The sequence below is a fragment of the Pantherophis guttatus genome, chromosome 8, assembly GCF_059756535.1.
Source record: "Pantherophis guttatus breed Tessera chromosome 8, ASM5975653v1, whole genome shotgun sequence".
Taxonomy (NCBI): domain Eukaryota; kingdom Metazoa; phylum Chordata; class Lepidosauria; order Squamata; family Colubridae; genus Pantherophis; species Pantherophis guttatus.
Window position 1 is genome coordinate 20,347,026 of NC_142070.1, and position 111,272 is coordinate 20,458,297.

The 111,272-nt window shown below is 41.0% G+C and overlaps 4 protein-coding genes and 3 long non-coding RNA genes across 10 annotated transcripts; 2 read left to right on the forward strand and 5 right to left on the reverse strand.

Moving 5' to 3' along the window:
* Positions 1 to 2,110: 2,110 nt before the first annotated feature.
* On the reverse strand, positions 2,111 to 18,216 carry LOC117678974 (alcohol dehydrogenase class-3). Its single transcript, XM_034440520.2, has 9 exons — positions 18,123 to 18,216; positions 15,198 to 15,299; positions 13,107 to 13,248; positions 12,449 to 12,536; positions 10,374 to 10,593; positions 6,258 to 6,518; positions 5,417 to 5,552; positions 3,700 to 3,838; positions 2,111 to 2,439 (listed from the first exon to the last, which is right to left on the reverse strand). Exons 1-9 carry the CDS (start codon positions 18,132 to 18,134, stop codon positions 2,415 to 2,417), a joined length of 1,125 nt encoding a protein of 374 aa, XP_034296411.1. The 5' UTR covers positions 18,135 to 18,216; the 3' UTR covers positions 2,111 to 2,414.
* On the forward strand, positions 4,191 to 12,752 carry LOC117678977 (uncharacterized). The gene is made up of 2 exons (XR_004595204.3): positions 4,191 to 4,314; positions 11,979 to 12,752. It is a non-coding gene; the product is annotated as an uncharacterized LOC117678977 (long non-coding RNA).
* Positions 18,217 to 21,166: 2,950 nt separating the features above from the next.
* Positions 21,167 to 27,355, reverse strand: LOC132709743 (uncharacterized). The gene is made up of 2 exons (XR_009620742.2): positions 24,999 to 27,355; positions 21,167 to 23,541 (listed from the first exon to the last, which is right to left on the reverse strand). It is a non-coding gene; the product is annotated as an uncharacterized LOC132709743 (long non-coding RNA).
* Positions 27,356 to 30,761: 3,406 nt separating this feature from the next.
* On the forward strand, positions 30,762 to 84,314 carry LOC148112558 (uncharacterized). The gene is made up of 6 exons (XR_015729274.1): positions 30,762 to 30,897; positions 58,228 to 58,367; positions 62,349 to 62,418; positions 62,511 to 62,551; positions 62,672 to 66,529; positions 82,950 to 84,314. It is a non-coding gene; the product is annotated as an uncharacterized LOC148112558 (long non-coding RNA).
* Positions 44,043 to 60,126, reverse strand: LOC117678978 (alcohol dehydrogenase 1-like). Of its 3 annotated transcripts, none has more exons than XM_087875372.1 (10): positions 59,999 to 60,126; positions 59,558 to 59,679; positions 54,326 to 54,427; positions 52,867 to 53,008; positions 51,919 to 52,006; positions 51,212 to 51,434; positions 49,379 to 49,639; positions 47,681 to 47,816; positions 45,741 to 45,879; positions 44,043 to 44,453 (listed from the first exon to the last, which is right to left on the reverse strand). In XM_087875372.1, the coding sequence occupies exons 2-10, from the start codon at positions 59,573 to 59,575 to the stop codon at positions 44,429 to 44,431; spliced, it is 1,134 nt and encodes a 377-aa protein (XP_087731498.1). In that variant the 5' UTR covers positions 59,576 to 59,679; positions 59,999 to 60,126; the 3' UTR covers positions 44,043 to 44,428. The 3 variants fall into 3 exon arrangements, with proteins under 3 accessions (XP_087731498.1, XP_060542929.1, XP_034296415.1); XM_060686946.2 differs by lacking the exon at positions 59,999 to 60,126 and adding an exon at positions 59,866 to 59,926; XM_034440524.3 differs by lacking the exon at positions 59,999 to 60,126 and having other exon boundaries at positions 59,558 to 59,850.
* Positions 64,203 to 82,609, reverse strand: LOC117679871 (alcohol dehydrogenase 1-like). Its single transcript, XM_034442152.3, has 9 exons — positions 82,375 to 82,609; positions 79,612 to 79,713; positions 77,813 to 77,954; positions 76,221 to 76,308; positions 75,901 to 76,120; positions 73,470 to 73,730; positions 70,485 to 70,620; positions 68,011 to 68,149; positions 64,203 to 66,028 (listed from the first exon to the last, which is right to left on the reverse strand). The coding sequence occupies exons 1-9, from the start codon at positions 82,390 to 82,392 to the stop codon at positions 66,004 to 66,006; spliced, it is 1,131 nt and encodes a 376-aa protein (XP_034298043.1). The 5' UTR covers positions 82,393 to 82,609; the 3' UTR covers positions 64,203 to 66,003.
* Positions 83,833 to 97,138, reverse strand: LOC148112559 (alcohol dehydrogenase 1B-like). 2 transcript variants are annotated; one of them, XM_087875373.1, is made up of 9 exons: positions 97,011 to 97,138; positions 95,909 to 96,010; positions 94,280 to 94,418; positions 92,896 to 92,983; positions 92,578 to 92,788; positions 91,133 to 91,396; positions 88,923 to 89,058; positions 86,694 to 86,832; positions 83,833 to 85,356 (listed from the first exon to the last, which is right to left on the reverse strand). In XM_087875373.1, exons 1-9 carry the CDS (start codon positions 97,026 to 97,028, stop codon positions 85,332 to 85,334), a joined length of 1,122 nt encoding a protein of 373 aa, XP_087731499.1. In that variant the 5' UTR covers positions 97,029 to 97,138; the 3' UTR covers positions 83,833 to 85,331. The 2 variants fall into 2 exon arrangements, with proteins under 2 accessions (XP_087731499.1, XP_087731500.1); XM_087875374.1 differs by lacking the exon at positions 83,833 to 85,356 and having other exon boundaries at positions 86,690 to 86,832; positions 97,011 to 97,120.
* Between the last annotated feature and the right edge of the window lie 14,134 nt (positions 97,139 to 111,272).

Here is a 111,272-nt window from a genome sequence, read left to right on the forward strand (position 1 = left end):
CAGAAGTCTTTAAAAAGGCTGATTCTAGAAGAGTTAGAATAGCAAAGGGTGTATAGGTAGATATGGCACATTGGTTAATGAAGATTTGGCAAAGGAACCCAGACAGAAGACTGCTGAAATGTCTGGACTGCTGGAATTTCATGGCTTTTAAAGGAAAGCTGAAGAACAGTGTACCTAATTGAGCATTGCAAAGTTCCAAGAGGACAAAGTTTCCAGAAAGTGGATCTGAATTTTAAAGCCAGAATGATGTGGCAGAACATTGAGGTACCTGAATCACAAGGAAGGAAACCAGCAACAAAGGGAACTAGGCCAAGGAAGTCAAATGGTGTCTTTGACCAGTGGGTAGAACAGAGAAGCCACCAAGTTCAGATAGGGACCAACAGCAGCAGAGAAAATGTGCCAGATGAGGAAATATGTCATTTATGCACCACTTTTGCTTCTAGAACCAAATTTTAGATATACTTCAATGCTGACTTCTGATTTTGGCTTTATTTTTATTAGATTCATATATTTGAGTTGAATGAACCTCAGCTGGACGAGATAAGATATAAACCATGATTTATAAACCATGATTTACAAGCCTTTGGTTGGTTTCATACAACCCCCTTAAAGCTAAAAAAAATCAAACTATAGTATGGCTTGATGTGATAGTTGGAACTCCAAAAGAGCTTCTAATTAGAACCATGCCAATTGAGTCCTATACTTACTGCACCACACGAATTAACCTGGTTTCCCACAATGATAGTCCAAAGTGTGTTCACCACGTTCACTGCCTTCCATTTCTCGAATTTTTTTTTCCAGCAACAGCTTGAAGCACATTAAATACCAAGACATTTTTAGAAAACAAATTATAGCTGCTGGTAGACTATAGTAACTATGTTGCCTCAGATGCAAAAAATTAGCCTCACTGGGTCAGAGTATTGACTCTTATGACTCTCCCTGACATTTTGGTTATGGTAAACCAGCTACCTCCAATGACCCAAAATAGTAGTTGGCACTTACTTTGAAGTACATTTCTGGTCACTGCACAAAATGGGTCCAACAGTCCCACCTTTTGAAGAGGAGGAGACTGAGAAAGTTCATCTGGTTTAAAGGTTGAAATGCAGGATAATTTTACTGCACGTCTGTTACATGTAGTTTTGCTATTCACATCCATCTTTACCAGTTCCTAGTTATGCTAACTGAGATGAACCTTTTCACTAGGACAGTGTTTCTCAACCTTGGTAGCTTGAAGATGGGTGGACTTCAACTCCCAGAATCCCCCAGCCAGCAGCGCTGGCTGGGGGATTCTGGGAGTTGAAGTCCACCCATCTTCAAGCTTCCAAGGTTGAGACAAACTGCTCTAGGAGATAAGAAGCTTTAGGTTCCAACTGCTACTTAGAAGACATGGAGTTAACCCTTTCCTCCCAAATCTTTCTGGTAACCAGAAAGGTGGTTTGCAGTAAAACGAACCACCATTATCTCAGCTCATTTGTCAGAATGCCCCATAACATTTTCAAAACTCCAAACATGTTTTAACATTCCAGAAAAATAAGGAACCTTTGAATTGTACCCTACATGTAAAAAGAAATATCCACACCTAAAATTACTGTGCAGCAGTGGATTTAATTAGAAAGGTGAAACCCAGTTCTAATTAGCAAAAAACAGTTTCCTTTATAATCTTACGGAAACAGCTTTTCAAATCATCTCGGTGATGTCTCAGGCCCTTGGAACTGTCTTATGTCATAGGGAAATCTAGAAATTATGTGAATTGTGGTCGCACGCATTGGCAGTTGGGAAGGCTGGAATGCAACATATATTTCTGAGCAAATATCAGTGAAATATATGAGTATGGGTAGCCTAGATCAATTGATGGGACTTTTCTGCTTATTGTTACTCCCCCCCATTGAATAAAAGCTATAATAGGTCTAACTTGGAGTTGTGTTATTTATTCGTAGGGTTAAATTGTTCTTGGAAACCACAGCCTATTCACGCAATCCATTGGTTATAGTAAAACTTTTTTTTTTTTTGCTTGTCTTTCATTGCCTCTATTGAAACAAACCAGAACTACCGCAGAATTCCTGAATAATTGGTAAATCTGAAGGGGGAAGAAAAACCCTTCATACATATATCCTTATAAGGTAATGACAAATTTTAATCATGATTCTTTTTCCAAGATATCCTAAACTGATTATTAGTAGAAGTATTAAAAAAATAGTTTCTGATTTTACGTAAACCTACAGTTTGTTATTTCCTGATCCACTAAGATGGAAAAAGTTAGATTGTATACAGAATTTTAAAAACAAAAACAGATAGTGTGTGCTATTTTAAGGCATGATCAATGCTTTTAGTTGCAGAGGAGGGTTCCAACTTGATTATTACCATTATTCCAAAAACTGTGTTGAAAGGTTTTAAACATTATTTCTTCAGACTTTTTAAAGTTTCAGAACAGTTCGGATGCTGTAAAGTGGAAAGAAAAACAATTTCAAACTGTGCAGTTACACTGTACCACAAAAGTAAGATTTCTTATTGTATATTTACTAGAAAACAAGCTGTATTTTTCCTCAAATTATGCAAGACTTGGCTTATAGTCACCAAGAAGACAACGTTATTTTTTCTGGTAAATAAGACATTGAAGAAAATTAAATTATTGAAGGTAAATAGAGAAGTATTTTGTATTCTAAACTTAAAATATCTTAAAGAGAAATCAAGCTAACATAAATAATTGTACAGTAAAAACAATGCTCTTACGACTCTTCTCCAGCCTATGCACTTTTCAGAGGTGAGGACTACAATTCCCAGAATGCTCAGCATTGCAGTCTATTTGCATATCAATCTCAGCAGTTTAAACCGTTTTTTCCCCTTTCCTTCCTAGCTACACTTTTCTCTTACCCCATTTCCAGTTTTTTATTTCATCATTTCCAGTGAAAGGAAAGGAAGAGAGAGGTTGAAATGGCACTAACTGGAGGATTTTTGTGCACCATATATTTTCAGTATGTTTTAGAAGATCATCTTAAATTAGTCATTTTTTCAGATAAGTAACAGTATCTCGTAGCCCTCCATGCATTCAGCAACTTTTCCCATCAAGTGCAACTGAACAGTCAAATTAATGGGTTTCTTTCTGTAATTCACCCTTTGCCGCCTCTTTCTAACCTCTTCCCAATGTAAGATTGCAAGGAAAAGACAGAATGTTTACCGGTAAATTTAAAATGAGGATTCTGGTCACTTGCCATTCTCTGAGGCATCAGACTACAGTCTTATGGCCCTGAAAAAAAATCTGTAGCACAAGCTGTCTTTTCTATAGGCAAAGATAGCTTTAACGTCTTGCCAAAACAGCTGTGCTCCCACATCAGAAGAAAGTTTTAAATGGATCAACTCAAAATCTTGGAAAATACCCCAGCACCCAAACTGGCATACTGATATAACTTCCCTGTCAGGTTTCGATGTCATCTCAAATAGTGCTGACATTCCCATTCAAAGGAAGGCAGTTGATCCAAGCAACATGAGATGGTTAAAAAAAAGTATAAAAAGCCAAGCCGCTATCAAAAAGGGAAAAAAAACAAAAAACCAGAAAAAGGATGCCAGTTGTACAGGTTAAATACTAAACAGTAATTTTGGGCCTACCTAACTAAAAATAAGGCCCATTCTTCAGTAGGGATTATCTCTAAAAAGACCTATACAAAATTGTGTTATAAACTTAATATGCAGCAAAACCCTTACCTCTTTCCAGCATGCATAAGTTCAAAAGCCTCATTAATTTGCTCAAATGGTAGAGTGTGGGTCACAAATTCATCCACTTTTATTTTTTTGGACATGTATTCAGCTACCAACTTCGGTACGCTCTCCACGCTCTTCCAACCTGACATGAAATAAAATTACTACCTAATGCAGAATCGGCACAAGAGAAAATACTCCTAATTAAGCATGTTTACAGCAATATCAGGCAATAATTCAAAAGTAACAATCTTAAAATCCAAAACAGATCTTCTACCTCTTTTGGCCTATAATACAACTAAAATGGTAATCAAGTTTCTAATTTTTAATCTTCATTGTAAGTGCAGGAAAGGACATTTAATTTTCTTTATAAGTAAGAGTTGTGCCCCACATAATTTGTGTGTTGTTTTAAAAAAGATGTATCTTACATAGAAGATAATCTAAGAAGGATACATTCTAGAAGTTGTAGAAAGTTTTTTTTTTTTTTAGAACATTGGAGTATAACCAGTAACAACTGTCACTACTTAAAAGTGCTGCCAATTTTGAGTTTCAACTTAATGGATTTAAACTGGAAAAGAAGGGGGAAAAGCATGGAGGAGATACTATTTTGCTGGGCAGAATGTAAGAAAAAATATTTTTACTTTGGATAGGTCTACTTTAACCACACTCATTTTCTCCACTATCTACACACAGTTCCCAACACATTCTAAAACAGCGTTCACCAACTGGTGGTCCATGGACCACTGGTAGTCCACGAGAAAATGTTGGTGTCTACAGAAAAATTATTTGCATTATTTTATATTGCACTAAATCAGGGGTCCTCAAACTACGGCCCCTGGGATGGATACGTGCAATTAATGTTTGTGTTGTTGCAGATAGTCTCCCCCTTCGGGGTCTTTTTGTGTGGGTTGGAGGGGGCAGAAATTCCAACTTGGGGTCTGCTTCGGCCTCCTGGTGCCGGGGTTTTGGCAAAGGCTGGAGGGAAGTGCCGCTGGTGGCGAAGAGCCAGAGGGTCTTGTTCCAGTGGGATTGCATCATGGCCTAGAACTGGCTGACCATCTCAGCGCACTGAACTCCAGGCACCAGTACTTGGCCTTGCACTCCCACAGGTCTTCCCTCTGCTTGGAAAGCCTATGCTCGTAGTCCTCAGTGAGGTGCTTCAACTGAGCCTCCTTCTCAGTCAGATCCAATTTGAACTGAGCTGTTTTGCCAACTCTTTCTCATGGTGGCTGCTTAGCTCCAACAACTGCTTCTTGTTGGGGCCCTAAGGAACCCAGGTGGGGAGGGGAGGAGTAGCTGGGAGGGGAGGGGTGAGTAGAGGCTAGCGAGGCACCCCTCAATGTGAGTGACATTGAATTGGCCACGCCCACCCAGTCACATGACCACCTACCCACGTCCACCCAGCCGGTCATTAGGCAGATCATATTAATAGTCCGCAGGATTTAAAATTATGCATTTAGTGGTCCCTGAGGTCCGAAAGGTTGGTGACTCCTGTTCTAAAAGACTTATATGTAGTCTTCATCACACAAAGCTGGGCACCAAGAATACATTAGTGAGAAGATATCCTATTTTCAATAAAGAGAAGGTGGGACTGAAATGCAACAGTCCTTGCTGGGGGAGCTCTCCAAATGCTGGAGTTCCAACTTCCAAGTACTAGCTAGACTGGCAATGGAAAAGATCCCAGCTCAGCAATATCAATGGTTGTATCCCAGCACAGCTATACCTCCAAAAGCAGTCCCTTTCCATGTTCGTCCAGTAACCAGCTGGAATGGACGGGTAGAAATTTCTTGACCAGCGCCAGCAACTCCGACTATCACACTCATTCCCCAACCTTTATGACATGCTTCCAAGGCTGCTCTCTGTTGAATGTAGAAGGGAAAATGAGGCAACACAAGAAACAGGAAAGGCCATAGCTCAATGGGGGGGCACAGTTAGAATTCTGAGAAGACATTTTCCATGCTCTTGTAAAATAGCTAACATAAGATTGTGGCCAATCACAAAACAAATATTTAGCAGATTCTCAGTTAATAATAATAATAATAATAAAAAAACTGAGTTAATAACAATGAGAGCCGGGGTGGTGCAGTGGTTAGAATGCAGTATTGTAGGCTAATTCTGCTGATTGCCAGCAGTTCGAGTCTCACCAGCTGAAGGTTGACTCATCCTTCCATCCTTCCATGGTCGGTAAAATGAGAACCCAGATTGTTGGAGGCAATATACTGACTCTGTAAACCTCTTAGAGAGGGCTGTAAAGCACTCTGAAGCGGTATATAAGTCCAAGTGCTATTGCTGTAATAATCCCAGAGCCAAAGGATTATCAATACAAAGTTTAACATTGGCTATTTTCTTGGGAGGCGGAAAAAATTACAAGCAAGGCATGAGTACAGATACTGCACCATCACAATATTGTAAAAGTATCCTTGTAAATAAGATGACGCTAGAGACCCATACTTTGTAACATACCGTCTTCCCATTTCACTTTTTTTATTTAGAAGAAGCTTAAATATATATATATATAAAAAAAAAATGGTGGGTCCACGGAAGATGCCTCAGATTGTGCTTACCATCACACCGACATTCCCGATGCATTCAAAGGAGTAATCTACTCCACCATCTGTTAATTCAACCAGGGCTTCCTGAATAGGTTTCTTGAAATCCTTAGGGTTGATGCATTCTGTAGCCCCAAATTCCATGGCTTTGGTAAATTTGTCCTTGTTGAGATCAACCCCAATAATCCTGGATGCACCGGCTACTTTACAGCCCATGATAGCTGCTAGCCCAACTCCACCCAAGCCAAAGACAGCACAGGTAGAACCAGGTTCAACCTAAAGAAAATGTGACAATTGAACTAACGACATGGGAAAGAAAGCTACAAAAAACAATTCTTACACAGGGAAAGTTCAAAACTTTTAAAACTGACAAACGTAACTTGTGCTTTAAAATTAATTTGGGTAGGTTCATTTATCACATTAAGCTATATTCTGGTTCTCCTTCTTCTTGTGCCATATCTGTCATCGGACGTTGGCGATCATGTTGGCAATCCTATTTTTGTCAACAGCTGTATGAAAAAGTGCTACTGAGTTTTGTCCAAACCAGTCCTTTAGGTTTTGAAGCCATGATATTCTTCTTCTGCCTGGACCTCATTTGCATTCAATCTTTCCCCGGAGGATTAAGTGAACGATGCTGTATTTTTCTGGGTGTTGCATCACATGTCCAAAATATTCTAACTTTTGCTTTTTAATGGCTTTGATTATTTCCCTTGGCTTTCCCAGGTGGCTTGTCACCTCCTCATTTGTGATTTTGTTAACCCAGTTTAGAGCCTTGGTACTACAGTGGTTTAAAGCACCCTGTTATTAACACAGCTGCCTGCAATTTACTGCTGGTTCGAATCTCTCCAAGGCTCAAGGTTGACTCAGCCTTCCATCCTTTCTAAGGTAGGTGAAATGAGGACCCAGTTTGTGGGGGCAATAAGCTGACTTTGTATAAATATACAAAAGGATGAAGGCTATTGCTGAGCACATTGTAAGCCGCCCTGAGTCTCCGGAGAAGGGCGGCATATAAATCAAATTAAAAAAAAAAAAATATGTAACAGTCGTCTGTAAATCCACATTACATATTCTGGTTAGGTTCTTCTAACTCTGGGCCATGAGGAAAATATGCGGAAAGCATTATGCTCAATCCATAGCCATGGTCTGTTCTTAGTTTAGTTATCCTGCGGTGGCTTTATATGTCACCCTTAACCTGGATTAATAGCTGGTTTATTGTCAAGCATTACTAATCTACCTGTGTAAAATAAAAGAGGCAGGAGAAAGAATGACATTGTCCCCATGGCTGTCTATTTTCCATCACTGAGGAAATGTCTTTTCAAAACAATTACTGAGGAAAATTCAGCCTTCTACCACTACAGAGCCAGTGTCTCCTCCTCCAATTGGGCCCTGCACACCTGTGTTTTTGTATAAAGCAAGAATGCCAGAAAACGCAGGATGAAGAAAGGCTATTGGCCACAGAGAAGGACGACTAGCAAACCAGCTCCCAAAGCATGGAGAAGACTTATTTATATGACTAAAGCTTAACAACGGGAAGCATTATCTGCTTACATACTAATTGCTAGCTTTTTATTCCACAAAGGTGTGGAATAAAGGTGAAAAGAAGGACTAAAGGTGACATGATAGCAGTGTTCCAATATTTGAGGGGCTGCCACAAAGAAGAGAGGGTCAACCTACTCTCCAAAACACCAGAAGGCAAGAAAAGTAACAATGAATGGAAATTAATCAAAGAGAGAAGCAACCTAGAACTAAAGAGCAAGTTCCTGACAGACTAATCAATAAGTGGAACAGCTTGCCTTCAGTTGTGGGTGCTCCATCAGTGGAGTTCTTTAGGAAGAGATTTGACGGCCATTTGTCTTAAATGGTATAAGGTCTCCTGCTTATTCTGTTCTGTTATTTCATATGTGCTTGACCCTAAGCAGAATGGCATCCCTGCTGCTCTGTTCACCTAACTACAGTAGTGGCCAAAATTGTGCAAACCTTTTGGGAAAAGTGTATTTTCTAAAACTAGCTAATAACACCACTTTTTTTTTTGGAGCAGTACCATAAAATTATATATCAATGGAAAGATAATTTAACCAAGAATGTAATGCAATAACTTTTATGAAGGATTTGCTATTAGAATAGTAGTTACAGTATAAAGGAGAAAAGTGAAACACATAGAAAAAATGAGATATACAAAAAGTATCACCAGAGAAAAAACAAGATATACAAAAATTATCACGTCAGTTAATACTTAGTTGGATAACCTTTAGCATGAATTACGGCCTTCCAACATCTTCCCATGGAGTGAACCAAGTCTTTTAGTTCTGCAGCTATTATAATGTGAAACCAAGATTGAATGATTGCTTCTATTAACTGGGTTTTATTGCTGGGTCGCTTCTGACTAAGAAGTTTCTTTAGTCTGCTCCATAGCTTTTCAATTGGGTTAAGGTCTGGGCTATTCCCAGGCCATTCCAGCAGTGGAATATGATTATCTTGAAACTCAAAAAAAAAAAAAAAAAAAAGTGGTGTTATTAGCTATCAAACCTCAAAAATACACTTTTCCCAAAAGGTTTCCACAATTTTGGCTACTATTGCAAGACTGTACCGTAAAAGTAGCATCAGAAGCAATGCTGCTATTACGGTTTTGTTAAATAGTGTATGAACACACATACTGATGTTCTTGTCTAAAAGCCGCTATTCTCAACTTTTAAAACAGGAATGTGAAACAAATGGCGGACAGGCCTGGAAAAAGAGTTGAGTTGGATCTGAGTGCTGTGAATTACTATCTTCCTCCTACCATCTCCAGCCAGTTTCTTATAAAAACCAGCTTTAGAATAGGTGATCTACAAGCAGTCCTCAACTTATGACCATAATTGAGCCCGGAATTAATCATTGTTAAGTGGGTCATCAGGTGACTGGATCCGATTTTATTACTTTTTTTCCCCTCATGGTTGTTGACTGAGTGCTATGGTCATTAAGCGGACATGCTGGTTCTTAAGTCAACGCTGTGTTGTTAAGGGAATCCATTTTAAAAAATGGACATGTTTTAAAATAGAGACGAGCACTGCCTCCTAAAGTCGGCTACGATTAGTGGAGTAAAATCCACAGGGACTCCTTTACCATGTTTTGCAGAAACTGGAAATAAATGTTGGAAACTGGGGAGGGGCGGGGGACACATGACAACGAGTCATGTGACTGTGATGCTGCAAATGGACGGAAAGCCAAGCCGGTTGCCAAGCACCCAAAATGCAATCATGTAAAACCTCTTTCTCTTTCTGCGCTTGTGTAGATGTGTGGTGTGTGTGTGCACGCACAGCCATCATAAATTTGAAATCAGGTTGTCAAGGAGATTTTGGAGAGTCCCTCATAACTTTGGTTACTAACTTTCTGGTTATTTCAAGGCCTACCTGTATAGGCCTTTCTTTACTTACCAAATTTAATGACTGAGCCTGTACATTTTTCCTTTTTTAATGATAGCTTGGTGAAGTTTAATAACAGCTTGCTTTGTACAGCATGCTGAACTCTAAAGTGATTATGTTTTCGCTTAGAAATCCATGTGAACCAGCCAACCATGGCTTATTCAACAGACCATGGCTTAGCACAGCAGCCAATGTCCCAGAAGCCAATGTCACCTTTTACAAGTTGCTTTTTCTTCCATGAAAATAACAACTTAACAGTGCCTAGTGGAAAGCTTTTGATAAAACACAGAAACAGGAAAAAAATGTCCACTTCCAAGTGAAATATGCATGCTTTCTTTTCCATTTAAAATATAGGGCGGGGGGGGGGATAAAAGGAGTGCACAGGGCACACAGCTCATCGTCATAGGAGAAATAAATAATATTCTTTCCTAAAATGTTTTTTCCATTCTAGCATTTCTTAACCCTGGCAACTTTAATTTGTTTGGACTTCAACTCCCAGAACTCCAGTGCGCCAGCTAGGGAATTCTGGGAATTGAAGTCCACACACCTTAAAAGTGCTAAGATTAAGAAACACTGCCCTACTCACTGTGTTATATTATAATCACCGCCCAGATTTGCTCTATGAGGGGTGGTCTCTAAATAGGATATATAAATATAAATTTTAAAAAAATAGTTTAGGATTAAAATGACCTTGTAAGAAAAAAGAATTGAGAGGAAGCAGATGTCCTACCTTTGCAGTGTTCAAGGCTGCTCCGTAACCTGTAGAAATTCCGCAGCCCAACAGACAGACTTTGTCCAATGGCGCTGAAGGGTCTATTTTTGCCAGGGATATGTCAGCCACAACCGTGTATTCTGAGAAAGTGCTTGTTCCCATGAAGTGGAGAACTTGCTTTCCTTTGCAGGAGAACCGGCTGGTACCATTGGGCATCACACCTTTTCCTTGAGTGACCCTGCAGTGGGAAAATTACATCATTCACGTATCACAATACATTAATTGGCAGGCTGCAGTACAGACCTAAAACCCTGATTTGGTGCACTGTGTTTTTTGTTAGCATAAATCTGGATTAGGCACATCATACCGAGATGAAATTTAGTTATAAGCTTTGCAGCCTATATGAAACAAAATCCATGTGTAAACCATGTATTAAGATTTAGCATGCTGTGTGAACCCAGGCAATGGTAGCCAATGCAACAAGCCACAAGCAGGCAATCCACAGTAGGCATCAACCCCTCAGCCACATTTTTGTGTCTTCTGGAGCAATCCCAAATTATATCTATAAATACAAATGGACAGGCAGACGTCTGTAAAAATAAGCTATAAAACCAAGTAAAAAGTTGTTACTTGCATATCTTATAGAAGTAAGGAATTCATCTCCCCCAATGAATTCATACTGCCACCAGAAATGTGACTTTTAGAAGCAAGGCTTGCTTCCTAGATAAATCAAACCACTGTTCAACCTTTTGTGTCAACCAAACCCACGACTAAAACATACTTCCTTGCTTGGCCAGCGTCTTTGTTTGTAAGCTAAAAATCAACTCGTGATCTCTCTTTATAGAAATCTCTTGGGCCTAGGGCTTAAGGTCATTCCTATCTCACTGAACATATGCAATCTTTATCAGCATTAAGACAACCATGTTTTAATTTAACTATAAGTAACGTAACTGTTGTGGGAAGTATCTGACAACAGTTGCCTTACATATATTATTTCATTGATAATCAAGGCATTGATATTACCTGCAATGAAATGTCTGCAAGCAAACAAGCTCAGAGAGCACCAAGGCTCAATTCAACATCCATCCATGTTTCCCCCAAAATAAGACCTCCCCAGATAATAAGACCAATTGGGCTTTTGAGCGCATGTGCTAAAATACCCCCCCCCACAAAATAAGTCCTCCCGGAAAATATTTAAACGTATGCGCAGCGAGTCCCCGCCATTTCCTCTGGTTAGGGTTAGGGAGACAGAGCTGGAAATCAGGTTAGACAGCAAGAGGATCCCTGTTTCGCTTCATGTACCCCAAAATAATAAGACCTGCCCGAAAATAAGGCCAAGTGCTTATTTCGGGGTTCAAAAAAATATAAGATAGGGTCTTATTTTCGGGAAAACACGTCTGTCTGTCTGTCTGTCTGTCTGTCTGTCTGTCTGTCTGTCTGTCTGTCTATCTATCTATCTATCTATCTATCTATCTATCTATCTATCTATCTATCTATCATCTACCCACCCACCTACCATCCATTCATCCATCCACCCACCCACCTTCTATCTACCTACCTACCTACCTACCTACTCTATTGATGTATTATTTCTGATTGCCAACAAGCTGATTTCTCGTCCAGGTTCTACCTCCTGTTCACACACAGGAGCTTTGAAGGAATTCTGAAGCTTTGAAATTCTCCCCCAACTGGAAATGCAACGGGAAACAGGCGTCTTCCAGTTTTCTCATCTACAGCATATACCAGAGCATTTAGGAAAGGAACACCATCAACAAGGAGCCTCCATTTGAGTTAGCTTTCCTCAGGTGAGCTGGATTATAAATCCCCATCCACGGACACAACAGGGCAAAGAACTATTTGGGGCAATGAAAACTTTCATTCATTGCCAAGAAGACATTTGTGTTCTATGGAACAGACTGTCTGTATAAACCTGGCACTGAGAAAATATATCAAACCCCTCCTTGTTCCACTTGATAAGCCAAATGTGCACACATACAGGGTTGAATTCACATACACTGTTCTACCAAAAAGCAAATAAAGCACATTTGATTACTGTAACACACAAACCAGGAAGAAAAATGAAAAGTACCAACCTTATTTTCTGGCAGAGATTCGTTTTAGGGTTTAAGCAGAATTTGCATTCGCCACATTGAGGAATATATAGAGGGATAACCGTGTCTCCTGAAAAACAGATAATAATTTCATCGGATCAAAAGTACAGTGTATTAAATTAGAACGCCTCTATTCACACATTTCTCTATTTTGGGTGGTTAAGGATTGTAGGGGATATGTCAAGGAACACAATAAACAAGAGGTTGGGTAGATCATTCAATTCTCTCCACTCCCTATTTGAGAGGTTCTGTTTTTTGCCTTAAAAAATAAAATGTGTTAAACTCACTGCATTGATTTTTCATATTCTGCAAACCAAAAAAATAAGAAAAGTATGCATTTTTATCTGGCGGACTCTGGGAGACTACAAATTGCCCACCTTGTGCTAGAAGTTTTATTTATAAAAATAAAAATTCACGTAGGCGAAGGCAAGGACTCACATAACCTCACAAAAATTTGAGGAACAGGCATAACCTATTCTAACCTGAGGCAGAGATGCATAAGCAGCCGAAACAATATCATAATCATGCCATCTAATATGCTTGACTGGAAAAAACCAAGACTTTTGACATTATATAAGATTATTCCTCTTATTATGCTATTATTCCTCTTGATGGAACATCGAGAGACCCAATTTCTTACCTGCTTTAAATTTAGTCACTCCTTCTCCAACACTCTCCACAATCCCTGCTCCTTCATGACCCAGGATTACAGGAAAGCTCCCCTCAGGATCAGTGCCACTCAGAGTAAAAGCATCAGTGTGACACACTGCAGTAGCAATAATCTAGGAAGATAAAATGAATAATTGTATAGAGCAAGGGTGTCAAACTTGATTTCATTGAGGGCTATATCAGGGTTGTGTTTGACCTCGGGGGATCGGGGTGGGCTGGCTTGATGTCCCTTGTGTCAGGGGTGCCTGTGGCGGCCCGAGTGCTCTGCCTGTGAAAATGGACTCCCAATTTCCGTTTTCAGCTGGGATGGCCTCCTGCAACCCTCTGCCAGTGAAGGTTGGCCCTCCCATGCGGCCCTCTTGCAGAGGGTTGCAGGAGGCTGTCCCAGCTGAAAATGGAGATTGGGAGCCTGTTTTCGCTGGCAGAGGCATCGCGGGCCAGTCCTTCGCTGTTTCCAGGGCAGCCCCGCAGGCCAGATCTAAGCACCCTATGGGCTGTATCTGGCCTGCAGGCCTTAAATTGGACACCCCCGGTAAAGAGGAAGACAGTACATTTCCAGGATTCAGCTTATGTATTTAAACATTAAAACAATCCCCAAGGCAAACTGCTTTTCTGCAGGCAACCTTAAGGACTCTCTGTTGTAGTGTTTTAGGAAAAAATTTAGAATCCAAACAGCAGAGCAGAAACTGGAAAGACATAATTCATATTACCATTCAACCATCTCTACCATTCAGTTTAACCCTAGATCAGTGATGAGATAAAGCAAGCAAAGAAAAGACTAATACTCTTGGGTTCTCTAGAAAAGGACTTGAGATATAAATACAACTCAGTCTCAGCCTATCTGCTGTATCAAGGAGGACAGGGAATCTTCTTTCAGTTTATGAAATAGCTTATGTCAGGGGTCCCCAAACCGCGGGCCATGGCCCACTACCAGGCCTTGAGCCTTTTGGAACTGGGCCGTGGAAGTGGTGTGGGCGAGTGAAACCATCCCCTCTTCCACCCTGCCTCCCCAAAGCTGAAAAGGTTGGGAAACTTTGGCCTACAGCCGTGATGGCATGTGGAGCCATGTCGCCTGGCACGCAGTGTTGCCCGTTCCTCTTTTGGATTTCTGGCGTACATGCGTGCACGACGATCAGCTGGCCTTTTTGCATGCGGCAGTGCCAGAAACTGGAAGAGCTGGCCATTTTCCTGTGGGAGCATGTGCACCGGCCAGCTGATCATCACATGCGCATGCGCGCCAGAAACCCGGAATAGTAGCTGGCTGAAACCGGAAGTTCAGTAGCTGAAACCGGAAGTTCATTTTCGGGTGTGCGCATGCGCCCTGGCCAGCTGCTTCTCTGGGTTCTTCCAGACACTCGGTGCCGAAAAGGTTCGCCATCACTGGCCTACAGTATGTGAAGCACAACACCAATAAATGATCATTACTGAAATCTGTAGTATCTTCAAGTTCATGTCTAGTCTATTCCTTACATCAAAACACATTTGATAACTGTTAAGATAGGCTCCTCCACTAGATGAACCCATGGCTGGGAATTCTGAGGCTCATAGTCTCAACACTTCCGGAGGTCACCAAGTCAAGAAAAAGATGTCTCAAAGCAACTGCAAGAGTCTCTCTCTATATATATTTGTTACAACAGGATTTCATGCAGGTACCTTAACTGGTACCTTCCGTACCAGTTTGCAAATGTGAGCGCGCACGTGCGCACTTTGCACGCATGTGCCACCTCTACGCATGCGCACAGCCTTCTGCACATGCTCAGTAGTCGCACATTAGGTCCGGGTGAATGGGCGGAGCCTCCCGTAGTCGCCACTAACGGTTCGCTCAATCCAGACAGAACCGGCTGAATCCCACCACTGATTTCATGGACAGTCTACTAAATACTTACAATTGTTATTACTAATTCTATTACTGGATTCTATCATTTATCATGGAAAGCAAGAATTGTAAAGTATAAAAGTAGTCACCCAAAATATTGGTCTCGCATTGGCTATTAAGAGTAGCTGCAATGAATACTACGTCCACGTGTGCAGATCTATTAAAACTCAACCCTTGATTCATTACCTTGATACGAACTTCATGGGCTTTTGGAGGAGCGACTTCCACTTCCTCAATGGACAGTGGTTTGCCTGCCTCCCAGGCAACAGCTGCCTTACATTTGATAACCTAAAGAAGAGAAGAAAACTTTCCATGTAATGAATTCAATGGAGACGATCACCTTTAAATCTTGGAATCAATCCCAGAATTTCTATTCAAGACTCAAGTTTGCTCATTACTGGAACTTTGGAGATCCTCATAGAATTGGAAATGGATCTTCACTTCTAATAAAATCAGCAAACACTCTAGATCAGGGGTCTCCAACCTTGGTAACTTTAAGACCTGTGAACTTCAATTCCTAGAATTCTGGGAGTTGAAGTCCACAAGTCTTAAAGTTGCCAAGGTTGGAGACCCCAAATCTAGATGTTTAGACAGGGGGTTAGAATTCTTAATTTGTCAATGTCATTTGGAATGGGAAATGTGGAAGAAATTCCACAGCACTATCACTTGTCCTTTTTAATCTGGATTTAAGCTTTGTCTTGAACAGTTTGTTCAATTCTTACTGCAATGCACAAAGTTACAAAATCATAAGAAGGAAACTAATTCATTTTTTTACAGAGCAAGGTTCAAAAACATGATGCCAAGTAAAATATTTGCAGTCTTCCCAGTGCCCTTATCGTTACCAACTATGCATTCATGAGAAAAAGATATAAGCATAAATGATCAAAGTATTATGCATAAATCCATTTGATAATACAGTAAAATATGTTTTGTAAGAATTTAGACTATGAGGTTATGTAGAATTTCTGCTTTGAGAACAAAGAACTAGTTTCCTAATTTATACTGGCTAACAGGTCAATTTCAAGCAATTTTTCCATAACAGAGTAAACTTTTTAAAGTATGTTCTAAGATGCATTGTTAGCAATTAGAAATTACAAAAGGCTAGAGAAATAAATGTGATGCAATAAATCGGTTTTTTAAGCAGCTGCAGAAGAATATTTTTTATTTTTGTATTTTTATATAGTCTATACTGTTTTTGGTAACTAGTTAAAAACACCGTATTACTCAGGGGAAATAAAAGATACCCAAGCCATTTTAATCCTGAAGCCCTGAAGATTTGACTTAGCAACTGCAAAGTAACACTTGGAAGAGAATTCTGTAATGAAATGCAGAGCATTATATTCCATAAGTAATTTTCATTATTCTGCAACTGCTATATTGGTTGGTTTGAACAGACATGCTGTCCAGCATTTTGAACACATAAATTGTTTGGATATGCAATAATCTCAGTTCAGATTACAAACTTTACCTATAGCACAAAGAAAGCAGAAGGTAAATTCTGGAAATTATAGTCCTAACAATGTGGGAAAGTGGCAAGTTGAGGAATATTACAGGACCACATAAACACATTAGCTTTCCAAAGGAGTTCACTTATTGAAAAACTGTATAGGCACTAAGCTAGAAAGTGGGAAACCGTAAATTCTTGTCCTATCTTAGCCATGAAAGCTGGCTGGATAATTTTGGGCCAATCACTCTCACTCAGCCCAACTCGCCTCACAGGGATGTTGTTTTGGGGAAAATAGAAGGTGTGTTGGATATGTTCACTGCATTGAGTTATTTGTAAAAATAATAAAAGCGCAATATAAATAAAATAAATAAATGTTACAATACTCCCAAATTCCTCACTGTGTGGGTATAGTCTGGAAATCTGGAGCACAAGACTTATTTGAAAGTAATATTATTTTTTCACCTATATGGACTCCTCTCTAGCTGAAAAGATTAAGAGGCAAATTGAGAAAACGAGCCAAGTTAAAAAAATATTCAAATACAAGCTTGTGGGCATGCAAATTTTACGTTACAAAACCCAGAAACCTAAACATGGTTCGTTGAATAGCTACTATCAAGTACTTTTATACTATGTTTAGAATGCATTGCACCTTACGTTTAGAATGTAATACCCCAACCCAGAATGTATTCAGGTCTAAAGCATGCTTTACAAATCACTTCTAAAGTGATTTGTAAAACAACCCAGAATGTATTGCCTTACAAATCACACTAGCTAGGAATGTAATACCCCAACCCGGAAATAAGCAAACCCCCATATTTTGATTTAGCATTGGTGTGAACCCCGCTGATAAGAGGGACAGTGTGAAGAAAACCAAATCTGAACGTCTGAAAGTTTGTTCTGTACATCAAAGCAGAAATCAGGACAAACCAACCAGAGAAAATCACCGGTTTCAAGCCAAGTGGGGGGGGGGGGGAAATAGCACACGAAGACCACAATCAAGTACAACTCAGTGATGATGATGATGATGATGGTGGTGATGATGATGATTAGTCTGAGCGGAGAAACAGAAGACTGTGTTCTTGGGATTCATGGACCCAGCTGCTAAAATGCCTGAACGTCAGAATGTCCCTGTCCGCGGACACGCGTGTCTTCTGGGAACCTCCAAATCTATAGGCTACCTACCCCGTGGCAGGCAAGCGATACAGAAAACGCCTCTCCGACCTGTTGTCGTCTGAGATACAGCAGTTGTACCCGGGGGTCTCGTCAGCCCCTTTGCCCACTGGAACAAGGGTCTCCAACCTTGGCAACTTTAAGCCTGGCGGACTTCAACTCCCAGAATTCCCCAGCCAGCAAAGCTGGCTGGGGAATTCTGGGAGTTGAAGTCCGCCAGGCTTAAAGTTGCTGAGGTTGGAGACTCCTGCACTGGAATTAAACTCTATTAAACTCCGTGAAGTTTTGGGCAAAGGTCTGAATGCGCAAACTCCCGTCGCTGGTACCCAGGGCCACCCTTGCCTCTCTTCCCTGCCTTTCCCACGGCCTTTGGCGAGGACAAAGCTCGCCTGGAGGCAGCTTGAGCCGTAGGCGGCCGCTTTCCTCTCGAGGGTGGGAAGGTGGGTGGGAAAGTCCCGGGGCTCTGAAGCGTCAAAGCAAAAGCGTCTCCTTACCCCGCTCGCCATGGAACACGTGAACCCCGCCGAGCCCAGATCACTCGGATCTGTTAATCTGAAAGGATCTCTTCTAAGGAGGCCGAAGCATGCGCACTCGCCCAGGGATCTGCCTACTACAGGAGGAGGGTCGAAGGGAGGCGCTGACGTGTGGATGAATACACGCCTCTCGGGTTTTAGAAGGGCTGACCTGCTTTAAATTCGCCTCCCCCAACGACTGTGGGTACTGTCAGCTGCTGTTTGCTCGGCGTTGCACTGAACTGAACACTGGCGTTAATTAGAATAGAATAGAGTAGAGTAGAGTAGAGTAGAGTAGAGTAGAGTAGAGTAGAGTAGAGTAGAGTAGAGTAGAATAGAATAGAATAGAATAGAATAGAATAGAATAGAAGCAGAGTAAAGTAGAATAGAATAGAATAAGAGTAGAGTAGAGTAGAGTAGAATAGAATAGAATAGAAGCAGAGTAGAGTAAAGTAGAATAGAATAGAATAGAATAAGTGTAGAATAGAATAGAATAGAATAGAAGCAGAGTAGAGTAGAGTAAAGTAGAATAGAAGCAGAGTAGAATAGAGTAAAGTAGAATAGAATAGAATAAGAGTAGAGTAGAGTAGAGTAGAGTAGAATAGAATAGAATAGAATAGAAGCAGAGTAGAGTAGAATAGAATAGAATAGAATAGAAGCAGAGTAGAATAAAGTAGAATAGAATAGAATAGAATAAGAGTAGAATAGAGTAGAATAGAATAGAATAGAATAGAAGCAGAGTAGAGTAAAGTAGAATAGAATAGAATAAGAGTAGAGTAGAATAGAATAGAATAGAATAGAATAGAAGCAGAATAGAATAAAGTAGAATAGAATAGAATAAGAGTAGAATAGAGTAGAGTAGAGTAGAGTAGAGTAGAATAGAATAGAAGCAGAGTAGAGTAAAGTAGAATAGAATAGAATAAGAGTAGAATAGAATAGAATAGAAGCAGAGTAGAATAAAGTAGAATAGAATAGAATAGAATAAGAGTAGAATAGAGTAGAGTAGAATAGAATAGAATAGAATAGAAGCAGAGTAGAGTAAAGTAGAATAGAATAGAATAAGAGTAGAGTAGAATAGAATAGAATAGAATAGAATAGAAGCAGAGTAGAGTAGAGTAAAGTAGAATAGAATAGAAGCAGAGTAAAGTAGAATAGAATAGAAGCAGAGTAGAATAAAGTAGAATAGAATAAGAGTAGAGTAGAATAGAATAGAATAGAATAGAATAGAAGCAGAGTAGAGTAAAGTAGAATAGAATAGAATCAGAGTAGAGTAAAGTAGAATAGAATAGAAAGAGTAGAATAAAGTAGAATAGAATAGAATAGAATAAGAGTAGAATAGAGTAGAGTAGAGTAGAGTAGAATAGAATAGAATAGAAGCAGAGTAGAGTAAAGTAGAATAGAATAGAATAGAATAAGAGTAGAATAGAGTAGAGTAGAATAGAATAGAATAGAATAGAAGCAGAGTAGAGTAGAGTAAAGTAGAATAGAATAGAATAGAAGCAGAGTAAAGTAGAATAGAATAGAAGCAGAGTAGAATAAAGTAGAATAGAATAGAATAGAATAAGAGTAGAATAGAATAGAATAGAATAGAATAAGAGTAGAATAGAATAGAATAGAAGCAGAGTAGAATAAAGTAGAATAGAATAGAATAAGAGTAGAATAGAGTAGAGTAGAGTAGAATAGAATAGAATAGAAGCAGAGTAGAGTAAAGTAGAATAGAATAGAATAAGAGTAGAGTAGAATAGAATAGAATAGAATAGAAGCAGAGTAAAGTAAAGTAGAATAGAATAGAAGCAGAGTAAAGTAGAATAGAATAGAAGCAGAGTAGAATAAAGTAGAATAGAATAGAATAGAATAAGAGTAGAGTAGAGTAGAATAGAATAGAATAGAATAGAATAGAATAGAAGCAGAGTAGAGTAAAGTAGAATAGAATAGAATCAGTAGAGTAAAGTAGAATAGAATAGAAAGAGTAGAATAAAGTAGAATAGAATAGAATAAGAGTAGAATAGAGTAGAGTAGAATAGAATAGAATAGAAGCAGAGTAGAGTAGAGTAAAGTAGAATAGAATAGAATAAGAGTAGAGTAGAGTAGAATAGAATAGAATAGAATAGAATAGAATAGAATAGAATAGAATAGAATAGAAGCAGAGTAGAATAAAGTAGAATAGAATAGAATAGAATAAGAGTAGAATAGAATAGAGTAGAATAGAATAGAATAGAAGCAAAGTAGAATAGAATAGAAGCAGAGTAGAATAGAGTAAAGTAGAATAGAATAGAATAGAATCAGAGTAGAGTAAAGTAAAATAGAATAGAAAGAGTAGAATAAAGTAGAATAGAATAGAATAAGAGTAGAGTAGAGTAGAGTAGAGTAGAATAGAATAGAATAGAATAGAATAGAATAGAATAGAATAGAATAGAATAGAATAGAATAGAATAGAATTCTTTATTGGCCAAGAGCGATTAGACACACAAGGAATTTATCTCCAGTGCACAAGCTCTCAGTGTACCTACAGCAATAGGGATAGATCATGATCATAGTTGTTGTAAAAAATACATTCATCATAAAACATTAGATGCAGCTCTCTGCAACCCAACAAGACAAACACAGACTTCAACTGATAATTAGAAGTGCAGAAAAAACAACTGCTACCAACCTGCCTTCCACTGAGGAGCTGTATACTGCAGGAGTCAAAAAGTGGGCTGTGAAAATTAGATATTAGACCTCTGGCATTCTGGACATAAATTGTTTCAACTTCTACCCTCAAAAAGACGCTATAGAGCACTGCACACCTAAACTAACTAGACACAAGAACAGTTCCCTCCCCCAATACCATCACTCTGCTTAACAACTAATTCCCACAACAATGTCAAATAATTTACTAAGACTGTATTACTATTATTCTTCTCTTCCTTACTAGTATCTATCTCTTCCCACTTATTACTATGACCATGTTGCTTGTATCTTTCAATTATATTGTTTTTATTTGTTTCCTTGTTGTAGGAAAAATGACGGACTAGGACAAGCTCTTCAGTGCAGGAAAGAGTTTTTATTTGCGCAAAGGTTCAAACAGTCCGAAGACCCCAAAAGTTTGAACAAAGATGGATGATTTCAACCAGATATTTATACAGTATAAAGACAAAGTTATTACGAAGAGTACAACATTTCACACGTAGAAGTTACCCTTTAATCTATCTCTAGGAAAGACATAACAGCATGGTTCCCACAGGCTCAGGCTTTCAGCTCCGGAGCTCAAGACATAACAAAAGGAGATAAGAGGCTAGAAGACGCCTCAAGGGCAATAAGGAAGCAGCACCCGTTATCCAGGGATATGCATGACATTTGGGATGCAATAAACATTAAACAACAGAATGTATCTGTTTAGGGTCAGTTTGCCCTTCTACAATTCTGTACCTACGTCAAATACCGTTTGTCATTTCAGCACCTTGGCACGGGAGAGGCACTTCTGTCTTGACCAAAGATTTGGATTTCTAATATTTGAGTTTTATCCCAATATCGAATCTTAGCCTGGCTCATACCCCCCTTTGTGACTCATCTGTTTATCCAGACGAGTCACACCATAGGTCCTCTTCCTGCTGGAGCCGTTTGTAATCCCACGTAGCCATCACCTGAGCAGTTGTCTTACGTTCCACCAGCAAGGATAGACTTTTAGAGAGAGTTTAACAAACAGAGGTAAAATACACGGGAGAAAAAGACACCCTTGCAGCTATTAATCCTACCAGGCCAAAGATGGCCTGCAGGCCAGGTAACTTTGGCCACCATCCTGAAAACATATCCTGTAAATTAAGGCCTTTCCAAGTCTGGACTGACACATGAGCTATTTTAACCATTTTGTCTGTTATTTCCTTAATAACCTTTCCGCTTTCATCAACTTCTATACAGCAATTAGTCCACATACCCCTCCTTCCTTGGCTAACAAATAATCTAAAGCTAACCTATTCTGCATAATATATGTCCTTGATTTGACACTTTCCCTAGCTAATTGAGTAAGACCTTTTACAGTTTCGTTGGTGATGATTTCAACCACAACTTGCAGACGAATTAAACGGTTCAGAATGTATATAGGGGTCCAATAGCCATACATGCCATCTTCCGCCCATGTAGCCGGTCCATAAACCTCAATAATTCGTTCTGCAGGCCATTCTTCACTTCCCCAACTACGTTGGTTACCTCCAACCCTAACTTTCCTTATTGCTGATGTATCTACATGTCTTCTCTGTCTTAAATTTCCCACCTCATCATATACCGGGACACCTAACACCTGTCGGGTTTTAAGGGGAAGCAAAAAAAAAAAAAAATCCTGGTCCAATTATTCCCAGGACCCAAGCTCCACACCAAGATTTTGGTAGAACCCCATATGCCATCTTACCACATATCCAGTATAGTCCATCAGGAGCCAGCCATTCAAGGGTCTGATTATCTGGATCCTTTAAAAAGGATAACCCGTTTACTTTAAACAGGGCCCTTTCATCAGTTCCCTCTGTGGCATTAGCTCCTGACCACCATACCTTACTTTCCCATTTTCCTGTACATATGAGGTTTCCCACCTGATGACAGCCTGGCACAATTTTTCTCCAAAAACAAACATTCCCTACCAGACTAGTAGTCAAGGTCCAGTCTCCATCCTTACCCTTATTATATGACAGATTACCTTTCTGATCCATTTCTAATATTTTGGAATAATTTAATTCCTTGAGCTTCCCACGGCCATTTTTCTCCCATGTTAGTTCCTCCACCAACAAAACAATTCGATACATTCAGAGTGTGGGCTATGTCTTCAGCTAATTTGACAAAGGTATTTGTTACATGACTAGGAATTTCAGGTATATGCAGCTTTTCCATTTCAGATAATATTACAAGGGTTCAGGATTTATTACCAAATAATATACTAGCACCTCCTCTATAATTTTCACGTCCCACTCTACCTTACAGCTTATACATAAAACACAATCAATACAGTGAGTGCAACAACAACACTCACACCCACAATTACAAAACCAACACATTTAAAGAAAATTCTCTTTTCCGTTCTTTTGCATCAAAAGGCAGCTTCCAGGGTGTCCTAAGCAGGGACTTCTTTCATCTGTAAGAGGGTCACACACCGCAGCCGGTTGGGGAAATATTAGGAATCGGAACGACTGAGAAATCAAATGGGCCCTGGTTGTCCACAAAACCATTGCTTATATCTGTAAAACACAATAATCAATAAAGCTACTACCCCAATTACTCAAAGTGCCCACACCCAATTTGCCTCCCACATGGATCCGCAATGATCTCCAATCTCTTGTCAGGATCCAAGTTCCGGACCAATCCAAGAGAGCAGGTGCTCCATCCTCTTTTTAGCTTACAGCGGGTTACATCAGCAGATATACATCAAGGTAACCTATATATAGAATACAAAAGCTTTCTTTAAACATATTCAAATGTCAGTTTTGTTGGATGTTGTTCATCCACGGACACTTTCCAGCCAGTGTCAGCTGCTGCCTTGACTCATGTCCGATGGATCCATGATTTTGATTCTGCAATCTTAATAGCAAGTGGAGAAGTCATAATACCAATAAAAGATCCCTTCCATCTTCCACCTGGTCCCCAGGTTCAAATGAGTGACATTAAGTTACTAATCTAGGGGGTACTTGTTCCATCACATATCGTTGGAATCTCTCAATTTGCTTATTAAGTTCTTGTACCATCTCCATATTCCAACCCCCCCCCCTTTATGACCTAAATCAGGCCACCTAACATACATATTTACCTTATTTTACCATATTTACATGGTCGGGTGGAATAAACCTCCAATACCTGTAAACAATCATACTCAGAAACAGACTCCGTATGCAACAAAGTTGCTGGATTTAATCGGTTAGACACCACCAGACACACCTGTGGATTCTCACTCCTAATTGCATGATATTTTGTCAGCCTTTGCCCACTAATCCACAAATGTCCCTTAGTATCCAACACAGACTGCTCCTCATGAGGGGAGTGCATGAGTATAGGACAAGAAAAAGTAAGTTTATTACAATTCTGAATCAATTCTGCACTTGCAGCCAGCACCTTCAAACAGTGGGGCCAGCTTTTCGGCCCCCTCCCCATCCAATTACAGCAAAAGCTAGCTAGTCCTAAAAAAACCTTCTCAGTTGTCTTTTTGTTCGGGGTTCTGCCAGCATTAGGACCGCCCTTTTCCTGCTCTGGTCCTAAAGCTCGATAACCCTTATATTGTATCCCAAATATCTAACTTTCCTTTTCACCAATTGAGCTTTCTTTCTTGCTACCCAATAACCACACTCTAGTAACAAATCTAACATCATCGTGTATTCATCTTAGTATTCTCCCATCATAAATCCTCTGTCAGTCCTGTTGATCCAAACATCATCAACATATTACAGTATTGTGTCTCCTGGTTGTTGAGGCACATAATACTGTAAGTCTCTAGCTACCGCTATTCCAAACAATGCGGGGGAGTTCTTAAATCCCCGAGACAGCCGAGTCCCAGTATATTGCATTTTCATTCCTGTGTAAGGATTCTCCCACTCAAAATGCAAACAGTGGCTGGCTTACGGGGTGAATGGGAATTGTAAAGAATGCATCCCTTAAATCAATAACAGAAAACCACTCAGCCCGGGGTGGAATTAAACTTAACAGGGTATATGGATTCAACACAGCCGGGTGTAAAGTTACCGTGCCCCGGGCTGTAAAACCCATCTAACTGTTTAATTGGGATAATTGGAGTATTCCAGGAGGACTAAATAAGCACCAAAAACCGCGCCTCCAAATCTCTGAATGCTTTCATAAATAGCACAAATAGCTTCCCCAAAAAACGGGACGCTGCCTCATACTCACAGACTCCACTCCAGGTTTTAGTTCCACCCCCACTGGAGGGTGGCGAGCTGCAAAACCCGGCAGGTTATCCTCAGCGCACATCAAACAACCTCCAAATCTTCTCCGGAGAATGCCTTGTGGTCATTCTCTGACTATCTTCATCAAAAGAAATTGTTGCCCCTAATTTGCTCAGCATATCCCTGCCTAGCAATGGAATAGGGCACTCAGGAATGTACAAAAATTCATGCTGGATTTCAGCTTCCTTAAAATCACACATCTCTGATTTCAAGACCTGCCGCCCCATGGCTTGCCCTGATACCCCCTGGACCTGGATTTTACGTGATCCAGGAGCTGCAATTTGCTTATTTACAACTGATCTACCTGCTCCTGTATCCACTAAAAATGTTGTCTGCTGGCCCCCTATCCTCATTGTAACCAACGGCTCAGGCGGGGGTTCTCCCAAGCCTGGTCCCCTTCAATCTGACCACACCATGTCTGCCAATCCAATACTCTCCCCTTCTTCCTGCAAACTGCCCACGCATCCCTGACCCAAAATCCGCTCTTCTCATCCCTCAACTTCTCACCATCTGTCTTGGGCATTCCTTTTCCCAAGTAATTCCTTTTTCCCAAATAATTTTATTTCTATACCACCCTTCTCCCAAAAGACTCAGGGCGGTGTACAGCCTATTTTGTTAAAAAAACAAGACAAACACCAGAAAGGAGAAAAAAAGTTTTAAAAGCATCTCTTTTCCTCTTTCTCCCCTTCAAAGGAAGGGGGGGGGAGAAAAACCCCCTTGCATCCCACTTCGCAGTTCTCCTACCAACAAACTAGCCTTTTTATTCATCCGTGCCTCCTGCTCTTTCTTCTCCACCTACAGCCCCCACAGCCTCCAAATCTTCCTCCTCTTCCTCCTCCTCCTCATCATCATCCCCTCCCTCACTCTGACTGCTACCTCTAGGCGAATGACTCCCCCTGACTTTTGACTTCACGCCAGGATCACTCATACGCCTCTGATTTCCTCCTCCACTCCCTCCAGCAGCCCCCTTACTTTTCCTGCCTGCTCAGATACACATAACCCGACTGTTTCAGCCCTACATTGCAATAAATCCTCAGCTTTTTTCAACAGGGCTCTCACCCATTGATCAATATATTGAAATTGATCAGGATATTTATCCTGATTCACTACAATCACTCCCCACAACTTATCCACTGTTTCTTCCTTTAACCATCCCTGAGGGGGAGGGGGTCAGCCCATCTCCCTTTGTGGCCACACATATTTACATAAGAATTTTAATTGATCCTTTGATCCTTTCAGATAGGAAGGGTTGCTAAAATACTTGTCAAAACCTTTTAACATGCATGCCAACGGAGTATTTGGCACGCTCTGAACCCCATCCCTTCTACCACACTGCCGTCGACTCATAGCCCCGGAAACTCACAGCCACTAATGAGAAATGCGACGGTTTAACCACCCACACAACCTGACATGGACTTCATTAGGGTAGCCTACCCCGAGTCCGAGGGAGTGATCAATTCCCTCCTTCTGCTTTCAAATGAAGCAGGTACAATTCTTTTACAATATACTTACTTAAAACGCTCCCACTCCGTAGATTCCTGGCCAGGAATTTGTTCAGACCACCTTTCCTGTACCGCAGGGTTCTTGGACTCGATCAGAGCACCGTCGGGCCCACCGGGTTATCGCGGCTGTCTCCCAGAGATGTATCTCTGTGGCGCCTGGAGAATGTTCAGGAGCGACCTCCCGATGGTCCCGAGGGGTCAAAACGGTCCTCAGCGAAATATCGCCTTGTACCCAGTCCCGGCGGCGTCGCCAGCTGTTGTAGGAAAAATGACGGACTAGGACAAGCTCTTCAGTGCAGGAAAGAGTTTTTATTTGCGCAAAGGTTCAAACAGTCCGAAGACCCCAAAAGTTTGAACAAAGATGGATGATTTCAACCAGATATTTATACAGTATAAAGACAAAGTTATTACGAAGAGTACAACATTTCACACGTAGAAGTTACCCTTTAATCTATCTCTAGGAAAGACATAACAGCATGGTTCCCACAGGCTCAGGCTTTCAGCTCCGGAGCTCAAGACATAACAAAAGGAGATAAGAGGCTAGAAGACGCCTCAAGGGCAATAAGGAAGCAGCACCCGTTATCCAGGGATATGCATGACATTTGGGATGCAATAAACATTAAACAACAGAATGTATCTGTTTAGGGTCAGTTTGCCCTTCTACAATTCTGTACCTACGTCAAATACCGTTTGTCATTTCAGCACCTTGGCACGGGAGAGGCACTTCTGTCTTGACCAAAGATTTGGATTTCTAATATTTGAGTTTTATCCCAATATCGAATCTTAGCCTGGCTCATCCTAGTACGATTGCAGTATACTCATGCACATGATTCAGACACTTGGCAATTAGTTCATATTTATGACAGTTGCAGTGCCCTGTGGGTCATGTGATCACTTCTTTGCAACTTTCGTATGAGCAAAGTCCATGGGAAAGCCAGATTCACTTAACTATGGTGGTACTAACTTAACAGCTGCATTGATTCGCTTAACAACCGCGGCAAGAAAGGGCGTAAAATAGGGCAAAATTCACTTAAGAACTGACTTGCTTAGCAACAGAAATTTTGGGCTCAATTGTGATCGTAAGTAGCGGATTACCTGTATAGGAGTTTCTCTCCTTGATAGTCTCCTGGATGGGTTGATTGGGGGGTTTTTTGGAGTTCGCATTTTATAAGCTCTGAATTTAGAGGTCTATTGTTTTTGAAAGAACAGAGCTTGATAGAAATCAGGATTTGGGAAATATGAAGGGCGAGCCCAGTGGTGGGCTGCTGCTGGTTCTGACCGGTTCGGGCAAAGCAGACCTGCGGGTGGGCCGTCCTGGCCCCGCCCACCCACCCGGCCGCAATCCCGTCCTATATCGCTGTGTTGTTTGATGCCGGATGCATGTGTGGACGGCATGCATGAGCAAATTCCCGTGTTTTGTGACGCTATACGCATGCGCGGATGGCGCGCACTCACATTTCTGGTGCTGGGCGAACTGGTTGTTACGGTATGTGACACCCACCTCTGGGCAAGCTGCCAAATATAGAGCAAAGGAAACTCAAAAAAGAGGAATTGCAAGATACTTTAGTTTAAAAAAAACCCCACAATTTTAAATAAGCAGTTATTTTGATAGATCGCTACAGGTAGTCCTCGACTTACCAGAATTCATTTAGTGACCATTCAAAGTTACATCGGCAGTCAAAAAAGTGACTTGTGACTGTTTTTCACACTTATGACCATTGCAGCATCCCCATGGTCACATGATCAAAATTCAGATGCTTGGCAACTGACTCACATTTATGACGGTTGCAGAGTCCCAGGGTCACGTGATTCCCTTCTGCGACTTTCGGACAAGCAAAGTCAGTGGGGAAACCAGTTTCACTTAACAACCGTGTTGCACATTTACCAGCTGCAGTGATTCACTTAACAACCGTGGCAACAAAAATCGTAAAATGGAACAGGATTCCTTTAACAAATGTTACACTTAACAAGAGAAATGTTGGGCTCAAATGTGGTCGTAAATCGAGGACTACCTGTATTATGGTAAGGTTTACATATTGCTCTACCAGAATTAAAGGAGGCCAGACTTAGTATCATGAGTAAACTAGTCTTTGTACAATTTTTTTTCCTAATTAAACGACGTGTGTCTAACCCAACAGGTATGGTTGGAAAAGCTATAAAAAATATAAAATATAGAACTGAACAAGCACACAAACTTAACAATGTAAATTAAAAAAAATCTTGGGCAACAAAAACTTTAAATGTGAATAAATCACTGTGTTTTTACAAGATAAATGTGTGCATTTGTTTCTCTAACGTTTATTATTCCCAAATAAGCCCTTAAAGATCAAAGTGCTTAATTTTATTTATTTATATGGAATGCAAAAAAATATACTGGATTGGTATTTAAAGTATGGTATTTAAATTTTAAAAAACTTATTTGATGCAGTGGTTAAGGCATCAGGCTAGAAACCTGGAGATCTTGAGTTCTAGTCCTGCCTTGGGCACCAAAGCAGCTGGATAATCTTGGGTGAATCTCAGTCCTAGGAATGAGGAAATTGCAAATGTCACCAAAACTGCAGTGACTTCTATGAACGTTAGGTGTCAGTAGAGTAACTTAGATGAGCTGTAATTTTCATCATGCTGTAGTTTTCACAAGTTCTGCAAAGCAGAGGTGAAATCCAATTTTTTTTCCTACTTGTTCTGTGGGCGTGCTTGGTGAGCGTGGCTTGGTGGGCATGGTAGGGGAAGGATACTGCAAAATTTCCATTCCCTCCCCACTCGGGGGCCAGCCAGAGGTATTTGCCGGTTCTCCGAACTACTCAAAATTTCCGGTATCGGTTCTCCAAACTGCTCAAAATGTCTGCTACCGGTTCTCCAGAATCTGTCAGAACCTGCTGGATTTCACCCCTGCTGCAGAGGAATATATGGAATATGGGCTGTGGCTTTCTTGCAGGATGATTGGATGGAAAGGATAACACAGTAACCTTTTCACCGTATCCTTTCCTAATGCTTCTTTCATTTTTTGTTCTCAGGAATATGTTAAACAGAAAGGGCACCCCACAAAGAAAGGGACTAAGAAACAATCACAAATGAAGGCATTTGTGGGAACATCTACCAGCAAAATGCTTTTCAGTAAACTCATTTATTTGTGACAGTCATGGGGCCTTTTGCTTAAACCAGGATATACAATCTTTGGAGTCAATGCTAATATATTCTCTTCTCTCATATTCTCTTCTATTGGTTAGTACATATGGCTGGGGAAGCACATTTGCCACCGAGCCTGTAAGTATACATGTGTCATTTATTTACATAGCCATGCATTGCACATGCTTAGATTTTGATCCACTCACACAAACCAAGCATTCATATAAACCTAAGAAATAATCAACATTTACAAAGAAACACAGAACAATTAAATCTCAGGACCTTAGCACTGAACTTTGGGAAACTTCCTTTAGGAGAACAGGTTCAACTTTCCCCATCAATTAGAATTTCTAAAAGCAAGGCTTTTTTATCTGAGAAAATTTTCAGATAGTCTGTTTAAATGTGAGTAACCATATCCCTCAAATAAGAGTTTTAATGAGTGAGATAAGGATATGCTTAAGCAATCTATTTAGCTGAATGAGATTTCAAAGTAAAATATCACACTACTGTGAATCAAACCACCGTGGATGAAAAGACAATTATTGGTTTATTTTTGGTCAGATAATGTTCTGGTGTTTGAGAAGTGTGGTTTTAGAGATGTTTGATTTATTTTTATTGCCTATTATTTTGAGCCTTCATTGGGGGGAGGGGGGTTACATATTTATTTAAACATTTTAAACATGAAATGTTTAAATTTGCTGGGCGGCAAACAAAGAGTTAAACACCAAATCATTCTAACCCCTTTCAATCACAATGTCACTCATGTGAAAGTTCATACCCATATTGGGATTTGAGACTCATATGTTTGGACTAAATCCAGTTTTCAGCACTTGCCAAAAGTAGTTTTGCTGGCTTATATTCCCTGTATTATTCTGGACACATCCCAGAAACCAGCTGGCTGTAGTTTCTGCTCAGTGTGAACTGCCAGAAACATGTCAAACCATTCTTAATTGTTTTGTAAATATACAAACAGATGGTATCCAGATGCAAGTAAGATATAATCATTTGATATAGTGTTTGCCCCCCCAAAAATAAGCTATTATACACACATGCACACACCCATGTACAGTACATGCAAAGTTATTTTTCTGTATGAACTTGTTCCATTACACGTAGAAGGGATGCGTAGCATGGTGCGTGTCTCTACAGTTGTGTGGGGTAGCCAACTGTCTTGAACAATTAGGCTGATTAAAGCTGCATGCTCCAGAGAAAGGGGTAAGTGTGATAATTTTGCAATGCTTTCTGTGGAGCTATAGGACAGGATAGCTTCCTATTGGTGTGAACTTCTGACTTCCTCCAGAAGCTAAGATGCCCAATGTTCTAGCTTCTTCCTTCTTGCCGTCTTTCTGCCAAATGTAGGGAAGGTTTTGCTCTTTTTTGTTAGGAAAAATGAAGATTAGGGCTGTGAATAAGGACTGACTGATTCCTTTTCTTGGAATTGCTCTTCCATTGGCTGGTTAGAGGAATTGTGGGCCACCGGAGAGAGTGCTGGACTGTGCGGAGGCGAAGCGAAGGGGAGGATAATTGCTGGACACAAAAGATATTTGTGTGTGTGTGTGAGAGAGAGAGGGAGGGGAGAGAGAGAGAGAGAGAGAGAAGGAGGGAAGGAAAGAGAGATCCAGTAGATATGTGGAAATGCGTAAGCATTAACTCAAATCCATGCTACTTTATTCCACTCTCTCTTTTAAAACAAAGCAGGAAAGATAGAGTCAGGAATGATTGTTCTCTAACACATATCAAGAATTGTTGACACTCAAGTTTAAAAAGTTGACGCAAACACTGTAATTGCCTGCATTCATGCTTTCTGCACGCTATACAGCGTAGGCAGAAGGCTGAGCCTAGGGGTGAAATCCAGCAGGTTCTGACAGGTTCTGGAGAACAGGTAGCGGAAATTTTGAGTAGTTCGGAGAACCGGCAAATACCACTTCTGGCTGGCCCAAGAGTGGGGTGGGAATGGAGTTTTTATTATTATTATTATTTATCAAATTTATATGCCGCCCCTCTCCGGAGACTCTGGGCGGCTAGAATTTTGCGATATTCTTCCTTCAGGAGTGGGGGTGGGAATGGAGATTTTGCAGTATCCTTCCCCTCCCACGCCCACCAAGCCACGCCCACAGAAAATAGTAAAAAAAATTGGATTTCATCACTGGCTGAGCCACAAAATGGCTTGGAGCAGCCCTGAACATGATTCTTTGAAAGCTCTCACTGTGTAGAGTGGCAACCTTTGTCGGCGGGAGTGTCATAGTTGATGCTGTGAGTGACAAGGCTACAGGGAGTGAGATGCTATTTCAAAACGGGCAGAGTGATCCTGAGTGAAGTCCGTCTGGCCCAGAGTTTTTAGGATTTTTCCACTGTTATTTTTGGAGGAATATTGGGAAAATGGTATCTTCCCAAAACTATATTAAGATTTAACCATTTAAGACGTGACTTTTACTTCAAAATGCCTCAAAATGGTCATGAACTGGACTTTGGAATTCCAGTCCATGATTGGTATTTAAGAAACACCCCAGAAATGTAATAAAGGTAAGCCTAAATAAAGGTAGCCAACACAGTTCTAGGCTGCATAAACAGAGGGATAGAATCAAGATCACATGAAGTGTTAATACCACTTTATAATGCATTGGTAAGGCCACACTTGGAATACTGCATCCAGTTTTGGTCGCCATGATGTAAAAAAGATGTGGAGACTCTAGAAACAGTGCAGGGAAGAGCAACAAAGATGATTAGGGGACTGGAGACTAAAACATATGAAGAACGGTTACAGGAACTGGGTATGTCTCGTTTAATGAAAAGAAGGACTAGGGGAGACATGATAGCAGTATTCCAATATCTCAGGGGCTGCCACAAAGAAGAGGGAGTCAAGCTATTCTCCAAAGCACAAGAGGGCAGGACAAGAAGCAATGGGTGGAAACTAATCAAGGAGAGAAGCAACTTAGAACTAAGGAGAAATTTCCTGACAAGTTAGAACAATTAATCAGAGGAACAACTTGCCTGCAGAAGTTGTGAATGCTCCAACACTGGAAGTTTTAAAGAAGAGGTTGGATAACTATTTGTCTGAAGTGGTGTAGGGTTTCCTGCCTAAGCAGGGGGTTGGACTAGAAGACCTCCAAGGTCCCTTCCAACTCTTATTCTATTCTATTCTAACCTCAATTTACAACCATTTGTTTAGTGACTATTCAAAGTTACAACAGCACTGAAAAAATGACTTATGACCGTTTTCACCCTTAGGCCTGTTGCAGCATTCCCATAGTCACGTGATCAAAATTTGAACATTTGGAAACTGGCATGTATTTATGACAGTTGCACTGTCCTGGAGTCATGTGATCAGCATTTGTAACCTTCCTAGCTAGCTTCTGATAAGCAAAGTCAATGGGGAAAGTCAGATTCACTTAATGACTGGGTTACTAATTTAACAACGTCAGTGATTCACTTAACAACTGTGGCAAAAAAAGGTTGTAAAATGGGGTGCAACTCATTTAACCACAGCTTTGCTTAGCAACAGAAATCTTGGGCTCAATTGTGGTCATAAATCAAGGATTATCTGTATAGGCCAAAGAACATCAGTTCACAGGGCAAACTAGGATTGGAATATTGAGGTGAAAAGAGTTGTGATAGATTCAGGGGTGTAGTTGTTGAACTCTCATAAACTTTTTTCTTAAATTATTTGAAAACCTTTGAAAATAATGGACATGAATGAATCCTCTTTATGAGGGTGAACAAGCAATATGGATATTTAAACCTGCTTATAACTTTGCCTGTGGGCTGTTTATGTTTTTTGTGAAGGTTTCAGAGCTTTCATGGTCAACCCTACAATTTAAGCCCTCATTTCAAATATCTGCAGTGTTTGCCAAGGGATTTATTGGTTTTTCTTTAACTCATTCTATCATTTGAGAAGCACTTTGTCTAATATATACATAATTATAATGGCATGAGATATGGGCTGAATAAATACAAAGAAAATAATGGTTTCCTGCTGTACTGAATGCCATTAAATATTTGTTGTAAACATTGCTGGAACATATCATTTGTCAAGAGGTCCTTTTGTTCCAGAAGGAGGATTTGTTGATTTTTGCAGCATTTAAATTTTTAACAAGAAATTTGTAGCATATATGCAATGGTGTAATAATTATATTCCATATGAATATTTTGTAAACAATAAGTGTTCAAAGCTGGTAAAATTATTAGAGTGATATTACAGTATTTTCATTATTATTATTAAGCGGTTCTATGCGTTAATTCTTTGGTAAAAGATTGATTGCAGAGTAACATCATGTTGAAGTAGTTAGATCTTAATGCAATAAATAGTCTAGTCTCTCCATTCATGCCTCTTTTGTTTTGCTCTGTCAATACTAATTTATTTTTATTAGAATCCGATCTAACCACTGAAGTGTATTATTCTGTGCTGTGCTGTGTACTATTGCTGATAAGATGCTCATTCTCATCTGATTGCCTATTCAGATTTGTCCTTTTTTCCCCTCTTGCTGAATATGGTTGTTAATTAAGTTTTGTTTGTGACCATGGAGTCAGAACTATTATGAAGGATATAATGATTGTCTTGAACAAATTTTGCCAGTTCAAAGGTAGGCAAATATTTGAGACCATGGGCTAATGTTGAAAGATTATTGTGGATAGTGACAAAATGGGTCACTTGTGACGGAGGCTTATAATTCCTCATAAAGTATCTGCTACGGTGAGCCCAGATAGTCATAGAACAAGGATAGATGATATGGCCTCCCATCACTCCTTACCAGCCTGGTTTACTTTTACACATTTTTCTGACATGACTCAGCAGGTTTCCAGATGAAGAATAGAGAGCAGTACAGATTCTATAGGTCCGTGATGGCGAACCTATGGCATGTGTGCCACAGGTGGCATGCGTAGCCATATCAGTGGGCATGCCAGCTCAGCTCTGGTGTGCATGTGCGCACCAGCTAACTGATTTTTGGGCCTTCTGGGCCCACCAGAAGTAGGGAAACAGGCTGTTTCCTGCCTCCGGGGGGAGGCCTGTTTTTCTTTCTTACCTGGCTCCAGATCCTCTCTGTGTATCTGCGGAGGGCGAAAACAGCCTTTCCCACTTCCTTGGAGGCCCTCCAGAGTCCTGAAAGAGAGGCTCTGGAGGCTGGGGACAGCAAAAAACGTCACTTCCTATCCCACCAGGAGTTGGGAAATGGGCCCTTTCAGGCCTCCAGAGGGCCTCCGAGGGAGTGGGAAAGGCTGTTTTCGCCCTTCCCAGATGTATAGAGAGGATCGGGAGCCAGGTAAGAAAGAAAAACAGGCCTACCGGGCCATCATATGGCAGAAGCGGAGGGGGGAGGGAGGGTTACGCACACATGTGCAGGGCAGGGGAGGGCGCATAAAATTATGGGTGTGGGCACATGCATGTGCAAACCTCCCCCACCCACTCCCGCTCTTCTGGCACGCGATGGCAAAAAGGTTAGCCATCACTGCTATAGGTGATCCTCTACTGCAGGGGTCAAACTCAAGGCCCACAGTCCGGATCCAGCCAGTGTGGTGCTTAGATCTGGCCCATGGGGCCAGCCTGTAAACAGCAAAGGACCAGCCCACGGTGCCTCTGCTAGTAAAAATGGAGCCAGGGGACCACACACGGCCACCCTGCACCATGATGGCCTCCTACAGCCCTGTGTCAGTGAAAATAGAGTTCCATTTTTGTTGGCAAAGGGCTGCGGGAGGCCAGCCAGGTCAAAAATGGGGCATTTTTGCAAAACAAAAGGAGAAATGTTTCCCTTTTTGCATTTGAGCACCCAAGAAGGGACAGGAAAGGAGAAAAAGAAAGAGGAAAGACAAAGAAAAAGAAGGAAAGATGGGAAGAGAGCAAGGAAGGAAAAATAACAAAAGAGGGGAAGGAAGAAGAAAGGAGAATGCAGAGGGAGGGAAAAAGAAGAAAAGGAAGGAAGGAAGGAAGGAAGGAAGGAAGGAAGGAAGGAAGGAAGGGGAGAGATTATAATGAGAATGAGTGAGGGTCTCAGGGAAATCCGGCCTTAGCACTTGGCCACCACATGTGCCCCTGACACGAGTCCCGTGTCACACCCATCATGGCTACACCCTATGCCCTCCCCAGTCCTCCAAGGTCAAGCACAACCCTGATGTGCCCTCAATGAAATAGAGTTTGACACCCCTGCTCTACTGTGTATCTGTTATTATTTAATTAACAGAATGTTTGGTATATAAAACCAGGTGGGGACAGGAAGGTGGACAGAAGGCATTAGAAATGTGTAAGGCCAGCTTTTGTCTTCTGGCATCATATTACCTATCCCTATTACAGGATGTTGCATTAACTTCTTATGCCATATTTGTAGATTGCTTGCAAGTGGACGGTTGGTCAAAAATAGCAAATGCACACTTGTTTTGGAGACGGATGATGGTTAGTCTCATTTAGTTCTTTATTGTTGTGCCTATCTGCTCTATATTTATTAGCAGCTGTAAAACATGGACCAGTAATTGTCTGCGTTTCCATGCTACTACGCGGTTTTTCTGCGGTGAGTGAACATTTCATTTTAAGAGGACTTCTAGTCCATCAACAAGTTCCAGGAAACTGAAAGCAGGGTTCGTGGCAGAAACATGCTTTTGGGCATTTAAGAAGAATCTTAAATGGTTTCGTCATAATTTATCGCCAGGCATTTATCCCCTTAATGACAGTGTATAAATAATTTAATTAGCATTGAGGGACAAATGTGTATTCATGGTAAACATATCCATAGCAATTAGAAGGATTATAAAGGCAGCACTGTCCTAGTAGCAAATACGTTGCGTATCTTGCTAACTGCTTTGTGTGTTGCCAGGTATCAACCAGTGTTGGTGACAATCTCATAATAGATCTTTTTACTCTTTACAATCAAATTTTAGTCTTCAATTAAAGACTTTTCTCTTCCTAGTACATGCAAAGTGGGATACTATAGACCTAAGAAACTAACAAATAAACAAATTCAGTCCATAGAGAAAAGAAGGACTAGGGGAGACATGATAGCAGTATTCCAATATTTGAGAGGAGGGGATAAACTTATTTTCCAAAGCACCAGAAGGCAACACAAGAAACAATGGATGGAAACTAATCAAGGAGAGAAGCAACCTAGAATTAAGGAGAAACTTCCTAACAGTGAGGACAATTAACCAGTGGAACAGAAGTTGCCTTCACACATTGTGGGTGCTTCATCACTGGAGGTTTTTAAGAAGAGACTGGACAGCTACCTGTCTGAAATGGTATAGGGCCGTGATGGCACACCTACGGCATGCGTGCCAGAGGTGGCACTCAGAGCCCTCTCTGTGGGTATGTGTGCCATTGCCAGCTGCTCTTCTGGTTTCTGGTGTGCGCATGCGCGCTGGCCAGCTAATCTTTGCACGTGCTGGAGCCCCGGAAACCCGAAGCCCAACTGGCCGGCGCGCATGTGCGCATCAGAAACTTGATCAGGTGGCTGGTGCACACATGCGCACTGGCCAGCTGATCTTTCAATTTCCGGGCTCCGGCGTGCATGTGCGTGCAGGCGCGTGTTCCGGTTTGGGCATTCGGTGCCGAAAAGGTTCGCCATCACTGGTATAGGGTCTCCTGTTTGAGCAGGGCGTCAGACTGGAAGACCTCCATTCTCCCTTTCAGCTCTATTCTGATTGAAATTCTGATTAGCTGGCCCTTATAATGGAGAAGTTTATAGATAGAATGAACAGTCTGCAGGAAGAACTTTCAAAGAGGGGCAAAAAATTTTTTGTCTGCATTTGGCAAATAGCTTTGAATCAAGGCTCTACAAGAAAGTGATTTATATATTCTGAATTAGATTTCAGTGACCAAATTCATATTACACGAGGCCCTAAGGCATCGTGTTTATTTTGAGCTTAGGATACTGTGTAAATCCAAGTTTGCCGTTTCTAAGTTGTTATTTGTTTTAATACGTGTATGAACGTAGCCACTTTTGATTAAAAAAAACCCAACAACTTAATACAATCTATAAACCAGCTGTTGAAAACTCAGTTTCAATTTGTCAATGCTGATATGGATTTTTCAGCAGGCCTTATAATGTGGGATAGACTTGATTTCAATAGTATTTACGATATAGTGTTTAGCTCATTTATTCACAGATCAGTTGTTATGGAACCTTCTATTACTCATTGCATTCTTTTAAAATGTCACATCAATTGTTTAACTTTGTTTTGCTTATGGTTTCAAAGAATAAAAGGGCTTTAAAATGCAAGATCATATGTAACATATTTTTCCTCTTTGATGGAAACAACAATCTATCAGGATATTTCACTAAATATTTAGACTATGAGTTCCTTGTTGGCTGAGCCAAATATTTTACATTAGAAAGTTTGTATAAAGTTTCGTAGTTCAATTAACAAGAACTTGTGGTTGTCAAAAGACTGTTCTGCCATAAGAAGCAGCAAAATAAGCACTTGAGAGCCAAGTTAAAATAGGCTACATACGGTAGGTTTTGTATGAAATGTTTTAATGCAAATATCCATTTATGATAAAGTATCTTACCAAACACAGAATAAACTTGTTTGCAATGCCTGCAATTAAAATCTAAAAGTATCTTGACAACTGCCTGGACAAGTCTGTGCAGTTTTCTTGGCAAGGTTTATCAGAAGTAGTTTGCCATTGCCTCCTTCTTAGGGCTGGGAGAAAGTGACTGGACAAAGGTCAGTCTAGAACTCACAGTCTCCTGGCTTCTAGCCTGAAGTCGTAACCACTATATCAAAGGGACTCTTAAATACTGTATCTTCATCATCATTTTAGCCATTGTCTATCCAATACAGGATGAAGGCCTCTTCTGCATATTTCCAACCAATACGGTCCTGAGCTTTCTTTTGCCAATTGGGCCCACAATACTTGCTGATGTCGTCAATCCATCTTGTTGATGCCTGACTAGGTGGCTCAGCGGCTAAGACACTGAGCTTGTCGATCAGAAAGGTCGGCAGTTCAGCGGTTTGAATCCCAAATACAAGTCTCCTATGTGAGCAGGGGGTTGGACGATGACCTCCAAGATCCCTTCCAACTCTGTTACTGTTTTAGATCTCTTTCGTGAATGCTTTTTATCAAGTGGGATCCATTCTATGACTGCCTTGGTCCACCTGCCATCAGTTCTTCTTGCTATGTGACCAGCCCATTTCCATTTCAATTCTTTTACTCTCTTGATGATATTGTGTACCTTTGTTCGTTCTCTAATCCATGTGCAGGTCTTTCTATCTTGTCTTGTAATGCCGAGCACGTATCTTTGCACCATTCATAGCTTTTGTATCTATTGTGAGATTAGTATCCATGTTTCACTGGCATATGTTAGAACAAGTAGCACACACTGATCGAAAACTTTTCAGGCATAGAGGGAGGTTGTTCTTCAAAATTATGCTTAGCCTGCCGAATGCCTGCCAACCACATTTCGTTTAGAACCGTGATGGCGCAGTGGTTAGAGTGCAATACTGCAGGCTACTTCTGCTGACTGCCGGCTGCCAGAAGTTTGGCAGTTCAAATCTCACCGGCTCAAACTCAGCCTTCCATCCTTCCAAGGTCAGTAAAATGGGGACCCAGATTGTTGGGGGCAATAGAGAGGGCTATAAAGCACTGTGAAGCGATATATAAGTCTAAGTGCTGTTGCTATTTAACACGCCATTCAATTTCCTTTATTGTATCAGCTTCCATTGAGATCCATTGGCCAAGGTATATGTAGTGGTCTACCATGTCTAGTTCTTCTCCAGATATATACCTACTGTGTTTCCCCCAAAATAAGATCGGGTCTTATATTAATTTTTACCAAGAGACGCATTATGGCTTATTTTCCAGTTAGGTCTTATTCTGGGGGAAATACAGTACTAAATGCCTCAGTCTGGCTGACGATCTTAACTGGGGCTTATTTTGGGGGTAGGGCTTATATTACGAGCATCCTGAAAAAATCATGCTAGGGCTTATTTTCCGGTTGGGTCTTATTTTCAGGGAAACCGGGTACTAGTAAATGAATAATACTAAGAAGATGGCATGGCATTTGCTCATGCAAGATAAGAAGTGGCAATTTAAAATCCCCATGCATGGCATGTTTGTGTCTGCTTATACATGTGAATTTTATACGGTTCTGAGTTCTAAGAAAAATGTGTGTGTGTGTGTATGTGTAGATGAGTATTTTGGGTAGATACAATATAGATTTGAATTAGAATAGAATTCTTTATTGGCCAGGTGTGAGTGGACACACAAGGAATTTGTCATCGATGCAGAAGCTCTCATTGTACATAAAAGATATAAAGTGATAAATCATGACCATAATCATCATAAAAATACATTCATCATAAACAATAAACTTGTTTATAGAACATAAACATAAACATAAACTTATTGATAGAATCAACATAAACTGCACTAGGAAACTAAATTAAACAATATAAATAGTAAAGATACAAATAACAAAGTTATAGTCATAAGTAGAAAAGGAGATAGGTAATAGGAAAGATGAGAAGAATAATATTAATTCAGTCTTACTAAATAGTTTGACAGTGTTGTGGGAATTAGTTGTTTAGCAGAGTGATGACATGGGGGGAAAAACTGTCCTTGTGCCTACTTGTTCTGGTGTGCAGTGCCTTATAGTATCATTTTGAGGGTAGAAGTTGAAACTATTTATATCCAGGATGTGAGGGGTCTGTAGATATTTTCAGCAATGGGCTTCAAAAATTTTAGCAAGGGGTTCTCTGCCCGGTTGCTGGGTGAGCGTGGCCTAGTCGGCCACCTGCACCATGGTGGGGAGGTATTTTTGCCCTCCCTGTGCTTCGGAGGCTTTCCTCAAGTCTCTGGGAGGGCAAAAACAGCCTCTCCAGGCTCCGGAGGCCCTCTGGAGGCCGGAAACGGGCCTGTTATCGGCCTTCCCGAACTTCCAGTAGGCCTGTTTTTCACCCTTCCCGAGCCTCCATGTGCACCCTGCATTTACCTGCATCCTAAATGGGCTGCATGGGGACTCCTGGGAGGGGCAGGGTGGGCAGGGCCAGCCAGGAGTGGGATTTGTGGGTTTTCTGAACCGCACAGAATTTTAGCTAGAGGTTCTCCCGAACCCTTGCGAACCACCAGCAGCCCATCCCTGGATATTTTCACAGCCCTCTTTTTGACCCATGCAGTATACAGGTCCTCAATGGCAACTTAACATGGCAGTTTAAACTCAGATCCTCCCTTACCTCTGCTCAGGATTATACTAGGCAAATTCATTTCATTTTATGCATCCTGCAACTGATAATTGTATGATAGCATAATCTGAATCTTCAGGACCATTCCATGTGAAATGGAGGAAGTCTAATCTCCCAAGACAGTGAAAACACCAACCGTCTCCTGTATGAGAGTTTTGTTTGTGTCTATTGAAGGAGAATGAATTGTTTTCAGACAAAGGAGTGGGGAGGAAAAAAAAAATTGAATTTCCTCATTTATCCAGTTCCATATACTTGCAAGAATAAATAAACTCCAGATCTGGAACAGAATAAAATACATTAGTCCTGTTTGTGGATTGAATTACTTATTTTCAAGCCCCACCAGTTATGTTCTGCTAACTGAAAGCTGAAAGCCAAAGCTGGGTTGAAGTGAACGTGTTGTGCTTTGCAATTAAGAATCTACCTGTATTGCCTTAGATTATGGAGCAAATTCCTTTCAGGTAACCTATCCTCTCGCCCCAGGAACATTCATTAAAAAAAATTCACTCTGGCATCAATTCATGATCTGACATAATTGCCATCTTGGCAACAACTTGTTAAAGTGTGTGAATTGAGACCTTTCCCCCAGTTGGGTGTAGCTATTAGCATTTAAAAAAAAAGTCAAATTACAGAATGTAAAGATTTAAAGGCCTTCTTAGAAATTCCCTGCAGGAGAAGGTTCGAAAGGAGTATGAAAAAGAAACTGGGGACCAAATAGCTTTCTATTTGCTATTCTGCAAAAATATACCGTGTTTCCTCGAAAATAAGACCAAAATACTTTTTTGCTCCAAAAGACTCATTAGGCCTTATTTTGGGGGAAATACGGTACTAAATGCATCCATCTGGCTGACAATCTTAACTGGGGCTTATTTTGGGGGTAGGGCTTATATTACGTGCATTCTGAAAAATCATGCTAGGACTTATTTTCCGGTTGGGTCTTATTTTCAGGGAAACAGGGTATTTAGGAGGTTTTGTAGGAATAGAAAAGGATTGCTAGGCCTGGATGCAAGAAGAGAGAAAAGCCACAAAAAGCCAAGTGTCAGGTGGAAAATTTTGGAGGGGAAGCTGTGAGGGGAAGCCAAGTAAGTGGCTGGCAAGCAAAGGAGAAAAGGGAAGAGAAGCTAGGAGAAGAGGAAGGTAGAACAGTTCTGAAGATAGAAAGAAGAGGAAGAAAGCAGAAAGGATGGGCATAAAGGTGATGTAGGGCCAGGGGTGGCCTGCTGGGGGTTTGCAGGGGTTCGGGAGAACCTCTGGCTAAGATTCTGTGCAGTTTGGAGAAGTCCCGAATTCCACTCCTGGCTGGCCCCACCTACCCCACCCTGCCCCTCTCAAGAGTCCCCATATGGCCTGTTTTGGATGCAGGTAAGTGCAGGGTGCATGCAGAGGCTCTGGGAGAGTGAAATTCAGGAGTCCAGAAGTTCAGGAAGCCTCCGGAGGGTCTCCGGAGCCGGGGAAGGCCGTTTTCACCCTTCCGGAGGCTCGACAAAAGCCTCTGGAGCCCGGGGAGGGCAGAAACGACCCCCCCCCCTGGGTGCAGGAGGCTGACTAGGCCATGGCCACCATGGCCACACCCACCCAGCAAACAGGCAGAGAACCCCTTGCTAAAATTTTTGAAGCCCACCCGTGTAGGACTATAGCTAGTTTTAGCTACAGAAATCCAATTTTTTTGAAAAACCTTCATGTTGCTTTTAGGCCTCTCATTCTTGGCTCAGATCCTTGCCCTAAAACTCCTTGAAGGTCACACGATAGCCTTATCAAAGAACACCTACCATTCTGAAGGAGGACAGCATGGAAAAAGGGCTGCTCCCCTCTTCCTGTTATAAACAGATTACTTAGAATATGCTAACTCCCCTCTTCCTATTGCAGATACATTAGCTAGAAAGTTTTGCACACTCGATTATCAGACTTATCAATTAGGGACAGACAGGCGAGGGCTGTAATATTTTAGCAATGAACCGATCTTCCAGGAGGGCCAACCTCTAAACCAGGGGTGAGAATATTTTATTGTTTATTGCCTATCGTTTGCTAATGATCATGGACCTTGGTTTTCCAAAAGGGAATAGAAATTATGCTACTTTGTGTATTGGGGGCTCTAGATTTATGATTTAATCCAGAGACAAAACCCCCTCCCAACTATGCTAATCCACAAAAGAAATAAATGGCAAAATCTAAATTTATCAATGCCTTTATTATGACCAACCAAAGTGACACAGAAATGTGTGGGAACGTATTGTTTTTATTCTTTCATTCCTACATTCATTCAATTTATAAGATGCCCAATCACAAAATAATTCAAGGTGGCATACCGTTTGTTTGTTTTTTTTTAAATTCAAACCATTCATCATCCTAAAAGAGAAGAACCAGTTATAAAAATGGAAGGACAGTTGTCAGCACCTCAAAGAAATTCCAAAATAATCTAAACTTTAAATATCTAATTTGAGGACAAAGTCAACTTGCATCATGCATGGCCCATTGGAAAACCCCTTTTTAAAAAAGCTCTCCTGAAAGATAACATTGTTGGGGCTGTGCAAATTTTGAGGAAATGTGGTTCTGAAGGGTAGTGGTGGCAGTAGTGTTAACCAGGGATGGGATTCAGAAATTTTAACCGGTTCTCTGCCTGGTTGCTGTGTGGGCGTGGCCATGGTGGGTGTGGCCTACTCAACCTCCTGCACCATGGGTGTATGTGTGTTTTCACCCTCCCAAGACTCTGGAGGCTTTTTTTGAGCCTCCGGGAGGGCAAAAACAGCCTCCCCCAGGCTCTGAAGGCCCTCCAGAGGCCGGAAACAGGCCCGTTTTCAGATTTCCAGTAGGCCCGTTTTTCGCCCTCCCAGAGCCTCCACGTGAGCTCTGCACTTACCTGGCATCCAAAATAGACTGCATGGAGACTCCTGGGAGGGGAGGGGTGGGTGGGATCAGCCAGTCCTTGCAACTACTGGTTCGGTGAACCAGATTAAAATTAACATCTGGTTCACCCAAACTAGTCCAAACCAGCTGAATCCCACCCCTGGTGACCTAACTAGAGTACTGTCTCAAGTATGGATTTGACAAAGAAAGTTCAGACATCTTTGAGATATGTCACAGAATCTGTCCCAGGCAATTTTGGTGGCATGCTAGCTACAAACATAGCAAAAAACAATCTCATTTGTTTAATAGTGGGTTAGCCAATATGCAATAGGTACAAGACTACTATTCAAAAAGGATTATAGTTGATTCAATTTATTATTGCAACGTAACACAAGTAACTTTTCCATTTGTTTGACACAATAGGACATTTCAATCCAAGATCCAAGATTCCATGTTTGCTTTTTCATTGAATCTGGCCAAACGGTAAACATATCTTGCATGCTGTGGAAACACGGATGGATCTCTGTAATGATGATGCGAGGATCAGCTGGCCTTAATAGCATATCAAAAGCATTTTTCCACAACAACTTATAAATTAAGTGGCTTTTCATATTTGTTTACCAATGTAATTGATTATAAATGTTTTCAGCACAGATTACATGGTTGTACAGTATTAAATGAGATGCTATTAAAACTGCACAAAACTGCAAAGGAGACTGTGAGATAGGTTAAATTTGTAGTTTTAAAACAGCAAAACGCAGCGAATGCTGAAAGAAAAAACGAAAGAGGAGGATTAACACATTTGCAAGCAATGTCTACCTAGCAATATCTAATGTACACTAAGGTGTTAGTGCAATAACCTTGTCTCCATTTCCATCCATCCATCCATCAATCAATCACATTTATATAGCTGCCCATCTCACAAAAAGCAACTCTAGACTATTATGTAACAATAGTTAATACAATTATAAAAACAACAGATATAAAAATATAAAACTCCACACTAAAAGATAAATATAAAAATGAATATTTATTAATCAAATTTGTATAGCCACCCGGTTTACCAAAAGTGACTTTGAGCAGCATGCAACAATCAAATGTAACAACAAATATAAAAACAAGTTATATAAATTCACATAAAAAGATAAGTATTATAAAAATGAGTGTTTATTTATTTAATCAAATTTGTATAAAAACACTAAAAGGTATTCTAGGCAGTGTATGACAATTTGTACAACAAGAAGAACAATTTCCATTCATTCTATCTTTTATTTGTATAATTTAGCCAAAGCCAATCTTTGATCCAGGAGCCTGGATAGCTCAACAGACAGAGCACTGTAATTTAACACCAGCTGTCTGCAATTAAAGTAAGATCGAATCTCGCCAGGCTCAAGGTTGACTCAGCCTTCCATCCTTTCTAAGGTAGGTAAATTGAGGACCCAGTTTGTGGGGGCAATAAGCTGACTTTGTATAAATATACAAAAGTATGAAGGCTATTGCTTAACGCACTGTAAGCCGCCCTGAGTCTCCAGAGAAGGGCAGCATATAAATCAAATTAAAAAAAAAAACACCTTGTCATTTCCAAAGTATATGGAAATTCAAGTTCTTTGGACTGGAAAGGGACAGTGATCTCTTGATCAAAAACATGTCGATTCAAATTCCTACACAGTTCTGAAGTTCACAGGGTATCATGGGGTCCTTGGTATTTTCTGAGCTTGGTTAGTTTTTTTGCAGATATTTCACTACTATGCTAGATACAATAACATAATCAGAGCTAGTGCTGATGATGGTACCTAGTTTGGTAATAAAATGCCTGCATGAAAATTTTCAAACTCAGAGAACACCAAGAACCCCATTGTTCAACCTGTTTTATAAATATTCTCATCCATAGGTATGACAGGTTATCCTTGTGACATCACTACTTCTTAGTCTCATGTACTTTAGAGGTCAGTTATAATGATGAAACTGTATCAGCATGAAATCTTTAGAAGAAAGATCTGACAAAACAAGAGGAATAAAATGTGACAGCTGGTAATGTGCTGACACAATCATACCTTTTTCCAGAAAGTAAAAGCTCAAATCCTTCACTGATCTTCTCAAAAGGCAATACATGAGATATTAATGCATCTGTATTAAATTTATGTTTCATATAATCCAAAACAAGTTTAGGGAGAGCATCTTTTAATTTCCAACCTGGGTTTTAAAAGAAAACAAATAGGAATAGTAATTGAATTATTCATTTCTTTGCATAAAAGAACTGAAAATGAATTTTTTTGTTTTTTGCAGCATCACCAACTTTGGTGTACTTATAATAAACTAGCTGGATGCCCCTGCTTCGCTACGAAACTAGGTGTTCGGGCTTGATAAATTGACACTTACAGCCTGAAACTTAATGTAGAATGTCCCAGCCTGCAGCATCCATCGGTATTCATCTGGCTAGCATCCTGTCAGTGTGTGAGTGAGCAAGAAGGAGACAGGAAGGAGCCTGGGCATGGCTTAGCTTAACTTTTCTGTATTAAAGCTGCTTGCTGCTGTGAAAGTAAAACTGAAAGTGAAACTCCTCTCCTCTGTTTGTGTTTTGCATTTGGACAGATTTCTTTTGAGCTGGGAAGAACTCCTTAGCATCAGAACGTGGAACAGATTTCTTTTCAGGTGGGAGGGGGAGTAGCATCCTTAGCATCAGAGGGCTGTTTGGAAAGTGAAACAGTATTTGCTATGTGAGCAAGAAGGAGACAGGAAGGAACTGGCCGTGGCTTAGCACAAGTGTTCTGTATTAAAGCTGCTTCCTGCTGTGAAATTAAAACTGAAAGTGAAACTCCTCTCCCCTGCTTGTGTTTTGCATTTGGAACAGATTTCTTTTCAGGTGGGAAGTGGGAGTAGAACTCCTTAGCATCAGAGCGTGTTAATAATAATATAGGAAATACTAATGTTCTGATGGTCATTTCGAAAAATCCTTTCTTAGTGAGCACCTAGAAGCCAAGAGGAACATATGTGGCAAATTTCAAGTTTGTAGGCTTTACGGTTCTGGAGATTTCATGATTACTGTGTGAGTGGTTTTTGCTTTTATATATATAGATCTGTCCTTCAAAATATTGAAATGATGCAATTGGAGAACATTAGGCTGGTGAAAGCTGAGCTGTAAGCAAATTCTCCAATTATATCACAATACTTACAATGATAAATGCTGTTATATTAGAAAAGGGGTAAGTGTTTATTATTCATTTTTCATTATTATGTCATTTCTTAAGAAAACTGTAGCTAATCTCAGGGGTTGCCACAAAGAGGAGGGAATCAAGCTATTCTCTAAAGCACTTGAAGGCAGGACAAGAAGCAATGGATGAAAAGTAATCAAGGAGAAAAACAACCTAGAACTAAGAAGAAATTTCCTGACAGTTAGAACAATTAACCAGTGGAACAACTTGCCTCCAGAAGTTGTGAATTCTCCAACACTGGAAGTTTTTAAGAAGAGTTTGGATAACCATTTGTCTGAAATGGTAGAGGGGTTTCTTTCCTAAACACGGGGTTGGACTAGAAGACTTCCAAGGTCCCTTCCAACTCTGTTTATTATTGTATTGTATTGTATTGTATTGTATTGTATTGTATTGTATTGTATTGTATTGTATTGTATTGTATTGTATTGTATTGTATTGTATTGTATCGTATTGTATTGTATTGTATTGTACTCCATTCCATTCCATTCCATTCCATTCCATTCCATTCCATTAATAAGATATTGAGAATCTTGACAAAACAGCATTTCCTAACCAGAGCCTCCTGTTCTCTGTTTAAATTCAGCAATGGGAAATGGAGACAATTCAGAGGCTGAAACTAAGCAGATAGTAGATAGAATTCTTTAGACGAGTCAAGACAACTTTATACAATTTTATACCAAGCTGGACCAATCAAAAACCATATTTCTTATTTTGAAAAACGAATCACATGCACATACTGGTTAGAAGTATCTTATTTATGACCCACATTAGCCAATGCGTACCTCCAATCAGACAGCCTAATAGTTTCCTTCCTGTGAGCAGGAGAGCAGGGTCAAAAGAGAGCTGTGATTTTGCAGGAGGTGCCCCCACCAATACACAAATCCCATGGCCCAGGTGGGACGATGCAAGGGCACTGACCTATTTGAGACCCAAAGAAAAACAAGCTAAAGAATTCAAGTGAACAGACTGTAGTCTAAGTTTTCCACCGATAGGTTGTACATAATCCTAGAGGTGTTGCTTATATAAAAAAAGAGAATACAGCTACATCAAAGAATAAACAGGAGAGCCTTAGTGCATCTAACTCAGCATTCGGAAACAAGAATTAAAGATGGACAATAGTTTCATTCAGATAATGGGGTTTGGTTGTTTGGATGAGTTATCTGTCTTAGCAATAGCAATGGCACTTAGATTTATATACCGCTTCACAGTGCTTTACAGCCCTCTCTAAGCGGTTTACAGAGTAAGCCTATTGCCCCCAACAATCTGGCTCCTCATTTTACCCACCTCGGAAGGAGGGAAGGTTGAGTCAACCTTGAGCCTGGTGAGATTTGATCTGCCAAACTGCTGGCAGCAGGTGATCAGCAGAATTAGCCGGCAGTACTGCACTCTAACCACTGCGCCACCACAGGTCTTTCTTGCTGGAACAAGGTACCTCTTTCTCCTCACTTCTTTCTTTAACCTACTGTCAATATATGGGCAGTACAGGTAGTCCTTACTTACAACAGTTCATTTAGTGACCATTCAAAGTTACAACGGCACTGAAAAAAGTGACTTATGACAGTTTTTCACACGACGGTTGCAGCATCCCCATTGTCACATGATCAAAAGTCAGCTGCTCTGCAACTGACTCACATTTATGACAGTTGCAATGTCCCGGGGTCTCATGAACTGCTTTTGCGACCTTCTGACAAGCAAAGTCAATGGGGAATCCAGATTCACTTAGTAACCACGTTGCTGACTTAACAAATGCAATGATTCACTTAACAACCATGGCAAGAAAAGTCGTAAATTGGGGCAAACTCAGGGGTGAAATCCAGCAGGTTCTGACAGGATCTGGAGAACTGGCAGCGGAAATTTGTAGTTTGGAGAACTGGCAAATACCACCTCTGGCTGGCCCCAGAGTAGGGTGGGAATGAAGATTTTGCAATATCCTTCCCCAAGAGTGGGGAGGGAATGGAGATTTTGCAGTATCCTTCCCCTGCCATGCCCACCAAGCCACGTCCACAGAACCGGTAGTAGAAAAATTTGGATTTCACCACTGGGCAAACTCATTTAACAAATGTTTCACTTAGCAACATGAATTTTGGGCTCAATTGTGGTCGTAACTCAAGGACTACCTGTATATAATTGTAACTTGGAAGGACCAACCAATATGTCAGTTTGCTCCTTTGTCCTCTGGGTAACAGAAAAAGAGGAGGAGGAGGAGGAGAAGGAGATTATTTATAATCATAATCCTTAGATGTGACTCGCTGATACTACTACAAAGATTCCAAAGTATGCATGTGTTGGACATACAATATATTTAACGTTCACATTTTTTCCTAGAAAATGGAAAAAGATTCCCCCCCAAATATAGAATATGTGACCACAAGACACTAGAATATTTTCCGCTTGAATGTTAATCCTAATATCTGAAGGTGCTTTCTGCTACAAAATGGAAATTTGAACCTAAGAGATTATTGCCAACGCAAATCACATACTTCTGTGTCAATGCGTCCAATCACTTCAAATGTATAGTCCACACCAAGACCAGTCTTCTGCACGAGCACCTCGTGAATCGGCTTCTCAAAATCCTGGGGGCAGATGCACTCAGTGGCTCCTAATTCTTTGGCCTTCATAAATTTATCCTTGTTGATGTCAATCCCAATAATCCTGGATGCTCCAGCTGCTTTACAACCCATGATCACAGACAAACCAACACCTCCTAAGCCAAAGATGGCACAGGAAGAACCAGGCTCAACCTGAAAAAAAAAAAATCACACAAAGAAGAATCTTGTGTTGGAAGACACCCAAACAAACCCAGGAGCTGGATGGATGAAGATGGCATGAGAACAAGCAAAGGCTAGAACAAGAAGGCAAGCATGGACACAAAACTCAGAGTCACTCAGGGTCACTTCAAACCACAAGATGGGTAGCGTATAAATTTAATAAATAAAATAAATAAAGCTGAGCAGAATGCAATAAAAATAGTTTTAGTTTCAAGAAAAAAGTGCAATACCACAAAATTAACCATTGGAATATAACAAGAAGGTTAGAATCAGGGGTGAAATCTACTTACCTTCCTTACCGGTTCGGAAGTGCTATGCGCGCGTGCATGTCACGTGCATACATGTGTGTCATGCGCGCGCGCACCTGCACATGCGCAAAACCTGTGCATGTGCAGAAGGTAAAAAAACATTACTTCCTGGTTAAAACCAGGAAGTAATGACACCCGGGCGGCGATCGCTCCAGGATTGCCGAACCACAGGGAAAAATTGCTACCGGATTGGGTGATCCGGTCCGATCCGGGAGCATTTCACCCCTGGTTAGAATACATACACAAGAAAAGGTATAACCTAGGACTGGAGACAGTGCAGAGAATATAATTTATTTCACAATGTGTAATAAATTGACAAGGATGTTTGACATTACTTCTCTGTGTCCAAACTAGCAGCATGATATCCTTGCAACACTTGTGTGTTCAGACCTATGATTGAGTTTCCATGTTACAATAAGCTATTGTTTGCCACTCTGTTGTACTAAACCACGAACCATGATTTACAAATCTTAATAATTGAATTCATAAGATCTATCAAACCAAAATCAAACAAGCCAAAGACTGACGTCAAGTTAACCCATGGTTTACAAGTTAACACCATATTTACAATCTAAACCAATCACAATAGATCAGGATTACTCAAATCATGTTACCATATTTTTCGGAGTATAAGATGCACCTTTTTTCCCCCCTAAAAGGGGGTGGAAATCTAGGTGCATCTTATACACCGAATGTAGCCCTGCCCACCCACTTACCCCCATCCTTTGGCCTCTGCCTCCCAGCAATTTACCTCCTTGCAGCAAGCAGCAAGAGGAAACAGCCCATTTCAGCTTCAGCACAGCCTAATTAGCACAAGTTGATTGTCCCTTGGATCGGCCTCCCGACTCTCAGCTGTTCAGACTGCAGGGATTGCCATTGCCTATTGCTGAGTGGGCCTCTGCTGCTTGCTGCAAGGAGGTAAATTGCTAGGAGCAGATTTTTTTTTCTTGTGCTAATCAAGCTATGCTGAAAACGAAAATGAAAGTAAAGCAGGCTATTTGCTGTTTGCTGCAATGAGGCAAAATTGCTGAGAGACAGAGGCAGATTTCTTTTCCTTGTTTTCCTCACCAAAAAAAGGTAGGTGTGTCTTATAGTCTGGAGCATCTTATACTCTGAAAAATATGGTATATTAATAACACAAGTTACAGCAAAAGCCAAACAAATCAAGGTTCATTTCTAGAAGATATGGAATGAACTCTTCTTCCAACCTAAGCAGGAAGCATGAAGTTCTTCTTACCTTGGCACAATTGATGGCAGCCCCATAGCCAGTTGAAAAGCCACAGCCAAAGAGGCAAACTTTATCCAGAGGAGCATCATCATCAATTCTTACAATAGATGCCTCAGGCATCACCGTGTACTCGGAAAAGGTGCTTATCCACAGGAAGTGATGAATCTGTTTCCCCCGGCAGGTGAACCTGCTGGTTCCATCTGGCATCAGACTTTGAAAAGCTTTATAAATGCTGTTTGAGGAGATTCAAATCAGTGTTTTGTCATAGTCTGGGTTGGTCAGAAATGGTCACTGTAACTCAGGGGTGTCAAACTTGATTTCATTGAGGGCCGCAAAAAGATTGTGTTTGACCTCAGGGTGCCAGGGTGGGCGTGACAGGGGTGGGCATGGCCAGCTTGATGTCACTTGTGTCGGGGGCGCCTGTGGCGGCCTGAGCGCCTTGCCAGCAAAATAGGGGTTCCTCAGCTCCGTTTTCAGCCATGGCGGCCTCCTGCAACTCTCTGCCAGTGAATACAGAGCTCGGGTGGGCCATGCATGCCTCCCCCAACCCCGTTTTTCTGGCAGAGACACTGCGGGCCGGTCCTTCACTGTTTCCAGGACAGCCCTGCGGGCCAGATCTAAGAACCCCATGGGCCGAATCTGGCCCCCGGGCCTTGAGTTTGACACCCCTGCTGTAACTGGAAAACCCAAATAAGTAATATGTACAACAAACTTACTGGGATTTGAGACAGCAGTTGGCTTTTGGACTCAAGCAGCAGTCACATTGTCCGCATTGAGGAACACAGAGAGGAATGACCTTGTCACCTTGCAGGGAATAAAAATCAGTCCTAATGTGATCATTTTGGGGTTAAAAATCTCATAGCCTATTAATAAAAGTTCAAGGAATCAATATTTAAGCTATACACACAGAGAATAATTCCTAGGATGTATTTCAGATCTTTGGTCATCACCACTTTGCTATTCTTTAAAACAGTTTATATTTTTTTCAGGCTTTTGCATGAGCCAGGAGGAAAGATGCTGCTGTTTTAAGAAGTCAACCGTTCACATAATTTTTAAGTAGCTGCAGCCTAATTACGATTTTTATTATGGGTGTATGTATGTTTTAATTTGCAGGCCAATTTTATATATTGATTTTAATTTGGTTTTAAATTTTAAATTTTATAAATCTATGTGAGTCCTTCGGGAGAAGGGCGGTACAGAAATCTAATAAACTTCAAAGTTCAAACTAAAAGAGAGAGATTGCACTATGACATCTTAATATTAATAACTTATGGTTGGTTGCACAATCAGCCAGATGTTTAGACTGGATATGACATGTTTGTTTACCTTTTGAGTCCTTGTCAAGTACCTAGATATTACTATAATATACACAACAATATCAAGTCATAGATGCCAGTTTAGCTGATATAGGCCTTCATAAGCATCAAATTCTTCCGAACAACCAACAATGTTGTAATATATACAGTGTAGTATATGTGTGCATTCAAGGAGTGTGGCCTTTTGTAATTATTATCAAAAGAGAATAAGGAACCTGATCCCTTTTGAATATTTCAAAATATAGCTGCATCTTCAGAATTGCCTGAAATTCCTAGTACTGTACTATCCAATGTGAATAATAATAATAATAATAATAATAATAATAATAATAATAATAATATCCTTACCTGGTTTTACACAAGTGACTTCTGGTCCAATACTTTCAACGATGCCTGCTCCTTCATGGCCCCCAATAACAGGGTAGTCTATGTTTGGAAAAACCCCTTTCCATACATGATCATCGGTCCGACAGATCCCAGTGGCTACCATCTGTACAGATAAGAGTATGTCATTTCAACGCTTGGGTCCAATTCAGTGGTGGGTTTCTACCGGTTCGCCCCCATTCCCGTGAACCAGTAGTGGTGGCGGCGGGAGGCTCCGCCCACCCGCCCAGACATCATCATAGATGCTCTGCGCATGCGCAGAAGCGCCACACGCAAGCGGCACTCCCAGTTCTGAACCGGTAGTGAAGGAAAGAGGAACCCACTTCTGGTCCAGTTCATATTTTCACCTAAAGAGCTTCACCAGACCCGAAGCCTATCTAATCCAGCATTCTCTTTGCACAGTGAACCCAGAAGATGCTTTGTGGAAGCCTTCAAAGAGAACAATCCTTCCAATCACATCACATAACAGTTATACAGTTAAAGGAAGGAAGAGTAAGGATTTTTAGTTTGCCTGGAGATCATGAGAAAGAACACCAAATTTATGGGTTTCTGTATTGCATGTTTCAAAATGATTTGTTTTGGGTGGTTACCAAAATTTGAACTGTGATCTCATTAAAAACTGGTTCTATAAAATATATACAAGTTGCCTTCTTCATTCTGGATGCAGACTATTCGTTGATGCAGAATCTGGCGATTTGCATCTTTCTTTTTTCTGGAGAGTACAATAGTTCTATGGCCATTTTATCAAAAGAAAAGCAACTGTTGCAGGGGAACAATCTCTATGGACCACCAGTAATGTGATATAGTCAAGAACCTATTTCACAAGCTGCAGGTACCCAGTGATGGGCTGCTGCCAGTTTGGACCGGTTCGCGTGAACCGGTAGTTCTGACAATCAGCTGGCCCCGCCCACCCGCCCACCCGCCCCCTCCCTATCCTGTCCTATATTTCCTTCTTTCTGGCTCAGCTGATTAGGGCGGCACAGCTGATTTCCGTGCCTCCACTGTTCTACTTATTGGGGCTGCCTTAGAAGGTAAGCAGCTGAGCTTCAAATTGCTGTATTTTGAACCCTGTGCGCAAGCGCGTTAGGCGCGCGCACTCACAGAACCGGTTGTTAACCAGTTGCAGCCCACCGCTGCCTGTACCCAAACACAAAAGGGAGGTCAAGAAACTGTCAGCAATACAAAACATTTATTCCAAAATGATTCTGAAGGGAAACGCCTTTGGGAAAAAAAAAAAAAAAGCTAACAAGAACTGGATGATTGGTGGAGCAACCATCAACAGGGACATTTCGGATAGCAGCATCTTGGTTCAAGTCTTGCTATTTATGTTTTCCTAAGCAGCAGCCTTTTTAGCAAGTCTCAATAGTTTAGATGCAAGACAACTGCAAATTTTATTACAATCATAATTTATTCATTGCATTACCTTCACTCGAATTTCATGGCTCTTTGGTGGTGCTACTTCTACCTCTTCAATTGAAAATGCTTTGTCTGGTTCCCAGATGACTGCAGCTTTACATTTAATCACCTGTGTATACATGGACCATCAAAAGAGAAGTCAGAGGAATGAGCAAATATATGCTCAGAATATGTCTTGTAAGCCAGAGGAGTGACAAGAACTGTTAAACCAGAAAAGGAAGGCATTTAAACCTCTTCGGTTTATTTCAACAAGTTATGGCAGTTTTACCATGGATATAATCTGAAGTACTTCTCCAACCATTCTATCAGTAGTGGGGGGGAATTAACCTAGTACCAGTGATGGTTGCCTCCGGTTTGCACAGGTTCATGCTCACCTGGCAGGCAAAGTGGAGCCTGTTCATAGAAAAGGTGGTAGAGACTGATATGTCAAAACAACCATCAATTATACCAGGGGCGTCAAACTCAAGGCCCAGGGACCAGATGTGGCTTACGGGGTGTTTAGATCTGGCCCGTGGGGCTACCCTGGAAACAATGAAGAACTGGCCTGTGGTACCTCTGCCAGTGAAAACGGAGCTTGGGAGGTCCGCTGTTGCAGCCAAAAACGGAGCTCGGGAACCCGTTTTCTCTGGCAGAGTTCTCAGGCACCACAGGCGCCCCTGACACAACGGGCATTGAGCTGGCCACACCCAGCCCAGCCCCCCCAAGGTCAAACACAACCCTAATGCAGCCCTCAATGAAATTGAGTTTGACACCCTTGAATTACACTAATATTGGAGAAGATGGTTTGCTGGTGACCCTGTGAAGTGAGAAAATTGAAGGCAGCTTTTTTGGCATGGGACATGAGGACAGTATTGTTGATCTGCAAGCCAGAAGAAAGGCAATCCAAATTGCAATGAAGACTACAAAATTTATGCTAGTTTAGTTTTCTGCAGGATTATAGATGCAAGAACACTTTAAGCAGTGGGAGGAAGGATGCCCCTAGTCATATTTATGCAGAATGTTAACTGGGGTTTACTTTCAGCTAACTCTGCATACAATTGCAGCTTAATATTTGTAATCTGTAATGGGTTCACCAAATGAAAAAAAAAATAGCAGGGAAGGCCATTCCTTATGTTAGGAAATATGCTTGCAAATATAAGCATATTTTTTAAGAAGCCTAACCTGGATCCAGACGTACTTAACAACTACCGTCCAGTCTCCAACCTTCGCTTTTTAGCGAAGGTTGTTGAGTCCGTGGTGGCACAGCAATTCCCTCAATTCCTGGAGGAAACTGACTACCTGGATCCTTACCAATCTGGTTTCAGGCGTGGCCACAGCACGGAAACGGCATTGGTCGCCCTAGTAAATGATCTCTGGCGGGCCAGGGATGGGGGTTGCTCCTCCATCCTGGTCCTTCTTGACCTCTCAGCGGCATTCGATACCATCGACCATGGTATCCTGCTGCAGCGGCTCAGGGGGATAGGGTTAGGAGGCACTGTTTTACAGTGGTTCTCCTCCTATGTCTCGGGCCGTCTGCAGTCTGTTTGGGCGGGGGGTCAGGGATCCTCCCAGAGGCCTCTCACTTGTGGGGTGCCTCAGGGCTCGGTTCTCTCTCCTCTGCTCTTTAATATCTATATGAAACCGCTGGGTGAGATCATCCGTGGTTTTGGGGTGAGGTATCATCAATATGCTGATGATACCCAGCTTTACATCTCCACCCCTGACCACCCTAGGGATGCCCTTTCCGTGATGTCCCACTGCCTGGAAGCGGTGCGGGTTTGGATGGGGAGGAACAGGCTCAGACTCAACCCTTCCAAGACTGAGTGGCTGTGGATGCCGGCATCCCGGGATCTTGAGGTTCCATCCTTAATGATCGGAGGTGAAACCCTTGCTCCCTCCGACAGGGTCCGCAACTTGGGTGTCCTCCTGGATTCTCGGCTGTCTTTAGATGATCATCTGACGGCCGTAACCAGGGGGGCCTTCGCACAGGTCCGTCTTGTGCGCCAGTTGCGCCCGTTCCTAGACCGGGATGCCCTCACCATGGTCACTCACGCCCTTGTTACCTCTAGGTTGGACTACTGTAACACCCTCTACATGGGGCTGCCCTTGGGATGTGTCCGGAGGCTTCAGTTAGTCCAAAATGCAGCCGCGCGGGTAGTTACGGGGGCGTCTAGATACTCCCGTGTAACACCTCTCCTGCGTGAGCTGCACTGGCTACCGGTGGCACTCCGGATACGTTTCAAGGTGCTGGTGCTCACCTATAAAGCCCTTCATGGCTTAGGCCCGGGGTACTTGCAGGACCATCTCCAGCCGCTCTCCCACCGTCCTGTGCGCTCTCACAGAGTCGGCCTCCTCAGGGTGCCGTCGGCCAAACAATGTCGGCTGACGACCCCCAGGGGGAGGGCGTTCTCTGTGGGAGCCCCGACCCTCTGGAATGGATTGCCCACTGAGCTCAGGACAGCCCCCGACCTTCTTTCCTTCCGTCGCGAGCTGAAGACGTGGCTCTTCCGCCAATTAAACTGATCCGTTTGGGGGTACACTGATATAATTTTAAATCGTTTTTAATTGGGTTACTGATTTTAATTTGGTATTGTATTGTGATTTGTATTGAAGTTGTCTTTTTGTAAGCCGCCTTGAGTCCCTAGGGAGAAAGGCGGCATATAAATCACAATAAATAAATAAATAAATAAATAAATAAATAAATAAATAAATAAATAATATACAGAATTGCAACTAAACATCCATGGAAAGATGTTCATAAAAACATGTTCACATGCCTATATGAAGTCAAGTTCTTTGAGAAAAAAACACCTTTTTATACCAATTAACTGAACTTGCAAAAATCAGAAAATAAGAAAACATTTTAACTATGTAATTAATTATATACCAGATAGATAGACAGACAGACAGAAGTAGGTTAGTCAGTACTTAGCAGTGGTGGGTTTCAAAAACTTTTACTACCAGTTCTGTGGGTGTGGCTTGGTGGGCAGGGCATGGTTTGGTGGGCATGGCAGGGGAAGGATACTGTAAAATCTCCTTTCCCATCCCACTCCAGGGGAAGGTTACTGCAAAATCCCCATTTCCTCCTAATCAACTGGGACTTGGGACAGTCAGAATTTTTACTACCGGTTCTCCGAACTACTCAAAATTTCGGTTCTCCAGAACTGGTCAGAACCTGCTGAAACCCACCTCTGGTACTTAGGTAAGTTAAGTAATAACAGAAGTTAATTTACTTATGAACCAGTTTGGCGTAGCGGTTAAGGGTCCAGGCTAGAGTCAAAAACTGATTCGAAGGCACACAAGTGGCACAAACAGTAAAAGAATATATAGCATAAAGAGGAAAGGAATGTCTAACATCATGTACAGCGATGTATGCATAGCAACTATTCCCAGCTTTCATTTCTGGTCTGGTTGTAATTGTACGATCTCTGTTCCCATGTAAGAAATGGGCTTCCCTCACCTCAAGCACACATACATTCATTTTGTCACAAAGTAGTTCTCTTTTAGGTTTGGCAGAGTTTGCAAGTCAAAACACTTTACATTTGTTATAATTTATTACTAAGTAAAAAAAAGCTACTTGAGAATCTTGTGCCATAAATGCAAAACGAATGAAAAAGTTGTCCCATATTTAGATGAGTTTGTAAAGCCACAGAAAAGAGATTCTAAGAGTGAGAAGCATTAGCTCTAAATCCAAAGATTTCTGGCTGAAAACTCTGTTTTAAACATTACTCTGGAAACACACGCATTCACATGCACACACACTATTTTTGTTTACTCTTGGCACATTTCTCTTAAACTGCAGTGAGATTCAATTACTTTTCTGCACGGCAAGAAAAAAAAATTAAGATTTTATTATTTTTATAAATAACTCAAAGCTCAAGGCAGCAAACATATCTAAGTCTCTTCTCCCTCCTTTTTTCCATACAACAGCAGCCCTATGAGGTAAATTGGATTGTGAGAGAGTGACTGGCCCAAAGTCACTCAATTGGCTTTCAAACCTAAAGTGAGATGAAAGCCCAGAGTCTCCTGGTTCTCAATACTGTTGGTCTTCTGCATGGCAAAGAACAAAGGTTTGTCCACATTTACATTACCAAACCCTTTGAATGAAAATACTACCCTGTTTCAGTGGTAAAATTCAAATTTTTTTACTACCGGTTCTGTGAGCGTGGTTGGTGTGTGTGGTGTGGCTTGGTGGGCATAGCAGGGGAAGGATACTGCAAAATCTCCATTCCCTCCCCACTCCAGGGGAAGGATACTGCAAAATCCCCATTCCTTCCCCACTCTGGGGCCAGTCAGAGGTAGTATTTTTCGGTTCTCCAAACTACTCAAAATTTCCACTACCGGTTCTCCGAACTGCTCAAAATTTCCGCTACCGGTTCTCCAGAACCTGTCAGAACCTGCTGGATTTCACCCCTGCCATTTCCCCCAAAATAAGACATCCCCTGATAATAAGCCCAATCGGGCTTTTGAGCGCTTGGCAATAAGGCCAAGCGCTTATTTCAGGGTTCAAAAAATATATATAAGACAGGGTCTTATTTTCAGGGAAACACGGTATCAATTTAAATCAAACATGGTACAACATTTAAAGCCCCCGAGATGAAACTGCCTAATAACATATTTGGAAACTAATACTCGTCCACAGGGCTTATTAGATGCTGCTGGTCCTGCTGTCATCCGGAAAATTCCTCAGCAGAGCAAAATAACAGAAAAAAACAACAACACAGTTTTCTACCCCGTTCTGATACTATAGATTAGATCGTGATTCCATTATCTCTAACCAACATCTCGAATGCAATCTTGAAATGACTCGAGTAATCCAATATATAGGAAGAAGATATTGTGAGTGCTTTAAATACTCCATAGACAGCACTAAGTCTTAGTACTGTAAGCGCAAGACTAATTGTGTCAGCATTTGTCTGCCTAGAGTTCAGGTGAAGGATGAGAATGCTACGCTCTAATAAAGCAACCAAACGACTCTACGTTTTCTTACCTACGGCAGAATTTTAAATCATTTCAACAATGCTCGAGAAAGCTTAATTTTTTTTTACTTGTCAGGCAGCTTTACTTTTTGAATTCACAAGCGTGGGATAGTTCGTCAAGCCTGACCTTTGCAGAAAATAGAGTAAATCAGCACAAGTGAAATTCACAGAATGCTCCATACATTTTTATGGAGCACTTAAATGCTTCCATTTTAGAAGTAGTCTAATAAACCATGTACATTATGCTGTCCAGGCAGGTTTTGATTAAGAGTCTTCCTTACCTTCCCAGCAGTCGCCATGTATTCCAAGATCCCTGCTTAGAATGTGTCCAAGCTCTTCTATAAATGACTTCTCTCCTTGATTGCTCTGGCTCTGAGAGATACATGAGTAACTTTTCTCCACCCTGTACAACACATAAAATGTTTAATCTATGATAGGTCAGCTCAGGAAGGGGAGGGTTCGTTTGCAACTGTACTAAGAAGTTCAATGTTTTCCAAGAGTTTTGCTTAAAACGATCTCCCTCTGGAGAAGCCATCCAAAGATAACTGCCATCTAGACCCCAGAAAATAGATTCTAAAAGTGTACAGACCTCAGGGCTTAGTTCCAAAGAAGTTTCTGATTAAGAACTAGTCCGTACCAGCAAAAAATAAAAAACAAAAAACAAAAAAACAGAACAAAACACAAACATCTTTGATTGATGTTCTCTTGCTTAAACTACTTACATAAAGGATAAATTCAGAGTACATGATGCATTTGGGCAACCGTATTAATCCCACAAATTTGGTGTTCCCATAGGATCATAATTGAGAAATATTACTCCTTGTGGAATAGCTATTAAGTTTGCATTGGACGTATAACATGTTTGTCAAGGCAAAGATTTATTAAAACAAATGACAGTTCATATGACAAATAATATAAATGGAAAAGCAGCACTTCTTTTTTTAATGAATCTTTAGCAAAATTCCCAGCATGTGCAACACTAATTAGCCCCAAAAGTACAGCTCTAGATTTCTCACATTGCCTTCCAAATGTGAAACATAAAACATTAAATGACTACTCACAGAAGATGGCCACACGAAAGCTGAATTTGCATTATGTGCTTAATCATAGTTGACTTATTTTATTCATTAACCCATGACTTCTTAAGATTGATTTAATTATCCCATTTTTATTGTTATTAACTTAAAATAATTGTCAAATGCTATTCATGTGTTGCTGGAATGCAAGGCTACAATATATTCTGTATTAACCCAATGCATTGAACTATAAACTAACTCTTTGCACAATATGAAATATATTTGACTACTTTGTGTGTCAGTATATCACACAAGCACAGCTGGTGCAGGGTGTTCTAGGCAAAATTTAACCAAATAAGACAGCCTAAAAGTAGATGCCACTGCAATCAGTTAATAGAATTGATGCATAAACAACAACTGTAGCAATCACACTTGAATATAAAATTACTTCAGCAGTTTCCTGGTAGAAACGTATTTGGCTGGCACAATACAGGAGAGAAATTTCCAAAAACAAAACAGAGAAAAGGAGGGGGAAAAGCATCACTAAAAAACCTAAAATGGTTTAATTAAATAAACCCTTAAATTAAATCATCAAGTTATAATAAAACATAAAATATATTTTTAACCAGGAGGAAGGGAAGGAGATAGATAGATAGATAGACAGATAGACAGATAGATAGATAGATAGATAGATAGATGGATGGATGGATGGATGGACGGATGAGATGATAGATGATAGATAGATAGATAGATAGATAGATAGATAGATAGATAGACAGACAGACAGACATGGATGGATGGATGGATGGATGGATGGATGGATGGATGGATGGGCGGGCAGGCAGGCAGACAGACAGACAGACAGATGCAGAGATAGCATAATCTCTAGGTCAAGGACAGTCAGTTCTTGTTGGTGCACCAGTTGGCAGTTATGCTCAGCTTCAGTTGGTGCATCAGTTGTGTGCCCATTTCTGGAACAGGGGATGCTGGAAACCATCATCCTGCCCTCATCACTTTACATTTGGACCATTAATTCACTCTCCACGAGTCTGCCTTTTTCAACACCATCGAGAAACTGCAGCTAGCCAAAATGTCCACAACCCGGTACTGCTTTGTAACACCAATGATACAGGAGTTGAATCAGTAGCTTGTCTGTTCCCAGGCCCTATTTAGGATGCTGGTTATATTCTTTAAAGTCCTATGTGGCTTAAGAGTGATTCTTTGTTATTGAGGTGCAGTGTGAAGGAATCGGGGAAGCATTTTCTCTAGTAGGTCCCTCCTATGAAATGTTTTACCACCAAGAACAAGAACTGCATTATCAATCCTGATATTTAGAAAGTATCTTTTTCAAAGAGTATTTAAGTTGTAAACAGTTGAACGTACCCAAGGTGAATAAGGGGCTAATACTAGGAATTATTATTTTTAATTTGTTACATGATTTAACTGTATGTGGTTATGGTTTTTTTGTGACTACTATATATTGATGTTACTGTATTTTTGCTTGTGATTTGTTTAGAGGCAAAATGATTTAAGATGCAAAAAAATCATTTGTGATAAATAAAACAAATGGTTTATTGCTTAGCATGGCATACTGTAATTTACCTAATTGTGACTTGTTCAGCAGCTCAATAAACATGACCTAATATCATGCATAAATTGAATTCTTGTCTGATCTGAGTAAATCACTGGGTCATGAATCAAAAACATTACAATAATGAATAGTATTTTATAAAAAAACAACACCCTGCTATTTATTTTGATTTATATGCCGCCCTTCTCTGGAGACTCAGGGTGGCTTACAATGCATTAAGCAATAGCCTTCATACTTTTGTATATTTATACAAAGTCAGCTTATTGCCCCCACAAACTGGGTCCTCATTTTACCTACCTTAGAAAGGATGGAAGGCTGAGTCAACCTTGAGCCTGGTGAGATTTGAACTTGCAGTAATTGCAGGCAGCTGGTGCACTGTAACAGTGCTTAATCAGCTACGCCACCAGGCTCCTTAAAATGCTTAAAATTTTATGCTATAAAATACTGATTTTTTTTCTCTTTCAGCCACAATTCACACAGAATGTTCTACAGCAAGTTTTATTAAGATGAAAGGGGCATACAAGATTTTCAGCAAGTAAAGTATTTTCACATTAACACCAAGCTATATTTGTGCATATTATATTATGATCAATATTCTGACTCTCTTTCTCACAATAATATTTGCAGGAAGGAGGCAGGATTCAACCTTGATTATGGGAAAAATAGAGGTTGGTTGTTTAAATAGAGGTTTCCTGAATCTTAATCAGGAAGATAAAGATTTTGGGGGGAACCGTCTCCTATACTGTCTCTCAAAAGCTTTTTTTAAAGCCATTTTGTTTCACTTACAGCGGTGTTTCTCAATCTTGTCAGCCTGAAGATGTGTGGACTTCAACTCCCAGAATTCCCCAGCCTGCAGTTTCATCCATAAATATACATTCAAATTTGCAAAGCAATGTGCAGCTCTGTATCATGTAATGATTTTTTTGTCAACTTCTATTTACTTAAGAGATTTAGGGAAACAAAGTTGCATGCAACTTTAGCATGAGTCCCAAGATTTGCTCTAGATCAGGTGTCAAACTCACGGCCTACGGGCCGGATGAGTCACGTGCTGGCAACGCCCATGCCCACGCCCATGCCCGGTATAGCGAAGGGGGAAAAGGTGATACGTCACATGATGACCCATGACGACAAGTGACAAGTTTGACACCCCTGCTCAAGGCTTCCAATATCTGACTGAAAAATCGAAAAGATGATATAAAATAGTCCTATTTTTGTTCTGTCATCACAAAAGCCTACATAAATGGTTTCACTTCATATAAAGCCAAACAAAATGGCTGGTATTGTTTGAAAAGGATTTTTTCCCCATCTTTTCTCTTTTCAAAATAAGGTAAAATCTTTTGATCTCTTCTCTACTCCAAAGCATGACCCAAATTAAGTTTTTAGTAACTTTCAATTCAATAGTCTCTGCAGTCTTAGCCAGCAATTTACTATACATGTCATATCCTATCTTAATTCTGAAGCCCAGAGAGGTATTTTATTCATTCATTCATTATAGAAATCATCCATCTCCCTCTCAGAGGGACCCTGGATGGTGTACAAATAAAACATTAACATATAAAATGTTAAAACAGGATAACTGAATGTAAAAATTTAAAGCAGGACAAGAATAGTTAAAATATAACATTAAAAGTTAATTACAAGTTAATTATAAAGGGATACCATTGGCAAACAGTTCTTAATGTCCAGTTTCATCAAACTTTTCCAAGCCGAGTGCTCTGCAATCGTTGGACTTCAGTTTGTATAATCCCCAACTGGGTAATCTGAATTCCACACATCTGACAGGCACTCAATACAGGGAAGGTTGATTTATGCTACGGACACTGTAACAGCATGGTTTAGTCTTGCCCTTGTGGTTGCTGATTCTAGAGTAGGTATCAGTTATGACTTTGAGATAATTTGCTTTATGTTATAGATGCAGATCTTCAGTATTTAAAATCTATTTGGGAGATTTGGGAGGGCTGGGGAAATAGCAACAGTACTTAGACTTATATATAGCTCCATAGTGCTTTACAGTGAGCAGTGTACAACGCCAGCATATTGCCCTCAATAATCTGGATCTTCATTTTATTGAATGGAAAGCTGAGTCACTCTCGAGCCACATCAGGATCGAACTCCTGACTGTGGGTAGAGTAAGCCTACCATACTGCATTCTAATCACTGTGCCACCAGGGAAATGGAGGTTGGCTAAGAGAACTGTACAATACTGCAATGGAAAATGTGGACATGATTTATGACTAAAGGTTTTTCTTACTGCTATGTGTTGCCAAATTTAAATTAACCCTTTTCAACCAAAAGTCAAGGAAGAAAACGTTAAAGCAATATAGTCAAAAAGTTGTATTTATTTAATTTATATTCCTTTACTATTTTTATAAACAACTCAAAGCAGCGAACATAACTAATACTTTCTCCTCCCATATTCCCCACAACTCTGTGAGTTGAGTCAGGCTGAGCGTGTGTGACTGACCCAGTCACCCAGCCGGTATTTGTTGCATTTATAATGATTTTTTCCGGGCTTTTTAAAATCAAAATTACTATGCTTTATCCACTTTGAAGCAGTGCTGATCCTCAAATGAGACCTTATGTGTATTTTTCTATTGATCAAGCTTTCATAATACAATTAAGCACATATAAAACAATTACTGGAGCTGTTGATAGAAGCTTTGGTTCCACTGACTCTAGTTCCATTTACTCAGAGTTGACATCAGAGGTGGTATTCAGCTGGTTCTGGAGAACCAGCCGGACGCAATCCCATCCTATATCACTGTTTTTGACGTCGCACACACATGTGGGCGGTGCATGCAAGCGAATTGCCGTGTTATTTGATGTTGCACGTAGGTGTGGATGGCACGCACAGGCATGTGCGGATGGCGTGCGTGAGTGCGAGCTCACATTTCCAGGGTTGGGCGAACCGGTAACTACAGTATGTGAAACCCACTTTTGATTGACATGATTGGAAGGCAAGCCTATCAAGACAGTTCCATTCAGCACAATAAGCTATGGGTGTGTTAAGGAAACATGAACAGAAGAGAAAGCAAGAGTGTATAAGATTATATATTCATAATATATTTTGGATATAAGATTATGCAGCAGAGGCATCCAGGCTTTATGACAGCAAGTGCAATGGTTGAGGGGTTGGACTGAAACAAGGGAAGCCTAAATTCAAGTAAATTCTCCCCTTGATTTCTGGCTACACAAGAGAATTAAGGGATCCTTGAAGTGGTGAAATCCAATTTTTTTTACTACTGGTTCTGTGGGCGTGGCTTGGTGGGCATGGCAGGGGAAGGTTACTGCAAAATCCCCATTTCCTCCCCACTCTGGGCCCAGCCAGAGGTGGTATTTGCCAGTTCTCCGAACTACTCAAAATTTCCACCACCGGTTCTCCAGAACCTGTCAGAACCTGCTGGATTTCACCCCTGGATCCTTGGTGCTCTCTGAGCTTGGTTGTTTTCTTGCAGACATTTCATTGCTCAAACTAGGTAAGATCATCAGGCACCATGCTCAGGTGCCCCTCATTTAAACCCTGAGCTACAGATATTCTCCTTTATTGGTAAAACAAGAGAACTGTGGTGCAGAGAAAATGAAGGGAGGTTGCCCTGAACTGCCAAAGGAGAGCAGCTGCTTTCGGCATTAAGGGACTGCCTTGAGGTTTGGGTCTCAAGGGAAGAGAATTGTATGGCTAAAGCAGTCAAGAGTCATTGGTCTTAATTTCTCTTCACTAATCAGGAGCCCTTCTGGTATAATTCAGTTATTGAATCATGTCACATCCTAACACCATGAGGCTAAGCAGTGAAAAACATGAGTTTCTACATTTTATGTAGATACAATTGATTCCCCCCCTCCCCACTTTGGAGCCTTAAAATTGGATTATGCTCTTTCTGTGATAATTAAAACTAAGACCATGACTCGGATTTTCTTTTTTGCATCTGGGGCCAAGTAAAATCAACTTTCCATCTTGTAAATCGTGTGGTTTATGCTATGGCCTAAACATAAACACGCAGAGAAACAAAATAGGAATGTCTTTTTCCAGTATTTTCAGAACAAACATAGGGCCAAGAAAAAGGGTAATCTTCGTGGTTCCCATGCTTAAAGACTTCCAGACAGATTCAGCAAGTTGAGCCACTTAAAACATCAAGACAGTACGAATGCTGAAAAATAAAAACACAGGCTTCACTTTCCACATCCTCTTGTAAAGAAAAATGATCAAAACACAAGTATTTTTAAATTCAGGGCCTGTGACTGATTTCCTATTTTCAAAGCTTGCTGACAGATATTATTGTTAATCTTGGAATATGGGAAAGGCAGGCTAGGCAGTTGGAAAATGTGATGGCTGCACTTGTTATGTGGCAATGTCAGGACAACAGCATTTGCCGTTCGTAAGAAATCAGTGCTGTGGAAAACCCATCTAGTCAAGTAGTTGTGGGCCACAGACAATGGCGCCCAATGTATGTATAGTGTAGATTCACTCCTGAGGTAACTCACCATACAATGGAGGAATCTGGGAATTCAACAACAAAAGTTGCATGCAGATCTGAGGAATCTCCTGAACTTTATTGCCTCATAGATCTTTGCTTCAACCACTTATTAATTGCTTCAACAACCTTGCTTCAATATTAGAAGAAAGCCAGAAACGGAGAGCCTAGCACAAGGTAAAATATTTGCAAAGTAATTTTACACTCTTGTCTCATTTGGTAGCCCCTTGTTATAAACGCTGCCAGCATGTATAGAAGTGAAATTGCCTTGGTCAGCTTGACATGTGAAGTCCTTCAAGGCTCTTTTTGACCTACAGTTCTTTTTAAATAAACACATCAACTGTTGGGGCGGGATCTTGAAATCCAATTCTCTAGGTAACACTATCAGGCAATCGTGTAGCTCCCTTGAAGTTTTGCCTAAGGATACTGATGGCCGCTGAATGGAGGAAAACAAATTGAAACTAAATCCACATAAGACAAAAATATTCATTGTGAAAGGTCATCACTCTAAGTTTTGCGTGGCGCTATTCTTGATGAAATCACTCTCCCCCAAAAAGAGTGGGTATACAATTTAGAAGTAACTCTGGATTAGATCAGCATCTAACTATAACTTCCAGGCTTGTGTTATGCATTATATAAGGTTGTTCGTGTGTGCAACTTGAAAGCTTTAATTGGGACAAACTACTACAGCCAGGTCGATGTTTGGTTTATCCCCCAGAGCCCACATCATGCTCATTTGAAGTCAGGTTGTCAATTTGCATCCAGGAGCAGAAGAGGTTATAGCTGATTGTTTAAAGCGGCTTAGACCTGGGATACCTAAAATCATGTCATTTTCTCCTCCAAGATTCTGAGTTTGATCAGCTAAGTAGAGCTGGTTGATCTGGCTGCCAGTTGGGGCTACTTATTTCTGGGGGTGGGGGTGGGGAGGGGTTTGTGTATATAGAATTCATTAAAACAATGAATTAGTAGAATTAAACCTTTACAAGGCATTAAAATGCACTCCTACTGTAGGTTCTGTTTAATATCCCTAGTAAAAACGTCTCTGGTTTCAAGTCCACATTGTGGCCAATTATCTCTTCTGTCCAACTTCTAATTTTAGCCCAATATTTTTTCGCCTTAGGACATGTCCACCAGAGATGGTAATATGTTCCAGGGACTTTTTTGCATAAAATGCACTCTTTCAATTACCCTTTAACTTTTATCTAGAGAACTCTTAGACTCAGCATAGCTGCTCTGTGAGATGAACATCTAAGAAAAGTGCAGCAAATACTTTGGTTTCCTGGCAAGCCCTTTTGGTCTTTATGGAGCTACAAAATTAATATTCACTCTATGTGTAGATGAAACTGAATTTATTTATTTATTTATATCCTGTATTATCTTGATAAATAACTCAAGGCAGAAAACATACCTAATATTCCTTCTTCCTCCTATTTACCTCGCATCAACCTCCTGGTGTGGTGGGTTGGATTGAGAGACAGCGATTGGCTCAAAGTCACCCACCTGGCTTTCATGTATAAAGTGGGATTGGAACTCACACTCTCCTGGTTTCTAGCCTTGTACCTTAACCACTAGACCAATCTGGCTTTTGGAATTCAAACTGAAGTCTGAGCTGAAACTACTTCTGTTAAAAGTAGGTAACAATGGGGCAGAAATCTCACCTCTTTCCAGCATGAAGCAAGTCAAACCCTTTCCCAATATCACTGAATGGTAAAATGTGGGTAATCAGAACATCTGGTTTAAATTTTCCTTCCATGTAACTGGAGACCAATTGAGGAATTGAATCTTTCATCTTCCAGCCTAGAAGAAACAAAAACAAATGTAATGTAGATGTTGGCTCTGCTTCCCATGAACATTTTTGCAATTTGTCAAACTTTTTTTTTTTTTTTTTTGGCAAATCGCAAAAGCGCTCGTAACAAAACTTGTAACATTACTTTTTGTTGTTGTAAAATCAAATATAGAATGATAAAGTAAAACTGGAAGCACGTGAATTGCTAAATGTTTACTCTTAACTGCTGCTTCGTTTTCTGGAGGAAAGATGGCAGCTTTTTCCTAACCTGGTATCCAGATGCAGTCTCTGTCTCTGTCTCCCTCCCTCTCCTTCTCTCATTATTATATGGCCACCCAGTGGTGAAATCCAGCCGGATCTATCCGGTTTGCACGAGATGGTAGGGCCGGTGACGGGAGGCTCTACCCACCCACTGGGACATCATTACGTCCCGTTTTTGACCCTCTGCACATGCAGAAGAGGCGTGCACCTTTCCAATCTAGTAGTGAAGGTAAGTGCATTTCACCGCTGGGCCACCCATCTCACAAAACCTCTTTGCTGTTTTTAGGGCGGCCCTCTGGGCCAGATCTAAGCACCCAGAGGGCCAGATCCAGCCCCCGGGCCTTGAGTTTGACACCCCTGACCTAGCCCCATGCCATGAAGGGCTTTAAAACCAGCATCTTAAATTGGACCAAGAAGCAAACTGACAGCCAATGCAGCATGTACCATTCTAAGGACACAGATAGCCCACAGAACCACATTCTACACCATCTGAAACTTTCAGATACTTCCCATAGATGGCACCATATGCAGCATAGCATACTACAACCTGGGGAGTGATGAAGGTATGAGTAACTGTGAACAGAGCATTTGGATGTCGCCAGAATGGAGGAAGTTGATATGCAATAATCATGAGGAGATTTCAAGTGCACAGACTCTCTTTGAAGATAAAATGGGATGGGACAGGAATTTGTTAGGATTGCAACAGTAGGAGAAAGTTAGTACAAGAGCCAAACTGTTTACGGTATTTTTCGGACTATAAGACACACTTTTTTGTTTCCCAAAATGGGGCAAAAATGTCTGGGCCTCTTATAGACCGAATATTGCCAAAGCCCTGTCCACTCACCAGCCATTTTTGGCCTCGGCACGCCCTGTTTTCGGGCCTTTTTCAGGCCTTTTTTTGGCCCATTTTCAAGGCTTTTTCTTGGCCCGTTTTCAGGGCTTTTTTCAGCCTGTTTTTTTTCAGAAAAAAATGGGCCGAAAAGTCTCAAAAACGGGCTGAAAAAAGCCTTGAAAATGGCCCCAAAAAAGCCTAGAAAATGGGCCAAAAAAGCCCCCCAAACAGGCTGAAAAAAAGCCTCAAAATGGGCGGAAAAAAGCCAAAAAATGGGCCAAAAAAGCCAAAAAAAATGGGCTGAAAAAAGCCTTGAAGCCTTTCGCCCCCAAAATAGGGTGAAAAAAGCCAAAAAAATGGGCCCAAAAAAAAAAAAAAAGAAAGACTGGAAAAGGGCCGAAAAAAGGCTCGAAAAAAGGTAGGCCAAAAACTTTTTTTTTTGTTTTTTTCCACTTCTAAATTTAGGTGCGGCTTATAGTCCAAAAAATACAGTAGTTTCTAAGATCTGCAGGAGACACCCTTTTGAAAAAGATCTGGGTTTTCAGAGGCCTGTTTTTCTTGTCCCAGGCTAAGAAATGAACTTTCTTCTTTGTTGTTTAGAAAATTTATACAACTTCTTTTGCCAGAATTTTATAACTTCATTTGAACCTCAGTTTATACCTTTTAGAAAGGTGGAGTATAAATCAAACTAACTGATAAATAAGTACAATACAGTTAATCCTTGATTTAGGACCACAATTGAGCCTAAAATTTCTGTGGCTAAGCGAGACATTTGTTAAGTGTGCCATTTTATGACCTTTCTTGCTACCGTTGCTAAATGAATCACTGCAGTTGTTAAGTGAAACTGGTTTCCCCTTTGACTTTGTTTGTCAGAAGGTCGCAAATGGTGATCACATGATCTCGGGAAACTGCAACTGTCATATATATGTGTCAGCTGCCAAGCGTCTGAATTTTGATCATGGGGATACTGCAGAGATTCACTTAACAACTGTGGCATCAAAGGTCATATAATGAGACAAAACTCACTTAACAACTGCCTTGTTTAGCATTGGAAATTTTGGACTCAATTGTGGTCGTAAATCAAGGATTATCTGCAATACAGCCACAGATCAAATGAACCAATTATCCTAGGACAATTTCCGGTTTATAGGTATGTTCACATACCATCATTTCCACTATAATTCCATACTAAAAAAGACAAAGAAAATATCTGCGTATGGGTGTGTTCACTTATCTTTCATCTATCAACATACCTCCAACGAAACTCCCTTTTATGGTGCGCCCTGTAAGAAGCAGCATAGGATCCAATGGGAATTTTGCACCTAGGGGGGGCATCCCAATCACCACACAGATCCCACAGCCCATGTGACAAGAGGCCAAAGCAGCTGTCTGGTTGAAAAAAAGGGAAGAAATTAAGGAAGTTTTTGCTGTGCAAAGAAAAAAGGGACAATGGATGAACATTAAAAATACTGTATTTGACCCTGGAAATGGTAAAGATAAATAACAGCCGATTTAGTATAAAGCAAATGTATACTGAATGTTCTGCAATCTTCATACAGCCACTACTGATGCTCATGCCTCACAAGAAGAATTGAACTACCTACTTCCTAAAATAAATTTTTTACCAACAATTCTAGGAAGTTACACCTGAATCTGCTGATAGCCTTCTAAAGGATCTCTGATCTTTCTGGAAAGTTGATCAGTGATTTTTTTCAGTATTATTATTATTATTATTATTATTATTATTATTATTATTGGTTCAATTTATATGCCGCCCTTCTCTGGAGACTCAGGGCGGCTTACAATGCGTTAAGCAATAGCCTTCATACTTTTGTATATACCTGCTTAGTAGGGCTTTCGGCCCCCCCAACCAGTGTTCTTTTTTATACAAAGTCATCTTATTGCCCCCACAATCCGGGTCCTCATTTTACCTACCTCGGAAGGATGGAAGGCTGAGTCAACCTTGAGCCTGGTGAGATTCGAACTTGCAGTAATTGCAGGCAGCTGGTGTCACTTAACAGCACTTTAGTCTGCTGCGCCACCAAGGCACACCAAGTATTGACAGTCGAGTATCCCTAAATAGCACCCTCCATTTGCTACTTAAGAAAATCAATACAATTATAATTCTTGTTTTTATATTTGTTGATTTTTTTTAATCTGATTGTTGAACACTGACCAGAGTCGCTGTTTGTGAGATGAGCAGCTATATGAATTTTTTTTTGATAGATAAATAAATAAAAACAGATTTGATCTTCCAATTATCTTAACTGTAGGCTCTAGCTACTAACACACAAGAGTTTAATCTCAAACAAGAGGGCTTCCTTGGCAGTCTGCCTGAAGGGCAGAATATTTGAACTAAAAAGGGATCCATTTTTAGACAGCGGACTATGAACTAATTGTCTTGAGAAATGGTGATGGCTACCAAATGAGATTGTTCAAAAGAGGAAACTACTGTGAGTTTTTGTGGTTGACAATGGTCTTGAACTTGCCTCTCCCCAACCTTGATTGAAGATCTTAACTGCTATACTCCAGCAACTGATCCATAGAGGAATGAACTATCGTTTGTTGTCTTGATGGCCATTTACTTTCCCTGAATGCTTTGAACCCCAGCTGTCAAGAAGCAGGAAGGGAAGAGGACTCATATCCCTACACTATTTGAGACACTGTAGAACAGAGGTGTCAAACTCAAGGTTCAAACTCAAGGTGCTTAGATCTGGCCCATGGGGCTCCCCAGGAAACAGTGAAGGATCGGCCCCCGGTGCTCCATTTTCGCTGGCAGAGGATTGCAGGAAGCCATTGCAGCCAAAAACAGCTTGCGCAGGCCTCACGCAGCCCTCCCGAGCTCCGGTTTCACTGGCAGAGGGTTTCAGGAGGCGGTTGCAGCAAAAAACAGAGCTCGGGAGCCTGTTTTCACTGGCAGAGTGCTCGGGGCACCACAGGTGTTCCCAACACGAGTGACACTGAGCTGCCAGAGCCACACCGGCCACAGCCACACCAGCCATCCAAGGTCAAACACAACCCTGATGCGGCCCTCAATGTAATCGAGTTTGACACCCCTGCTGTAGAAAGACTGCCATGTTAGTCTAAGGAAGCCAAACATCAGAAAGATTTTAAGATTAACGATCATGAGTTGCAGATTGCTTTCTAAAATGCAGAAGGACCGATGTGAGATTATAAATACAGGGATTGATGTGAGATTAAAATATACCTTGATAAATGATTAGGTGCTTAAAACTCTTTCCTGGACAATTTTCATCTATATTACTACTCTGCCATCTCTTTCTCTCCCTCTCTCCATTCTGCCTTATACCTGTGTATTTCAAACCCAGTCAAGTCACTGATCAAGTGAGTTGGAGCTCATAAAAGTTTAAAATAAACACGGTTAACCATACAAAATGCTACCAGGCTCATCCCATTTGACAGTTTCCCAAATGAACCAATTAGGTTACTGGGAGACAGAGAGCACTGAATCAGATGATCCTTTGGGTCAGTGGTGAGTTTCAAAATTTTTTACTACTGGTTCTGTGAGTGTGGCTTAGTGGGCGGGGCATGGCTTGGTGGGCGTGGCAGGGGAAGGATACTGTAAAATCTCCATTCACACCCCACTCCAGGGGAAGGTAACTGCAAAATCCCCATTTCCTCCTAATCAACTGGGACTTGGGAGGCAGAGAATAGATGGGGCCGGGGCCAGTCAGAATTTTTACTACTGGTTCTCCGAACTACTCAAAATTTCCACTACCGGTTCTCCAGAACTGGTCAGAACCTGCTGAAACCCACCTTGCCTTGGGCTGATTTTTATGAAATAACTGTTTTACTCCAGTGACAAATAATTTCACAAAAATATTAATACAGCAAACCTGGAGAAAACATACATACAGTAGTATCCAGACTTAATGGATTGCCATTTTCAAACTTTGGATACAGTGGACAAAATCTGTCTCCCAATAATTCTCCAAAATATCAGACTAAGTCCATTATATCCAAAGTAATTAGACAATTCATTTAAATTTAGATTAATGATTTAAATTGTATTATCGCTTGCATTAGAATGGATTTATGTAAATAAAGTAAAACGGTGACTGTTTACACAAATGAGGTATATTCTGACTTAGATAGCTAGTAGTAGCAGATGTTGTGTCATCCTGAATGTTCTTTTAAATCAAAATTTCACTATAGTGTTTTCATTGAAACTAGCATCAAATGGCGAATGAGCCAATACATTTTGATTAAATACATACCAGGGTCTCCAAACATCCAGCAACCTCAAAGGAATAATCTACACCATGTCCAGTCATTTCCAGCACTACTTCTTGAATGGGTTTCTTGTAATCTTGAGGGTTGATACATTCTGTAGCTCCCAATTCTTTTGCCTTTCCAAATTTGTCGCTGTTAATGTCAATCGCAATGATACGAGATGCTCCAGCTGTTTTGCATCCCATGATCACAGAGAGACCAACTCCTCCCAAACCAAAAACAGCACAGGTGGATCCAGGTGTAACCTTTGGAGTCATGGAGAAAGAGAGCAGAGCAGGGGTGAAATCTAAAATTTTTTGCTACCGGTTCTGTGGGCGTGGCTTAATTAGTGGGCGGGGCTTGGTGGTAAGGTGACTGGGTGGGCGTGGCCAAGTCAATGTTACTTCTTTGCCCTTTTTTAACCTACAAAACACAACACAACACAACTGGCTCACCCACAATGTAAAAGCAGCTGTGCTAGACCCAAAATGGCCCCGCAACAAGCAGGAACTTCACACAGCCACAAAAAGCCCAAAAAAACAACTTGCACACTTTACACACACGCAACACAACACAACTGGCTCACCCACAATGTAAAAGCAGCTGTGCTAGACCCAAAATGGCCCCTGCAACAAGCAGGAATCTCACACAGCCACAAAAAGTCCAAAAAACCAACTTTCACACTTTACACACACAAAATTCCACATACAGCTTTGTGAGATTTTGTGTGTTTGTGTAGTTAGAGTGAAACACTATAGAAACACAGTAAATCTCAGAAAGCTGCACAAATATTATTTTATTTTAATTTATTTTGATTTTTATATAAAAGCAGCTAAATTTAAAACTTCCTAAACTTTAAATGGCTAGGTCTAAAAAAAGAACAACTAAAACCCCCCCCAATTAACTATTTTTTTTAAAGCTCCCAAAGGGGAAAAAAACTTACCCAATAGAACAGGGGTCTCCAACCTTGGCAACTTTAAGACTTGTGGACTTCAATTCCCAGAATTCCTCAGCCAGCTTTGCTGGGAGTTGAAGTCCACAAGTCTTAAAGTTGCAGATAGAGCTGCTCACCGATGAGTTTGATTGCAGGCAGGGAGATTCAGTTGCTTGCCGATGCAATGGATTGCGTTGCGACCAGCAGCTAAGGTAAGCAAGCTGGAGGCTTGAGGGGGGGGGTGGGAGAAAAAAAGAAACTTTTTTTTCTTTTATATGGCTCTGGCGATCCAAGCTGAGTTGCCTGATTAGCAGGCAACTCAGCTGGGATTGTCAGAGCTTGGCTGGTCAGAGCCATTTAAAAGGAAAAAAAGGCTCTGATGATCGCGCGGCTCAGCTGGGCATGGGGGGTGGGGGCAGGGATTTTTGCTACCGGTTCTCCAAACTGCCCGACGCCATTGCTACCTACTTGCCCGAGCCAGTCCGAACTGGGAGCATTTCACCCCTGGAGCAGAGATACATTCAAACTATCCCCAGCAGCATAATGAATTGATTGAGAAGTTCTTAAATGGCATAGAATTTGAGAGCCGATCAGAACTTATAAATAGTCCCAAAGGTGCTTTTTTTTAAAGAGGCAACTGGACTTCCTGATTTTTCTTTCAAGACGTTTCGTTTCTCATCCAAGAAGCTTCTTCAGCTGTGACTGGATGGTGGGGAATGGAAGGATTTATACTCCTTGCAGACAGCTGGTCATTTGCATTCTTTTAGTGGGTTGTTAAGGTCACTTGGAGGTTTATTTGTGTCATCAGGGTCACCTGAGTGGTGCAAATTGGTGTGGAGCAGTGGTGGGTTTCAAAATTTTTTACTACCGGTTCTATGGGTATGGCTTGGTGGGCGTGGCTTGGTGGGCATGGCAGGGGAAGGATACTGTAAAATCTCCACTCCCTCCCCATTCCAGGGGAAGGTTACTGCAAAATCCCCATTTCCTCCCAATCAGCTGGGACTTGGGAGGCAGAGAATAGATGGGAGCGGGGCCAGTCAGAGGTGGTATTTACCGGTTCTCCAAACTACTCAAAATTTCCGCTATCAGTTCTCCAGAACTGGTCAGAACCTGTTGAAACCCACCTCTGGTGTGGAGCCTTCTTGGAACTGTTGAAAGGACTGTGTTGTAGATTGGAGATGGATGTCGCATCCCTCCCCCTCTGTTGAGAGAAGCCTGTTCAGTTTTGACATAGATAGCCTCTTTGACCCCTCTTTCAAACCATCAATCCTCTCTGTCCAAAATATGGACTTTGTTGTCTTCAAAAGAGCGGCCTGTATCTTTTAAATGCAGAGGGACTGCTGAGTCTAGTCCTGAAGCTTCTTGGATGAGAAACGAAACATCTTCAAAGAAAAAACAGAAAGTCCAGTTGCCTCTTGAAAAAAAGAAAAGCACCTTTGGGATAATCATGACCTGGATGATTGAGAATTTCCACAGACAACTTAATAAATAGGTTTTCTCACCTGGGCTGTATTGAGGGCAGCCCCATAACCAGTGGAGAATCCACAGCCAAAAAGACAGACTTTATCCAGAGGTGCAGCAGCATCAATTTTAACAACGGTAGAGTCAGGCATGACTGTATATTCAGAGAAAGTGCTAATCCAGAGGAAGTGATGAATTTGCTTTCCTTTGCAGCTGAATCTACTGGTTTTGTCAGGCATCAGATTTTGTGGTTCGGAAATGCTGTTTCAGAGATAAACAGACTTGTCAGTAAGAAAAGAAACTTTATGTGCATTGCCCTGAATCCAAAAATATACAAAAAAAAGTTTTTAAAGGAACTCACTGGGTTTTCAGGCAACAGTTGGTGTTTGATTTTAAACATGAGTAGCATTCTCCACACTGGGGCAGACAAAGAGGAATAACTTTGTCTCCTTCAAATACAAAAGAAAAAAACATGAAATCTCTGGATCAAAAGATCACACTTATTACCCACATTTTTATAAATCAAGATTTATAAAGCAGACTTTTCCTGATATATTTGCCATAGTTGAAGCAGCCTTCTGCATGCACTCATTAAAATTCAGATTGTAATTCATTGTGGATTGTGGGAGTAGGGAATACTAAATCAGATGTCCTAGAAGCAGTTTCACTTAAACATATTTAATCATTCTTCATTCACACTATACCACGACTTAGCATATTTAGCATCTGTGGTTTTAAAGTATAAATTTAAGTCTACAATTCAGCTTTGCAATCCATGGTTCATGGCAAATCCTTGGACCATCATTACATAATTTTTCATAGATCAAAGGTTACTTCATCAGGTGCGCAGAGTACAGGTCTGAGAGCAAGAAAATTTATTTTATTATACATACAGCTTCGTTGGGAAGAGGAAGAATGAAATGGTGAAGGAACACTAAGACTCACAATTGTTCTAGATGTGTCTAAATATGAAGCCACATGACAGAGAAATTTGTGCAATGAATAGCCAATTCAGTTAAGTAGTCTGACAAGACGTCCCTGAGCTCTGGTGTAGTCAAGGAAAAATAGTACTATAAACACAGTTCATATAGGTAATTCTCAACTTATGATCACAATTAGGGCCAGAATTTCTCTTGCTAAACAAGGCTGTTAAGTGAGTCACACCCAATCTTATGAGCTTTTCCCACACAGTTAAGCAAATCACTGCAGCTGTTATGTGAATCATTGAACTTTCCCCATTGACTTCGCTTGTCAGAAGGCGGTTGGGAAAATTGCCAAGAGTGGTCACATGACCCTGAGATGTTGCAACCATCATAAATATATATCAGTTGTCAAGCACCCAGATTTTGATAAGGTGCTTATGGGGACGCTGAGAAGGTCATAATTGTGAGGACTGATTGTAAGTCTTTTTTTCAGGGCCCAGAAAAGGGTGGTCTCTAAACAAGTGGTTTTAAGTTAGGACTACCTATAGTTAAACAAATCATGGTCTGTAATATCTGAGCTCACTTCTGTACAATGCAGACTCTATGCAATAGTGCAGTGATGGCTAACCTTTTGTAGACCGAGTGGCCAAAGCGTGCACGCTCGCATCCCCAAAATGCAATGTGTGTGGCCCCCCGCATGCGTCCCGCTCCCGCTTGCATGCATGGCCCCGCTGCATGCGCTCCGCCCCTGAACACATGTGTGTGAGCTTCTCCCCCATGCACCCCCCCAGCGCATGCGCAGCAGAGACCCGAAGACCAGCTGGCTCGTGGGAGGCGTGCGCGGCAAAGCTGAGCTGGGGCGATGGCTCACTTGCCCACAGAGAGGGCACTGCGTGCTACTTCTGGCACACGTGCCATAGGTTCACCATCACGGCAATAGTGTATAGCAAATACAGTATGTTGGATACCCATTATATTTTGAAGATATTAAAATGCACATGGAAAAAGCCAGAGGAATTCTTCTCTGTACCTGGTTTCACACATGTCACTCCTGGCCCAACACTCTCTACTATCCCGGCTCCTTCGTGGCCAGGAATGACAGGATACTCTACTTTGGGGAAAGAACCTTCCAGAACATGGTCATCTGTCCCACATATTCCGGTGGCTATTATCTATAATAGAGAACAAAGAGTTATGTCCAACCATAGCGGATGTTATGTGGGTAGTTACTAGGGGCTTCCAATGATCTATGCATAACAGTCTCATATGAATATGGACAAGCCAATGGATTCTAAACCATGGAGAAAAACACAAATGTAAAAATGCTATTACTCTGATGCCACAGACTATGGGGCAGAAGGCTGTTTATCTTTACCAGTGGAATGCATGCTATTAACTCCACTCATCCATCTTAACCGTTCTCTTAAAGACGGGAAAAAGATGAATAATATTTTGGCAGTGGTTTGCTCTCCAAGCTTGTTTCAGTTTAATTTCTGAATGTTTCGTTACCAGACTGGGTAACATCATCAGCAGGATTGTCTTGTCCTATTCTCCTTAGCTTATAAATGTCTTGTGTGTCAGTGTGATCAGTTGTTCATTTAAAATAAAATAAAATAAATAAACTTTATTGCCATTGTTTGTGTATACACAGTATACACATACAACGAAATTTACTTGACACCCAAAGACCAGGTGCAACACACATAACAATCCCCAAACACCCCCCCACCCACCACAATTCCCCACCCCTAAACCACCCAAACATCCACACAACAACCAAGTAATACTGTCCAACAGCTCACTGATGGTGACCCTTTAGTTCATTGTCGAGTGCAATTATAGCTCTGGGATAAAAACTATTCAGAAAATGTGTGGTTTGAGATTAAATTGTTCTTAATTTGTTTGTTTGTTTGTTTGTAGCTATATTTAAATTCTGAGCTCCAACTGACCACACTGCTGATGATGTTACCCATCTAACTGAGCTGGGAAATCCTGCTCTAATTTATCAGCAGTCTTCTTAATACAGCAGTAATGTAAAATAAAACATTTACCCTGTTTCCCCGAAAATAAGACATCCCCTGATAATAAGCCTAATCAGGCTTTTGAGCACATGCGCTAAAATAAGCCTTCCCCCTGAAAATAAGCCCTCCCCAAAAATATTTAAACGCAGAGATGGAAATCAGGTAAGACAGCAAGAGGAGCCCCATCTTGCTCCACATGCCCCAAAATAATAAGACCTCCCTGAAAATAAGGCCAAGCGCTTATTTCGGGGTTGAAAAAAATATATAAGACAGGGTCTTATTTTCGGGGAAACACGGGTAGTATGGAATTTCCTATGAAATATGAAAGATAAATATCCTATACTTTTATGCCAAATGAAACACTGAAGTAAGATAATTTTAAAACGATATCACATCGTTTCTTGGACGAGGAAGCATTCATGCCCCAATTGCTTCATCATTCGGGAAAATGGGATGGGAGGTTATGCCAAAACTAATATTCAAGCAAATTATGCCAAAACTAATATTCAGCAAATTCCAACTCAGAATGAGTCTTTGCATCCCTGTCCACTCCACTATTTTCATTTAGATCTATGCAGCTGACCTGAGCACATTTAGTAAACCCATTGTCAATGAAACACAATTCCCGTTTACTTTTCTCTTACCTATTTAAGGGTTACCAATGTACAAGTACTTATTTAGCAAACTGCTTGGCAAATGCTTGAAAAATAGATTAAAGGAAGTGACAAGTTGTAGTTTTCCTTTAAGAACAAAACAGTGCTTTCCAAAATAGAGGACCATGGAAAATTACTCAAAAAAATTGAACTACCTTAACACGAACTTCATGAGACCTTGGTGGAGCCACTTCTACCTCTTCAATAGAAAGTGGTTTGCCAACTTCCCAAGCCACAGCTGCTCTACATTTGATAACCTAGGAAAGCCAAACCAAAAACAAATATGTTTAGTCTCATCCTATGCAAAGCACAAAGTAGATGAAATCAACTAGCAGACCTTTCCCACTATTATAACATCACAAGTTGGTCGATGCCTAAAAGCCTTCTCAATGTAGCAGCTCATGGTGGGGTTCATAGAGAACCTCTTATGCCATTCCTGTGGGAGTAATCAGCTCCCTTGAGGCCTCCACAGGAGGCTCAAATGAGAAACCTAATGTCCCATGATTGCACCACAAGCTCTACTCCCTTTGGACAGGCATCATGAAGATGTAAGGTAAAGGTAAAGGTTCCCTTCGCACATATGTGCTAGTTGTTCCCGACTCTAGGGGGCGGTGCTCATCTGTTTCAAAGCCGAAGCGCCAGCGCTGTCCGAAGACGTCTCCATGGTCATGTAGCCGGCATGACTAAACGCCAAAGGTGCACAGAACGCTGTTACCTTCCCACCAAAGGTGGTCCCTATTTTTCTACTCGCATTTGTTACATGCTTTTGAACTGCTAGGTTGGCAGAAGCTGGGACAAGTAACGGGGTGGGCACTAGGGATTTGAACCGCTGAACTGCCGACCTTTCAATCGACAAGCTCAGCATCTTAGCCACTGAGCCACCGCATCCCTTAGGATGTACATGGGTACATGAGGAACAGAACTTGCATTGAAAGGATGTAATGATGCTCTAGTCATTTTAATGAAAGCCTCCATCCTGTAGACACTTCTGTATAACACACTTTTTTGTAATAAAGGAGCACAACAGGGCACACGTGGAGAGATTTCTTTGCCATAAAGGAAAAGTGGAAATTAATTCATCATGTTATCTACTGTACATCTGACAGTGGTAATCTTTCTCATCCCTAGAGTACCCTTTGACTAGAGGGGCTGAAAACTGTAGGTGCTTTTCTACTTTTTGAGACAACTATTAGTGCAAGCTGCAAACAAACTGAGCATACATGTTTTTAGAAAATATGTCCACCTCCTCCTGACAGACTCCCTCTCCCATCAGAAAGTCTGTATTCTCTGTGGCATAACATGAATTCACTTTCCCAAAATGTTAATTCTGGCTTCCAGTCACCTAAAAAAATGCCCATTTTTAATTTACTTTGAAACTTGGACTTGGACAAAGTAGTAAATGAAATGTGATCTACAGCTGAGCTATGACCCCAAGTCTAGTGGTGCAACAGGGCGCCCTTTCCTCTTTGGGCAATTATATATTAATAGTATTATCTTAACAAATAACTTTATTCCTGAGGTTTTTAATCCCCACTCCGTGCAATCAGTGACTTATAATATAGTCTAAAATATTTTCCAGAAATCATATACACGCTAGATAATATATTATACAGTTCTGTATCAAAGTATTATATGTTCTAAGCAAGGGATTAATGCTGCCATGTATGCACTTAGGATTTCCTGCAACTTAAATCCCTAGTTATATATGCTTCAGATGCCAATCTAGCTGCAATAGCATGAAAATTAGATTGCAATTGTAACAATTTTAGGTGGTAGAAAGCCTTCAAGGCAGGGGTGAAATTCAGCAGGTTCTGACAGGTTCTGGAGAACCAGTAGTGGAAATTTTGAGTAGTTCGGAGAATCAGCAAATACCACCTCTGGCTGGCCCCCGAGTGGGGTGGGAATGGAGATTTTGCAATATCCTTCCCCCAGGAGTGGGGAGGGAATGGGGATTTTGCAGTATCCTTCCCCTGCCACGCCCACCAAGCCACACCCACAGAACCGGTAGTAAAAAAATTTGGATTTCACCACTGCTTCAAGGCAATCTTGATTCCTGGTGGCTGCCTGGACAGCTCCCTGAAGTTTTCTTGGCAAGATTTCAGAAATGGTTTGCCATTGCCTGCTTCCAAGGGCTAGGAGAGAGTGACCGGCTCAAGGACATCCAGTTAGCTTTGTGTCTAAGGTGGGATTAGAATTCACAATTTCCCAGTTTCTAGCCTCACGCCTTAACTCCTACATCAATCTGGTAAACATATTTAAATAGAAATCGATCCAACTGAACATACTGTTTGGATTTATTGTGAACAACAAAGAAGTCCACCGCATTTTAGTCTAGCGTATTTTGAGAACGCCGCTCATCTGTGATGTGTTAGGCTTACTACACGAAGCATAGTGCAATAACTACAGCTAAAAGCCTTGCAAGCAAAGCCATTAGGATCTATTTACTTAGGATGTCTCAGTTTAAGGGCAAACCATGATCCAACAAGCAAGACAAATAAATTACTCATTGTCTATGCATTGTGCCAATGAATGGCAATTCTGTCTGGGGGGCGATTGTAGACCAGTGTAGTCCATTATATATTTGAATGCAATTAAACAAACATTGGATTTCTAGCTATAATTCTTGCAGGTTGTTCCATTACGTTGCCATTATTTCACAGAAAGCATGCAAGAAGATATGCCGTCTTAAACTGTGCATTAAGCTCTTGGTTTTGCTTAGCTGTAGTTTGCTGTAGAAGCTATACGTTCTTCTATTAGTTCTACACAAAAGAGGGAAGCACCGGCTATCCTTTACATATCTTAAAAGCGGGGCTCGCACCAAAGATTAACCACAAATTAGCAGATGCATTTCCCGTTTAAACGAGTTTACAGTTTAGATTAGTTTACTTTCTCCCTAAGAAGAATAAACCGTTTCTTACTTTCCCAGAAGTGTCCATGTCTGCAAATTACCCACTGCAACGAAGATCTTTTCACTTCGCTTTCGGAGAACCCTGGTCTATTGCTTTGGAAAAAAATTTGGGGGGGGGGGCAGAGATAGAAGCGACCGCTAGAGTAACACGGCGCTAGGCACTTGGCTTCCAGCATCCAGATTCCTTTAGTTTAGGGTCAAAGAGCGGTCCAAAGGCAACGCTTTTTTCAGTTAGAACGCTTCGCTTGCCGTAGACATGCCGCGGAGGACTCTGGGGAATGCAGTCAAATCTGCCTACAATATTGCCTACTACGCCATTCATAGAAGCGCTAGATAGCCTGTATCTGAAGGCATCCGCATGTGATAATATACTGACTGTAACCGTCATAGGAAACTTCTTACCTGACAGTCTGAATAAAGGGACTGTGTAAATTCGTTTCCATCTATACATTGACTTTTTCGTATGCAAAGGTGGTGTGAAAGGACATTATTTGTTTTTACCAGAATTTGGGGAAGAAGATTACAAGTCTGAAATACTGTGTATGCAGTATAGGACAATAATCCTTTTTCCTTTTTTTGCTATAGGTGATTTGGAGAGAAGCAGAAGCACGTTCGTCCTCAAAAGACTTTGAAAATAGTTTTTCATGTTGGACTGGGAGCAGAGAAACCAGCAACCAAAGTTCTTTGGGAGATTTGGGTCTCTTTCTCAACCCAATCTGTACTTGCTGTGGGGAAAAATGGGAAATTTTGTGTGATCTCCTCTACATTATGCTGCTGGAGAAAAAGCAGTGTATTAAATAGGTTTATTATTAAATATAATAAATTTAATATACTTATAAATATATTAACATATACTTAACATAAGCGTGCCTACTTCCCTGTCCTAATATTCCTTTTTTACTTACTCTTTTCATGTATTCAAATTACGTTTATACTTTTACCTGTTATCTTATATATGCTTGACAAATAAACTTATGATTATGATTATGATAACAGTGTGATACTTTCCCCTGAGAAATGGGGGATTATCTTCCTCTGTATCTTTCCTCTGCCATGCCTACCAAGCCACGCCCACAGAATCGGTAGTAAAAAAATTTGAATTCCACCACTGGTTAGCATATCTTTTCTGACATGGGTTTCAGCCAGTTCCAGAAAAAGAAATGTGCTATTAACAAAGACAAAGAAATGAAAATGGAGCCTTTGACTTCTGCTCTTGTACTTGTTTGGTTCCTCGGAATTTGATTGTCAGAGTTTTCTGATGTCTTTGCCAATATACCTTGATAGATAGATCTAAACTTCTTTTTGATTCTTTCAATGCCTAAGATGGGGTTTTTCTTTGAACAGCTACGGTAGTGAAAATAAATGTTTTGAAGAGTGGTATTAGGTCAGTAGATATTGCCTTCATTCCTTGTTTGTGGGTTTTCTGAAGGCACCCATATAACCATTGAGGAAGAAAATAAACACGTAATCTGATCCAAGAGGTTTATTATTTTACAATAACATCATATCGGAGTGCCAAAATTACTAACCCAATGGTATCTCAAATCCCTTGGGGATAGTGAATCTCTAGCTTATGTTCTGTTAAGTTGTCCCATCTGTAAGTGAAGTCTCTTCCAAAATATTTTGGCTCCTACTCTTTGGCAGTCTTACATGATAAAAAGTGCCAAACAATTATAAAAGAATTATGAGTGATAAAGTCTCTCTCTTGACCTTTCATCCATTCTTCTATGTTAAAGGAGAAGGACAAAGCTGTGAACCCGTTATTGATGCTGGTGATATTTAAAGTGTAAGTGAATAGCCAATCTAACTGTAAATCAGAGGTCTTCAAACTTGGCAACTTTAAGACTTGTGGACTTCAACTCCCAGCATAGAAAAAATATTTCAATCCCACAACATTTAAAAATGACAAGCTGTTATTTGTTTGTACCAAATAAAAAGCCGTGTATCATTTTCCATCTTGAATTTGTAAAAATATAAATTCCATTCTGCCACTTAAAAAAAGTGGGTGTGTGTGGGAATTAAAAGCACAGAAATGGTGATAAAATAAATCTGTTTCTAAAACTGGAAGTAGTTAAACTTGTTGCAGATCATTACTGCTGTTGGATTATCTACCTTTTGGTATATTTAATATATTTGTTTGCTTAGTTCTTGCATTTAATCAAGATGATGAGTATTTCCCCAAACACATTTATCTATAAATGGCAGGGGTAGGAGGGAAATGCGAGGACAATGAGCAGATAGACAATATAACTAGAAGCCCTGAGTATATTTAAATGGGACCTATTAATGAGACTTAATGAAGTCTAAATGTGCATGGGTTTCCTTGGACTTGAAGCCCAACAGAAACATCTCTCTGAACTTAATTCATCTTTGCAAACAGACTGAAAAATATAGCTTAATACTCTGATAATCCCCTCCCTAATTTTTACCCCCGTTTAGGGAGAATAGGATGAGTTACAACTTCAACAAAGCACCAGACGACACCTGTTTCCCTACCCATAAGAGCCACTGATTCTTATGTATTGGCCTTGCATTTATCTATTTGTCTATGTTGTGAAAATAATTTGTGAGAAAAAAGGTCATGAGCACACATGCACACAATTTTAGAAATCCCGTCTTTTAGGGACACATAATTAACCAATCATGAGAGAGAGGGGGGGAGGAAGATGATGAAATAGGGAAAGTGTACAAAACATAGGAATGTTAAGCATGTTTATAACTATATTTTTCCTAATTTTTACTTTCACATGGGAATGCCTTAATTCCAGGGTTGTTGTCGTCCTTGCAGGTAAATTCAGCAGTAATAATAACACATGAACCAGAATGGGGAGAAAAGAGATAGAAAGAAAAGAAATAATTCTGCTTCTGTTGACTAGCTTATTGAAGTATATATGCTGCATAATGCATTTCTGGTGGATTTCAGAGACAGAAATGGTAGTTTTCTATTTTTCTTCTGCACCAGAGCCTTTAAAACGTCAGGACGCAGCGGATGCTGAAACATCAGAAAACAGTTTATATTTAAATGTGGTTATTTCTTTTCTTAGCAAAGTCAAGAAATTTTATTTAGACTTTAAGTAAGACCATTGATAATAACAGTTCATGACTATTTTTATCAATAGATTAATATTGTAAGAACTTTCAAGGCAGATTAAAGAGAGGGTGAAAAAAACAGGAAAATGGATGGATTCTGCCAAAATTAAACCTTTCTAACATGCCATTATTTCTGTGGAGGAATTAATAACACAGAGTAATCTGTATTCTCTTTTGCAAATGAGGCACTCCGCTACTCAGCTTTTTTGTACAGTATAAAAGACAGCCCTGATAACAACAGAAGACTTCTGATAGAAAGTATGAGGAAGAAATAATTTGGTGGTGCAAATGTTCACACAAGTATGCGGAAGCATCAGTCTTGCCTGTGAGATTTCTTAATCTTTTAGATAATTAACAGCATTGAATTATGGTGGTAATCTCATCTTCAGCCAAAATTTTCAGAATAGCCAATATAATTAAAATGGAGGCAAAATCAATTTCTCAGTGTAAAATGGCAACTATTTGAAAACTATAGCCTAAATCCAGGGGTGCGCTTCAAAAATTTTAGCAAGAGGTTCTCTGCCCGGTTGCTGTGTGGCCTAGTCGGCCTCCTGCACCATGGCAGGGAGGGGGGTTTTTGTTCTCGCTGGGCTCCAGAGGCTTTCCTCGAGTCTCCAGGAAGGCGAAAATGGCCTCCCTAGGCTCTGGAGGCCTTCTGGTGGCTGGAAACAGGCCTTCCCAGACTTCTGGTAGGCCCGTTTTTCGCCCTCCCGGAGCCTCTGCGCACGCCCTGTACTTACCTTCATCTGAAATGGGCCATGTGGGGACTCCTGGAAGGGGCGGGGTGGGTGGGGCCAGCCAGAACTGGGATTTGGGGGTTCTCCGAACTGCACAGAATCTTAGCTAGAGGTTCTCCTGAATCCCTGTGAACCCCCAGCACCCCACCCCTACCTAAATCTAGTTTCTGTAAGAAATGGGGGGGGGTGTCTCTGGAGTGGAATTAAAAATTCAACATGCAGCCACAATGTGATCACCTCTGTTACATCATCCCAACTGTACAACTAAGCAAAGTCAGTAATATTTTCTCCAAATTCTCTTAGTACAATTTTCTTCTTTCTAAGATTTAGGTACCTTGCCTGAAACTCAAGGCATGTAGCTATTTTGCAAAGTTTCTGTTGGCAAAACAAACAATTCCTCAATATGAATTTTGACTTTTAATTATGTGAGTACTTAAAACAGTGCATTATCTTTTGGACCATGTTTATTCATTTTAAGCTGGGGGAAATAAGGAAGTCTTACCATTTTCCTGAGTGAAGCAACTCAAAACCTTCATTGATTTTATCGAAGGGTAAAGTGTGAGTAATTAATGGATCTAGGCTAAATCTTTTGTTCATGAAATCCGAAACCAACTTAGGAACTGTATCTTTACTTTTCCAGTCTGAAAGTAAAAAAAAGGATATAAAGATACTGCATTAATTTTACAAGGTCATTTGAAATGCACTTCTACAGCTTTTCTTTGAGGCAGAAACTCTTAATAAGATTGGACTAGGTGTCATGTGATATTAGATGATCTGCTGATCCCAGAGCTGAGGAATTTGCTATCAATTGAGGAATTTACAGTATAAATTACAGACTTTTTCCTGTATTGGATAACCTATGGACCCTGTTCAAATTTCTATGATCCCATCTATTCCTCATTCTTGAAATCCTGGTTCTCAGAGGGCAAGGAGAAGGAACCAACCCATTCTAAAGTTCTTGCTTCAATATTTGTATTAGGGAATCTATAATATTATCATGTCTGTCCTTTGTAAAGATTACTGGATCATCATTGAAAATCCACCTTCCTTGACCTAGTGTTTTCCATAAGTGTTGGACTTTAAAGATCAGGTTGCCTGAGAAATGCTGGTATTCAAGTCTAGCATTTCTGGAGAATATTAAATTGAGAAAAGTCGATATGAATAAGTAAATAGCACCACTAGAACAAACATATGGCTTCATAAGGAGTTTTTTCTCTGCCTCTCAGTACAATTTGCATTTATATAATGCAGGAGATGAATCATTAGTGCTCTGAATCTTAAAAAAAAATAATAATTAGAGCTGTGAAAGGGGCAATTGGGATATTCCCCAGACTCAGTATTCACTTCCTCTGCAACTAATATTGCTTTCTTTTTGAAAAAAAAAAACCAGATTAATATGTTATTTGCCAGCAACAATAATATCCTGAAAGATAGCAATTTTAGAGAACCAGAAAAATTATACTGCAAAATGTTTAAACTCTTTTTCCAGAAACTCTGCTACTTGACTTAATAGGTTCTTCTCCCTGCTACTCCAGCTTTTAAGTTTTTAAAAACATCCCTCGAAGCAGTCAGATATTCCAATTTATATCAAGACATATTGAAATTCTGGTAGAGTTTCTGGATCCTGTTTTACTTAAACGTAATCATTTACGAAATTTACTATTGTGTTTGAAAGGACTTTGGTGGTCCTTTTAGTAACTAGTTTCAGGAGAAGCAACAGTCTGCTGGTTGTTGGATGACCTCCAGCTGTTCAGCCAACCATGTAAGAGAAATGATGAGAGCTCTCCTCTAACTTTTCTTAAAGGGCAATTGGGCTTGTGAGCAGTGGTGAAATCCAAATTTTTTACTACCAGTTCTGTGGGCGTGGCTTGGTGAGCATGGCAGGGGAAAGATACTGCAAAATCTCCATTCCCACCCCATCTGGGACCAGCCCCAGGTGGTATTTGCTAGTTCTCTGAACTACTCAAAAGTTTCTACTACCGATTCGCCGAACTACTCAAAATTTCCGCTACTGGTTCTCCAGAAGCTGCCAGAACCTGCTGGATTTCACCCCTGCTTGTAAATAATAGCAGAACTACATCTGATTCTATGATTTGGTGACAGAAGATCAAGTAAAGTGTGGGACAACCTTTTGGTGGCAGGAGGCTACATCTAATGGGGCATGGGGTGAGGATTGCTGTAATGGGTCAATGATGCATAATGGATGGATGGGATGGTTAATGTAGGTTGACAAAGATGGGATTTTCATTTTTTTCCCCTTCCACATTTATTTCAGGGTGGAGGTCAATAATTGTATTTATTCTTAACACTAACAGCTTTATCTTCTCAGCTGATTGGCGTGCAGAGCGGATTGCCACATCTCAGCTGTGTTACTCCCAAATGGTAACACAGAAGGTTAGTATTTGTAAAACTGTGCATGCACGCCCAGTGCAAAGTGCACGTGTGTGCACAAAGTGTGCAATCACTGAACCAGTTGTTAAACCGGCAGCATCCCACCACTGGCCAGGCTCAAGGTGGAGTCAGCCATGCATCCTTCCATCCTAAAATGAGGACCTAGATTGTTGGGGGCAATATGCTGACTCGGTAAACTACTTAGAGAGGGCTGTAAAGAACTGTAAAGCGGTATTTAAGTCTAAGTGCTATTGCTATATTATATGGTAATATTGAGCTTCCCATAGTATAGGATACAAAAGAGAGAGAGACTGTATTAATAGCCAGATAGGGGCCCTACCTCCAAATAGAGTTCCTTTCCAAGTTCGGCCAGTGAAGAGAATTCCTGGAGACAAGGTAATCTTCGAATCTGTAGGTGGTACTCCTATAGTGATGCACTTTCCATAATTCATTTGGCAAGAATTCAAGGCATCCAGCTAAAATCAACCCAAAGACATATATGTGAATCAAGTCAAAGTCAATGTTTACCACTCCAACCACAATTCTTCCATTGACCTTTCACATACAATTTTATTGCTCCAAATGTATCAAAAATAACATCTCCTCAAATGGTCTGTTGTGGCAATGCCTTCCTATGATAAGCTACCATAAAGTAATTTGCAGAAAGAAAGTTTTCAATTTCTCTTTTGCATGGTCTCCTGTATCTACTATGGTGCCTTAACCACTAGACCAAACTGGCCACGGATGGGATTCAAATAATTTAACAACCGGTTCTCTGCACTAATGACCAGTTGGGTGGGTGTGGCTGGGTGGGCATGGCCAACTTGATTGGTCTCACCTTAGGAAATTTCTCCTTAGTTCAACTCACCATAAAATAGCACAATAAAATAGCACCGTTCCAATATTTAGAATAGAGTAGAGTAGAGTAGAGTAGAGTAGAGTAGAGTAGAATAGAATAGAATAGAATAGAATAGAATAGAATAGAATAGAATAGAATAGAATAGAATAGAATAACAGAGTTGGAAGGGACTTTGGAGGTTTTCTAGTCCAACCCCCTGCTTAGGCAGGAAACCCCACACCACTTCAGACAAATGATTATCTCTTCTTTAAAACTTCCAGTGTTGGAGTATTCACAATTTCTGAAGATAAGTTGTTCCACTGTTCTGTCAGGAAATTTGAGGGGCTCCTACAAAAATGAGGGGGTCAAACAATTTTCCAGATCACCAAAAGGCATAACACGAAAGAATGGATGGAAACTAACCAAAGAGAGAAACAACCTAGGACTAAGAAGAAATTTCCTAAGGGTGAAACCAATTAACCAATGAAATAGCTTGCCTTCAGAAGTTGTGGGTGCTCCATCACACACAAGCAACACAATTACAAGACAATTTGAAATCTTTACAGTCTAATACTGTAAGCTAATTCTTAAATGCTGAAAATGCCGGATCAAAATCCATAAACATAGAAAGAGCATTGCAACCCTATTCCAAATTAATAAAATCAATTCTTCTAATTAGAATGTGTATTTAAAAAGACACAGGAACTCTGAGAAGAAACTCCTGCTCTGTATTAACATTTTAAAAACTCCTTCCCTGGCCTTATCCTGTCCAGAACAAGGAAAAATTCAAACCTAGAAATAAGGAGGAATTTTCTGACAGTGAGAACAATCAACCAAAGAAACAGCTTTCCTTCAGAAGCTGTGGGAGCTTCATAGCTGGAAGCTTTCATGAAGAGATTGGACTGCCATTTCTTAAAAATGGTGTAGGGTTTCCTGCTTGGGCAGGGGATTGGACTAGTTGACCTTCAAGGTCCCTTCCAACTCTGTTAATCTGTATGATCTGTAAATTTCCATGCTGACTGCATTCCTGCAGTTTTGTTATCGCAACTAAGTATTTACCTGTTAAATGGTTCTTGGTTGTCTTCCCCAGGCCAGAGCTATTAACTGAAGAGAGAGAGAAGTGGGAAACCTCTCTTGCACATTAAGCTTGAGTTTTAAAGGGGCTAGAATTTTTCTGCTGAGGAAATGGCTATGTGGTTATTTCTTCTTTTTCTTTTTCCTTCCTTTGGTTAATTACAAATGAGCAGGAATGCCTGAGATATGTGTGAGCTATTGGAATTGGCAGACAGGCAGGCACACCTTGACTACTGAGCCGGTTTGCAGAACTTCATAAAGAGTTAACAAACAGTTCTCCTGAACCGGTGTGAACTGGTTGAATCACACCACTGAAACTGGCTCCTAATCACATGACTCCTTTACCAAATTGAAAGGTGCAGTATGTGCTGTGACTACATGTAATGGGATGCGGAAAAAATACAGTACGTGTTTCTTTGCCTGCAGCCATCCCTGTTGAGGTAAAATTAGAGTAACTAGGCCCTATTTCTCGTTTCCCCAGGATAAAATTCCTGCTGCATTTTGTTACTTAGCACTCTACAATTGCTGCAATGATTATTTCAATAAAGCCCACAGAAATGTTGGCTTTTAGTAAAAGATAACTTCTTTCCCATGTCCCTTTTAGTTCTTCCATTGTGGTACTACCTTAATGCACATACCATGGTTTCAGGTTTTCCAACGGCTTCAAAGGAATATTCTACTCCGTCACCCCCAGTCAAGTCGAAGATCACTTCATTGACGGGTTTCTGGTAATCCTTGGGATTGACGCAATCTGTGACACCAATTTCTTTCGCCTTGGGGAATTTATCCTTGTTGATATCGACTCCAATGATTCGGGAAGCTCCAGCTTCCTTGCAGCCCATGACTGCTGAGAGACCAACTCCTCCGAGTCCAACAACAGCACAGGTAGAACCAGGCCGCACCTTTGTTAGCATAAAAAGAAGGAGCATTATGGTTATGTACTAATAGGGTTAATGAATCTCTTTTGGTCCAAAGATATGAGCCAATATGGAATTTTGAGAGCATCTCATATGTATGATCCCAAAATGGATACCATGGAAAGAATTGCACATTCTTTGAATGGCTGCTATAAAATGTGACCAGTCACAAATATCTATTTTCTACAAGGCTAACTAGACAAATTGTTTTCCATCAATATCTCTCAATCCCCATCGGACATTAATACAATTGAGCGAGTCCAAAGATATTTCACGAGAAGAGTATTCCACTCCTCTGCTTGCAACAAAATATCTTATGCCCCCATGTTTGAAATCTTAGGCTTGGACAACCTAGAACTAGGCTGCCTACGGTCTGACCTAAGCATAGTACACAAAATTACACAAAACTACAATGTACTGCCTGTCATGACTACTTCAGCTTCAACCGCAATAATACATGAGCACACAATAGATACAAACTCAAGGTAAACTGCTCTAAACTAGATTGCAGAAAATACGACTTCAGAAACAGAGTGGTCAGTGCCTGGAATGCACTACCTGACTCTGTTGTTATATCCTCACCCCCCACATAACTTTAACCTTAAGCTGTCTACTGCTGACCTCACCCCATTCCTAAGAGGTCTATAAGGAGCGTGCATAAGTCACCAGCGTGCCTTTTGTCCCTGTCCTACTATCCCCATTTATTTGTTCCTATTTCCTGTATTAATATCCATGTTATTCCTGTTATCTTGTACATGTTTGACAAACTAACTAACCCACTAACGAACTAACTAATGAAACAAACAAACAAAGTGTACACTGGCTTGCAGCCACCAACATTTTTACTTATAGAAATGTCTAATTCCATCATAGAATTAAAATGAAGTCAAACCATTAAGAGCAGATATATGGCACTATAGCTGCATGTGACATGTCGCAGAACAGTGGTTCTCCACCTGTGGTCCGCAGACCTCTGGGGGCGTGCGATGCCATCACAGGGTGTCTGCGAAGGCTTGAAGAAATGTTATGATTTAAATCTAGAGTTAAGTCTTGGAGGTCCATGACCACGGTCCATGACCACAAAAGGTATTTAAAGTGGGCCCGTGATGAAGAAAAGGTTCAGAACCACTATCCTGACCTAGAATATGGAGATACCAGAAACTTACCTTTGCAGCATTTATGGCAGCACCATAGCCAGTAGAAAACCCACAGCTAATAAGACACACTTTTTCAGGAGGTGCTGCAGCATCGATTTTGACAACCGAATCCTCATGTACCACAGTATATTCTGTGAAAGTGCTGGTACCAACAAAATTGTACAGTGGTGTTCCTTTGTAAGTGAATCTACTGGTGCCATCTTCCATTAATCCAGACCCACTGTGAAGGTTCAAAAACATGGCAGGAGAAATCAGAATTATCCGTCATGGGGTTATCAGACAGGACAAGAAAGTTCAGTAGTGCCACAATTCAGAACAGAAACTCACCGATCAATCTTGCAGAGGTTGCCTGTAGGATGCAGACAAGTACTGCATTTGCCACATTGGGGGAGAAAAATCGGAATGACTTGGTCTCCTGAGAATGAGAAAAAGATCATTATCAATGGGCTTGAAACTTCCAGACAACTTAGTGGCAGTATTTTACCAGCAAATCAGTCAATTCCACTCTAATTCAGTATTGCTACAATAGGATTTTAGAATTCTGTTACTTAAGCCATAGGTCCCTAATCCCTGGTCTGCGGATTTGCACCGGTCTACGGGCCAATACTGGTCCACGAACCATCAGGAACCGGTCTGCACAAGTGAGCGATGCCCTATCTGCACATGTGCAGGCAGTATGTGAAACCACGCCCCCTGGTTCACCATTCTCCATGGAACTGCTCCAGAAGTGGTATTCAGCAGTTTCTGACCAGTTCTAGAGAAACAGTAGCGGAAATTTTGAGTAGTTCGGGGAACTGGTAAATACCACCTCTGACTGGCCCCACCCCCATCTATTATCTGCCTCCCAAATCCCAGCTGATTGGGAGGAAATGGGGATTTTGCAGTATCCTTCCCCTGGAGTGGGCTGGGAATGGAGATTTTACAGTATCCTTCCCCTGTCACGCCCACCAAGCCACGCCCACCAAGCCATGCCATGCCCACTAAGCCACGCCCATAGAACCGGTAGTAAAAAAATTTGAATCCCACCACTGAACTGTTCCTTGGCGCCCAAAAGGTTGGGGGCCACTGATTTAAATAATGCAGATTATGAACATGTCGTAGACTTTAGCTGCTCCTCATCGAAACGGAACTAATAGCAAAAAGTTATTTATTATTATTATTAAACTAATTTTGTTAGTTCTGGAGGGAACAATAATGCTTGTGGTTTATTGTAGGATATAGTTGAAGAGATACTACTAACCTACTGCTAGTATTTTCATTCAGAATTCCAATAGGACTCCTAACTTATAACCACAATGGAGCCCAAAATTTCTCCTGCTAAGCGAGAAAGTTGTTAAGTGAGTTTTGCGTCATTTTATGACCTTTCTTGGCACAGAAGTCAATCACTATGGTTGTTAAGTTAGTAGCATGGTTAAGCGAATCTGGCTTCCCCATTGACTTTGGTTGTCAGAAGATCACAAAAGGTGATTTACATGATTCTGGAACATTGCAACCATCATAAATACATGCCAGTTGCCAAGCATCTGAATTTTGATCATGTGCTCATGGGGATGCTGCAACAGTCGTAAGTGTGAAACACAGTCATTTGTTTGGTCGCTGAACAAATGGTTGTAAGTCGAGGCCTCCCTGTATGAATTTTTTAATTTCTAGTCGTTAATTACCTTATTGATTTTATTCTTACTGGGAAAGGTTTTGCACTCAATTTCCATACCTGGTTTCATACTGGTAATACCTTCTCCCACACTCTCAACCAAGCCAACTGCTTCATGTCCAAGAATAATAGGGAACTTTGTCTTTGTAACACCCTTTAGAACATGGGAATCTGAGCCACAGATTCCACTAGCCAAAATCTAGAACAAAGGCAGAAGATAACTTATTGGAGTACATTATTTTAGGCTTAACTTACAGTAATGTGATTTCTCTGTTAAACCCTTCAACCAGGCGTGAAATGCTCCCGGTTCGGATCGGATCGCCCAATCCGGTAGCAATGGCAGTGGATGGTTTGGAGAATCAGTAGCAGAAATCCCTGTCTCCCCCCCCCACCCCCATGCCCAGCTGAGCCCCACGATCATGAGAGGCTTTTTTTTTTACTTTTAAAAGCATTTTTTCCTACAAATGCTTGTAAAAGTTAAAAAAAAGTTTTTAAAAGAAAAAAAAGCCTCTGACAATCAGGCAACTCAGCTGGGATAGTCAGAGCCTTTTAAAAGCATTTTTTTAACAACCTCTTCGGCCCAAGAGGTTGTAGAAAAAATGCTTTTAAAAGTATATATATATATAAATGTTGGCCACGCCCACCCAGTCACATTACCCCCCACCAAGCCACGCCCACAGAACCGGTAGTAACAAATTTTACATTTCACCACTGCCTTCAACCTCAATTTTCAGGAAGAGCTAAAAGTACAATGATTAAAATTGGTAACTTCCCATAGAAACTGCAGTTAATTAAAAAAAAAAAAAGTATTGGAATTATTTAAAGATTACAAGAATCCCTTCTAAAACCTCATTCATTTTAAAAAGCGAGATAACAAAAATAGAGAGAGAATTTGGTCTAGTGGTTAAAGCTCCAGGCTGAAGACCAGAAGACTGTAGGTAATATTCCCGCCTCAGGCATGACAGCTGGCTGCGTGACTTTGGGCCAGTTATGTCAGTTTATAATGTCAGGTTTAGTTGATGCGCCGGTCAGTCAATTTCTTTTAAAACTAACAGATCAATATTTGATTGATCTCAAAAAAAGGGGAGCCTGCACTCAGTGGTGAAATCCGGTTGCTATAGGTTCGCTGATTGTGCATGTGCACTGTGTGCACGCTTTATGGGCATGTGCAGTGCACACCAAATGTGCACTCTGCACGCGTGTATGCATACCAAAAGGAGGCTTGGGAAGGTAAGTAAGGGGGGGGATCAACTTTGGCCTGTGATTTCGTTAGAAAGCAGGATTAAGCAATAGCGATAGCATTTAGACTTATATACCACTATACTGCTTTACAGCCCTCTCTAAACAGTTTACAGAATCAGCATACTGCTCCCAACAATCTGGGTCCTCATTTTACCAACCTCAGAAGGATGGAAGGCTGAGTCAACCTGGAGCTGGTGAGATTTGAATTGCCGAACTGCTGGCAACAGGCAGTCAGCAGAAATAGCCTGCAGTACTGCATTCTAACCACTGCACCACCATAGCTCTTAAGGGATTCTATCTGTCTCATTTTGCTTTCAGGTCTTGTCCCTCATTCCCATGAAAGAAGAAACCATTCTAGATGGTACGCCTCAACATATCCCATTTGAGATGGTTACGCATAGATAAGAGTAACTTGCATTAACATGGATTTTGGTTTATTTCCTTTACCTTGATGCGAACTTCATGTGCTTTTGGTGGAGCTACTTCTATTTCCACAATACTAAATGGTTCTTTAGGTTTCCAGATTACGGCTGCCTTGCATTTGATTACCTAAGAAAATGGAAGCAAGAGACGTTTTATTCTAAGAGAAGACACTCATTAATTCATGGATTAATCAGGCATTTATAGGAAAGCCTACTCTTCTGGCATCCAAAATCCATTCCTTCGTAGCTGACTGTTGAGCTCAGTTTTGACCAACCAAGTTCTTTCTCTGACAACCCCTTTTCCTACAATCAGATATGCTACAAAATAATCCATGTTAACATTTTGTAGTTCCAGAACTTCTTTTCTGTTCCATGTGTTGGCAAGCCATTGAAATGTTTCTTGTTTAATTAATTAGAATGGGATTGATTTACTTTAAAAAGAAAAACCAGGAACCAAAGGACTGAGCTTAAGTCCACCAAATGTAAATGGGTACGTGAGATTTGTATTTGTTGAACAGACTCTCACCTCCAATGCTATCTCTGTGCTGTGGACGGATTGAACTTTTGGAATTACAGATTTACAGATTAACAGAGTTGGAAGAGACCTTGTAGGTCATCAACTCCAATCTCCCACCCAAGCAGGAGACCCTTCACCATTTCTGACAAATGGCAGTCCAGTATCTTCTTGAAAGCCTCCAGTGATGAACTTCCCACAACTTCTAAAGGCAAGCTGTTCCATTGGTTGATTGTTGGTCCTTCTCTTCACTAGATTAGCCATGCCCAGTTCCTGTAACCGTTCATCGTATGTTCTAGCCACCAGTCCCCTAATCATCCAGGTTGCTCTTTTCTGCACTTTTTCTAGAGTCTCAACATCTTTTTTCTGGTGTGGTGACCAAAAAAAGATGTTGAGACTCTAGAAAAAGTGCAGAGAAGAGCAACCAGGATGATGAATAGTCTTAAATACAGTAAGAGTTTTTCAGAGTGATACTGACAAAAAAAGTGCCAAGGGTGAGGAAAACTTTAGGATCAATCTCAGGCAATTTGCCAACCACAGTGGAAACAATTCTATACTGTGGTATATCACAGAAATGAATAATCACCATTAAAAGAAATAATAGTTTACTTACTTTCCCTGCAGTGCTCATGGTCCTTGACTTTGTAATACACACTTCACTTCTTCTAGGCTATTCTACTTGGTGCAAAACAGTTTGCCTTCAGAATATGGATTGCAAAAAGCTTACTTCTCTTTTAGCTAATTATAATACTTTCGCAGCTCCACCCAACAAACTTAACCACTCCTTTACTTTGACTAATTTAATCAGAGTGATTTGTAATATCAAACAATTAGGCAATTAAATTCATAGATTATCAGGAGTTTTTAGCTTCAGTACAGATATTATTAACCGGACAAGTAATGCATCAAGAGTTGTGTTGCGTAAGACCAAGAAACAGCAATTTTCATGGGTGCTTGTGAAAAATGCAATGTTCTTTTATAGAGCAGAACACTATTCTCAATACTTCTTTTTGAATGGCAGTTGCTGATAGACAGAGACCACAGAGTACAATTGCCCTTGTGAGCTTCAAAGGGTACCTTTGGTTGGCTTTGATCTTTGTGGAGATCAAAGGTTATACCTTTGAACTTTTGCTCTTAAATAATAGGATAAAAGGTAGGAATTGTAAAGAGGTGCTTAAAAGCAAAGTTTGTATCCAATATACAACACATCAATCATATTGAAATGGCATATATGGTTGCAGGGAAAGTGAAATCTGTAAAGAGGCCATAAAGTGCGATGTTCCTCATTCCAGTTTTGTTGTTTTATTTTATTTTTCCATTATTTTCGTCATGGCGAACCCATGCCCAAAGTGGCACGCGGAGCCATGTTGTCTGGCATGCACATCGCCATCCATTCCTCTTCCGGGTTTTTAGTGCGCATGCCCCGTGCGATGATCAGCTGGCCTTTGTACATGCGGCAGTGCTGAAAACTAGTCTTCCATTTTCCTGCATGATCATGCGCACTGGCCAGCTGATCATCACATGTGCACGCACATCAGAAACCTGGAAGACTAGCTGGCCAGGGCGCATATGTGCACCGGAAACCGGAAGTTCATTTTCGGGTCCGTGCATGCGCCCTGGGCAGCTCTTCTTCCAGGTTGCAACCCAGATGAGTGTGCATGTATGCGCTCCCTTTTCAGCATTCAGTGTCAAAAAGGTTCGTCATCACTGCTTTAAGGTGATGGGAATGATCTTTTGATATGTTGATTCATCTTGTGAAAATGGCGGAAATGTTTTAATTTTAATTAGCTTTTTTGTTCTCCAGTATTCTATAGACAGCAAAAGATTTGCTGGATGATTGAGACAACAGAGGGAAGAACATTGTTCATATTACTACTTTGTCTTTACTCTGGTTTAAGAAAAAGAAAAAAGTTCTCTCTAAAGTTAGACCACTGTTCTTTCTATAATCCGGTGATGGCTAACCTTTTTGCCATTGCATGCCAGGATAGGGGGGATGGGGGAGGTTCGCGCGCGCGCATGTGCCCAAACCCATAATTCTATGTGCCCTGCCCTGGGCATGCGTGTGCAACCCCCCTCCCTCCCCTGCTTCTGGCATGCGATGGCCGGATCGGCCCATTTTTCTTTCTTACCTGGCTCCAGATTGTCTCTATGCATCTGGGAAGGCAAAAACAGCCTTTCCCACTCCCTCAGAGGCCCTTAGGAGGCCTGAAAGGGCCCATTTCCCAACTCCGGGTGGAACAGGAAGTGACTTTTTTGCTATCTAGAGGTCTCTGGAGGCTGGGGACAGTAAAAAAGTCACCTCCTGTCCCACCGGGAATTGGGAAATGGGCCCTTTCAGGCCTCTGGAGGGCCTCCTAGGGAGTGGGAAAGGCTGTTTTTGCCCTTCCCAGATGCATAGAGAGGATCTGGAGCCAGGTAAGAAAGAAAAATGGGCCTTCAAGATCCACCCCCCAGGCCCTCCAGAGGCAGGAAACAGCCTGTTTCCCTACTTCTGGTTGGCCTAGAAGGCCCGAAAATCAGCTGGCCAGTGCACGCATGCACGCCAGAGTTGACCAGTGGCGTGCCCACTGATACGGCTATGTGTGCGACCTGTGGCACGCGTGCCATAGGTTTGCCGTCATGGCTATAATCTATCCTGTCTAACCATCAAAACCAAGAGGCAACTGGACTTTCTGGTTTTTCTTTGACGACATTTCACTTCTCATCCAAGAAGCTGAAGAAGCTTCCTGGATGAGAAGGGAAACGTCTTCAAAGGAAAAGCAGAAAGTCCAGTTGCTTCTTGAAAAAAGCACCTTTGGGACAGCCCTTCAGTAGATGGAGGTGAAGTTATCTTGATTCTTTGTCTATCTGATGCATGTATCCTTTTCCATTCCCGTTCAACATTATTCACAATTCTGGACCAGAGAGGCCTCCATCTTTGCTTACCAAGGTCTGCCAAGAAGTTTGATCTCTTCTGGTTTTGCACTAATTTATTTGAGACATGAGACAAGTGGTTTTTATGAAACTCTGCAGACTTTGTGGGCAGTCTGTTTACCATTGATGGGAACTCTTAGCTCACCCTACTTCTTAGTGCAGGAAAACATAACAACAATTACTCATGGATGTTGTTATTACTTGGTTGAGCTATTGCAATATACTTTCCTAATGCAGGAAAACCTAGCAACAATTACGGTACTCATGCTGTTGTTATTACTTGGTTGGGCTATTGCAATATACTCTACAATGGGGATGACTTTGAAGATCTGATCCAGAAGGCAGTGATCTGTGTGCTAAATGGTGCCTGCTTTTGAAAGCAACAGCTGTGCTTTAAACTCTGCATTGGCTTCTAAAGTCTTCTGGCTGGAATCTAAAGTACTAGTTTTTACTTATAATGCCTTTTATGGTTTGACATTTTGCCAAGACCTGGATTGCACACTTTAACAGGAATCAGACCAACCAATAAGGCCATGTGAGAAGAAACAGTTAATAGTCCATCACTTCCAGGAAATAAAAGGGTCAGCATTAGCTTTCCAGACAGTCTTCCAGAGGAAATTAGATTTTATTTAGGGAAATTTTAAAAAACTGAGCTCCTTAGTAGAGAATTTACAGCTTAGAATAGGCCATCAATATACCGTATTTTTCAGGTATAAGATGCACCTTTTTCCCCCCTTAAAAGGGGGTGAAAATTTAGGTGCGTCTTATACACCCACTGGCCCCCACCCTTTGGCCTCTGCCTTGCAGCAGTTACCTCCTTGCAAGCAAACAGCAAGAAAAAACAGCTCCTTTCAGCTTCAGCACAGCCTAATTAGCACAAGTTGATTGGATCGACCGCCTGACTCTCAGCTGATCTGCTCTCAGCTGTTTTGCACAGGGTTCTGCTGCTTGCTGCAAAGAGGTAAACTGCTGGAGCAGATTTTTTTTTCCGTGTGCTAATCAAGTTATGCTGAAAACGAAAATGAAAGTAAAGCAAGCTATTTGCTGTTTGTTGCAATGAGGCAAAATTGCTCAGAGGCAGAGGCAGATTTCTTTTTCTTCCTCACCAAAAAAGGTAGGTGCGCCTTATACTCCGGTGCGTTTTATACTCTGAAAAATACGGTATATCTGATTCGCTTTGTGCCTTTATGGGTTTTATAAATTTCTTTCAGTTTTACCAGGAAGATCCATCTGTCCATCCATCCATCCACCAACCCATCCATCCATCATCATCTCTTATGAACTAAGAACACACACTATGTGGCCTCTTATATGTAGAATGCCTCAGGGGTCGGTCCTCTCGCCCCTTCTGTTCAACATTTATGTGAAGCCGCTGGGCGAGATCATCCGTGGCTTTGGGATGAAGTACCATCAGTACGCTGATGACACCCAGCTGTACATCTCCACCCCAGGCCACCCCAATGATGCCTTTGAAGTGATGTCCCGGTGCCTGGAGGCTGTGCGGATCTGGATGGGGAGACACAGGCTCAAGCTCAACCCTTCCAAGACTGAGTGGCTGTGGTTCCCGGCATCCCGATATAGTCAGTTGACTCCATCACTGACTATTGGGGGCGAGTCTTTGGCCCCCTCGGAGAGGGCTCGCAATCTGGGAGTCCTCCTGGATACGCAGCTGTCCTTGGAGGAACATCTGATGGCTGTTGCCAGGGGGACTTTTGGTCAGGTTCGCCTGATCCGCCAGTTGCGGCCCTTTCTTGATCGGGATTCCCTGTGCAAGTCACTCATGCCCTCGTCACCTCTCGCCTGGACTACTGCAACACTCTCTACATGGGGCTCCCCTTGAAGAGCACCTGGAGGCTCCAACTGGTCCAGAATACGGCCGCGCGGGTAGTCTCGGGAGCCGCATGGCGCTCCCATACAACACCTCTCCTGTGTGAGTTGCACTGGCTCCCAGTGGTCTTCCGGGTGTGCTTCAAGGTGTTGGTTATCACCTTTAAAGTGCTCCATGGCATAGGACCTAGTTATCTTCAAGACCGCCTGCTGCTACCGACGGCCTCCCATTGACCCGTGCGCTCCCACAGAGAGGGCCTCCTCGGGGTGCCATCAGCCAAACAATGTAGGCTGGTGACCCCCAGGGGGAGGGCCTTCTCTGTGGGGGCACCTACCCTCTGGAATCAGCTGCCCCCAGAGATAAGGAGAATCCAAGATCTCGGTGCCTTCAGCCGTGCCCTTAAAATAAGGTGACCAGATGTCCCGCTTTTGGCGGGACAATCCCGCTTTTGAGCAATTTGTCCTGCGTCCCGCGGCGTTTCAAAAAAGTCCCGATTTTTCTTGAGCCCCAGCTGATGGCTAGAAGAAAAAAAAACTGTTTAAACTCTTGCCCGGGGCTTCAAAGGGCCGCCCTACAGGCAATCAGTGTAAAGCAGTTTTTTTTCCCCCTAGCTAAGCTTCAGAAACGAAACCGAAACCAGGCTCTTTGGTGCAGCGTGACAAAATGAGGCAGAGAGAGATTTATTTTTATTTTTATTTTTCCTCCCCAAAAAAGGTAGGTGAAAAACTGCAAACAATGGGAAATTTAGGAGGAGAGTTCAAGATTTTAAAACACAAAGGGAAAAAAGCTGTATTTAACTAGGGAATTGTAATAATTGAGATACTATTAATTGTATATTGTGTTGAAAGCAGAAATGGTTAAGTTGTGGTTCGGAGGAATATATGGGAGAAATTATTTGGTTTATTATTATTGGTAAATATAATTAATTGATTTGTAAGAAATTGGATTGCATGGAAATAATTGGAATATTCATGTTCATATTGATTAATATACAAAAAAGATAGTTTTATAACTAATTGATTTATATTAAAATGTTGAATTTGTATTAAACAACTGTATTACATAATTACATAATTAAACAATGTTAGGATGGATATAAAAATAGATGACAATGGGAAGGGGTATAATATAGAATAGAAGGGAAAAATTGAATTTGATTAAGATTAGAGATGAGGATGAAGGGTAATATTGGTTTTTTTAAAAAATAGATGAGGAATAAATATGGCAAAAAGGAAATATAGAAATTGTAAATTTAATTGAAATGACTAAACGCTGTTTAAATTTGTGAACCAGCCAAATATTCTGTTCAAAGAAAATACATTGTATGTTTGTATGTGTGTTTCTAATTATTGCTATTTATTCATATTTGTTCTCTTTTATTCTTTAAAGTTTAACAATTCATTCTTTATCTTAATATCTTTATATTTGCTTGGGGTTGGCTTTCTTCCCTTTCATCTTTTTTATTGTACAGCAATCTTTCTCCTCAAACCTACCACCTCTCTCTTTTCTTTCCTTCTTACTTTCTCTTCCCCCCACCCTCTTTTTCTCCTCCCTACTTCCTCTTTCTTTCTCCTTCTCCTCCTCTCTTCCTCCCTCTCTTACCCTCACTCCTACTCTAATTTCCATTCCTTCATCCCTCTCTATTGCTGTAATCCTTTAATGCATATGGACTACTCAGAGGGCTGAAAAAGTTATTTTTGACTGGTCCTCACACTTTTGACCAGTCCTCGAACTTATGACTGTCCTCACATTTTACATTTTTGCCCTATCTTGTCATCATGGTGAAGAGAAGCAGTTGTGAAATGAGTGACATGGTTGTTAAGAATGCTGCATGGGCATAAATGTGAGGATGGTCATAAGTGTGAGGACCAGTCAAAAGTGCGAGGACCTGTCAGAAATGACTTTTTTCAGCTCTCTGGTTAGTCCTTTTGTGCATATGGACTACTCAGAGGGCTGAAAAAGTTATTTTTGACTGGTCCTCACACTTTTGACCAGTCCTCGAACTTACGACTGTCCTCACATTTTACATTTTTGCCCTATCTTGTCATCATGGTGAAGAGAAGCAGTTGTGAAATGAGTGACATGGTTGTTAAGAATGCTGCATGGGCATAAATGTGAGGATGGTCATAAGTGTGAGGACCAGTCAAAAGTGTGAGGACCTGTCAGAAATGACTTTGCAGCCCTCTGAGTAGTCCCTATACACATAGCCATGGCCACCCGGTCACATGACCAGGTAGCCACGTCCACCCAGTCACATGGCCTCCAAGCCACGCCCACACAATAAGCCACGCCCACAATGGTGTCCTTCTTACCAATGTTAAAATCTGTTCACCTTACCCTATAGACATAGCCATGGCCACCCGGTCACATGACCAGCTAGCCACGCCCACCCAGTCACATGACCAGCTAGCCACGCCCACAAAATAAGCCACGCCCACAATGTCCCTCTTTACCAATGTTAAAATCTGGTCACCTTACCTTAAAACCTTCTTTTTCCAGCAAGCTGGGCTGGCCTAACACTTTTTAAAATGTTTTTAATTGTTTGTTACTGTTTTTAATCATGGGGCCAAATTTATATATATCTTTTTAATTGTATTTTAATGTATGTAGTTTATGCTTTTACTTGGCTGTTCACCGCCCTGAGTCCTCAGGGAGAAGGGCGGTATACAAATTTATAAATAAATAAATAAATTTAACACAGGTAATCCTTGACTTACAACCACAATTGATCCCCAAAATTTCCATTGCTAAGCAGGGCAGTGGTAAAGTGAGTTTTGCTCCATTTTATGACCTTTGTTGCCAGAAGCTGTTAAGTGAATATTACAATTGTTAATTGATTCATATGATCATTAAGCAAATTAATGCTTAAACCACTAAACAAACGGTTGAAAGTTGAGGACTCCTATATAGCACTTAATTCCATTTGTCTCTAACCTAATTTATGTTGATAGTTATCCAGAAGACTTATAACCAATATTAATGGAAATTTCAAATTTAATAGCCTACAAGTGTAGGCTATTTTGGTTTTGGGCTTTTTTTTTTGGTAGTTTATTATATTTTGATGGTTAGAAATCAGGTTCTTCTCTTCACTAGACTAGCCATGCTGAGCACTTGCAACTGTTCATTGTATGTTTTAGTCTCCAGTCCCCTAATCTTCTTGGTTGCTCTTCTCTGCACTCTTTCTAGAGTCTCAACATCTTTTTATAGTATGGTGACAAAAACTGGATGCAGTATTCTAGGTGTGGTCTTACTAAGGCTTTATAGCGTGGTATTAGTCCCTCACCTGATCTTGATTGTAACCCTTTGTTAATGCAATTTAGGATTGCATTGGCTTTTTTGGCTGCCGCAGCACACTATTAATTCATATTTAATTGATTGTCCACTAAGATTTCAAGATCCCTCTCACAGTTACTGCTATTAAGCAGTGATTTCATCCAGTCTAAGTGTAAGACTTTACTTTTCTCTACATTGAATTTCATTTTGTTACATAACAGATACCCTTGAGCATCTCAGGGCTCTTTATTTGCAATTTTGGGGATCAAAATAATTCATTGAAATACAAGATGAACAGCAGATGAATAAATCTATACCCAATATATAATTCAAAATTTCTTTATTTGAAAAAGCGCTGTAGGAAGAAATATCCTTCTGAGTTCAGCTCCAAGTGGGGAAAAAGACACTGGAAACATGGAGACTGTTTGGAAAGATGGTTTAATGGTGGACAGGATCACATGGCTTGAGTTCCTGAACAGAAAAAGGGACGAGATACAGCGAGTCCCCGGGTTTTATGCTCTCTCTGTCTTTGAACTTCCTGGGGCCCCGAAAGAGTATCCTGATTGGTTGTCAGACTCCCAGGGGGTGGGGGTCTTAGCTAGCCTTGCTGGCTGATGTAATCTTCCCTGGTGTCATGTGGTGAGTTTCTGTTGCTATTGTGTTGCAGATGGGTCCTATTGTCAAAGATTGAATTTCTGCCTCTGGCCCATTAACAAAGTGGGGAGGCAGGAAGGTGGGAGTTGCTTTGTCTTTAAAACATGTTTCTCCATTTCTTAATCAGGGAAACATAATATTCTGCCTTTTTAATATTTCCTAAAATATTTCATTCTTCTAGGAAAGGGGTGGGTGCTAACTTCCTACAGCGCCTACATAACAAAGAAAATTTTAAAGATCTAAAACCATTTTTGTAGCATTTGTTTATTTAGAGGCCAGAGAGATCCATGATTAGAAAATAAGAGGGCAGTATTCCTACACCTGGAAACAGTAATCTAGTTAGCCAAATATGAATATATGTTTTAAACGTTGTGCTCATCACACTTTTCCCCTCCTAAAATGAGTTTCTTTCACATCCATTTGGTCCACGAAGATAAAGGACCAAATACCAAGGACAAAATACCATGTTGTTGTTATAAAAACTTAGAAAGGGTACATCAGCAATTTAAGAAAATATTCTGTAATTGGTTTTTCTCGCCTCAGCAACTTAAAATATTAAGACTGTCCGGATGTTGAAACAGAGAAATAAGATAAATATGAGTTTTGTTCTTAACATTATAGAGTACTACTAGCATTTCACGATCTCCTGTGATCAGTGGTAGGATTCAAATTTTTTTACTACCAGTTCTGTGGGCCTGGCCTCATGGGCGTGGCATGGCTTGGTGGGCATGGCTTGGTGAGTGTGGCAGGGGAAGGATACTGTAAAATCTCCATTCCCACCCCACTCCAAGGAAAGGATACTGTAAAATCTCCATTCCCTTCCCACTCCAGGGGAAGGTTACTACAAAATCCCCATTTCCTCCCGATCAGCTGAGACTCGGGAGGCAGAGAATAGATGGGGGAGGGGCCAGTCAGAGGTGGTATTTACCGATTCTCCGAACTACTCAAAATTTCCACTACCGTTTCTCCAGATCTGGTCAGAACCTGCTGAATACCACCTCTGCCTGTGATGATCCAACCTGTTCTAGAGATGTTTCATTTGTGTACTTAACAGTAACTGTATGCAAACATTCTGGGAATGACATGGGCAGGTCCTTAGGTTCCATGGAAATTTCTCCAGATATCTCCAAGTATTTTCTGTTTTTAGTAATTACAGGTAACACCTTTTACTAGATTACACAATTTATTCACCTAGGCTTTGTTCATCCTTCATTGACAGATATTACAGATATGACAGATATTATTCACGGGGTTGGTGTCAAGATTAAATGTCAAGATTAAATCTAAGATTCTATGTGCAAATCTCATCCCTGAATTTAGGTGTGTCCAGTGACTAATTACCTAATTGTTTCCTTTTTACCTCAGAACTTCCTTTCTTGCAAAGGGGAGAGATTGCTTAAACAAACTATCTATTCCTAAATTGTTTTTCTTTGCAGGTCAATGCTTCCCCTAAAAGGAGCTAAACCAAATTAACAAGCTCAGCGCTGTGACCTTAATTAGTTAATTAGCATCTTCCAGCAAATGTCTATGGAGAGTCTCAGTCATCCAGGTCATGGTTGTCTCAAATATGGTTTTTTTTCCCCCAAAAGGCAACTGGACTAATGTCTTTTCTTTGAAGAAGAAGTTTCGCTTCTCATCGAAGAAGCTCCATCATTTCTGACTGGATGGTGGTGGAGATCAAAACTAATTTTTTCATCGCTGTCCCCCACCATCCAGTCAGAACTGATGAAGCTTCCTGGATGAGAGGTGAAATGTCCTCTTCTTCTTCGTGAAGTGTTACTACCACTTTATAATGCCTTGGGAAGGCTACACTTGGAATACACACACACACACACACACACAAACACACACACACAGAGTTTATTTTGTTTTGTATTGTTTTTCTATTTTATGGGGTGAATATAAATGTATTTTGTATGTACTTGATTTGATATTTTATCTTTTTATGTTTAATAAGGTTTGTTTTAAAACTCAAAAAAAAAAAGGAATACTGCATTCAGTTTTGGTCGCCATGATGTAAAAAAGATGTGGACACTCTAAAAAGAGTGCAGAGAAGAGCAAGAAAGATGATTAAGGGATTGGAGACTAAAACATATGAAGAACGGTTCCTGGAACTGGATATGTCTAGTCTGATGAAAAGAAGGACTAGGGGAGACATACTAGAAATGTTCCAATATCTCAGGGGCTGCCACAAAGAAGAGGGAGTCTTAAGCTATACTCCAAAGCACCTGAAGGCAGGACAAGAAGCAACGGGTGGAAGCTAATCAAAGAGAGAAGCAACTTAGAACTATGGAAAAATTTCCTGACTGTTTGAATAATTAATCAGTGGAACAACTTGCCCCCAGAAGTTGTGAATGCTCCAACACTGGAAGAGATTGGACTGCCATTTCTTAAAAATGGTGTAGGGTTTCCTGCTTAAGCAGGGGGTTGGACTAGAAGACCTCCAAGGTCCCTTCCAACTCTGTTATTCTATTCTATTCTATTCTATTCTATTCTATTCTATTCCATTCCATTCCATTCCATTCCATTCCATTCCATTCCATTCCATTCCATTCCATTCCATTCTTCCTCAAGGAAAAAACATAGTCCAAAAGAGTACCTTTGAGACATCTTCCAGCAACTTGCCCTGGTGTCAAAAACTGGCAAGACCCTAATTAATTTCACCCTAAAGTCTTTCTTTTGCCAAGGCATTCCTTTCAATGTGGACAGGTTGGAGGGCAACTGAGACTGGAATTTCCATTACTAAGCAATGTGATCATAAAGTACAACATCACTTGACTGCATCACTTAGCGATATCAATCTCCGCAGCCGCCATTGCTGTCATTAAGCAAGATTTTCAGGTCATTAAGTGAGAACCTCCTTGTGATTTCCTGCCAGCTTCCAATAACAAAAGTCGATGGGGAAGCTGCCAGCTACTTGTCCCCATCAGCTGGTTTGCTTAGGATGTTTTGAAGAACTTTAGTTAGTTTTTGTCCTAAGCTGATTCTATGTGTTTGTAATAGCCTGTTGGTGGTTTCTGATTTCCTAATTTCCTTTCAAACCCTTTGCTAGTTCCTCAAATACCTTGCTAGTTATTCTCAAACCAAGATGACAAATTGAAAGGTTGGAGAAGTGAGGAAAGGAGCAGTGGTGAAATGCAAAATATTTTCCTACTGGTTCTGTGGGCGTGGCTTGGTGGGTGGTCATGTGACTGGGTGGGTGTGGCCAACTTAAAAAAAACTTTTAAAATAATTTTTTACCACCTATTCGCCCAAACCGGTAGTAAAAAAATGCTTTAAAAAAGCTTTAAAAAAGATTCCGACAATCATAGCTGTGGTATGCAATCGTTGGAACCTTTTTTTTTCTTTTTTAAAGCATTTTTTTTATTACCGGTTTTTCCAAACCAGTAGTTTTTATCACTTCTGGTTCGCCTGAAGTGGAGCGAGCTGGAAGCATTTCACCCCTGGTAAGAAGCTTTTATCTTTTTTCCTCAGCTTCTGGAATCTTCCCCTGCCATTGTTGTGGCCCGCCAGCGGCCTGTGCAGATCATGGCTGATCCTGATGATGAGGAGCTGGTGTGGGGTCGCGCCAGCAGCCTGCACAGCTGGCACTCGCGTCGGACAGCGAGGAGGCTGAAGAGGATGTGGTGCCAGAGGCAGAGACTCAGCCTGGGCCTTCAGAACCTCCAGAGGCTCCTTCAAGTGGAGAGAGCGAAGTGGAGGAACCTCTCCTCAATGCTTGAGCATGCAGGGCTGCCAAAAGGCAGGAGTGGCTACTCAGGAGGAGGAGGAGGTCTCCTCGAAAGTAAGGATTGAGGATAATTGGTCACATCCTTAGCCTATTTAAGTCACACACAGTTAGTAATTTCTTGCTGGAAACAACTTGTAATTATCATCAGAGCATTTTTGGAAAAATCTTATCGTATTTTGTTTTCTGGGCTGGTTGCCAACCTTTGCCGGATTTTGGTTTATTCTTGCTACTTAATAAATTTGTGTGTGTCCTAGCTCCGGATATCCTCGGAAATCCGGAGCTGGGCAGAACAGCCATTGGCTGTTTGGAGTTTGTATTCTTCTGATGCTGCCTGTTCAGGGACAATTTCTTAATCAACCTTTTTCAAGATTTATTACAATCCTGGCATCTGACTGAAGCCTGGGAAAAAGGGCCCCTTGTCCGTCAACAGGAGTGCTGAGTTACACCAGCTTATCATGTATTTAGGAGCCAAGGGGCAGCAGCACAAGGAAGCAACAATTAATGACTTAATAGTAGGCTATCAACACCCCAATTAACAATTAAAAGCCAGGCACCATATAAATACAATGTTTAGAACAGCCTGGTGCATACATTGTAGAGAGAGAAGTTCCCTGAAGATGGGCTCTGCCACAAGCCTGAAACCTTGGAAGAATAAACCTCTGGTCTCAGTCTCCAACTCAAATTGGATCCTTCAGTCCTGGCTAGAGGTGACATGATAGCAGTGATTCTATACCCAAGGGACTTCCACAAAGAAGAGGGGGTCAATCTATTCTCCAAAGCACCTAAATGCAAGAAAAGAAGCAATGGATGGAAACTAATCAAGGAGAGGAGCAACCTAGAATTAAGGAGAAATTTCCTGATGGTTAGAACAATTAATTAGTGGAATGACTTGTCTCCAGAAGTTGTGGGTGTTGTAACACCAGAGTTTTTAAAGAAGAGATTGGACAATCATTTGTCTGAAATGGTATATAGGGTTTCCTGCTTGAGTAGGGGGTTGGACTAGAAGACCTTCAAGGTCCCTTCCAACTCTGTTATTCTCTCCTTGTTCTTTAGTATCCATCCTACAAGTATGAGTTAATTGTAGATGACAGAGAATGACCTGGAGGAAGAGCTGTTGCCAAGGGAACTGTCAGATAAAAGAAACCAGAATCCAGGCCAGGAATGTAACACACATAAATGTTTTAGGCAAGTGAATTCCTGATTCACATGAAAATAAAAGGAAGGAAGCACGCTAAGACTTGCAAGATTCTGTCAGTATTCTCCTTCATGACTTTGATTTTCTAATCTGGTCTAGCTTGAAGGGTGGATTGTAATAAATATATTATAAATATATATATAATATTCCTTTTTACTTACTCTCTTCATGTATTCAAATTATGTTTATACTTTTACCTGTTATCTTATATATCAGTGATGGCTAACCTTTTTGTCATCTCGTGCCAGGAGTGGGGGGGGTCAGGGAAGTTTGCGCACGCATGTGCCCACATCCATAATTCTATGCGCCCCCCCCGTGCATGCGGACGCAACCCCCCTCCCCCCCCGCTCCTGGCACGCCATGGCCTGGTAGGCCTATTTTTCTCTCTTACCTGGCTCCAGATCCTCTCTATGCATCTGGGAAGGGTGAAAACAGCCTTTCCTACTCCCTCGGAGGCCTTCCGGAGGCCTGAAATGGCCCATTTCCCAACTCCCGGTGGGACGTTTTTTGCTGTCCCCAGCCTCCAGAGACTCCTAGAGAGGATCCTAGAGAGGATCTGGAGGCTGGGGACAGCAAAAAACGTCACTTCCTGTCCCAGCGGGAGTTGGGAAATGGGCCATTTCAGGCCTCTGGAGGGCCTCCGAGGGAGTGGGAAAGGCTGTTTTCGCCCTTCCCAGATGCATAGAGAGTATCTAGAGCCAGGTAAGAAAGAAAAAAAGGCCTCCCCCCCCCAGCCCTCTGGAGGGAGGAAACAGCCTGTTTCCCTACTTCTGGTGGGCCCAGAAGGCCCAAAAATCAGCTGGCCGAAGCACGCATGCGCGCCAGAGCTGAGCTGGCGTGCCCACTGATATGGCTATGTGTGCTATATGGGGCACACGTGCCATAGGTTCGCCATCACGGTTATATATGCTTGACAAATAAACTTACGATTATGATAACAGTGTGATACCTTCCCCTGAGAAATGGGGGATTATCTTCAATTCTTCAGTAATGTCTAATCCAACTGGCAGCTGGTTATTACCACTTATAGTATTGAATTTATATCCTGCATTCCTGTTTAAATGAACACGTGAGTTGGGTTAAAGCTATAACCAACTGGGCTAATCGTTTTCTTGGCAAAGAAAGGATTTGTCATTGTTTTCTTCCTAAGAGAGAAGAGAATGACTGTCCCTCACTGATTGTAAATGCAATGTAAAATCAGTGTAAACGCTGATTTTAAGACTACAATGAGACTAAATTTCATGTGTCCTAACCGCTATACCAAACTGCCTTTCTATTCAGT

What these genes read in the sequence shown, in the direction of transcription:
- LOC148112559 (XM_087875373.1), bottom strand. An exon ending in AACCTCTGCAAGATTGATCG is followed by an intron (nt 92,789 to 92,895) that starts GTGAGTTTCTGT and finishes GAACCTTCACAG; the next exon opens with TGGGTCTGGATTAATGGAAG. An exon ending in TTGCTTCACTCAGGAAAATG is followed by an intron (nt 85,357 to 86,693) that starts GTAAGACTTCCT and finishes CTGATGTTTCAG; the next exon opens with CATCCGCTGCGTCCTGACGT.
- LOC117679871 (XM_034442152.3), bottom strand. An exon ending in CTCATGAAGTTCGTGTTAAG is followed by an intron (nt 77,955 to 79,611) that starts GTAGTTCAATTT and finishes TCTCTATTATAG; the next exon opens with ATAATAGCCACCGGAATATG. An exon ending in TTGCTTCATGCTGGAAAGAG is followed by an intron (nt 66,029 to 68,010) that starts GTGAGATTTCTG and finishes TTTATTTTTCAG; the next exon opens with CATTCGTACTGTCTTGATGT.
- LOC117678974 (XM_034440520.2), bottom strand. An exon ending in AGTGACTAAATTTAAAGCAG is followed by an intron (nt 12,537 to 13,106) that starts GTAAGAAATTGG and finishes TCTGTTTTTCAG; the next exon opens with GAGACACGGTTATCCCTCTA. An exon ending in TCGGGAATGTCGGTGTGATG is followed by an intron (nt 5,553 to 6,257) that starts GTAAGCACAATC and finishes TACATTCAACAG; the next exon opens with AGAGCAGCCTTGGAAGCATG.
- LOC117678978 (XM_087875372.1), bottom strand. An exon ending in CTGCCATCAATTGTGCCAAG is followed by an intron (nt 49,640 to 51,211) that starts GTAAGAAGAACT and finishes TTTTTTTTTCAG; the next exon opens with GTTGAGCCTGGTTCTTCCTG. An exon ending in ATTAGGCTGTCTGATTGGAG is followed by an intron (nt 45,880 to 47,680) that starts GTACGCATTGGC and finishes TTTAAAACCCAG; the next exon opens with GTTGGAAATTAAAAGATGCT.